The following is a 144,179-nucleotide window of genomic DNA, read 5'->3' as shown; positions in this document are numbered from 1 at the left end:
GCGCCACAGTGGCATGTAAGGTACAATCGGGAACTTATATTTAACCAGCCTGTCAGAATAAAGAATGGACAGTGAAAATGTCCTGTGGCAGGTTCGAACTCGCAACCTTTGGTGTACAAACACTGGATTTTACTCATGAGCCACACAGGCATAAGTGATGCAGTTGAGAATGTCTGACTTAACCCACCTTTCAGAATATAGAGGTTCTTTAGGAGTTCCATTAGGAGGTTAAAAAACAATGCACACTTTAGGAGGTTCAAACACTGCAACTTTCAGAAGGACAGTGAAAATATTATTCAAGAGGCTTGAACCTCTAATTGTTTGATTTGTTGTTTCAGTTTTTATATTGAATATTTTTTGAGTTTTTTGTTGATTGTTAGTTTTGTTTGAGTTCCTTTTAGTTTTGTTTGAGTATCTTTTAGTTTTGTTTGAGTTTTTTGTTGATTATTAGTTTTGTTTGAGTTTCTTTTTGTTTTGTTTGAGTTTTTTGTTGATTATTAGTTTTGTTTGAGTTTCTTTTGGTTTAGTTTGAGTTTTTTGTTGATTATTAGTTTTGTTTGAGTATTGAACCAGGAACCTTTGGGTTGTAAACCTCAGACTTATCTTTTGAGCCACGCTGGGCTGTAAGGTACAATCTGGGACTTATATTTAACCCACCTTTTAGAATTTAGATGGACAGTGAAAATGTTCTGTTGCAGAAATGAACTCTGGATTTTACTCTTCAGCCACATATGCATGAGAAATGCAGTTGAGAACATTACATACATTTTGAGTCAGTACGTTTTTGTTGAAAATTATTTTACTCATAAATTGGAGTTGTTTGACATCTTCAATGGTATTGTTTCTTTTAGTTTTAATATTGAGTCATGTTTGAGTTTTGAACCTATCACTTTTGGTTTATATACCTTTGTTTTTATACTTATGCCACAAAGGCATGGAAGATGCCTCTGATAACCATACACTTAACCTTTCCCCCAATTACCCAGGTGTAAGTAGTCACTGATTAGCCCCTCCCCTATAAAGCCTACTGGCCATGCTAGCTTTCCTGTTTGGTCTTTCTTTGTTTGCACTGACTGAGCAAAGTAGGAAACTGCTTGAAATTGCTTTAGCACTTTTTGAGTTTAGGCCATTGATTCTTTTTGGACTTGGTGGTCCTAATTTATGTTTCGCAGGCCTCCCTTCTCTGTGTTGATGACCAAATGTGCAGAAATGTTGCCTTATCTGTACCTTCATATTGTGGTTCTAACAGAGTTCTACTTATAGACTTGTCTACTCTAGCCATTGTGGTTCTAACAGAGTTCTACTTATAGGCTTGTCTACTCTTGCCATTGTGGAACACATCAACAGTGTGGTCACCTTAGCACTTTTAATGGATTCCCAAGATGGAATACCATCAAGTTGAATTTACTGAGCTGTTCTTACTCTGCCATGGTCACATGTATACAATTTCCATAGTCCTGTTCTTACCCCAAATTGTTGTTTGTTTTTGTATTTAATTGTTTGGTGTTTGTTGCAATAAATACATTAAATGGAATTTGTTGGATTCAATTTAAAAAAGGTATCCTTGAGTCACTAGCTCAAAACAGAATGCAGTTCACAAGTATGGAGCTCAGCCTATAATTGATTTGATTGACATGCTGCATGCCATGAGTGTATAAAGTGGTATTTCTTTTTAAATTAAATAAGCTATTCTAAGATGAGCTGTGGTCATAACAGCACTGTTTGAGTTGAAAACTTTAAAGACGTTTAACAGTCTAAAGTGAGAACAGCAAATGTTCTTTAACAAAAATGTGTAAGTGTAAAAAATATATATACTAATCACAAAAAAATTTAGGTTTTGATAAACAGGCTATAGTGCATTTGTTCTCACTTTAAAGTAGTTTATTTTTTATTTTTTATTCAGCTTATCAAAGAAGTGCTGTGGTCACAGCACTGTTTGAGAAACTAGTTGAAAACTTTATATCCAACTTAATTGTTTAAATAAAGTCTGGAGTGAGAACAGCAAAAGTAATGTATTAAACAAAACAATTATATTTCTGGTTGATTAAAAGTGCAAAAGTTTTGGTCATCTAAAACTAAGACTAAGAGTAAGAGATGACAATAACTGGTATGCAATGTAATTACATTATGGCAAACTAAACATCTTGTTTGCTCAATGAAAGAGTAAATGTGGGAAACAGAGTAAAAATGTTCCCACAGATGGTTTTAAACAATAACCTAAATCTCAGTTGAGTCGTCATGAACCCTGATCATCACCTTTAGATTCAATAATTCTGGCAAGGGGTAGAGGTGTCTGAAAAGGATTTTCATCCCTTGACCTGTCACCTCTGCCTTCAACCTTAAATACAACCTCCAAATTCTTATTAGTGTGAAATGCCTAGTGGCGCAAGAGGAAAGCATAGGTCTCCCAAGCTGAAGGTGGTGGGTTTGAATCTTGCTCAGAGCAAACCTTCATTTTCTGGCTTTTTAAGGCCAAAGTGCCGAGGCAGGCCGCCTCCCTCCTCACGCCCTCTTTTGGCTCCGGTGGGAGGGGGAGGATCTTTTTTGGGAACCCGCCTCTGGGGCGGGATTTTCTTTATGAGCCTGCCTCCTGGGGGCGGAGCTTAAGAAATGTACATATTAAGCAAAGTGATTTTTGTACTTTTCACATTAATTTGATTGAACCAGTTTATTTTTAGTTTTTATTGGGATATTTGATTTTTTTTATGACACTTTATTTCAGCTGTTTTGTTTGATTTTTTTTTTCTTTTGGTTTTTGTTTTTGTTTGACCTTTTGGTTGAGTATTGGTTTTCTTTGAGGTTTGAACCTATGACGTTTGGTTTATGAAGACTAGTTTTTATCTATTGAGCCACACCGGCATGTAAGGTATAATCGGGAACTTATATTTAACCAGCCTTTTAGAATTTAGATGGACAGTGAAAATGTTCTTCAGGGGATTTGAACCCAGAATGTTCTGTTTATAAACCCCAGGCTTATCACCTGCGCCACAGTGGCATGTAAGGTACAATCGGGAACTTATATTTAACCAGCCTGTCAGAATAAAGAATGGACAGTGAAAATGTCCTGTGGCAGGTTCGAAATCGCAACCTTTGGTGTACAAACACTGGATTTTACTCATGAGCCACACAGGCATAAGTGATGCAGTTGAGAATGTCTGACTTAACCCACCTTTCAGAATATAGAGGTTCTTTAGGAGTTCCATTAGGAGGTTAAAAAACAATGCACACTTTAGGAGGTTCAAACACTGCAACTTTCAGAAGGACAGTGAAAATATTATTCAAGAGGCTTGAACCTCTAATTGTTTGATTTGTTGTTTCAGTTTTTATATTGAATATTTTTTGAGTTTTTTGTTGATTGTTAGTTTTGTTTGAGTTTCTTTTAGTTTTGTTTGAGTATCTTTTAGTTTTGTTTGAGTTTTTTGTTGATTATTAGTTTTGTTTGAGTTTCTTTTTGTTTTGTTTGAGTTTTTTGTTGATTATTAGTTTTGTTTGAGTTTCTTTTGGTTTAGTTTGAGTTTTTTGTTGATTATTAGTTTTGTTTGAGTATTGAACCAGGAACCTTTGGGTTGTAAACCTCAGACTTATCTTTTGAGCCACGCTGGGCTGTAAGGTACAATCTGGGACTTATATTTAACCCACCTTTTAGAATTTAGATGGACAGTGAAAATGTTCTGTCGCAGAAATGAACTCTGGATTTTACTCTTCAGCCACATATGCATGAGAAATGCAGTTGAGAACATTACATACATTTTGAGTCAGTACGTTTTTGTTGAAAATTATTTTACTCATAAATTGGAGTTGTTTGACATCTTCAATGGTATTGTTTCTTTTAGTTTTAATATTGAGTCATGTTTGAGTTTTGAACCTATCACTTTTGGTTTATATACCTTTGTTTTTATACTTATGCCACAAAGGCATGGAAGATGCCTCTGATAACCATACACTTAACCTTTCCCCCAATTACCCAGGTGTAAGTAGTCACTGATTAGCCCCTCCCCTATAAAGCCTACTGGCCATGCTAGCTTTCCTGTTTGGTCTTTCTTTGTTTGCACTGACTGAGCAAAGTAGGAAACTGCTTGAAATTGCTTTAGCACTTTTTGAGTTTAGGCCATTGATTCTTTTTGGACTTGGTGGTCCTAATTTATGTTTCGCAGGCCTCCCTTCTCTACACATCAGTGTTGATGACCAAATGTGCAGAAATGTTGCCTTATCTGTACCTTCATATTGTGGTTCTAACAGAGTTCTACTTATAGACTTGTCTACTCTAGCCATTGTGGTTCTAACAGAGTTCTACTTATAGGCTTGTCTACTCTTGCCATTGTGGAACACATCAACAGTGTGGTCACCTTAGCACTTTTAATGGATTCCCAAGATGGAATACCATCAAGTTGAATTTACTGAGCTGTTCTTACTCTGCCATGGTCACATGTATACAATTTCCATCGTCCTGTTCTTACCCCAAATTGTTGTTTGTTTTTGTATTTAATTGTTTGGTGTTTGTTGCAATAAATACATTAAATGGAATTTGTTGGATTCAATTTAAAAAAGGTATCCTTGAGTCACTAGCTCAAAACAGAATGCAGTTCACAAGTATGGAGCTCAGCCTATAATTGATTTGATTGACATGCTGCATGCCATGAGTGTATAAAGTGGTATTTCTTTTTAAATTAAATAAGCTATTCTAAGATGAGCTGTGGTCATAACAGCACTGTTTGAGTTGAAAACTTTAAAGACGTTTAACAGTCTAAAGTGAGAACAGCAAATGTTCTTTAACAAAAATGTGTAAGTGTAAAAAATATATATACTAATCACAAAAAAAATTAGGTTTTGATAAACAGGCTATAGTGCATTTGTTCTCACTTTAAAGTAGTTTATTTTTTATTTTTTATTCAGCTTATCAAAGAAGTGCTGTGGTCACAGCACTGTTTGAGAAACTAGTTGAAAACTTTATATCCAACTTAATTGTTTAAATAAAGTCTGGAGTGAGAACAGCAAAAGTAATGTATTAAACAAAACAATTATATTTCTGGTTGATTAAAAGTGCAAAAGTTTTGGTCATCTAAAACTAAGACTAAGAGTAAGAGATGACAATAACTGGTATGCAATGTAATTACATTATGGCAAACTAAACATCTTGTTTGCTCAATGAAAGAGTAAATGTGGGAAACAGAGTAAAAATGTTCCCACAGATGGTTTTAAACAATAACCTAAATCTCAGTTGAGTCGTCATGAACCCTGATCATCACCTTTAGATTCAATAATTCTGGCAAGGGGTAGAGGTGTCTGAAAAGGATTTTCATCCCTTGACCTGTCACCTCTGCCTTCAACCTTAAATACAACCTCCAAATTCTTATTAGTGTGAAATGCCTAGTGGCGCAAGAGGAAAGCATAGGTCTCCCAAGCTGAAGGTGGTGGGTTTGAATCTTGCTCAGAGCAAACCTTCATTTTCTGGCTTTTTAAGGCCAAAGTGCCGAGGCAGGCCGCCTCCCTCCTCACGCCCTCTTTTGGCTCCGGTGGGAGGGGGAGGATCTTTTTTGGGAACCCGCCTCTGGGGCGGGATTTTCTTTATGAGCCTGCCTCCTGGGGGCGGAGCTTAAGAAATGTACATATTAAGCAAAGTGATTTTTGTACTTTTCACATTAATTTGATTGAACCAGTTTATTTTTAGTTTTTATTGGGATATTTGATTTTTTTTATGACACTTTATTTCAGCTGTTTTGTTTGATTTTTTTTTTCTTTTGGTTTTTGTTTTTGTTTGACCTTTTGGTTGAGTATTGGTTTTCTTTGAGGTTTGAACCTATGACGTTTGGTTTATGAAGACTAGTTTTTATCTATTGAGCCACACCGGCATGTAAGGTATAATCGGGAACTTATATTTAACCAGCCTTTTAGAATTTAGATGGACAGTGAAAATGTTCTTCAGGGGATTTGAACCCAGAATGTTCTGTTTATAAACCCCAGGCTTATCACCTGCGCCACAGTGGCATGTAAGGTACAATCGGGAACTTATATTTAACCAGCCTGTCAGAATAAAGAATGGACAGTGAAAATGTCCTGTGGCAGGTTCGAACTCGCAACCTTTGGTGTACAAACACTGGATTTTACTCATGAGCCACACAGGCATAAGTGATGCAGTTGAGAATGTCTGACTTAACCCACCTTTCAGAATATAGAGGTTCTTTAGGAGTTCCATTAGGAGGTTAAAAAACAATGCACACTTTAGGAGGTTCAAACACTGCAACTTTCAGAAGGACAGTGAAAATATTATTCAAGAGGCTTGAACCTCTAATTGTTTGATTTGTTGTTTCAGTTTTTATATTGAATATTTTTTGAGTTTTTTGTTGATTGTTAGTTTTGTTTGAGTTCCTTTTAGTTTTGTTTGAGTATCTTTTAGTTTTGTTTGAGTTTTTTGTTGATTATTAGTTTTGTTTGAGTTTCTTTTTGTTTTGTTTGAGTTTTTTGTTGATTATTAGTTTTGTTTGAGTTTCTTTTGGTTTAGTTTGAGTTTTTTGTTGATTATTAGTTTTGTTTGAGTATTGAACCAGGAACCTTTGGGTTGTAAACCTCAGACTTATCTTTTGAGCCACGCTGGGCTGTAAGGTACAATCTGGGACTTATATTTAACCCACCTTTTAGAATTTAGATGGACAGTGAAAATGTTCTGTCGCAGAAATGAACTCTGGATTTTACTCTTCAGCCACATATGCATGAGAAATGCAGTTGAGAACATTACATACATTTTGAGTCAGTACGTTTTTGTTGAAAATTATTTTACTCATAAATTGGAGTTGTTTGACATCTTCAATGGTATTGTTTCTTTTAGTTTTAATATTGAGTCATGTTTGAGTTTTGAACCTATCACTTTTGGTTTATATACCTTTGTTTTTATACTTATGCCACAAAGGCATGGAAGATGCCTCTGATAACCATACACTTAACCTTTCCCCCAATTACCCAGGTGTAAGTAGTCACTGATTAGCCCCTCCCCTATAAAGCCTACTGGCCATGCTAGCTTTCCTGTTTGGTCTTTCTTTGTTTGCACTGACTGAGCAAAGTAGGAAACTGCTTGAAATTGCTTTAGCACTTTTTGAGTTTAGGCCATTGATTCTTTTTGGACTTGGTGGTCCTAATTTATGTTTCGCAGGCCTCCCTTCTCTGTGTTGATGACCAAATGTGCAGAAATGTTGCCTTATCTGTACCTTCATATTGTGGTTCTAACAGAGTTCTACTTATAGACTTGTCTACTCTAGCCATTGTGGTTCTAACAGAGTTCTACTTATAGGCTTGTCTACTCTTGCCATTGTGGAACACATCAACAGTGTGGTCACCTTAGCACTTTTAATGGATTCCCAAGATGGAATACCATCAAGTTGAATTTACTGAGCTGTTCTTACTCTGCCATGGTCACATGTATACAATTTCCATAGTCCTGTTCTTACCCCAAATTGTTGTTTGTTTTTGTATTTAATTGTTTGGTGTTTGTTGCAATAAATACATTAAATGGAATTTGTTGGATTCAATTTAAAAAAGGTATCCTTGAGTCACTAGCTCAAAACAGAATGCAGTTCACAAGTATGGAGCTCAGCCTATAATTGATTTGATTGACATGCTGCATGCCATGAGTGTATAAAGTGGTATTTCTTTTTAAATTAAATAAGCTATTCTAAGATGAGCTGTGGTCATAACAGCACTGTTTGAGTTGAAAACTTTAAAGACGTTTAACAGTCTAAAGTGAGAACAGCAAATGTTCTTTAACAAAAATGTGTAAGTGTAAAAAATATATATACTAATCACAAAAAAATTTAGGTTTTGATAAACAGGCTATAGTGCATTTGTTCTCACTTTAAAGTAGTTTATTTTTTATTTTTTATTCAGCTTATCAAAGAAGTGCTGTGGTCACAGCACTGTTTGAGAAACTAGTTGAAAACTTTATATCCAACTTAATTGTTTAAATAAAGTCTGGAGTGAGAACAGCAAAAGTAATGTATTAAACAAAACAATTATATTTCTGGTTGATTAAAAGTGCAAAAGTTTTGGTCATCTAAAACTAAGACTAAGAGTAAGAGATGACAATAACTGGTATGCAATGTAATTACATTATGGCAAACTAAACATCTTGTTTGCTCAATGAAAGAGTAAATGTGGGAAACAGAGTAAAAATGTTCCCACAGATGGTTTTAAACAATAACCTAAATCTCAGTTGAGTCGTCATGAACCCTGATCATCACCTTTAGATTCAATAATTCTGGCAAGGGGTAGAGGTGTCTGAAAAGGATTTTCATCCCTTGACCTGTCACCTCTGCCTTCAACCTTAAATACAACCTCCAAATTCTTATTAGTGTGAAATGCCTAGTGGCGCAAGAGGAAAGCATAGGTCTCCCAAGCTGAAGGTGGTGGGTTTGAATCTTGCTCAGAGCAAACCTTCATTTTCTGGCTTTTTAAGGCCAAAGTGCCGAGGCAGGCCGCCTCCCTCCTCACGCCCTCTTTTGGCTCCGGTGGGAGGGGGAGGATCTTTTTTGGGAACCCGCCTCTGGGGCGGGATTTTCTTTATGAGCCTGCCTCCTGGGGGCGGAGCTTAAGAAATGTACATATTAAGCAAAGTGATTTTTGTACTTTTCACATTAATTTGATTGAACTAGTTTATTTTTAGTTTTTATTGGGATATTTGATTTTTTTTATGACACTTTATTTCAGCTGTTTTGTTTGATTTTTTTTTTCTTTTGGTTTTTGTTTTTGTTTGACCTTTTGGTTGAGTATTGGTTTTCTTTGAGGTTTGAACCTATGACGTTTGGTTTATGAAGACTAGTTTTTATCTATTGAGCCACACCGGCATGTAAGGTATAATCGGGAACTTATATTTAACCAGCCTTTTAGAATTTAGATGGACAGTGAAAATGTTCTTCAGGGGATTTGAACCCAGAATGTTCTGTTTATAAACCCCAGGCTTATCACCTGCGCCACAGTGGCATGTAAGGTACAATCGGGAACTTATATTTAACCAGCCTGTCAGAATAAAGAATGGACAGTGAAAATGTCCTGTGGCAGGTTCGAAATCGCAACCTTTGGTGTACAAACACTGGATTTTACTCATGAGCCACACAGGCATAAGTGATGCAGTTGAGAATGTCTGACTTAACCCACCTTTCAGAATATAGAGGTTCTTTAGGAGTTCCATTAGGAGGTTAAAAAACAATGCACACTTTAGGAGGTTCAAACACTGCAACTTTCAGAAGGACAGTGAAAATATTATTCAAGAGGCTTGAACCTCTAATTGTTTGATTTGTTGTTTCAGTTTTTATATTGAATATTTTTTGAGTTTTTTGTTGATTGTTAGTTTTGTTTGAGTTTCTTTTAGTTTTGTTTGAGTATCTTTTAGTTTTGTTTGAGTTTTTTGTTGATTATTAGTTTTGTTTGAGTTTCTTTTTGTTTTGTTTGAGTTTTTTGTTGATTATTAGTTTTGTTTGAGTTTCTTTTGGTTTAGTTTGAGTTTTTTGTTGATTATTAGTTTTGTTTGAGTATTGAACCAGGAACCTTTGGGTTGTAAACCTCAGACTTATCTTTTGAGCCACGCTGGGCTGTAAGGTACAATCTGGGACTTATATTTAACCCACCTTTTAGAATTTAGATGGACAGTGAAAATGTTCTGTCGCAGAAATGAACTCTGGATTTTACTCTTCAGCCACATATGCATGAGAAATGCAGTTGAGAACATTACATACATTTTGAGTCAGTACGTTTTTGTTGAAAATTATTTTACTCATAAATTGGAGTTGTTTGACATCTTCAATGGTATTGTTTCTTTTAGTTTTAATATTGAGTCATGTTTGAGTTTTGAACCTATCACTTTTGGTTTATATACCTTTGTTTTTATACTTATGCCACAAAGGCATGGAAGATGCCTCTGATAACCATACACTTAACCTTTCCCCCAATTACCCAGGTGTAAGTAGTCACTGATTAGCCCCTCCCCTATAAAGCCTACTGGCCATGCTAGCTTTCCTGTTTGGTCTTTCTTTGTTTGCACTGACTGAGCAAAGTAGGAAACTGCTTGAAATTGCTTTAGCACTTTTTGAGTTTAGGCCATTGATTCTTTTTGGACTTGGTGGTCCTAATTTATGTTTCGCAGGCCTCCCTTCTCTACACATCAGTGTTGATGACCAAATGTGCAGAAATGTTGCCTTATCTGTACCTTCATATTGTGGTTCTAACAGAGTTCTACTTATAGACTTGTCTACTCTAGCCATTGTGGTTCTAACAGAGTTCTACTTATAGGCTTGTCTACTCTTGCCATTGTGGAACACATCAACAGTGTGGTCACCTTAGCACTTTTAATGGATTCCCAAGATGGAATACCATCAAGTTGAATTTACTGAGCTGTTCTTACTCTGCCATGGTCACATGTATACAATTTCCATAGTCCTGTTCTTACCCCAAATTGTTGTTTGTTTTTGTATTTAATTGTTTGGTGTTTGTTGCAATAAATACATTAAATGGAATTTGTTGGATTCAATTTAAAAAAGGTATCCTTGAGTCACTAGCTCAAAACAGAATGCAGTTCACAAGTATGGAGCTCAGCCTATAATTGATTTGATTGACATGCTGCATGCCATGAGTGTATAAAGTGGTATTTCTTTTTAAATTAAATAAGCTATTCTAAGATGAGCTGTGGTCATAACAGCACTGTTTGAGTTGAAAACTTTAAAGACGTTTAACAGTCTAAAGTGAGAACAGCAAATGTTCTTTAACAAAAATGTGTAAGTGTAAAAAATATATATACTAATCACAAAAAAAATTAGGTTTTGATAAACAGGCTATAGTGCATTTGTTCTCACTTTAAAGTAGTTTATTTTTTATTTTTTATTCAGCTTATCAAAGAAGTGCTGTGGTCACAGCACTGTTTGAGAAACTAGTTGAAAACTTTATATCCAACTTAATTGTTTAAATAAAGTCTGGAGTGAGAACAGCAAAAGTAATGTATTAAACAAAACAATTATATTTCTGGTTGATTAAAAGTGCAAAAGTTTTGGTCATCTAAAACTAAGACTAAGAGTAAGAGATGACAATAACTGGTATGCAATGTAATTACATTATGGCAAACTAAACATCTTGTTTGCTCAATGAAAGAGTAAATGTGGGAAACAGAGTAAAAATGTTCCCACAGATGGTTTTAAACAATAACCTAAATCTCAGTTGAGTCGTCATGAACCCTGATCATCACCTTTAGATTCAATAATTCTGGCAAGGGGTAGAGGTGTCTGAAAAGGATTTTCATCCCTTGACCTGTCACCTCTGCCTTCAACCTTAAATACAACCTCCAAATTCTTATTAGTGTGAAATGCCTAGTGGCGCAAGAGGAAAGCATAGGTCTCCCAAGCTGAAGGTGGTGGGTTTGAATCTTGCTCAGAGCAAACCTTCATTTTCTGGCTTTTTAAGGCCAAAGTGCCGAGGCAGGCCGCCTCCCTCCTCACGCCCTCTTTTGGCTCCGGTGGGAGGGGGAGGATCTTTTTTGGGAACCCGCCTCTGGGGCGGGATTTTCTTTATGAGCCTGCCTCCTGGGGGCGGAGCTTAAGAAATGTACATATTAAGCAAAGTGATTTTTGTACTTTTCACATTAATTTGATTGAACCAGTTTATTTTTAGTTTTTATTGGGATATTTGATTTTTTTTATGACACTTTATTTCAGCTGTTTTGTTTGATTTTTTTTTTCTTTTGGTTTTTGTTTTTGTTTGACCTTTTGGTTGAGTATTGGTTTTCTTTGAGGTTTGAACCTATGACGTTTGGTTTATGAAGCCTAGTTTTTATCTATTGAGCCACACCGGCATGTAAGGTATAATCGGGAACTTATATTTAACCAGCCTTTTAGAATTTAGATGGACAGTGAAAATGTTCTTCAGGGGATTTGAACCCAGAATGTTCTGTTTATAAACCCCAGGCTTATCACCTGCGCCACAGTGGCATGTAAGGTACAATCGGGAACTTATATTTAACCAGCCTGTCAGAATAAAGAATGGACAGTGAAAATGTCCTGTGGCAGGTTCGAACTCGCAACCTTTGGTGTACAAACACTGGATTTTACTCATGAGCCACACAGGCATAAGTGATGCAGTTGAGAATGTCTGACTTAACCCACCTTTCAGAATATAGAGGTTCTTTAGGAGTTCCATTAGGAGGTTAAAAAACAATGCACACTTTAGGAGGTTCAAACACTGCAACTTTCAGAAGGACAGTGAAAATATTATTCAAGAGGCTTGAACCTCTAATTGTTTGATTTGTTGTTTCAGTTTTTATATTGAATATTTTTTGAGTTTTTTGTTGATTGTTAGTTTTGTTTGAGTTCCTTTTAGTTTTGTTTGAGTATCTTTTAGTTTTGTTTGAGTTTTTTGTTGATTATTAGTTTTGTTTGAGTTTCTTTTTGTTTTGTTTGAGTTTTTTGTTGATTATTAGTTTTGTTTGAGTTTCTTTTGGTTTAGTTTGAGTTTTTTGTTGATTATTAGTTTTGTTTGAGTATTGAACCAGGAACCTTTGGGTTGTAAACCTCAGACTTATCTTTTGAGCCACGCTGGGCTGTAAGGTACAATCTGGGACTTATATTTAACCCACCTTTTAGAATTTAGATGGACAGTGAAAATGTTCTGTTGCAGAAATGAACTCTGGATTTTACTCTTCAGCCACATATGCATGAGAAATGCAGTTGAGAACATTACATACATTTTGAGTCAGTACGTTTTTGTTGAAAATTATTTTACTCATAAATTGGAGTTGTTTGACATCTTCAATGGTATTGTTTCTTTTAGTTTTAATATTGAGTCATGTTTGAGTTTTGAACCTATCACTTTTGGTTTATATACCTTTGTTTTTATACTTATGCCACAAAGGCATGGAAGATGCCTCTGATAACCATACACTTAACCTTTCCCCCAATTACCCAGGTGTAAGTAGTCACTGATTAGCCCCTCCCCTATAAAGCCTACTGGCCATGCTAGCTTTCCTGTTTGGTCTTTCTTTGTTTGCACTGACTGAGCAAAGTAGGAAACTGCTTGAAATTGCTTTAGCACTTTTTGAGTTTAGGCCATTGATTCTTTTTGGACTTGGTGGTCCTAATTTATGTTTCGCAGGCCTCCCTTCTCTGTGTTGATGACCAAATGTGCAGAAATGTTGCCTTATCTGTACCTTCATATTGTGGTTCTAACAGAGTTCTACTTATAGACTTGTCTACTCTAGCCATTGTGGTTCTAACAGAGTTCTACTTATAGGCTTGTCTACTCTTGCCATTGTGGAACACATCAACAGTGTGGTCACCTTAGCACTTTTAATGGATTCCCAAGATGGAATACCATCAAGTTGAATTTACTGAGCTGTTCTTACTCTGCCATGGTCACATGTATACAATTTCCATAGTCCTGTTCTTACCCCAAATTGTTGTTTGTTTTTGTATTTAATTGTTTGGTGTTTGTTGCAATAAATACATTAAATGGAATTTGTTGGATTCAATTTAAAAAAGGTATCCTTGAGTCACTAGCTCAAAACAGAATGCAGTTCACAAGTATGGAGCTCAGCCTATAATTGATTTGATTGACATGCTGCATGCCATGAGTGTATAAAGTGGTATTTCTTTTTAAATTAAATAAGCTATTCTAAGATGAGCTGTGGTCATAACAGCACTGTTTGAGTTGAAAACTTTAAAGACGTTTAACAGTCTAAAGTGAGAACAGCAAATGTTCTTTAACAAAAATGTGTAAGTGTAAAAAATATATATACTAATCACAAAAAAATTTAGGTTTTGATAAACAGGCTATAGTGCATTTGTTCTCACTTTAAAGTAGTTTATTTTTTATTTTTTATTCAGCTTATCAAAGAAGTGCTGTGGTCACAGCACTGTTTGAGAAACTAGTTGAAAACTTTATATCCAACTTAATTGTTTAAATAAAGTCTGGAGTGAGAACAGCAAAAGTAATGTATTAAACAAAACAATTATATTTCTGGTTGATTAAAAGTGCAAAAGTTTTGGTCATCTAAAACTAAGACTAAGAGTAAGAGATGACAATAACTGGTATGCAATGTAATTACATTATGGCAAACTAAACATCTTGTTTGCTCAATGAAAGAGTAAATGTGGGAAACAGAGTAAAAATGTTCCCACAGATGGTTTTAAACAATAACCTAAATCTCAGTTGAGTCGTCATGAACCCTGATCATCACCTTTAGATTCAATAATTCTGGCAAGGGGTAGAGGTGTCTGAAAAGGATTTTCATCCCTTGACCTGTCACCTCTGCCTTCAACCTTAAATACAACCTCCAAATTCTTATTAGTGTGAAATGCCTAGTGGCGCAAGAGGAAAGCATAGGTCTCCCAAGCTGAAGGTGGTGGGTTTGAATCTTGCTCAGAGCAAACCTTCATTTTCTGGCTTTTTAAGGCCAAAGTGCCGAGGCAGGCCGCCTCCCTCCTCACGCCCTCTTTTGGCTCCGGTGGGAGGGGGAGGATCTTTTTTGGGAACCCGCCTCTGGGGCGGGATTTTCTTTATGAGCCTGCCTCCTGGGGGCGGAGCTTAAGAAATGTACATATTAAGCAAAGTGATTTTTGTACTTTTCACATTAATTTGATTGAACCAGTTTATTTTTAGTTTTTATTGGGATATTTGATTTTTTTTATGACACTTTATTTCAGCTGTTTTGTTTGATTTTTTTTTTCTTTTGGTTTTTGTTTTTGTTTGACCTTTTGGTTGAGTATTGGTTTTCTTTGAGGTTTGAACCTATGACGTTTGGTTTATGAAGACTAGTTTTTATCTATTGAGCCACACCGGCATGTAAGGTATAATCGGGAACTTATATTTAACCAGCCTTTTAGAATTTAGATGGACAGTGAAAATGTTCTTCAGGGGATTTGAACCCAGAATGTTCTGTTTATAAACCCCAGGCTTATCACCTGCGCCACAGTGGCATGTAAGGTACAATCGGGAACTTATATTTAACCAGCCTGTCAGAATAAAGAATGGACAGTGAAAATGTCCTGTGGCAGGTTCGAAATCGCAACCTTTGGTGTACAAACACTGGATTTTACTCATGAGCCACACAGGCATAAGTGATGCAGTTGAGAATGTCTGACTTAACCCACCTTTCAGAATATAGAGGTTCTTTAGGAGTTCCATTAGGAGGTTAAAAAACAATGCACACTTTAGGAGGTTCAAACACTGCAACTTTCAGAAGGACAGTGAAAATATTATTCAAGAGGCTTGAACCTCTAATTGTTTGATTTGTTGTTTCAGTTTTTATATTGAATATTTTTTGAGTTTTTTGTTGATTGTTAGTTTTGTTTGAGTTTCTTTTAGTTTTGTTTGAGTATCTTTTAGTTTTGTTTGAGTTTTTTGTTGATTATTAGTTTTGTTTGAGTTTCTTTTTGTTTTGTTTGAGTTTTTTGTTGATTATTAGTTTTGTTTGAGTTTCTTTTGGTTTAGTTTGAGTTTTTTGTTGATTATTAGTTTTGTTTGAGTATTGAACCAGGAACCTTTGGGTTGTAAACCTCAGACTTATCTTTTGAGCCACGCTGGGCTGTAAGGTACAATCTGGGACTTATATTTAACCCACCTTTTAGAATTTAGATGGACAGTGAAAATGTTCTGTCGCAGAAATGAACTCTGGATTTTACTCTTCAGCCACATATGCATGAGAAATGCAGTTGAGAACATTACATACATTTTGAGTCAGTACGTTTTTGTTGAAAATTATTTTACTCATAAATTGGAGTTGTTTGACATCTTCAATGGTATTGTTTCTTTTAGTTTTAATATTGAGTCATGTTTGAGTTTTGAACCTATCACTTTTGGTTTATATACCTTTGTTTTTATACTTATGCCACAAAGGCATGGAAGATGCCTCTGATAACCATACACTTAACCTTTCCCCCAATTACCCAGGTGTAAGTAGTCACTGATTAGCCCCTCCCCTATAAAGCCTACTGGCCATGCTAGCTTTCCTGTTTGGTCTTTCTTTGTTTGCACTGACTGAGCAAAGTAGGAAACTGCTTGAAATTGCTTTAGCACTTTTTGAGTTTAGGCCATTGATTCTTTTTGGACTTGGTGGTCCTAATTTATGTTTCGCAGGCCTCCCTTCTCTACACATCAGTGTTGATGACCAAATGTGCAGAAATGTTGCCTTATCTGTACCTTCATATTGTGGTTCTAACAGAGTTCTACTTATAGACTTGTCTACTCTAGCCATTGTGGTTCTAACAGAGTTCTACTTATAGGCTTGTCTACTCTTGCCATTGTGGAACACATCAACAGTGTGGTCACCTTAGCACTTTTAATGGATTCCCAAGATGGAATACCATCAAGTTGAATTTACTGAGCTGTTCTTACTCTGCCATGGTCACATGTATACAATTTCCATCGTCCTGTTCTTACCCCAAATTGTTGTTTGTTTTTGTATTTAATTGTTTGGTGTTTGTTGCAATAAATACATTAAATGGAATTTGTTGGATTCAATTTAAAAAAGGTATCCTTGAGTCACTAGCTCAAAACAGAATGCAGTTCACAAGTATGGAGCTCAGCCTATAATTGATTTGATTGACATGCTGCATGCCATGAGTGTATAAAGTGGTATTTCTTTTTAAATTAAATAAGCTATTCTAAGATGAGCTGTGGTCATAACAGCACTGTTTGAGTTGAAAACTTTAAAGACGTTTAACAGTCTAAAGTGAGAACAGCAAATGTTCTTTAACAAAAATGTGTAAGTGTAAAAAATATATATACTAATCACAAAAAAAATTAGGTTTTGATAAACAGGCTATAGTGCATTTGTTCTCACTTTAAAGTAGTTTATTTTTTATTTTTTATTCAGCTTATCAAAGAAGTGCTGTGGTCACAGCACTGTTTGAGAAACTAGTTGAAAACTTTATATCCAACTTAATTGTTTAAATAAAGTCTGGAGTGAGAACAGCAAAAGTAATGTATTAAACAAAACAATTATATTTCTGGTTGATTAAAAGTGCAAAAGTTTTGGTCATCTAAAACTAAGACTAAGAGTAAGAGATGACAATAACTGGTATGCAATGTAATTACATTATGGCAAACTAAACATCTTGTTTGCTCAATGAAAGAGTAAATGTGGGAAACAGAGTAAAAATGTTCCCACAGATGGTTTTAAACAATAACCTAAATCTCAGTTGAGTCGTCATGAACCCTGATCATCACCTTTAGATTCAATAATTCTGGCAAGGGGTAGAGGTGTCTGAAAAGGATTTTCATCCCTTGACCTGTCACCTCTGCCTTCAACCTTAAATACAACCTCCAAATTCTTATTAGTGTGAAATGCCTAGTGGCGCAAGAGGAAAGCATAGGTCTCCCAAGCTGAAGGTGGTGGGTTTGAATCTTGCTCAGAGCAAACCTTCATTTTCTGGCTTTTTAAGGCCAAAGTGCCGAGGCAGGCCGCCTCCCTCCTCACGCCCTCTTTTGGCTCCGGTGGGAGGGGGAGGATCTTTTTTGGGAACCCGCCTCTGGGGCGGGATTTTCTTTATGAGCCTGCCTCCTGGGGGCGGAGCTTAAGAAATGTACATATTAAGCAAAGTGATTTTTGTACTTTTCACATTAATTTGATTGAACCAGTTTATTTTTAGTTTTTATTGGGATATTTGATTTTTTTTATGACACTTTATTTCAGCTGTTTTGTTTGATTTTTTTTTTCTTTTGGTTTTTGTTTTTGTTTGACCTTTTGGTTGAGTATTGGTTTTCTTTGAGGTTTGAACCTATGACGTTTGGTTTATGAAGACTAGTTTTTATCTATTGAGCCACACCGGCATGTAAGGTATAATCGGGAACTTATATTTAACCAGCCTTTTAGAATTTAGATGGACAGTGAAAATGTTCTTCAGGGGATTTGAACCCAGAATGTTCTGTTTATAAACCCCAGGCTTATCACCTGCGCCACAGTGGCATGTAAGGTACAATCGGGAACTTATATTTAACCAGCCTGTCAGAATAAAGAATGGACAGTGAAAATGTCCTGTGGCAGGTTCGAACTCGCAACCTTTGGTGTACAAACACTGGATTTTACTCATGAGCCACACAGGCATAAGTGATGCAGTTGAGAATGTCTGACTTAACCCACCTTTCAGAATATAGAGGTTCTTTAGGAGTTCCATTAGGAGGTTAAAAAACAATGCACACTTTAGGAGGTTCAAACACTGCAACTTTCAGAAGGACAGTGAAAATATTATTCAAGAGGCTTGAACCTCTAATTGTTTGATTTGTTGTTTCAGTTTTTATATTGAATATTTTTTGAGTTTTTTGTTGATTGTTAGTTTTGTTTGAGTTCCTTTTAGTTTTGTTTGAGTATCTTTTAGTTTTGTTTGAGTTTTTTGTTGATTATTAGTTTTGTTTGAGTTTCTTTTTGTTTTGTTTGAGTTTTTTGTTGATTATTAGTTTTGTTTGAGTTTCTTTTGGTTTAGTTTGAGTTTTTTGTTGATTATTAGTTTTGTTTGAGTATTGAACCAGGAACCTTTGGGTTGTAAACCTCAGACTTATCTTTTGAGCCACGCTGGGCTGTAAGGTACAATCTGGGACTTATATTTAACCCACCTTTTAGAATTTAGATGGACAGTGAAAATGTTCTGTCGCAGAAATGAACTCTGGATTTTACTCTTCAGCCACATATGCATGAGAAATGCAGTTGAGAACATTACATACATTTTGAGTCAGTACGTTTTTGTTGAAAATTATTTTACTCATAAATTGGAGTTGTTTGACATCTTCAATGGTATTGTTTCTTTTAGTTTTAATATTGAGTCATGTTTGAGTTTTGAACCTATCACTTTTGGTTTATATACCTTTGTTTTTATACTTATGCCACAAAGGCATGGAAGATGCCTCTGATAACCATACACTTAACCTTTCCCCCAATTACCCAGGTGTAAGTAGTCACTGATTAGCCCCTCCCCTATAAAGCCTACTGGCCATGCTAGCTTTCCTGTTTGGTCTTTCTTTGTTTGCACTGACTGAGCAAAGTAGGAAACTGCTTGAAATTGCTTTAGCACTTTTTGAGTTTAGGCCATTGATTCTTTTTGGACTTGGTGGTCCTAATTTATGTTTCGCAGGCCTCCCTTCTCTGTGTTGATGACCAAATGTGCAGAAATGTTGCCTTATCTGTACCTTCATATTGTGGTTCTAACAGAGTTCTACTTATAGACTTGTCTACTCTAGCCATTGTGGTTCTAACAGAGTTCTACTTATAGGCTTGTCTACTCTTGCCATTGTGGAACACATCAACAGTGTGGTCACCTTAGCACTTTTAATGGATTCCCAAGATGGAATACCATCAAGTTGAATTTACTGAGCTGTTCTTACTCTGCCATGGTCACATGTATACAATTTCCATAGTCCTGTTCTTACCCCAAATTGTTGTTTGTTTTTGTATTTAATTGTTTGGTGTTTGTTGCAATAAATACATTAAATGGAATTTGTTGGATTCAATTTAAAAAAGGTATCCTTGAGTCACTAGCTCAAAACAGAATGCAGTTCACAAGTATGGAGCTCAGCCTATAATTGATTTGATTGACATGCTGCATGCCATGAGTGTATAAAGTGGTATTTCTTTTTAAATTAAATAAGCTATTCTAAGATGAGCTGTGGTCATAACAGCACTGTTTGAGTTGAAAACTTTAAAGACGTTTAACAGTCTAAAGTGAGAACAGCAAATGTTCTTTAACAAAAATGTGTAAGTGTAAAAAATATATATACTAATCACAAAAAAATTTAGGTTTTGATAAACAGGCTATAGTGCATTTGTTCTCACTTTAAAGTAGTTTATTTTTTATTTTTTATTCAGCTTATCAAAGAAGTGCTGTGGTCACAGCACTGTTTGAGAAACTAGTTGAAAACTTTATATCCAACTTAATTGTTTAAATAAAGTCTGGAGTGAGAACAGCAAAAGTAATGTATTAAACAAAACAATTATATTTCTGGTTGATTAAAAGTGCAAAAGTTTTGGTCATCTAAAACTAAGACTAAGAGTAAGAGATGACAATAACTGGTATGCAATGTAATTACATTATGGCAAACTAAACATCTTGTTTGCTCAATGAAAGAGTAAATGTGGGAAACAGAGTAAAAATGTTCCCACAGATGGTTTTAAACAATAACCTAAATCTCAGTTGAGTCGTCATGAACCCTGATCATCACCTTTAGATTCAATAATTCTGGCAAGGGGTAGAGGTGTCTGAAAAGGATTTTCATCCCTTGACCTGTCACCTCTGCCTTCAACCTTAAATACAACCTCCAAATTCTTATTAGTGTGAAATGCCTAGTGGCGCAAGAGGAAAGCATAGGTCTCCCAAGCTGAAGGTGGTGGGTTTGAATCTTGCTCAGAGCAAACCTTCATTTTCTGGCTTTTTAAGGCCAAAGTGCCGAGGCAGGCCGCCTCCCTCCTCACGCCCTCTTTTGGCTCCGGTGGGAGGGGGAGGATCTTTTTTGGGAACCCGCCTCTGGGGCGGGATTTTCTTTATGAGCCTGCCTCCTGGGGGCGGAGCTTAAGAAATGTACATATTAAGCAAAGTGATTTTTGTACTTTTCACATTAATTTGATTGAACCAGTTTATTTTTAGTTTTTATTGGGATATTTGATTTTTTTTATGACACTTTATTTCAGCTGTTTTGTTTGATTTTTTTTTTCTTTTGGTTTTTGTTTTTGTTTGACCTTTTGGTTGAGTATTGGTTTTCTTTGAGGTTTGAACCTATGACGTTTGGTTTATGAAGACTAGTTTTTATCTATTGAGCCACACCGGCATGTAAGGTATAATCGGGAACTTATATTTAACCAGCCTTTTAGAATTTAGATGGACAGTGAAAATGTTCTTCAGGGGATTTGAACCCAGAATGTTCTGTTTATAAACCCCAGGCTTATCACCTGCGCCACAGTGGCATGTAAGGTACAATCGGGAACTTATATTTAACCAGCCTGTCAGAATAAAGAATGGACAGTGAAAATGTCCTGTGGCAGGTTCGAAATCGCAACCTTTGGTGTACAAACACTGGATTTTACTCATGAGCCACACAGGCATAAGTGATGCAGTTGAGAATGTCTGACTTAACCCACCTTTCAGAATATAGAGGTTCTTTAGGAGTTCCATTAGGAGGTTAAAAAACAATGCACACTTTAGGAGGTTCAAACACTGCAACTTTCAGAAGGACAGTGAAAATATTATTCAAGAGGCTTGAACCTCTAATTGTTTGATTTGTTGTTTCAGTTTTTATATTGAATATTTTTTGAGTTTTTTGTTGATTGTTAGTTTTGTTTGAGTTTCTTTTAGTTTTGTTTGAGTATCTTTTAGTTTTGTTTGAGTTTTTTGTTGATTATTAGTTTTGTTTGAGTTTCTTTTTGTTTTGTTTGAGTTTTTTGTTGATTATTAGTTTTGTTTGAGTTTCTTTTGGTTTAGTTTGAGTTTTTTGTTGATTATTAGTTTTGTTTGAGTATTGAACCAGGAACCTTTGGGTTGTAAACCTCAGACTTATCTTTTGAGCCACGCTGGGCTGTAAGGTACAATCTGGGACTTATATTTAACCCACCTTTTAGAATTTAGATGGACAGTGAAAATGTTCTGTCGCAGAAATGAACTCTGGATTTTACTCTTCAGCCACATATGCATGAGAAATGCAGTTGAGAACATTACATACATTTTGAGTCAGTACGTTTTTGTTGAAAATTATTTTACTCATAAATTGGAGTTGTTTGACATCTTCAATGGTATTGTTTCTTTTAGTTTTAATATTGAGTCATGTTTGAGTTTTGAACCTATCACTTTTGGTTTATATACCTTTGTTTTTATACTTATGCCACAAAGGCATGGAAGATGCCTCTGATAACCATACACTTAACCTTTCCCCCAATTACCCAGGTGTAAGTAGTCACTGATTAGCCCCTCCCCTATAAAGCCTACTGGCCATGCTAGCTTTCCTGTTTGGTCTTTCTTTGTTTGCACTGACTGAGCAAAGTAGGAAACTGCTTGAAATTGCTTTAGCACTTTTTGAGTTTAGGCCATTGATTCTTTTTGGACTTGGTGGTCCTAATTTATGTTTCGCAGGCCTCCCTTCTCTACACATCAGTGTTGATGACCAAATGTGCAGAAATGTTGCCTTATCTGTACCTTCATATTGTGGTTCTAACAGAGTTCTACTTATAGACTTGTCTACTCTAGCCATTGTGGTTCTAACAGAGTTCTACTTATAGGCTTGTCTACTCTTGCCATTGTGGAACACATCAACAGTGTGGTCACCTTAGCACTTTTAATGGATTCCCAAGATGGAATACCATCAAGTTGAATTTACTGAGCTGTTCTTACTCTGCCATGGTCACATGTATACAATTTCCATAGTCCTGTTCTTACCCCAAATTGTTGTTTGTTTTTGTATTTAATTGTTTGGTGTTTGTTGCAATAAATACATTAAATGGAATTTGTTGGATTCAATTTAAAAAAGGTATCCTTGAGTCACTAGCTCAAAACAGAATGCAGTTCACAAGTATGGAGCTCAGCCTATAATTGATTTGATTGACATGCTGCATGCCATGAGTGTATAAAGTGGTATTTCTTTTTAAATTAAATAAGCTATTCTAAGATGAGCTGTGGTCATAACAGCACTGTTTGAGTTGAAAACTTTAAAGACGTTTAACAGTCTAAAGTGAGAACAGCAAATGTTCTTTAACAAAAATGTGTAAGTGTAAAAAATATATATACTAATCACAAAAAAAATTAGGTTTTGATAAACAGGCTATAGTGCATTTGTTCTCACTTTAAAGTAGTTTATTTTTTATTTTTTATTCAGCTTATCAAAGAAGTGCTGTGGTCACAGCACTGTTTGAGAAACTAGTTGAAAACTTTATATCCAACTTAATTGTTTAAATAAAGTCTGGAGTGAGAACAGCAAAAGTAATGTATTAAACAAAACAATTATATTTCTGGTTGATTAAAAGTGCAAAAGTTTTGGTCATCTAAAACTAAGACTAAGAGTAAGAGATGACAATAACTGGTATGCAATGTAATTACATTATGGCAAACTAAACATCTTGTTTGCTCAATGAAAGAGTAAATGTGGGAAACAGAGTAAAAATGTTCCCACAGATGGTTTTAAACAATAACCTAAATCTCAGTTGAGTCGTCATGAACCCTGATCATCACCTTTAGATTCAATAATTCTGGCAAGGGGTAGAGGTGTCTGAAAAGGATTTTCATCCCTTGACCTGTCACCTCTGCCTTCAACCTTAAATACAACCTCCAAATTCTTATTAGTGTGAAATGCCTAGTGGCGCAAGAGGAAAGCATAGGTCTCCCAAGCTGAAGGTGGTGGGTTTGAATCTTGCTCAGAGCAAACCTTCATTTTCTGGCTTTTTAAGGCCAAAGTGCCGAGGCAGGCCGCCTCCCTCCTCACGCCCTCTTTTGGCTCCGGTGGGAGGGGGAGGATCTTTTTTGGGAACCCGCCTTTGGGGCGGGATTTTCTTTATGAGCCTGCCTCCTGGGGGCGGAGCTTAAGAAATGTACATATTAAGCAAAGTGATTTTTGTACTTTTCACATTAATTTGATTGAACCAGTTTATTTTTAGTTTTTATTGGGATATTTGATTTTTTTTATGACACTTTATTTCAGCTGTTTTGTTTGATTTTTTTTTTCTTTTGGTTTTTGTTTTTGTTTGACCTTTTGGTTGAGTATTGGTTTTCTTTGAGGTTTGAACCTATGACGTTTGGTTTATGAAGCCTAGTTTTTATCTATTGAGCCACACCGGCATGTAAGGTATAATCGGGAACTTATATTTAACCAGCCTTTTAGAATTTAGATGGACAGTGAAAATGTTCTTCAGGGGATTTGAACCCAGAATGTTCTGTTTATAAACCCCAGGCTTATCACCTGCGCCACAGTGGCATGTAAGGTACAATCGGGAACTTATATTTAACCAGCCTGTCAGAATAAAGAATGGACAGTGAAAATGTCCTGTGGCAGGTTCGAACTCGCAACCTTTGGTGTACAAACACTGGATTTTACTCATGAGCCACACAGGCATAAGTGATGCAGTTGAGAATGTCTGACTTAACCCACCTTTCAGAATATAGAGGTTCTTTAGGAGTTCCATTAGGAGGTTAAAAAACAATGCACACTTTAGGAGGTTCAAACACTGCAACTTTCAGAAGGACAGTGAAAATATTATTCAAGAGGCTTGAACCTCTAATTGTTTGATTTGTTGTTTCAGTTTTTATATTGAATATTTTTTGAGTTTTTTGTTGATTGTTAGTTTTGTTTGAGTTTCTTTTAGTTTTGTTTGAGTATCTTTTAGTTTTGTTTGAGTTTTTTGTTGATTATTAGTTTTGTTTGAGTTTCTTTTTGTTTTGTTTGAGTTTTTTGTTGATTATTAGTTTTGTTTGAGTTTCTTTTGGTTTAGTTTGAGTTTTTTGTTGATTATTAGTTTTGTTTGAGTATTGAACCAGGAACCTTTGGGTTGTAAACCTCAGACTTATCTTTTGAGCCACGCTGGGCTGTAAGGTACAATCTGGGACTTATATTTAACCCACCTTTTAGAATTTAGATGGACAGTGAAAATGTTCTGTCGCAGAAATGAACTCTGGATTTTACTCTTCAGCCACATATGCATGAGAAATGCAGTTGAGAACATTACATACATTTTGAGTCAGTACGTTTTTGTTGAAAATTATTTTACTCATAAATTGGAGTTGTTTGACATCTTCAATGGTATTGTTTCTTTTAGTTTTAATATTGAGTCATGTTTGAGTTTTGAACCTATCACTTTTGGTTTATATACCTTTGTTTTTATACTTATGCCACAAAGGCATGGAAGATGCCTCTGATAACCATACACTTAACCTTTCCCCCAATTACCCAGGTGTAAGTAGTCACTGATTAGCCCCTCCCCTATAAAGCCTACTGGCCATGCTAGCTTTCCTGTTTGGTCTTTCTTTGTTTGCACTGACTGAGCAAAGTAGGAAACTGCTTGAAATTGCTTTAGCACTTTTTGAGTTTAGGCCATTGATTCTTTTTGGACTTGGTGGTCCTAATTTATGTTTCGCAGGCCTCCCTTCTCTACACATCAGTGTTGATGACCAAATGTGCAGAAATGTTGCCTTATCTGTACCTTCATATTGTGGTTCTAACAGAGTTCTACTTATAGACTTGTCTACTCTAGCCATTGTGGTTCTAACAGAGTTCTACTTATAGGCTTGTCTACTCTTGCCATTGTGGAACACATCAACAGTGTGGTCACCTTAGCACTTTTAATGGATTCCCAAGATGGAATACCATCAAGTTGAATTTACTGAGCTGTTCTTACTCTGCCATGGTCACATGTATACAATTTCCATAGTCCTGTTCTTACCCCAAATTGTTGTTTGTTTTTGTATTTAATTGTTTGGTGTTTGTTGCAATAAATACATTAAATGGAATTTGTTGGATTCAATTTAAAAAAGGTATCCTTGAGTCACTAGCTCAAAACAGAATGCAGTTCACAAGTATGGAGCTCAGCCTATAATTGATTTGATTGACATGCTGCATGCCATGAGTGTATAAAGTGGTATTTCTTTTTAAATTAAATAAGCTATTCTAAGATGAGCTGTGGTCATAACAGCACTGTTTGAGTTGAAAACTTTAAAGACGTTTAACAGTCTAAAGTGAGAACAGCAAATGTTCTTTAACAAAAATGTGTAAGTGTAAAAAATATATATACTAATCACAAAAAAAATTAGGTTTTGATAAACAGGCTATAGTGCATTTGTTCTCACTTTAAAGTAGTTTATTTTTTATTTTTTATTCAGCTTATCAAAGAAGTGCTGTGGTCACAGCACTGTTTGAGAAACTAGTTGAAAACTTTATATCCAACTTAATTGTTTAAATAAAGTCTGGAGTGAGAACAGCAAAAGTAATGTATTAAACAAAACAATTATATTTCTGGTTGATTAAAAGTGCAAAAGTTTTGGTCATCTAAAACTAAGACTAAGAGTAAGAGATGACAATAACTGGTATGCAATGTAATTACATTATGGCAAACTAAACATCTTGTTTGCTCAATGAAAGAGTAAATGTGGGAAACAGAGTAAAAATGTTCCCACAGATGGTTTTAAACAATAACCTAAATCTCAGTTGAGTCGTCATGAACCCTGATCATCACCTTTAGATTCAATAATTCTGGCAAGGGGTAGAGGTGTCTGAAAAGGATTTTCATCCCTTGACCTGTCACCTCTGCCTTCAACCTTAAATACAACCTCCAAATTCTTATTAGTGTGAAATGCCTAGTGGCGCAAGAGGAAAGCATAGGTCTCCCAAGCTGAAGGTGGTGGGTTTGAATCTTGCTCAGAGCAAACCTTCATTTTCTGGCTTTTTAAGGCCAAAGTGCCGAGGCAGGCCGCCTCCCTCCTCACGCCCTCTTTTGGCTCCGGTGGGAGGGGGAGGATCTTTTTTGGGAACCCGCCTCTGGGGCGGGATTTTCTTTATGAGCCTGCCTCCTGGGGGCGGAGCTTAAGAAATGTACATATTAAGCAAAGTGATTTTTGTACTTTTCACATTAATTTGATTGAACCAGTTTATTTTTAGTTTTTATTGGGATATTTGATTTTTTTTATGACACTTTATTTCAGCTGTTTTGTTTGATTTTTTTTTTCTTTTGGTTTTTGTTTTTGTTTGACCTTTTGGTTGAGTATTGGTTTTCTTTGAGGTTTGAACCTATGACGTTTGGTTTATGAAGCCTAGTTTTTATCTATTGAGCCACACCGGCATGTAAGGTATAATCGGGAACTTATATTTAACCAGCCTTTTAGAATTTAGATGGACAGTGAAAATGTTCTTCAGGGGATTTGAACCCAGAATGTTCTGTTTATAAACCCCAGGCTTATCACCTGCGCCACAGTGGCATGTAAGGTACAATCGGGAACTTATATTTAACCAGCCTGTCAGAATAAAGAATGGACAGTGAAAATGTCCTGTGGCAGGTTCGAACTCGCAACCTTTGGTGTACAAACACTGGATTTTACTCATGAGCCACACAGGCATAAGTGATGCAGTTGAGAATGTCTGACTTAACCCACCTTTCAGAATATAGAGGTTCTTTAGGAGTTCCATTAGGAGGTTAAAAAACAATGCACACTTTAGGAGGTTCAAACACTGCAACTTTCAGAAGGACAGTGAAAATATTATTCAAGAGGCTTGAACCTCTAATTGTTTGATTTGTTGTTTCAGTTTTTATATTGAATATTTTTTGAGTTTTTTGTTGATTGTTAGTTTTGTTTGAGTTTCTTTTAGTTTTGTTTGAGTATCTTTTAGTTTTGTTTGAGTTTTTTGTTGATTATTAGTTTTGTTTGAGTTTCTTTTTGTTTTGTTTGAGTTTTTTGTTGATTATTAGTTTTGTTTGAGTTTCTTTTGGTTTAGTTTGAGTTTTTTGTTGATTATTAGTTTTGTTTGAGTATTGAACCAGGAACCTTTGGGTTGTAAACCTCAGACTTATCTTTTGAGCCACGCTGGGCTGTAAGGTACAATCTGGGACTTATATTTAACCCACCTTTTAGAATTTAGATGGACAGTGAAAATGTTCTGTCGCAGAAATGAACTCTGGATTTTACTCTTCAGCCACATATGCATGAGAAATGCAGTTGAGAACATTACATACATTTTGAGTCAGTACGTTTTTGTTGAAAATTATTTTACTCATAAATTGGAGTTGTTTGACATCTTCAATGGTATTGTTTCTTTTAGTTTTAATATTGAGTCATGTTTGAGTTTTGAACCTATCACTTTTGGTTTATATACCTTTGTTTTTATACTTATGCCACAAAGGCATGGAAGATGCCTCTGATAACCATACACTTAACCTTTCCCCCAATTACCCAGGTGTAAGTAGTCACTGATTAGCCCCTCCCCTATAAAGCCTACTGGCCATGCTAGCTTTCCTGTTTGGTCTTTCTTTGTTTGCACTGACTGAGCAAAGTAGGAAACTGCTTGAAATTGCTTTAGCACTTTTTGAGTTTAGGCCATTGATTCTTTTTGGACTTGGTGGTCCTAATTTATGTTTCGCAGGCCTCCCTTCTCTGTGTTGATGACCAAATGTGCAGAAATGTTGCCTTATCTGTACCTTCATATTGTGGTTCTAACAGAGTTCTACTTATAGACTTGTCTACTCTAGCCATTGTGGTTCTAACAGAGTTCTACTTATAGGCTTGTCTACTCTTGCCATTGTGGAACACATCAACAGTGTGGTCACCTTAGCACTTTTAATGGATTCCCAAGATGGAATACCATCAAGTTGAATTTACTGAGCTGTTCTTACTCTGCCATGGTCACATGTATACAATTTCCATAGTCCTGTTCTTACCCCAAATTGTTGTTTGTTTTTGTATTTAATTGTTTGGTGTTTGTTGCAATAAATACATTAAATGGAATTTGTTGGATTCAATTTAAAAAAGGTATCCTTGAGTCACTAGCTCAAAACAGAATGCAGTTCACAAGTATGGAGCTCAGCCTATAATTGATTTGATTGACATGCTGCATGCCATGAGTGTATAAAGTGGTATTTCTTTTTAAATTAAATAAGCTATTCTAAGATGAGCTGTGGTCATAACAGCACTGTTTGAGTTGAAAACTTTAAAGACGTTTAACAGTCTAAAGTGAGAACAGCAAATGTTCTTTAACAAAAATGTGTAAGTGTAAAAAATATATATACTAATCACAAAAAAATTTAGGTTTTGATAAACAGGCTATAGTGCATTTGTTCTCACTTTAAAGTAGTTTATTTTTTATTTTTTATTCAGCTTATCAAAGAAGTGCTGTGGTCACAGCACTGTTTGAGAAACTAGTTGAAAACTTTATATCCAACTTAATTGTTTAAATAAAGTCTGGAGTGAGAACAGCAAAAGTAATGTATTAAACAAAACAATTATATTTCTGGTTGATTAAAAGTGCAAAAGTTTTGGTCATCTAAAACTAAGACTAAGAGTAAGAGATGACAATAACTGGTATGCAATGTAATTACATTATGGCAAACTAAACATCTTGTTTGCTCAATGAAAGAGTAAATGTGGGAAACAGAGTAAAAATGTTCCCACAGATGGTTTTAAACAATAACCTAAATCTCAGTTGAGTCGTCATGAACCCTGATCATCACCTTTAGATTCAATAATTCTGGCAAGGGGTAGAGGTGTCTGAAAAGGATTTTCATCCCTTGACCTGTCACCTCTGCCTTCAACCTTAAATACAACCTCCAAATTCTTATTAGTGTGAAATGCCTAGTGGCGCAAGAGGAAAGCATAGGTCTCCCAAGCTGAAGGTGGTGGGTTTGAATCTTGCTCAGAGCAAACCTTCATTTTCTGGCTTTTTAAGGCCAAAGTGCCGAGGCAGGCCGCCTCCCTCCTCACGCCCTCTTTTGGCTCCGGTGGGAGGGGGAGGATCTTTTTTGGGAACCCGCCTCTGGGGCGGGATTTTCTTTATGAGCCTGCCTCCTGGGGGCGGAGCTTAAGAAATGTACATATTAAGCAAAGTGATTTTTGTACTTTTCACATTAATTTGATTGAACCAGTTTATTTTTAGTTTTTATTGGGATATTTGATTTTTTTTATGACACTTTATTTCAGCTGTTTTGTTTGATTTTTTTTTTCTTTTGGTTTTTGTTTGACCTTTTGGTTGAGTATTGGTTTTCTTTGAGGTTTGAACCTATGACGTTTGGTTTATGAAGACTAGTTTTTATCTATTGAGCCACACCGGCATGTAAGGTATAATCGGGAACTTATATTTAACCAGCCTTTTAGAATTTAGATGGACAGTGAAAATGTTCTTCAGGGGATTTGAACCCAGAATGTTCTGTTTATAAACCCCAGGCTTATCACCTGCGCCACAGTGGCATGTAAGGTACAATCGGGAACTTATATTTAACCAGCCTGTCAGAATAAAGAATGGACAGTGAAAATGTCCTGTGGCAGGTTCGAACTCGCAACCTTTGGTGTACAAACACTGGATTTTACTCATGAGCCACACAGGCATAAGTGATGCAGTTGAGAATGTCTGACTTAACCCACCTTTCAGAATATAGAGGTTCTTTAGGAGTTCCATTAGGAGGTTAAAAAACAATGCACACTTTAGGAGGTTCAAACACTGCAACTTTCAGAAGGACAGTGAAAATATTATTCAAGAGGCTTGAACCTCTAATTGTTTGATTTGTTGTTTCAGTTTTTATATTGAATATTTTTTGAGTTTTTTGTTGATTGTTAGTTTTGTTTGAGTTTCTTTTAGTTTTGTTTGAGTATCTTTTAGTTTTGTTTGAGTTTTTTGTTGATTATTAGTTTTGTTTGAGTTTCTTTTTGTTTTGTTTGAGTTTTTTGTTGATTATTAGTTTTGTTTGAGTTTCTTTTGGTTTAGTTTGAGTTTTTTGTTGATTATTAGTTTTGTTTGAGTATTGAACCAGGAACCTTTGGGTTGTAAACCTCAGACTTATCTTTTGAGCCACGCTGGGCTGTAAGGTACAATCTGGGACTTATATTTAACCCACCTTTTAGAATTTAGATGGACAGTGAAAATGTTCTGTCGCAGAAATGAACTCTGGATTTTACTCTTCAGCCACATATGCATGAGAAATGCAGTTGAGAACATTACATACATTTTGAGTCAGTACGTTTTTGTTGAAAATTATTTTACTCATAAATTGGAGTTGTTTGACATCTTCAATGGTATTGTTTCTTTTAGTTTTAATATTGAGTCATGTTTGAGTTTTGAACCTATCACTTTTGGTTTATATACCTTTGTTTTTATACTTATGCCACAAAGGCATGGAAGATGCCTCTGATAACCATACACTTAACCTTTCCCCCAATTACCCAGGTGTAAGTAGTCACTGATTAGCCCCTCCCCTATAAAGCCTACTGGCCATGCTAGCTTTCCTGTTTGGTCTTTCTTTGTTTGCACTGACTGAGCAAAGTAGGAAACTGCTTGAAATTGCTTTAGCACTTTTTGAGTTTAGGCCATTGATTCTTTTTGGACTTGGTGGTCCTAATTTATGTTTCGCAGGCCTCCCTTCTCTACACATCAGTGTTGATGACCAAATGTGCAGAAATGTTGCCTTATCTGTACCTTCATATTGTGGTTCTAACAGAGTTCTACTTATAGACTTGTCTACTCTAGCCATTGTGGTTCTAACAGAGTTCTACTTATAGGCTTGTCTACTCTTGCCATTGTGGAACACATCAACAGTGTGGTCACCTTAGCACTTTTAATGGATTCCCAAGATGGAATACCATCAAGTTGAATTTACTGAGCTGTTCTTACTCTGCCATGGTCACATGTATACAATTTCCATAGTCCTGTTCTTACCCCAAATTGTTGTTTGTTTTTGTATTTAATTGTTTGGTGTTTGTTGCAATAAATACATTAAATGGAATTTGTTGGATTCAATTTAAAAAAGGTATCCTTGAGTCACTAGCTCAAAACAGAATGCAGTTCACAAGTATGGAGCTCAGCCTATAATTGATTTGATTGACATGCTGCATGCCATGAGTGTATAAAGTGGTATTTCTTTTTAAATTAAATAAGCTATTCTAAGATGAGCTGTGGTCATAACAGCACTGTTTGAGTTGAAAACTTTAAAGACGTTTAACAGTCTAAAGTGAGAACAGCAAATGTTCTTTAACAAAAATGTGTAAGTGTAAAAAATATATATACTAATCACAAAAAAAATTAGGTTTTGATAAACAGGCTATAGTGCATTTGTTCTCACTTTAAAGTAGTTTATTTTTTATTTTTTATTCAGCTTATCAAAGAAGTGCTGTGGTCACAGCACTGTTTGAGAAACTAGTTGAAAACTTTATATCCAACTTAATTGTTTAAATAAAGTCTGGAGTGAGAACAGCAAAAGTAATGTATTAAACAAAACAATTATATTTCTGGTTGATTAAAAGTGCAAAAGTTTTGGTCATCTAAAACTAAGACTAAGAGTAAGAGATGACAATAACTGGTATGCAATGTAATTACATTATGGCAAACTAAACATCTTGTTTGCTCAATGAAAGAGTAAATGTGGGAAACAGAGTAAAAATGTTCCCACAGATGGTTTTAAACAATAACCTAAATCTCAGTTGAGTCGTCATGAACCCTGATCATCACCTTTAGATTCAATAATTCTGGCAAGGGGTAGAGGTGTCTGAAAAGGATTTTCATCCCTTGACCTGTCACCTCTGCCTTCAACCTTAAATACAACCTCCAAATTCTTATTAGTGTGAAATGCCTAGTGGCGCAAGAGGAAAGCATAGGTCTCCCAAGCTGAAGGTGGTGGGTTTGAATCTTGCTCAGAGCAAACCTTCATTTTCTGGCTTTTTAAGGCCAAAGTGCCGAGGCAGGCCGCCTCCCTCCTCACGCCCTCTTTTGGCTCCGGTGGGAGGGGGAGGATCTTTTTTGGGAACCCGCCTCTGGGGCGGGATTTTCTTTATGAGCCTGCCTCCTGGGGGCGGAGCTTAAGAAATGTACATATTAAGCAAAGTGATTTTTGTACTTTTCACATTAATTTGATTGAACCAGTTTATTTTTAGTTTTTATTGGGATATTTGATTTTTTTTATGACACTTTATTTCAGCTGTTTTGTTTGATTTTTTTTTTCTTTTGGTTTTTGTTTTTGTTTGACCTTTTGGTTGAGTATTGGTTTTCTTTGAGGTTTGAACCTATGACGTTTGGTTTATGAAGCCTAGTTTTTATCTATTGAGCCACACCGGCATGTAAGGTATAATCGGGAACTTATATTTAACCAGCCTTTTAGAATTTAGATGGACAGTGAAAATGTTCTTCAGGGGATTTGAACCCAGAATGTTCTGTTTATAAACCCCAGGCTTATCACCTGCGCCACAGTGGCATGTAAGGTACAATCGGGAACTTATATTTAACCAGCCTGTCAGAATAAAGAATGGACAGTGAAAATGTCCTGTGGCAGGTTCGAACTCGCAACCTTTGGTGTACAAACACTGGATTTTACTCATGAGCCACACAGGCATAAGTGATGCAGTTGAGAATGTCTGACTTAACCCACCTTTCAGAATATAGAGGTTCTTTAGGAGTTCCATTAGGAGGTTAAAAAACAATGCACACTTTAGGAGGTTCAAACACTGCAACTTTCAGAAGGACAGTGAAAATATTATTCAAGAGGCTTGAACCTCTAATTGTTTGATTTGTTGTTTCAGTTTTTATATTGAATATTTTTTGAGTTTTTTGTTGATTGTTAGTTTTGTTTGAGTTTCTTTTAGTTTTGTTTGAGTATCTTTTAGTTTTGTTTGAGTTTTTTGTTGATTATTAGTTTTGTTTGAGTTTCTTTTTGTTTTGTTTGAGTTTTTTGTTGATTATTAGTTTTGTTTGAGTTTCTTTTGGTTTAGTTTGAGTTTTTTGTTGATTATTAGTTTTGTTTGAGTATTGAACCAGGAACCTTTGGGTTGTAAACCTCAGACTTATCTTTTGAGCCACGCTGGGCTGTAAGGTACAATCTGGGACTTATATTTAACCCACCTTTTAGAATTTAGATGGACAGTGAAAATGTTCTGTCGCAGAAATTAACTCTGGATTTTACTCTTCAGCCACATATGCATGAGAAATGCAGTTGAGAACATTACATACATTTTGAGTCAGTACGTTTTTGTTGAAAATTATTTTACTCATAAATTGGAGTTGTTTGACATCTTCAATGGTATTGTTTCTTTTAGTTTTAATATTGAGTCATGTTTGAGTTTTGAACCTATCACTTTTGGTTTATATACCTTTGTTTTTATACTTATGCCACAAAGGCATGGAAGATGCCTCTGATAACCATACACTTAACCTTTCCCCCAATTACCCAGGTGTAAGTAGTCACTGATTAGCCCCTCCCCTATAAAGCCTACTGGCCATGCTAGCTTTCCTGTTTGGTCTTTCTTTGTTTGCACTGACTGAGCAAAGTAGGAAACTGCTTGAAATTGCTTTAGCACTTTTTGAGTTTAGGCCATTGATTCTTTTTGGACTTGGTGGTCCTAATTTATGTTTCGCAGGCCTCCCTTCTCTACACATCAGTGTTGATGACCAAATGTGCAGAAATGTTGCCTTATCTGTACCTTCATATTGTGGTTCTAACAGAGTTCTACTTATAGACTTGTCTACTCTAGCCATTGTGGTTCTAACAGAGTTCTACTTATAGGCTTGTCTACTCTTGCCATTGTGGAACACATCAACAGTGTGGTCACCTTAGCACTTTTAATGGATTCCCAAGATGGAATACCATCAAGTTGAATTTACTGAGCTGTTCTTACTCTGCCATGGTCACATGTATACAATTTCCATAGTCCTGTTCTTACCCCAAATTGTTGTTTGTTTTTGTATTTAATTGTTTGGTGTTTGTTGCAATAAATACATTAAATGGAATTTGTTGGATTCAATTTAAAAAAGGTATCCTTGAGTCACTAGCTCAAAACAGAATGCAGTTCACAAGTATGGAGCTCAGCCTATAATTGATTTGATTGACATGCTGCATGCCATGAGTGTATAAAGTGGTATTTCTTTTTAAATTAAATAAGCTATTCTAAGATGAGCTGTGGTCATAACAGCACTGTTTGAGTTGAAAACTTTAAAGACGTTTAACAGTCTAAAGTGAGAACAGCAAATGTTCTTTAACAAAAATGTGTAAGTGTAAAAAATATATATACTAATCACAAAAAAAATTAGGTTTTGATAAACAGGCTATAGTGCATTTGTTCTCACTTTAAAGTAGTTTATTTTTTATTTTTTATTCAGCTTATCAAAGAAGTGCTGTGGTCACAGCACTGTTTGAGAAACTAGTTGAAAACTTTATATCCAACTTAATTGTTTAAATAAAGTCTGGAGTGAGAACAGCAAAAGTAATGTATTAAACAAAACAATTATATTTCTGGTTGATTAAAAGTGCAAAAGTTTTGGTCATCTAAAACTAAGACTAAGAGTAAGAGATGACAATAACTGGTATGCAATGTAATTACATTATGGCAAACTAAACATCTTGTTTGCTCAATGAAAGAGTAAATGTGGGAAACAGAGTAAAAATGTTCCCACAGATGGTTTTAAACAATAACCTAAATCTCAGTTGAGTCGTCATGAACCCTGATCATCACCTTTAGATTCAATAATTCTGGCAAGGGGTAGAGGTGTCTGAAAAGGATTTTCATCCCTTGACCTGTCACCTCTGCCTTCAACCTTAAATACAACCTCCAAATTCTTATTAGTGTGAAATGCCTAGTGGCGCAAGAGGAAAGCATAGGTCTCCCAAGCTGAAGGTGGTGGGTTTGAATCTTGCTCAGAGCAAACCTTCATTTTCTGGCTTTTTAAGGCCAAAGTGCCGAGGCAGGCCGCCTCCCTCCTCACGCCCTCTTTTGGCTCCGGTGGGAGGGGGAGGATCTTTTTTGGGAACCCGCCTCTGGGGCGGGATTTTCTTTATGAGCCTGCCTCCTGGGGGCGGAGCTTAAGAAATGTACATATTAAGCAAAGTGATTTTTGTACTTTTCACATTAATTTGATTGAACCAGTTTATTTTTAGTTTTTATTGGGATATTTGATTTTTTTTATGACACTTTATTTCAGCTGTTTTGTTTGATTTTTTTTTTCTTTTGGTTTTTGTTTTTGTTTGACCTTTTGGTTGAGTATTGGTTTTCTTTGAGGTTTGAACCTATGACGTTTGGTTTATGAAGCCTAGTTTTTATCTATTGAGCCACACCGGCATGTAAGGTATAATCGGGAACTTATATTTAACCAGCCTTTTAGAATTTAGATGGACAGTGAAAATGTTCTTCAGGGGATTTGAACCCAGAATGTTCTGTTTATAAACCCCAGGCTTATCACCTGCGCCACAGTGGCATGTAAGGTACAATCGGGAACTTATATTTAACCAGCCTGTCAGAATAAAGAATGGACAGTGAAAATGTCCTGTGGCAGGTTCGAACTCGCAACCTTTGGTGTACAAACACTGGATTTTACTCATGAGCCACACAGGCATAAGTGATGCAGTTGAGAATGTCTGACTTAACCCACCTTTCAGAATATAGAGGTTCTTTAGGAGTTCCATTAGGAGGTTAAAAAACAATGCACACTTTAGGAGGTTCAAACACTGCAACTTTCAGAAGGACAGTGAAAATATTATTCAAGAGGCTTGAACCTCTAATTGTTTGATTTGTTGTTTCAGTTTTTATATTGAATATTTTTTGAGTTTTTTGTTGATTGTTAGTTTTGTTTGAGTTTCTTTTAGTTTTGTTTGAGTATCTTTTAGTTTTGTTTGAGTTTTTTGTTGATTATTAGTTTTGTTTGAGTTTCTTTTCGTTTTGTTTGAGTTTTTTGTTGATTATTAGTTTTGTTTGAGTTTCTTTTGGTTTAGTTTGAGTTTTTTGTTGATTATTAGTTTTGTTTGAGTATTGAACCAGGAACCTTTGGGTTGTAAACCTCAGACTTATCTTTTGAGCCACGCTGGGCTGTAAGGTACAATCTGGGACTTATATTTAACCCACCTTTTAGAATTTAGATGGACAGTGAAAATGTTCTGTCGCAGAAATGAACTCTGGATTTTACTCTTCAGCCACATATGCATGAGAAATGCAGTTGAGAACATTACATACATTTTGAGTCAGTACGTTTTTGTTGAAAATTATTTTACTCATAAATTGGAGTTGTTTGACATCTTCAATGGTATTGTTTCTTTTAGTTTTAATATTGAGTCATGTTTGAGTTTTGAACCTATCACTTTTGGTTTATATACCTTTGTTTTTATACTTATGCCACAAAGGCATGGAAGATGCCTCTGATAACCATACACTTAACCTTTCCCCCAATTACCCAGGTGTAAGTAGTCACTGATTAGCCCCTCCCCTATAAAGCCTACTGGCCATGCTAGCTTTCCTGTTTGGTCTTTCTTTGTTTGCACTGACTGAGCAAAGTAGGAAACTGCTTGAAATTGCTTTAGCACTTTTTGAGTTTAGGCCATTGATTCTTTTTGGACTTGGTGGTCCTAATTTATGTTTCGCAGGCCTCCCTTCTCTACACATCAGTGTTGATGACCAAATGTGCAGAAATGTTGCCTTATCTGTACCTTCATATTGTGGTTCTAACAGAGTTCTACTTATAGACTTGTCTACTCTAGCCATTGTGGTTCTAACAGAGTTCTACTTATAGGCTTGTCTACTCTTGCCATTGTGGAACACATCAACAGTGTGGTCACCTTAGCACTTTTAATGGATTCCCAAGATGGAATACCATCAAGTTGAATTTACTGAGCTGTTCTTACTCTGCCATGGTCACATGTATACAATTTCCATAGTCCTGTTCTTACCCCAAATTGTTGTTTGTTTTTGTATTTAATTGTTTGGTGTTTGTTGCAATAAATACATTAAATGGAATTTGTTGGATTCAATTTAAAAAAGGTATCCTTGAGTCACTAGCTCAAAACAGAATGCAGTTCACAAGTATGGAGCTCAGCCTATAATTGATTTGATTGACATGCTGCATGCCATGAGTGTATAAAGTGGTATTTCTTTTTAAATTAAATAAGCTATTCTAAGATGAGCTGTGGTCATAACAGCACTGTTTGAGTTGAAAACTTTAAAGACGTTTAACAGTCTAAAGTGAGAACAGCAAATGTTCTTTAACAAAAATGTGTAAGTGTAAAAAATATATATACTAATCACAAAAAAAATTAGGTTTTGATAAACAGGCTATAGTGCATTTGTTCTCACTTTAAAGTAGTTTATTTTATTTTTTTTATTCAGCTTATCAAAGAAGTGCTGTGGTCACAGCACTGTTTGAGAAACTAGTTGAAAACTTTATATCCAACTTAATTGTTTAAATAAAGTCTGGAGTGAGAACAGCAAAAGTAATGTATTAAACAAAACAATTATATTTCTGGTTGATTAAAAGTGCAAAAGTTTTGGTCATCTAAAACTAAGACTAAGAGTAAGAGATGACAATAACTGGTATGCAATGTAATTACATTATGGCAAACTAAACATCTTGTTTGCTCAATGAAAGAGTAAATGTGGGAAACAGAGTAAAAATGTTCCCACAGATGGTTTTAAACAATAACCTAAATCTCAGTTGAGTCGTCATGAACCCTGATCATCACCTTTAGATTCAATAATTCTGGCAAGGGGTAGAGGTGTCTGAAAAGGATTTTCATCCCTTGACCTGTCACCTCTGCCTTCAACCTTAAATACAACCTCCAAATTCTTATTAGTGTGAAATGCCTAGTGGCGCAAGAGGAAAGCATAGGTCTCCCAAGCTGAAGGTGGTGGGTTTGAATCTTGCTCAGAGCAAACCTTCATTTTCTGGCTTTTTAAGGCCAAAGTGCCGAGGCAGGCCGCCTCCCTCCTCACGCCCTCTTTTGGCTCCGGTGGGAGGGGGAGGATCTTTTTTGGGAACCCGCCTCTGGGGCGGGATTTTCTTTATGAGCCTGCCTCCTGGGGGCGGAGCTTAAGAAATGTACATATTAAGCAAAGTGATTTTTGTACTTTTCACATTAATTTGATTGAACCAGTTTATTTTTAGTTTTTATTGGGATATTTGATTTTTTTTATGACACTTTATTTCAGCTGTTTTGTTTGATTTTTTTTTTCTTTTGGTTTTTGTTTTTGTTTGACCTTTTGGTTGAGTATTGGTTTTCTTTGAGGTTTGAACCTATGACGTTTGGTTTATGAAGCCTAGTTTTTATCTATTGAGCCACACCGGCATGTAAGGTATAATCGGGAACTTATATTTAACCAGCCTTTTAGAATTTAGATGGACAGTGAAAATGTTCTTCAGGGGATTTGAACCCAGAATGTTCTGTTTATAAACCCCAGGCTTATCACCTGCGCCACAGTGGCATGTAAGGTACAATCGGGAACTTATATTTAACCAGCCTGTCAGAATAAAGAATGGACAGTGAAAATGTCCTGTGGCAGGTTCGAACTCGCAACCTTTGGTGTACAAACACTGGATTTTACTCATGAGCCACACAGGCATAAGTGATGCAGTTGAGAATGTCTGACTTAACCCACCTTTCAGAATATAGAGGTTCTTTAGGAGTTCCATTAGGAGGTTAAAAAACAATGCACACTTTAGGAGGTTCAAACACTGCAACTTTCAGAAGGACAGTGAAAATATTATTCAAGAGGCTTGAACCTCTAATTGTTTGATTTGTTGTTTCAGTTTTTATATTGAATATTTTTTGAGTTTTTTGTTGATTGTTAGTTTTGTTTGAGTTTCTTTTAGTTTTGTTTGAGTATCTTTTAGTTTTGTTTGAGTTTTTTGTTGATTATTAGTTTAGTTTGAGTTTCTTTTTGTTTTGTTTGAGTTTTTTGTTGATTATTAGTTTTGTTTGAGTTTCTTTTAGTTTAGTTTGAGTTTTTTGTTGATTATTAGTTTTGTTTGAGTATTGAACCAGGAACCTTTGGGTTGTAAACCTCAGACTTATCTTTTGAGCCACGCTGGGCTGTAAGGTACAATCTGGGACTTATATTTAACCCACCTTTTAGAATTTAGATGGACAGTGAAAATGTTCTGTCGCAGAAATGAACTCTGGATTTTACTCTTCAGCCACATATGCATGAGAAATGCAGTTGAGAACATTACATACATTTTGAGTCAGTACGTTTTTGTTGAAAATTATTTTACTCATAAATTGGAGTTGTTTGACATCTTCAATGGTATTGTTTCTTTTAGTTTTAATATTGAGTCATGTTTGAGTTTTGAACCTATCACTTTTGGTTTATATACCTTTGTTTTTATACTTATGCCACAAAGGCATGGAAGATGCCTCTGATAACCATACACTTAGGCCTGGGCTACACGACTCTGGGTGTTTTTTGTGATCTGTACCTTCATATTGTGGTTCTAACAGAGTTCTACTTATTCGCTTGTCTACTCTCGCCATTGTGGTTCTAACAGAGTTCTACTTATGGGCTTGTCTACTCTTGCCATTGGGAACACATCAACAGTATGGTTACCTTAGCACTTTTAATGGATTCCCAAGATGGAATACCATCAAGTTGAATTTATTGAGCTGTTCTTACTCTGCCATGGTCACATGTATACAATTTCCTAGCCCCTCTCGGAACCCTACATAAAGCTTTTCTGAAATTTTGATGAGTTTTATGTTGGGTCCCTGGTCATGACTATATTTTCGTATGGGAATTCCGGAACGCGGACATTCATATTCTCTCTAAGCTCGTATCTGCGGCGTCTGACGGCCTTTTTTTCTTTGGTCGCTTTATTTCTTCTTGTTTGTTTACCGTTTATTGTACCGCCTCCCGGTGTGCGGTTGGCTTGTGCGGCTACGTCCCTGCCTCTGATCTGCTCTGCCATAGCTATAGCGCCACTAGCTAGCCAGATAGGCGGTACAATGAGGTGTCAATAAACAAGGAAGGAAGAGAAGAATCAAAGCGACCAAATCGGTCAAACAAAGATTAAAAATACTTAACGGCTTCCGCGCCACAGGAGATATTCGCAGCGGCATGTATGGGTACTTATACTTCACATATTCAGAAACGCTCACACGAAAAAATGTTGTCAAAGAGCGCAGATAGGCGCTAAACATGTTGTTTATGTTTTATGAATGGCTGCATACCAGGTGGCATGGTAGTGATGCAACAGGACCCAATGCACTGGGTCGAACAAATGTCAGAAACTTCAGTAGCATTGGGTTCTGCTTGGAGGGCTAACAATTTCCATAGTCCTGTTCTTACCCCAAATTGTTGTTTGTTTTTTTATTTAATTGTTTGGTGTTTGTTGCAATAAATACATGAAATGGAATTTGTTGGATTCAATTTAAAAAAGGTATCCTTGAGTCACTAGCTCAAAACAGAATGCAGTTCACAAGTATGGAGCTCAGCCTATAATTGATTTGATTGACATGCTGCATGCCATGAGTGTATAAAGTGGTATTTCTTTTTAAATTAAATAAGCTATTCTAAGATGAGCTGTGGTCATAACAGCACTGTTTGAGTTAAAAACTTTAAAGACGTTTTACAGTCTAAAGTGAGAAAAGCAAATGTTCTTTAACAAAAATGTGTAAGTGTAAAAAAAAATATATACTAATCACAAACACTTTAGGTTTTGATAAACAGGCTATAGTGCATTTGTTCTCACTTTAAAGTAGTTTATTTTTAATTCAGCTTATCAAAGAAGTCCAGATCATATAGCCAGTGTCCTAACTCAGTCAGGTACTTCCTACATGTAACATGACCATGACACCAGTCAATGAAATTAACACAGCACACAGAGACAAGTTTGATATAAAACCCTTTTTTAATGTTATCATTGATCATCGTCATTCAAATAAACCTCTCAGCAATGCACTCGCACTTCATGTCGAAAAACAGACACTCCATTGGACACAACAGTAGCATGATATACCAAATATAAAGACGAGAAACGATTAAGGCAGATCCTTTCACATAAAAAAGACAGTTCCACAGATAAACTCTGATAAACTCCAAATGAAAAAGGCACAAGGTATATAAAAAAGATTTCCCATGCAGGCACATTAGGGCGGGTCGGGGGGTGGTGGTTGGTCTCACATAAGGGCGAGGGGGGGGGGTTGGTCTCAAATCGGTCGGAGACGCCTCCCTTATCTACAGCAGTGGTTGTCAACCTGTGGGTCGGGATCACAATTTAAGGACTTTTTAATACCTCAAAGAAAGAGAGAAAAAAAAGACAAGAAAGAAGACCATTACTGCATCAAAAGTAATCAACAAACTGTACTATAAAAACGGGTCAAAGAAAGAGGCGACATTTTTTTAAATAGGCAATCTACGAGCTCACTGGCTGTAGATGTATTCACAATGTATCTGTGGAACCGAGTCAAACTGAATGTCACGCCTCGACTTCTACAATTCCAAGTGCTTGTCAGGGTGCGGGCCCTCAGTTCAAATAGGATTTATTTATTCATGTCATTTTGGGGGATTGGGATTGGGGGGGTCACGGCCTGCAAAGGTTGAGAACCACTGATCTATAGAAAACATTGCAATAGTCTCAGTGTTGAGATATGTACTGCATTGCGTGTGTGAAATGAACACGGCTTGGGGGAATGCTAATGCTATGAAACAACAATGACAGACAAACAAACAAACAAACACACAAACAGAAAAATGAAAACGGCATATTGTATTAGTCAATATAGCGTTTTACATATATTTGCAGGGTTGTTGATTTGTAAAACAGACAAACAAACAAAAAACAAAACAAACAGGGTTCTTTGCTATTATTCTTCTTTGTACGCGGAATTGTGAAAGTAGACTATCTACAAAGTCACAACGCAACTCACAATGCCACGCGTCCACTTTGCAGATTGTCTCTATTTTCTTTTCTTTTTTAATTAACTTTGTCAAATTGACACATTTTGAAAATATACCCCAAACACCAGGGTTAAACATGATTAACATATGTTTTGTTTTGTTTCAAAGAAAATAAACATGGAATAAAAACACATTTCAAACTGGACATAAAAAATAAATAAAATAAAAAGTATGACCAGAGGGTAGGGATATCAAAAGCACAGGCAAAATAACACCCAGAAAATCCAATCCTGCATATTTACAATACATTGTGCAGCCCTACAAAATACTGTCAGATTGCTTATCGTTTATGTTGGGCAGAAACCTTGTATCTCTGTATTTCAAATGTTTATGTTTTTTAGTAATGCCCTTCTTCCATGCTACTGTGTCACCCAAAAGTTGTTAAGTGCGTCTGTGGGTTTTTAGAAATATCAATATGAAAATGACATTTCACGATTATTGTGACAAAAATGATTGCGATTAACTATATTATCGCCATTTTTGTTGCAATCACTTTAACCCCCAGCATCCCTAATCTGGGGAGGAACATTTGACAAAAAATAGCAGATCTACAAGCTCACAATGCGTTGCGTTGCATTGCAACACGTTGTGAAGTTGTAGATCTGCTATGTTTTGGCCGAATCGATTTGTGTAGAGAGAAATACCAAGTATGGAGGGTTTTAAGTGGCGTTGAAGTTGCAGCTCAACAAAAGTTAATTCCTAAGGGTATGACGGAGGACAATTTCACCATAAATGACAATCTCCACAATGCTTTTTTTTGTTTAAAAAAAAAAAGTTAAATGATTATCGTCCCATCCCTAGTGACTACATAACTACATTGGATCCATTGCAACTAGAGTTGTCCCGATCTGATCACGTGATCGTAAATCGGGGGCCGATCACGTCATTGTCAAAGTATCGGAATCAGAAAGGGAGCAAAGAAAACGTGATCGGGCCATCCCTAGTATCAATGGGTACATGGGTATAATTACCCATATCATGACATTAGACTGGATATTGTCTGTGATCTTGTATGTTGTACTGCTGTGATATGGATAGTGTTCTATACAAATATGAATATCGGATCGGGGAAAAAAAAAATCAGTATCGGCGGATACTCCAAATCCAATGTTCGGAATCGGATCGGGAGCAAAAGGGAGGGACATCTCTAATTGCAACACAGGTTATTTCATTTACATTTCCTGAACGGTATACAAGGTTTCCACCAAACGGCGACGTCACATCGAGGTAAATAAATGGCACGTGTGTATACTGACTGGCAGAAGTGGGAACGAACGGCTGCATAATTAAGATGTTGTTCCCTATGGCTTTTTAAGTTAACGGCGGGAAAACGCGTTCCCTAGAGTCTGGCATATAGTGTGTGTAATACTGTAGGTAAAGAGTTTTTCCTCGATAAAAAGACAGTCTTTGGTAAAGGAACGCGTAGGTAGTTCATAATTTTGGCCTGCAGAGAGAGTAAATAAAAAGGGACACATGGAAGACCTACCTACTCTAGTGCCGCGGGCCAGACTCTCGCCTCCCGCAATCTTCAAACGCCTCCTTCATAGTCTCTAGTCTCCATGTATGTAGCATTCAGAGATTGTGGAATGGCGTCTGGTTAGAGGAGACGAGTGGGCACCTAAACATTGTGGGCATCTCAATGTGAAATTGGCATAATTTACTTTTAACAAAATTAAGAATTTGGAAAATGGCTATGTAAATTATGCATTATTTGAACATTGAGCTTGAACATTTGACTTTGAAGGCCTAATGTTACTACACTTCTACACAAAACCTGTAGCTAACCAGTCATTTTGGGCACATTTAAGTCTGCTATGTGTTCAAATCATGTACTTCAGACCATTTTCCCAAATTCTTATTAGTATATTTTGGGAAACATTGGCAATTTAACGATGAGGCGCTCATACTTGTCAGGCGACCACTCTTCCGTGAGAAAATATAAATAAAATAAAAATCCAGTCATCAGTTCATCGAGGGGGAACACAAAACAGTTTCATCGTTTGAACACTAGGGGGAGGCCCTGTGCCATGTTAAGTGTAGTAAACCTCATAGGCCCACTTCAATGGCAACAGAATAGCAACACATCAACACAACCGGATACTTTTTTTAAAGCCTTGACGACCTGTTTGTCCCTTGTCGCTACCCATCCACAAGAGTGTTTCTCAAAAGTTGGGGTCCGGGGACCCTCAGCGTTCCTTGAGCGCTTTGCAAATGGACCCTTATTGGTCTGTAACTCTGAGAGTGTACAAATGGAACCAAATGGACCCTTATTGGTCTGTAACTCTGAGAGTACAAATACAACCGAATGCATCCTTACTGGTCTGCAACTCTGAGAGCGTACAAATAGAACCAAATGGACCCTTACGGGTCTGTAACTCTGAGAGCGTACAAATAGAACCAAATGGACCCTTACGGGTCTGTAACTCTGTGAGTGTACAAATGAAATCAAATGGACACTTACGGATCTGTAACTCTGAGAGCGTACAAATGGAATCAAATGGAACCTTACGGGTCTTCAACTCTGAGAGCGTACAAATAGAACCAAATGGACCCTTACGGGTCTGTAACTCTGAGAGCGTACAAATAGAACCAAATGGACCCTTACGGGTCTGTAACTCTGAGAGCGTACAAATAGAACCAAATGGACCCTTACGGGTCTGTAACTCTGTGAGCGTACAAATGAAATCAAATGGACACTTACGGATCTGTAACTCTGAGAACGTACAAATGGAACCAAATGGATCCTTACGGGTCCATATGCACTCTCTCGAGTTACAGGGGTCCTTGAAAAAAAAAAGTGTGGGTGTTAGATTGACAACAGTATGGTGTCTGCACTGGGGGAGGGGGCGAAGAAGTTCCTTCTTTTGAGTCCAAAAATAGAAAAATGAAGGAGAATAAAAATAAATCCAGTGTTGGCACATTAAAGCAAAACTGAACCAAAAGAAGACCTGCTTCTCACAGCATGAACGATTGGGTATGTTTGAAGTCCTGGGGCTGAGGGGGGGGGGGGGGGGGAGAGAGAGAGAGAGAGAGAGAGATTACATTGTGTTTATCTGTATTTGCACTGCAACAATGGTTTGAGTCACTTCTAAAGAACAACAGCAAATTTCGTGAGCAATTCATTGCGGAGTAAAGCACACTTGGGTAAAGGTTAGTGCCAGTGCCACTGTCGGGTGGAGAAACCTTGTATATCCAAAACGGTTACGTCTCAGGAAATGGATACAAAAACGAATGAAAAAGAAAAAGAATGTGTGTTCCAATGGATCCAGTGTAGTTCCATGTTCTCTCTGTACCTTTCATTGGCAACCCGCTGGGTCCATTTTCTGTACCCGGTGCCATAATATGCAGTGGTGGAAAGAAGTACTCGCATGAGCAAAAGTATACATACTGCAATATAGAAATACTCTGTTACAAGTAGCCTGGACGGGAGCGGGTGATGAGTGACGATTTTATTTGGAAGGTATTATTCTTCCGGTTTGAGGGAAAGGAAGTTCCAGATTGAGGGTTCCGGCCTGATGACTACAAAACAATGACTACAACATTATGTAACGACATCATCCGCTCGCGTTGTGATCACAATGTGTCGCATCGCGTGAGCTTGTATATCGGCTATTTTCAAAAGATGTTGTACACATTTTGAACTAGTGAAATGGGACATTCTGCAATATTTTACTTTTAGTACTTTAAGTACATTTTGATGCAGATACATTTGGACTTTGTACATTTTGCATATGGGACTACATTGCAGTATTGATACTTTTACTCAAGTAAAACAGTACTTTTTACACCACTGCGTATGTGCAAACACTGTCCATATATCTGCATCTTTAGAGAGAGAGAGAGACAGACAGAGAGAGAGAGAAAGGCAGAGAGACACTGATATAGATAGAGAGAGAGTACTCACGCTCACTTCTTGCGGTGGAGGGATGTAGTTGACATTGGATCTGTTAAAACACACACACACACACACACACACACACACACGAGCACTTAGCAGGGACAGCTTGACACCCCCCCCCCCTACGTAGAGGACACTGTGACACACCGCACAAGGACAGATCTGTGGTGTCCTGCATCATACTGTATCTGTACCCTGCATAATGAACGTATATCACACACACACACACACACACACACACACACACACACACACACACACACACACACACACACACACACACACACACACACACACACACACACACACACACACACACACACACACACACACACACACACCCCTCGGTTAAGAAAGACAAATGACCCCCCCCCCCCCCCCCCCCCCCAAGCCACAATGGACAGAAAAGCATTTAACCACATGACCCTGTTTCTACAGCCAAGCTTGTAGATTGTCTATTTTCAAGATCTGGCGTAGAGGAGAGGTGGTGGGAAAAGGAGGGGGGCCATGAACAGACCCCTGGGGAACTACGGTCAATGGAGTGTAATAGGGTTTAAGTGGTGACACATACAGTACTGAGACCGAGCGAAGTGACACACACACACACACACACACACACGCGTTTCTCAAGGCAGCCGTAATGTTTATCTGCTGGTTGGTTTGCTTTGGTTTCGTCTGCTCTCCCTGTCCCGTCCCGTCCCGTCCCGTCTCGTCTCGTCCCCCCCCACCCCCACCTGTCACTCGTTCACTCACATGTCGTCTGTTCTGGCGGTGCAGGTGTGCAGGTTTTGATTGCTGATGTGGGACACCCCGTGACACTGGGAGATCCAGAATGACCTGCAATGGTGGGGTGGGGAGGGGGGGGGGGTTCAGTGGCCAAATCGGAGGGCTTCAAAGAGTTGGATATTGTTGCTGTTGGGCAGAAACCTTGCATCTCCATATTTAAACTTACTTTGTCACACTACAGTGTCACACAAAAGTAACAAAAATAGCAGATCTCTCCAGTTTCACAATATGTTGACTGGCAATTTGGTGAAAGTTGTTAAAAGGCTAGACCACTTTGGGTTTGGTAGGTACCTTGCCATGGTGCACTGGGCAAGAAATCAAAAATAATAGAGCACCCAAGACCTGACACTCGCTCATCCCCTGGTTCCAAGGGGTTCACAGAATTGTGGTCCAAAAATAAACAAACTGCCCTATTGTTGGGGACGTGTCTGATTCTTCATATCCATATGAGTGAAGCGGCCCGGGACATTTATAACACAGTTCTTATATGAGGCGATCTAAGATGGGGATTACAATACAAATAAATAAATACCGGGTCTCTTCACCTGCATACAATCTAAAGTCAACGACGAGCATATTTCGAATGATCAATTTCCAATTAATGGAGCAATTATTTTAGATTTTCTTTTCCTGATCTTCTGATGTGATTTTTGTTATTGTATTACTCAACGAAACTGAAAATGAGTTTGATTACTCAGTGTAATTTCGAAAATAAATAATAAATAATGATTTCTCGCCCAACCTTTGAAGTTACATCATGGCAAGGTAAGTGGCCTGTGGATTTCATCAATATTGAACCAATGAAGAGCATTAACAAGAGCTTGTGACTAAATACAGTAGTCTACAGTACAGTACATTGGATCCAATGGAACCTCTTCCATTTCCTGAAAAGTAGCTGTGTTGGACATGGACCAGGTTTCTACCCGACAGCGATGATATGTACATGGGTGACGTTAGGACTTACACTGCACACCATGCTCTGATATTAGGGGGGTAGGGTCTTGTCAGTAGAGAGCCAGTCACATGTTGGGGGGTGGGGTCTTGTCAGTAGAGAGCCAGTCACATGTAGGGGGGTGTGGTCTTGTCAGTAGAGAGCCAGTCACATGTAGGGGGGTGCGGTCTTGTCAGTAGCAGTAGCCAGTCACATGCAGCGGTTCGTCAACAAAGCAGTTTTAAACAGGGCATGTAACCCTAGGCTGGTTTGGAAGTTTTGTTTTCCAGTTCAGGTAAAAATACAAAAAAAACAAAAAAAACACAGCAGATTAAAAACATGGCAGGCTGTATAAGGCTGAGACTACACACTGCGATGTAAACACAGCTGCGGCTAATCAAATTAATTGATTGTCGGCCATTTTTGCATAGTCGAAGTATAAAATGGGGCGTAATTGGTTAAAGGTACGGTAAGTGATATTATACAATATACAGTATATATATATATATATATATATATATATAAAACAATGTAATTGGAAAAACACGGCCCTCCTCACACATTACAATGTACGTACTACTACCTGGCAAACGCAAATCACGGAGCATCTGTGCGGAATGATTTCTGGAGTTGGGTCACTAACACCAAAAAATCTACACGCTCACAATGCGTCACGAACGCATTCAATTAAGGGATGCTTGGTCAGACGTGTGTGTGTGTGTGGTCGCGGTGTGCTGTGGGGCTCTCCTGCTGCGCGGCTTCACCGTTGGCGCATCAAAATTCATGTCACATCCTCTCACACTCCGTTTCTATAAATAGGAGCGTCTACACTGACAGGTCCGGTTAGCTCAGCGGGGATGAGCATCAGATCTTTACAAGAAACAAAAAGACGGGAGTCACATCTGAAGGCACTAATAAGTACAGCCCTGATGTATCCGCTGCTTTTGGACGATATACGGGCTACTGTTTGGCTTTTTTGAAGGCATCGGGCATTGGCAATTATGCAGCGTCTGTGTCCTGATTTTGAACTTTTTTCTGTTTGTTTTGTTTTAAAAAACAGACAATCTACAAGCGCACAACGCACAACATTGTGACGTGCTGTACGCTTGTAGATCAGCTATTTTTTATCATGTTGAATAAGGATTAAATATATATTTAATTGTATAATTAATGTTAAATGTTCTTTTCATATAGCCTATTGCATGCCTATTGCATTTTTAGGTATAGACATAATTTCAAACAGTGATTTGACTTAATATTTATTCATACGTGGGCCTATATAAGCAAACAAATAGATACTTTAATCGTTTCAATCTTTAACATCGATTTCAAAAGTGGGTGGAAGGTACAACAAAGGACAACAAAGTGAGCAGGTCAACTGTATGTAAGTGTCTTTATATAGACCGGTCTGACACTAAGACAACAGCTGTAGAGCAACAGTATAGTCAGGAACTGGACATGCCTCCAATCGACCACCAACACCTGACATCAGCCCTACTTCAGTTCACAGACTGACAGAGACTTTATTACACAGTCCCAATCTGTGATTACCCACCGGGTGTGATGTGAGGTGATTAGCGGTGATTTTGTGCACCTGCACCATGTCACCAGTCCTTTAAAAGGAACCTACATTCAGTCACACTCCACACTGATGAAGGCTGGATAGCCGAAACGTTTGTCCCTGTTCAAATATGAAAGAAACAATTTGAACTGAAGTCTTGCTGTGTGCGACCCACTACTGTTATTTTGTATATGTTTTGAACGGGTAGCGCACCTACAGTCAGAGCGCGGTGGTCACATGAAGAGTATCTCACTGGTTCCCAGGTGAGATACACCCACACACAGTGTCATTTTGTTCCCTTATCAACGGCGACTGACAATAACAAAGCATTCCGTCCTCACACTTTCACCTCTACCTTCTATACTTGAAAAGTAAAACGGAGCTTTTTGACTTTGTTTTTACGCCTTCTGTCTTGTACCGTCTGTGTGAGTGTGACTGAAGTGACGTGGGTTTAGCAGCACGACAAAAACGATGCCCACTCTTTGTGCACATGCTGTTGTCTGTCATGATGGATGAGTAGGAATCCCACGCGCGCACACGCACACACACACACACATACGTTTGTATTACTATAGTTGTGAGGACATCCTTAGCCTCCAGCTTAGGATCTGCTGTTTTGCAAGAAACCGGCACACAATTACGTGTGCCGGTTTCTTGCAAAATAGCAGATCTACAACTCACAACACGCCACGAAGCGAGATGTTGTGAGCTTGTGGATCTGCTAGTTTGGAGGAGGGCACATCACGCACACACACCCAAACACACACACACACACAGCTGTCACTGGGCACAATCCTGACTCACTATGCACGCATGAGCGCACAAGCAAGCAGGCATGCACACTCGCACATCACGCGGGCACACACACACACACACACACACACACACACACACGCACACACTGTGCAAACGTTAGTCCCACCAGTGGTTCTTAAAGTGTGGTCCGAGGACCCCCAGGGGTCATTGGGGGGAGTTCAATATCATCAATATCAGCTCATCAAATGCAACGTTGGCAGTGGAGCGCCCTTCATTGATTAAAATAGAAACATTGCCTGCGTTCACGATGACGCAACACCGAAGGATTCTTTTTAGTACATTTATTTAATGCCGTCAAGCCTATAACACACAAACATGATTGGAATTCATGCCGTATCCAACATGACAGCCATGTAAACACACCCACGATGTCATTTACAACTAACGTTGCTCTCAAGAACGTTTTTGAGAACGCCTGAAGCGAGAAATAGACGCAGTAATCGAAAATGTATTCTATTTGATCAACACCTCCTTGCTTTTCGAGGTGACTATGCTGCAGCTGGGCAGACGGCCCGGACGCAACACTGATGGAATACTTTCATTACTGTGAGCAAGGAAATACCTTGTTTTGTTGTTACTTTTGGGTCAATGTATAATTTCTTTTATTAAGTAGGCGTGTAATAAGCGGGCTAATAAACGGGTCGGCGGTCATTATCGAGAAATAGAATCCCTTCAGGATGATTAATCCATTTTGGGCGGGAGCCCCTTTTGGTGGTTTAAACATTATGTTATAATTTAGCTATTGAAAAATAGCAGATCTACAAGCTCGTAGCGCGCCACCGAGTGGCGCGCTACGAGCTTGTAGGTCTGCTATTTTTGAAAAATCGTTAAAATGTGGCGCAAATCATTGAATATATATTTCAGAGCGAACATTTTTAACTAAAATATTGGCTTCTGGGGGGTCCCTGGAACTACATATTTTGAGATGGGGGTCCATGGCCCAATAGAGATAATTCTGGGGGTCCTTGACATGAAAAAGGTTGAGCACCACTGACATAGAAACATGGGCTTTTCAGATAATTGTTAGGATTTAGAAGCCTTTTTTTAATCGACCTCAGTCCAAAATGGGTTAAAGACCTGGACTTCGTCTCAGTGTTTAATCATCCTGTCAGGGTGTGATTTCTCCATAATGACCACCGACCCGTTTCGTGTACTGTACGTGCTTTTCGGGGGGGGGGGGGGGGGGGGGGACGTGACGCCCCACAAACCGGACCACAGTTTGAGAACCACTGACATTAAAGACGTCCGTTTTCAACACAAAACGATATCTTACCTTCCTCTGTGTCCTGGATGGATGGACGGACGGACGGACGGACGGACGGACGGACAGATAGACAGACAGACGGTTAAAGAAGAACAGAAGCCAGAAAGAAAAGTCACAGTTATGTTATTGCAGGACAAAGACATCTGATCCAACAGAATCAATTCACAGAGGTCGTCTGCGGCCGGGGAACGCGACCGGCCTCCCTGATGAATGAGCACACAACTAGCAAACAACCATATGAAAACTAAAACTACCACACTGCAGGGGAGAGAGACAGAGAGAGAGAGACAGAGAGAGAGAGACAGAGAGAGAGAGACAGAGAGAGAGAGACAGAGAAACAGACCCAGACAGACAGACAGACAGACAGACAGACAGACAGACAGACAGACAGACAGACAGACAGACAGACAGACAGACAGACAGACAGTTCTGCAAAACCTTGAGAAATTGCTATCCGTTTACACAGATAGACAGTCTTGACTGTATTTCACATTTGTTTTGGCAATGTCCTTATAATATTATAATTGAGGTTAGGATGGATGGCTGGATGGATGGATAGTTGCCTACAGTACACCAACCACACAGTATAGTGACTTAAAATCACACTTAATTAAATGGCTCGGTTGAATGATTGATTCTGATCGGTCTGTTATTTTTTCAATAATGACCGCTGCTATCAATAACTGACAGCCGAAGGCAGCGCACCTGAATCATCTAATTAATAGGCCAATGTGCAGTGCTGGGTCACACAATGAGTGAATCATCATGACTGGTGAATAATAATAATAATAATAATGTCTTTTTTGACACAATACAATGTTTCATGGTCATGATTCACCAAACATGAATTTGAATCTGTGTGGTACCATCAAATGGTGCCACTGCTGTGCCCCGTAATGCATCATAATGACAATTAGAACGCTTCATAGGCGGCGTTACTGACCAGATCAAAGCGCTATAGACTGGTATAGAGCAGGCAGGCCTATGTACTGACCAGATCAAAGCGGTATAGACTGGTATAGAGCAGGCAGGCCTATGTACTGACCAGATCAAAGCGGTATAGACTGGTATAGAGCAGGCAGGCCTATGTACTGACCAGATCAAAGCGGTATAGACTGGTATAGAGCAGGCAGGCCTATATACTGTCCAGATCAAAGCGGTATAGACTGGTATAGAGCAGGCAGGCCTATGTACTGACCAGATCAAAGCGGTATAGACTGGTATAGAGCAGGCAGGCCTATGTACTCACGGCTGAAGAAGCCGTTGCGGTGCAGGACGTAGCCGCCACAGCCACAGATGACCACCAGCAGACAGATGACCACCACCACCGCCACCACCGCCGCTACATTCACGTCCTCTGGAGGCAACAAGAGGAGACCATTACAATTCACACTGTATAGGCATTCAGTTATTTACTTATTCAGAGAGACGCAACATAAAAATAAAATACAAAATCGCTCTGAAAGAATATATATTCAATGATTTGTGCCGCATTTTCGTGATTTTTCAAAAATAGCAGACCTACAAGCTCGTAGAGTGCCACTCCGTGGTGCGCTATGAGCTTGTAGATCTGCTATTTTTCAATAGCTAAAGTATAACATAATGCTTAGTTAAAACAACAAAAGGGGTTCCCGCCCAGAATGTTTTTTAAAGGGATATATATATATATATATATATATATAATATATATAAAAGAATCACACCCGTGTCTATTTGCTCAGAGACTATGACGTACAATTGTCCATTCATTGTCAATGGGAATTTAATGGGAGTTTGTGTAGGACCAAGTTTGTGCACATACACCAAAAGCTGGATATAGGAGAGGCTAGCGACCCTCAAAAAAGAAAAAGGTAATTTAATCATCTATTCCGGCGAGAATATGTGAGCTAGCCTGGCATAGCCAGACTTCATCTGCCTGCACTCCATATTGCCCCCAGGCAGCGCAGTGGTATATTAGTATCTCAACGCTAGGCTATATGTGAGCACCCCAGACAGTGTTTTTACATTGCTTGATTCAGTATTTAGATATTTATTTTAGCTGCCGTCCTATATGCCTTCCTATACAAACCCATTGTAACTTCAACCCCCATTTTAATGTATTGTTTATATATATTTTTTTGACTTTTTTATGGAGCTTTGTTCTTATTCCTGATTATTAAAAAAATAAATGAAAATAGTGATTAAGAAAAAACACATGCACCGCACGTATTGAGAGAGCAGCATCAGTCACCGTAAAAAAGGACGGGGTGTTTTCGATGAATGTTTCATGGTTAAAACGAAGTTTGAAGTTACCAAAGGTTGCAACACTGCTATCCATCATTATCATTTGGCGGGTGACCCTCTGGGACCCCCTTTTCAAGAGCCCACTCCCCACTTTGAGAAGCACTGCTTTGCTCTGAGTTAGCGTCCGTGCCACCGAGCAGGCAAGACAAGACAAATGGCAGAGGAGCGAGCCTTCTCCACGCCTCATTAGGCTGCATGGCTGCATCGTTTCACGTGTAAATATGACAGAGTACGCAGTGAGCAAGAATGAAAAAGCAAATAGCATTAGCGTTTTCGGGAACAGACTCGAAGCACATCGATTGTCATGCGAGGATGGTTGCAGAGGCCGACGGTGGATTTTATTTGGGTGGTTTTCAAAATGTTTTTGTCTGTCCAAGGCACAGTAAAGGTCAAAATATAAATCATATCTGTGAAATCAGCAAAAAAAAGCCTCTAACCATATAGCATCCACACATCGGCATCGGCCTATGTTTGTTCTGCCCATAATTATTTCAAATTATTTTCAAAAAACATACGCCCAAAAAAAGCAAACATTTCCATCAATTCAAAACAAAAGCAATGGTTATTTTCAGAAATTTCATGAAGATAAAAGAAGAATCACACCCGTGTGAAGTGAGGGAGGATCTTTATATCACCGTACATCATCATACATCATCTCATTCCGGCCAATCAGAATTTGAGTCCGCACCTTTGTCTTCAATGTTTGTGTTACACTCTACATTGTCCATTCATTGTCAATGGAATTTCAGATTTGTGTACAGGTAGGTCAACGTTTGTGCACGGCACATACACTAAAAGCTGGACATACTGTACGTAGGAGGGGCTATCGACCCTCAAAAATTTAAGAAATTCCATAAATTAGAAAACAAAATGTTTAAGAAGTAGTGAAAATAGCCAAGCTACAAGCTCACAACGCAGGGCTTCGTGACACATTAGTGAGCTTGGAGATCTGCTATATATTTTTTTTTTTTATATATTTTTTATCCCACGATTGTGTAACCCATTTTTCACCCCTGTGTCAATCATCTAATGTGATCCTGGGCTCTACACACCCACCACCAACCTAGTCCCCATATATGGGGGACAAGGGGAGAGCAACAGACTTGAACTCATGCTTCCTTCATGCCTGAGTGCCCAAGTTGCTCCTTTACACCTGACAGGGTGGAGTTTCCCTGGTTGGACGTAGCGCGTGGAAGGAACACGTTATTCCAACCAGTTCCTTTCCCCTCCATCAGGTCAGCTGGCCAGGGGGAGGCAGTTTGAGATCTGCTATTTTCACTAGCTTGGGTCCCGGGCAAACGTCTAATTTCTCTTTTGGGTCTCGAGCTACAACGTTTTTGATCCATAACGGCCATGTTTGATGCGCCGGCATCCTCTCCAACAGTGAGGTCGCTCACAAGTGACAGCTCAGCACGTGGTGGCATTTACCACTGCCATACCCTAGGGCTGGTGCTGTTTATCGCCCAGGAGGCAAAACAAATAATAATGCTGGGCAATGTGACAAATGGAACACTGTGAATTCACGTCATGACAAGCCAGGTTTGTTTCAGAGGATCACTCAACTGTGCAAGACTGCAAGTGCATAGAAGATGAGGCTAAACATGTTCCTTTTTGATCAAGCTTAAGGCAGTTATGGCTGCATTTAGGTATGCTGCTATATGGTTGGACTGATGGGAGGACTGACTGAGCTGCTCGCTCCTCCTAGCTGGGAGGGAAGTCAAACCTTATGCCCACACCTAACACCAAAAATCAAAAACTTGTCACCGAGGGCACAATCTTACCCGTCTCCCCCTCTCCTTCTCTGTCTGTAAGCATTCCTACGGTACTGCATGTCCCTGTATCAATACATGTCACTGGCTCAACCTTTTGGACCTCTTCCGCAGAGCTTTGGTGCTTTCTAGTTCCACATTAAGCTCTCATGGATAATGATGGTGGATCACTCTGCTGTAGATCCATGGTTTGTTGCTGTTGTCCACCTTGTGTCCCCGTCTCTCTTTTTGTCTCCACCAGGCCAAAGGCATAGTCAGTCAGTCAGTCAGTCAGTCAGTCAGTCAGTCAGTCAGTCTGTCCTCTCTCTCTCTCTCTCTCTCTCTCTCTCAGGGCAGATGGCAGCACACCCAGAGTCTGGTTGTGCTCGAGGTCTCTTCCTGTAAAAGGGGAGTTTTCCCTTCCCACCGTCGCCAAAAGCACCACAACATGTTGTGATTTGGCACCGTAAGATAATTCAATTGAACTGACTTGAACATAAGTATAGTAATACACACACAAACGCACACACGCACAAACACACACACCCAGAGAGAGAGAGAGAGAGAGAGTCACTCACCTATGGCCAAGTGGTTTCCCTCACACATCTTGGGGGGACCCACGTCGTTAGAGGACTGACATCGATATTGACCGCTGTCTTCCTTTGACACCGCCTTGAACTCCTGAGAGAGAGAGAGAGAGAGAGAGAGAGAGAGAGAGAGAGAGAGAGAGAGAGAGAGAGAGACTTAAAATGTGTTCAAGGTGAAAAAACTAAAGCCAGAGTAGTAGTAGATAAAAATTACTCCAAACATGTTTGGAAGTGAGATATCCCATTAAAGGGACAGGTCAGCACTGGAAGAAACTGCAGTAACCCAATGCTAATAGTATTTGTAGTAGATAACAGTAGCACAATTTCAAATTTTATCCCTATGGCCAGAATAACAATGAAGTCTGTTGTGTTTGACTGGATTGCTGAATTCCTACAATGACCATACTGCTTTGGTGCACTGCTCCTCCTTGTGGAGTGTGTGTGTGTGTGTGTGTGTGTGTGTGTGTGTGTGGGGGGGGGGGGGGGGGGGGGGGGGGGGAGGGGGGGATTGCGTGGAGGTGTGACAACATGTAGCCCAGGAAGGAATTGGTGAGACCAATGAAATACTAAAATATCTAAAAAACACACATTACACGCATAAAAAAACACCAGGAAAGTGTTTCTTGTGTCCTAAACATTAACATCTGAGGCAGAAAATAGGGCGAGCCAGAAAACAGCAGCCTGAAGAATGAGACTAGCAGGGCACTGCCAAAGACACCAGGACCTGCAAGCCAGCAAAGTAGTGCTGTGGGAACCAACACACGGGCACCGGTCACGAGGACGCCCCACATTAACATGATATGTGTGGTTGTACTCAAGAACGGACACAGGAGCGCAAAGCACCAACGAGCTGGCCAGACCTATGGAGAACCGGCATGACTGGAAGCGACGACGGAGGGCTCGTCTGAGGACGACCTAGAGAGATAACATCTGGTTGCAAAAGGGGTGAAGTGGCACTTGAGCACATGGTACTTAGCACCATTGTATTATGGATGACATTGACTCACCAGCACTCCGGTGTGTGCGTTGATAGCGTACGTGGCGTTGGGCTGGCCCTGGCGCGGCGTCTTCAGCTGCTTGTTGTCCTTGAACCACACGTACGTGGCCGGGGGGACGCTCTGGTGGTCCCTGCAGCGCAGCTGCACCACGGAGCCCGTCACCGCAGTGGTGGGGATCTCACACTGCGGGGTGTGAGGGGGCACTGCAGGGCGGGGGCGGAGAGACGGTGTTGATTTCGTCGACTGTCTAAAACTATGATGAAAAATGTTCGCCGGACTACTGACCAAAACTAAATAAAAACTAGATGAAAACGGTGACTAAACCTATTGACAACAAATGGGGCCTAGTGGAGAAGAGATCCAGGGCACTATCCCTAAACCCATAATTTGGGGATTTAGCAGAGGCGTTCGCCGGTAAAAATTGCTATGTGCCTTTATCCCTAAAACACCTCCACTGAGAGACTATGATGACTTTCTTGGATCTGGAACTCTGAGAGCGTTCACCGGTCCATCTGGTTCCACTTGTAGTACAATTAACACGAATAAGGATTTGACAGTGTAGTTAGGGGTCCCAGAGGTAACTTATCGAAAATAAATGGGGGTCCATATAGCCTAATACGTAGGAATTAGGAAAGTATAAAATAATGGTTAATGTCTGTGGTTAAAATCTAAAGTGACACAGATGCGTTCCAGGTCTCAATGAGCTAGCCATTGTCAGACCGTTAGACAGACCCAGGGCCCAGTGACGATGGGATATGCTATACAACAGTGGTTCCCAAAATGGGGTCCTTGAGGGGGTTCCAGGGGATCCCCAGCTAAATGATAGTTAGGAACCAAATTGACCCTTGTTGTGGGTCTGTAACTCTGAGTGTACAAATGGGCCCTGGCATTATCTCTTCAAATGGGGGTCAACGGGCAGATTAGTGTCAATTTGGGGGTCCTTCACACAAAAACGTTTGGGAACCACTGCTATATCCCATTTTGGGCGGGAACCCCTGTTGGTGTTTTAACCATTATGTTATACTTTAGCTATTGAAAAATAGCAGATCTACAAGCACCGAGTGCCACGCTACGAGCTTGTAGGTCTGCTATTTTTGAAAAATCGTGAAAATGGGGTGCAAACCTTTATATATTCTTTCAGAGCGAACATTTTTAACTCAAATCTTTGCTTCTGGGAGGGTCCCTGAAACAACATATTTTCAGACGGGGGTCGGCGGCCAATTTCATATATCTTTGGGGGTCCTTGACATGGAATAGTTTGAGAACCACTGACATGGAAACATAGGGTTTTTCAGAAAACTGTCAGTATTTAGAAAACATTTGTAGAATTGTTCCCATCGTCAAAATGGGATATAAGACGTACCCAGGACTCTGAGCGTGACGTTGGTCTCCCCCAGGCTGACCGAGTCCAGCGGGGCGCTGATCTCACAGCGGTACTCGCCCGCGTCCGTCTGGGTCACCCTGTGCAGGGTCACCGTGGCCCCGTCGATGGACGCCCGGTCCTCAAAGGAGCCTGGAGGGGACAGAGGACGGACACAGGGTCAAAACAAGTCAGAATTATTGCTGTCGGGTAGGGCTTTAAGCAACTAGTCGACTAGTAAAACCACTAATTGACCTCGTTGGTACTAGTTGACAGTTGAAAAATGTACGTTTTTGTAGGCCTCAAGATCAGCTAGATTATAGTTTATAATATATATAGTATATACATTACATTATAGACACCAATGTACACAGTTTTTAAATGTACAAATATTATTAAAAAAATAAAAATAAACTTTTAAAGTTTTTTTTTTTTTTAGTAAAAATCACTAGAAGTGGAAGCCCTAGGGTCGGGTGGAAACCTTGTATGTCCAAAACTGTTACTTTTCAGGAAATGCGGGGGAAAAACGTGTTGCTGTGGATCCAATAATGGTTATTATTTAGTCACAAGCTTCTTGTTAATACTTTTGGTAACAACAAAACAGGGTGAAAATCTTAGGATATTTAGGACATGTTATGTCATGTTCTATATGTCTACATGTTCAAAATGTCCTCATTTGAAGCACACATCACATTATGACACTTTCTGAGCACTTTCTTTACTATAGCCTAAAACTAACACATTTCAGATCAAATCAAATCAAACTGTATTTGTATAGCACATTTACAATGGCCGAGGTCGAACCAAAGTGCTTCACATTAAAGAGCATAATAACATAATAACCGAGGCAAACAGAAAATGGGGATAGGAAGGAAAGGAAAAGCATTATTTCAAGGTGTCAGAGAGCAAAATGTATTAAAAGCGATAGAGTAAAAATGTGTCTTTAATAGGGATTTGAAAGCCGTCAACGACCGAGCAGAGCGAACATGGAGTGGCAGGGCGTTCCAGAGGTTGGGTCCGGCCACGGCGAACGCACAATCTCCTCTGGTCCCGAAATGTGTGTCAGGCACAATCAGGAGAGAAACAAGGAGACTAAAACATGACTAAAAACTAAATGGCATTTCATTCGAAAAGGTCTATGACTAAAACCAAATAAATATTTGCTGTACAATATCAACACTGCGCCCCGACAGGGAGGATATCATATGATTCATATCACATGGGACGGAAGCAGCTGTGATGTGTTTTGTCGGGAGTGTCATTCTAAACCGTGAAGCGTTCATGCGTGACCCCGGCCTGCTGCTCTCCACTGATGATGACACCGCTTAAAGTTACTGCTGCTACAAAGTGGCTTTATGAGGGGTCGGAGGTCAGGTGTCAAAGGGCAAGCGGTGCTGTGACCAGTTAAGAGGGCGGTGTATGTGTGACGTTGGACAACACGAGAACACGTTGTGTGTGTGTGTGTGTGTGTGTGTGTGTGTGTGTGTGTGTGTGTGTGTGTGTGTGTGTGTGCGCGCGCGTGCGTGCGCTAATGTTGGTTTTTGACAGCAACATTTTATTAGGTTTTAGCCATGATAGTCTTTTAAATAAAGTTTTACTCAGCTGACATGTTTTAGTTTTGGTCTACTTTTAGTCGACCAACTATAAATACCACAAGACTTTAGTCGACTAAATCTGCAGTTGATTTAGTCGACTAACAGTTATTTTACATGGAGTTGAAATGCCTGTTCTGATACTCAGCTGATAGCCGAAAATAGCAGATCTACAAGCTCAACAACGTATTGCAGCGCAACACATTGTGATCTAATAAAGAGCATGGACACTCCTGTTACAGAATAAACACTCCATAGCAATAATTACTATCAGAATATACAGGAGAGCTATTTAAGGACGTAGGGCCTATCTTGCACACCACCCATAGACTGTGGTGCCTTAAACCTTATCCCTGAATATATTAGCCATATTTTGTAATATTTAGAAACATTTTAAAATAGTTCAACTAGCCGATCTACATCGACACATTGTGAGCTTGCAGATTGGCTATTTGAACTATTTTAAAATGTTTTCCAAAATGGTAAAACGTGTCAAGGAAGTTAAGGGATAATGGGTAAGGCGGCGTGCAAGATAGGGCACCTAAGGTCCCTGCACACTGCTCCCTTTGTCGGATTTTTAGTGGCGATTTTCCAAAAAACGCGTCCAGTCTGCAACCACCTTTATTGTAACAAAAGTCTGCACTTTATAAAGCGTCTTTAAATTGACAGAATGAGCCAAACAGAGAGAAGGAGAGTGTTCCTCACCTCTGAACTGTCCATCAAACAGAGAACAGAGAGAAGGAGAGTGTTCCTCACCTCTGAACTGTCCATCAAACAGAGAACAGAGAGAAGGAGAGTGTTCCTCACCTCTGAACTGTCCATCAAACAGAGAACACAGAGAAGGAGAGTGTTCCTCACCTCTGAACTGTCCATCAAAGTAGACAAAGGACACGTCCTTGCCCTTCTTCTTCCATTCGATGCGAGGGTTCTGATCCCTCTCTGTGTGGAAGACACACGACAGCACCGCGTCTGGACACCACAGGTATTACAGGTTAGCGTCAGTGGTGGAAAAAGAAAGAACTTACTTGAGTAAAAAGTATCAATAGTGGAATGTAGAAATACTCAACATTGTACTGTCAACAGGAAAACCACATTTCAACCTACAGTATCTTCATATAATTGGTCCTCACTAATGATCATGATAGAATACCACTATTTTTTGCTACTCGGTCTGTGTCTCATAGGAGGGCTGTGGGCAGTTCAGAAACCCGTCCACCAGTGACATCATCGATGGGGAATCCAAGCTAATAGAAACTGCAGGCTTTCTGTTCCTGAAAAGTTGCAATGCAAAAATGGAAGCCATCGTTCTCACGATAATAACAATCTAAAAATATATATTGTTTAAAGAAAATCTGCCTAACGATGTTGTCACTGGTGGACGGGTTTCTGAACTGACCACAGTCCTCCTATAGACTGGTGGAATTTTATCATGAACATTAGTGAGGACCAATTATATGAAGATATGATATGAAGTCCTTTAACCCATTTTGAGCGGGAACCCTTTTTGGTGGTTACATACATTATGTTATAATTTAGCTATTGAAAAATAGCAGATCTACAAATGAGCTTGTTTTTTTTTTTTTAATGTCGACGTCAGGCCTGAATGGATTAAAAGTACCAAAAGTAGAAAGTACTCATTATGCAGAATTTTCAAAAAGCTTTTGGAAATAGCAGATACGCATTGTGAGCTTGTATATCAGCTATTTCCAAATGGCCGAAATGTATACAAATATGGCTGAAGTGATTAGTGCATGTTTTCATTGTTTTGTAATAATCAAAATCTACAAAGTAACTACTAGTAACTAAAGTTTTCAAATAATTGTAGTGGAGTAAAAGTCTCTGTGATGTAGTAGAGTAGAAGTAAAAGTATTGAAAACTTGAAGTACTCCATTAAAGTGAAAATACCATGAAATTGTACTTAAGTACAGTACTTAACTAAATGTACTTTCCACCATCTATGATGGAACATAGAGTTATCTCATACATACTAATGTTTGTTTTCATTTATTTCCAAAAACCATTATCAAGCCCAGTCCACACCAAGGCAACGAGTCACAACTTTCAACCAGTTGGAAGAGCTTGCAGCGGTCCGGACTTCCGTTTGGGGATAATGGTTGTGAGTACCAGATCAGTGGCGTTGTGGTTAGAGTGTCCGCCCTGAAACTGGGAGGTCGGGGGTTCGATCCCCGGCCGGGTCATACCAGAGACTGTAAAAATGGGACCCAATGCCTCCCTGCACTCTCAGCATCAACGGTTGGATTGGGGGGAGGGGTCAGGTCAACTACAAATGATTACAGAGCGCGGGACGGGTGTGGCTCACCGCTCCAAGAGATACAGCAAAGTGTGTGACAAATAGTAGGACTTTTAAGTAGTTGTAGTTGCATGTGCGTGGACTGGCCTTTAGGCCTGATGTCGACATTTTTTAAATGTCTTTTTAAAATGTATTCTTTTTCTGAAAAACCTCATGTTTCTAGCATCAGTATATTTCATGTCAAGGACCCCAAAAATGATTTGTAATATGCCCCCCCTCCATCTGAAAATATGTTGTTCCAGGGACCTCCCCAGAAGCAAAGATTTGAGTTAAAAGGTTCACTCTGTAATAATATATATTCAAAGATTTGAGGCACATTTTCACGATTTTTCTAAAATAGCAGACCTACAAGTTCATGAGCTTGTATAGATCTGCTATTTTTCAATAGCTAAAGTATAACATAATGCTTTAAAACACCAAAAGGGGTTCCCACCCAAAATGGGTTAAAGCACAAATCCAGATTCCAGACTAAATAAAATATAGGCAAATCTTCCTAATATTTGGCCCTGTCGTCTATGTTTCCCCAGAGGCCCTCCCTCTGCATAGCAAGAGAGCGGAGAACATAAGCAGGTTACGCTGTTACGATTATTTATTTATTTCCATCAATCTGTCATTAGTTATCATTAAACATGAGCCTCCACAGTCTGCTGAACAGATGTTATTCTGTTATGCGTTTCGGGCGCTGTGACTGGCCAGTACGGTGCCAGTAAGCGCTCAGCCCCAAAACATGATTTATGAGACTGTGGCACCCAAGACATGGATATGTGTTTGTAATGACAACTAATAACACATTGGAGAAAAAAAAAGACAAATAGCGTAAAAGCGATATGCTTATGGGCTCCGCTCTCTGCCATGAGGTCCACAGTTACACTTTGTGGTGCAAATCAGAGTAGTTCTTCCATCAGCGGGTCAAGCGTACCTGTGTTCTCCCTCGCCTCCACCTTGTGTGTTTTGGACGTCACGGTGACAGAGACACAGAGACCACCTGGAGGGGGCAGGGGGGGGGGGGGGGAGGAGGAGGAGGAGGTAGGAGAGGGGGAGGGGAGAGAGAGACATTTGAATGAATTGAGGCGATTACATTTTGTTATGCGAAGGTTTCATAGGACCAATCAGAGTACACCATGGTTTTATGTTAGAAATGTCAAGTATGGGTCCCCAGCATGTAGAAACTGCCGGATGCTAACTTGCATATGTTGAGCAATTTTCATAATAGAGGCTATGCGCATGCTTAAAGTGAATGGCACATCGAGTGGCAAATCGAGTGGCAAAGCAACATGCAAAGTGATGCAAACATTAAACATTGTTTAATGTTGTTTAATGCAATCAGATAGGACTTTTCTGTCTGGATGTATGGGCTGTTAAGGCCAGAAAGTAGTTTTTTGTCACTCAGTAGGCGTTCCTGCATAACTTCCTGGTTTGATGATGATGTCACGCGCATACCCTCTATTGGCATAATATGTGACCATACCATTTAACAAACTATAGAAGGCAAAAAAGTAATTAAAGCATGATGAAATTTTGACTTTGACTTCTATAGGTTGTTAATGGTATGGTCACATATTATGCAAATTATGAAAATTGTTCAACATATGCAAGTTAGCATCCGTCAGTTTCTACATGCTGGGGACCCATACTAAACATTTATAACATCAGTTTCTAAATGCTGGGGACCCATACTAAACATTTATAACATCAGTTTCTAAATGCTGGGGACCCATACTAAACATTTATAACATCAGTTTCTAAATGCTGGGGACCCATACTAAACATTTATAACATCAGTTTCTAAATGCTGGGGACCCATACTAAACATTTATAACATCAGTTTCTAAATGCTGGGGACCCATACTAAACATTTATAACATAAAACCTTGGTGTACTCAACATGCCTGGGTTCACATTCGGGCAAGTAGACTAAACGCATACACAACATTGAAAAACATTTGAATCGTCAGAGAGAGAGAGAGCAATACACAGAGAGAGAGAGAGAGAGAGAGAGAGAGATTTGATTTTCAAGACCTCTATTCAATCTGTTTTCAGTACATGATAAACATGACAGTCAGAAGATTATAGCCACAGAGTGCCTATAAATGATTGGAGATTTAAAAACACAGAAGTGAAATAAAAACAAAAACATAGAGACAGAGAGAGACAGAGAGAGAGAGAGAGAGAGAGAGAGAGAGAGAGAGATACGGAGAGAGAGAGAAGGGGGGTTGGTGAGCACAGCAATATGTCTTATCAAGCGTTACAGGAGGACAAGGTGAACTGGTAAACGGGTAAATAGTAAATACAGTACGTGTGGGCCGCGTCAGCTGCAAGAGGAGAATGCTTAATGTTCCACCTTCTGTCACGCCATAGCAGGCCTGCGACCTGCCATTATTCTCATAGCAGGCCTGCAACCTGCCATTATTCTCATAGCAGGCCTGCAACCTGCCATTATTCTCATAATCCAATCAGCTATTGATTATTGGCATTTCAGCCTTATTAGATTGACCACTTAAACCCTCGGCTACACCACGTCATATGAGGAATAGCAGATAGACAATTTACCAGCTGGTGGTAGATCTCTAGAGTCAGCTTGCATTTCTGCTATTTTCGCAATTTTTGAGTGGTGCCTAAACGTTCCACTGACTGACTGACTGACTGTCTGTCGTACGGACAGCTCCAATACCACTGGATGACCTAATGTGGCACTGTTGAGCAGCCAGAAAGGGGCCATTCACACTGAGCACTATAACCACCAAGAACTGCAGCCAGTCGAGCAGCCTGCTCTCGCTCAGTTCACACAGGTGTGATTTTTGATTATAATTTTTTTGCCGATATTTGAAAATGTTAGAAATGTTCGTCTACGACAGGTTGAAAGAGGTTCATCCAAATTATACACTTCTTAAGACCATAAAATAATAAGGCAACAATTTAGTACTAAATCTATACTATAATAGAGCGAATGTCTGAGTGTGTGAGTGAGTGTGTGTCCGACCGCATTATCTCCTCATTATCTCCTCATTGCCTGCACCAATCGCTCCCACTTTTCACACAGGCATTGACCATATGAATATGGAGGGCGTAACGGAGCCCTTTTTTCGATTTGACACATTAATGATTATTAATTAATTTATTAGTGAATTAAAAACGCATGCAGTACCCCCCGCAGCCACAGGGCGGCAAAACTCCTCTCCCCAGAAATCACGTGTCACCAGTGAATTGCATTTTGGGACGGTCACTGATTAATACTGGGACACAGTTTTCCGCGTAACTTGAGTTGTTTCGCCTGCTGTCAATTTTGCTCGCGAGTTTTCCGCCTAACTTCAGTTGTTTCGCCCGCTGTTAATTTTGCTCGCAATAGACAGCGGGCGAGCGATCGGGATATTTCCAACCCCCTTACGCATCGACACAATTACTACATACAACAAACAACATGCCACGAAGAACAGCCTCAAGGACCCTAGCGCATTCTTCCACGCACCTATACCCTTTTTCACACCGCCCCCAGCCAACACGGAGGTTGTGTGTGTGTGTGTGTGCAGACTACTTTCGCTGTGAGCATGTGTGTGTGTAAACTACTTAAGCTGTGAGTGCGCACGTTCGTATGTGTGCGCGTGCGTCATCGCGTGGCCGTTTTCACTTTTCAGTTAGCTATAAACACAACACGAGATACAACTGTCTTAATAAGCATAAGCCACACACACACAGCGTGAAGTGGCTACAGCGCACGCTCTGGTGAAAACAGCTAATCTACAAGCTCACAACATCACAGGTTGCAAAAGCCATGAGTTCTCTCAAGCCAAAGCTCACAATTGAGACCGTTTTGGACGCAAATCCACCTGCAAATTGGATCTGTGCGACTGTCCATATATAGCTGCATGTCAAACTGGGGGTCCTTGATACTTTTCAAATGGGGCTCTGTGGGCTAATAAGTGTAAATGCTGCGGTCCTTGCTCTTGCCATGAAAACGTTTCCCTACCATGCATTTGGAAGAATACTTTAATGTTATACTGCTGTTTTTATTCATAAAAAACCACACACACACACACACAAATATATTATACAAGTTGAAATATATCAGAACGGGTAAGGACTAGTTATATTAATTCTGAACCCAAACAGATTAGCTATTAGCTTAATAGGTTTCACCCACCACTATGGCACAAAATTAAGACCTGAGGCCAATTCCTAAAATGTCTTTCTGGAAAAACGTATGTTACATTATATGTATTTGGGTGTGGACCCCCACCTCAAAATGGGAAAAACAAACCAAAACATAGTTTAGAACATAGACGAGATCGATTTGATAATGTGATATCAGCCACGACACATGACGCAATCACTGAAGCGACACTTTAATTAGTGTGAGTGAGTTAGATTGACGTGGTGTTGATGGATTGATGGGGGGGGGGGGGGGGGTCTCAGCCCGGGATCAAGATGGGATTACTGCTCATTGGTATAATCCTGTGGGTTTAAGGAACAGGTAAACACAAGGGCACAGTCTGTCGCTCATCAAGACCTGAGGCCCAGTCTAAATCAATGGTTCTGAAACGTTCCAAGATTTTTTTTCCCCCAGAAATAGCAGATGTACAAGCTTTGTACATCTGCTGTTTTTGAACAGACAACGCTAAAAATCTGAAAGTGACACGGATGCTTTCCTGGTTTTAATGGGTTAAGGCCTGAGGTCGATTCTACAAAATGTAAATCAGTAGTTCTCAAACCATTTGGCCGCAGATTATTTGATCAAAAAAGCAATCGATACAATAATCGATAAGGAGATAATTGACAGTTGCAGCCCAAATAATGACGATGTCTGTCTGTGTGTCTGTGTGTCTGTGTGTCTGTCTGTCTGTCTGTCTGGTCTGAGGGTCACTGATAACCTCTGCCCAAACAGGAACAGGAAATAGGCAGTGCCTTTCCGGAGAGGTGATTGGTCAGAAGGCACGGCTGTTTGCTCATCCTGTTGTTTTGTGATGAGTGTGTGGCTCATCGATTACAAACGCACAGCGACTGGATAAAGCCCCATTAGGCTACTTGGCCCCACAGCTGTGCCGTGTGCCAGAAATAGGGGGTCTTCAACATTTCTCAGCTGAGAGCTGAGAGCGAGATGAAGCAGGGACCCCACTACACTTCACATTGTATACAATTGAGTTTGCAGAATAAACTTTTTTGTGAGTGAGGCACTCATCAGCGTACATCATCATGTCGATTTGCTCGTCCACATAAGATGTAAATTCTCTATTCATTGTCAATGGGAATTTAATGTTTGTGTAAGACGAAAATCTACACTAATAGCCTAATAAATGTGCCCTCAAAAAGTGAAGACACCAATTGTGATTGGCCGGAATTACAGAAAAGTGAGGACGACAATTGTGATTGGCCGGAATTACAGAAAAGTGAGGACGACAATTGTGATTGGCTGGAATGTGATGTTTTTTTGTAACCCATTTTTCACACTATGCCAATTGCCTAAACTGTAATCCTGGGTACTACTCTCCTTCTGCCAACCTGGGGATAACCCTGAACTGAGCTCATGTTCCTCCTATGCATTGAAGCTCACGTGTTGTGAGCTTGAAGCGAGTCGTGATTGTGACGCTTGGAATCCGATGCGGCATGCTATTTTCAGCACTCGACTTTGTTCATGTCATTATGTGATAAATGGGTGTGAGGATCTTGTGCACTCGCACACACACACACACACACACACATCACACGTGCGCACACACACACATCACACGTGCGCACACACACACACACACACACACACACACACACACACACACACACACACATCTGAGTCACATTGCTTTTCCTGCCATTGTTCCTGTAAATACCTTTGCGCACAAACCCAGATCAAAATCTCGCCAAATGTAAACGTATAAATTGCTTCCAGCGTTATCTAAATGTGCATTTTGGTGGCTTTTTTTTTTACCCCGCTGTTAGTCCCACAATATTTACTGAGAGACTTCCAAGCTTTCAGCCACGGACCATTAGCCTCCGCGGCCAAACAAACAAATGGCGGCCTTTACGCGGGTTGTGCCGTCAGCTAGCTAACTTCCTAGCTTCCTGTGTGAGTGTGCGCTTCCTGTGTGGCTGTGCTTCTTGTTTGAGGAATATAAGTTCTAGAACCAGGGGTCATCGCCATGCTGGGTTGCGGTGGACATTTCTGTCAAAGTTCTATTTTCGCCACCGACTTACAAAATGAGTGGACAACCCTGAATGACCATAACCGGTCTGTAAACCCAGGATACACTCTCAGAGTTATGGGGGCATACATCACCGACCTCCTATCATATCCCCCCCCCCCCCCCCCCACCCCTCCATTAGGAGCCTCAGGTCAGTAGACAGGCGACTCCTAGAAGTTCCACCAACAAAGAAAAGAGGCTCAGGGGCTCCTACACTATGGAACAGCCTTCCCCTTGCTGCATGTTAGGTCTGCCTGCTCCGTTGAGAGTTGTAAGTCCAGACAGTATTCACAAGCCTTTGCCCCCCCTGATGCTCCTGCACTTTATATTGATAGGACATGTTTGCCTGGACTGCATGCCATTCATGTTTTGTTTAATGTTTAATGTTTGACTACCATAATTGTGCGTTGTTTTTATATTCAATTGTCTTATACCGGTGTATTGTATTGCACTGTATTGTATCGTTTTATCTGACCTGTGACGCACTTTGGTACAATGAGAGTTGTTTTTAAATGTGCTATACAAATAGATTTGATATGATTTGATTTGAAATTAAAACATTTGAGAACCACTAGTACCAGTGGACTCCTATTAAATAATATGCCAGTGTGTCATGGTATACAAGTGTCATACATATTCTGAATTCTGCATTGGTGATTTACATGTTAGAAGATATATTAAAAAATAAATGGATAATAAAAAATAAAATAAATAAATACATATTCTGAAGATAAAACACAAAGACAAAAAAAAGCTCCTCTAGCCTAATACCACATGAGGAACGTTCACTAAAAATAATTGTTATTTAGTAGGTGACGGACTGATCCTATATAACTTTTATAGAATACTTTAAGAACCATTCCTTTTTTCTCTGTGTGTGTGTATAGGATGGCACGGCAGTAGGAATTCAAGCATCTCTGACACTTGTGATTCAAGGGCAGGGCTACACAGAGCTCTGGACAATGACCTTGGCAGGAAGCGTGGATGGATTTGTAACAGGAAGGGAAGACAGCCATGCTGGACGACCGAGGTGGAAACACATTCATATAGCCCCTATTCACTGAAACCTTGGGAGCCAAGTAACAATGATGGAAAGTATTCAATGTGACCAAGTAACGCTCTGCTTGGGACAAAAAACAGGAGAAATACTGCAATGGGCTATTCATAAGGCGGGGGTGCTCAAACTCTTTCCAACCAAGGTTCATATGCATTAGGCTACATACCCCCCAATCGATACCATTTTCTCTCTCTTGTACAGCAATCGTTGATACTATAAAACAGTTTTCAAGACTTTTCATCTCAAGACCCCATTATTTTTTCTGCATTTGAGCCACAGACCACCATTTTCATGAGATTTAGCCCCGCAGACCCACAATTAAAGAATGTGCATGCTGTTGGTACCATAGGAGAGATAATAGGCAAATGTTGATCAAAATAACAATTCTTCTACATTCTCTAATTGTGCAAAAAGAAAATCACACTTTTGGTTACCATGTCTCCCTCATTTAGCTGGAACCCCCCCAAGGACCAGTGGTCGAGAAGCACAGCTATAAAACGAATACGGGCCTTGTAGATATATATATATATATATATATATATATATATATATATATATAATTGTCTTTGAACATTTTTCTTTAACGACATGCCCAAAGAATTGGCCCGCCTCGCTGAGGCTAAAATAGCGATCATGCAGTACATCTAAACAATAGGCTATACTCGTGTTCTTTGCCAAAACCAGGCATTGTGCATTCAAGTTAATTTCTTGAAGCAAAACAATGGAGCTTTTTTTTAACCAAAGGACTGCGACGATGACAAACGCTTGCTTGCTCAGACAATTTGGCTTAGTGGAAATGAGAGTGCAGACTGGCTTGCCCTCCCCTCTATCCCTGTGCGCGCATGCGTGTGTGTGCGTGAGTGCGAGCGTATGTGCGTGCGCGTGACGTGTTAATTTGTACCAATGTAACAGGATTTACAGTATCAGCCGGTGGCCTTGAAGCCTAGTACCTACCGTAAACTCTCAGAAGGAGCATTGTATTCATTGTATTGTCTGTCTGTCTGTCTGTCTGCCTGCCTGCCTGTCTGTCTGTCTGTCCGCCTGCCTGCCTGATGACATAAAATCCTGTATTGATTGTATTGTTTAGTCACATTCTTAAGTGTTGTTTTCCTAATAGAGTAGATTTTCTTGTGTTGTTTTCTCTTCCCCTCCATGTCTTTGTCTTAGAAAAGGGGTTATACTGTATAACTTGCAATATTAGCATTATTACACTAACACACACACACACACACACACACACACACACACACACACACACACACACACACACACACACACACACACACACACACACACACACACACACACACACACACACACACACACACACACACACACACACACACACACACACACACACACACGCCAATCTATAAGATGATTGGCTGTTTCCCACCACACCGTCCTATGGTGAACTATAACTCAGGCTTGGGGGAATGATTAGGTAAAGTGGGCGAGAGAGAGAGAGAGAGAGAGAGAGAGAGAGAGAGAGAGAGAGAGAGACACAGACAGACAGACAGACAGATGTGACAGGCATAAAAAAGGGGCGAGCAGCGAGAATGAACAACAAAGGAGTTTAAGAGGCCTAAGAATAGAATACAAATGAAATGACGGGCCGGACCGGGAGAATGAGACAGAGGAAGAAAGAATGACATGAGTGAAGAAAGAATTACAGAGAGAGAGAGAGAGAGAGAGAGAGAGAGAGAGAGTTGGGGGGGATGGGTACACGGTACAACATAAATAAAAGACAGAGAGAGAGGGGGAGTACGTAAGATTGACAGCTAGGGAGACATTCACAGTACTAACAATCCTCGGTCAGTGTATGTAAGGTGTGTCCACGTAGGAGTATTTGTGTAACAAATGGAACCAAGTGGACCCACAGGGGGTCCATTTGGTTCCATTTGTTATACACTCTGAGTTGTATGTTGTTTGTTCAGTTAAGGATCTTTTGCTGCGGGGCTCGCACCACGTTGATGGGTGTCTGTCTGTCTGTCTCACCAGAGGGAGTGCAACAAACCATGTACAACCCAGATTCGGCACAAACAAGGGACTAAATTATTTTCGCTCCTATGCCACCAAAATGTGTAACGCCCTACCAACAGTCCTTAAGACATGTGAATCCCTTGACTCCTTCAAAACCGCTCTCAAAGGGCACCTACGGATGGCTGCAATTCGAAACTGGCCTCTGTAAAATCTGAATCCCCATCTCCCCTCACTGTATATGTATCTTTTCCCTTTTTGCTTCCTATATGATGAATTCCTGTTCTGTTCTTTAGCTACATAGAAATGTCTATTTGTATGTCTCTAAATGTTTTGATGAATTGAACAATGTGGACCCTGTTGTAAACAAGTGTAATGCTTAATTGGGTCGTCCACTCACAGTTAACAGTCTTTGTATTGAGTTTGTGCTTGAAATGTACTGTAAATTCTGCAAACTGTTAATACATATTTCAATCAATCAATCAATCAATCAATCAATCAATGTCTGTCTGTATGTCTGTTCTGATTATAGGACCACAATGGAAACAAGTGCTTTTTGCGTCATCCTCGTTGTACTCGCTGTACTGCAATTTGCTAATTAAAGTATTCAATCAATCAATCAATCAATCAATCAATCAATCAATCAACCAATCAACCAATACATCAATGTTTGTCTGTCTGTACCGTCTGCCTGCCTGACAAGTAGTAGTATCAGACGCTATAGGAATTGGTTTCAGTCTCTCTCAGAGTCGAAAAGACGCACTTAACCCATTCAGGCCTGACGCCGAAATTAAAAAAAGAAAGTTTTCTAAATCATGACAATTTTCGGAAAGATTTGAGGCACATTTTAACGATTTTTGCAATAGCTAAAGCATAACATGATGCTAACACCAAAATGGGTTTTAAAGCCCAAACCACACCACTGGGTCGCCATGCAACGCCGGCGACGTGCGCAGACGTGGACGCGACAGGACATGTCACACTGCCGTGGCGGACGCCAAAAGCGCTTTGTTGCGTCTCGACCCATTGGTGTGGTTTGGGCTTTAGTGTGGACTGGCTCAAATGGTGTACTCTTTGGCCTGCAGCGCGATGTCACTGATCACATGATCATACGTTCTAGGTCTCCAGTTCTATAGGCTAAACCCATTGTCTCTCTGTCTCTCATTTTATTATTTCCACACTCTAAAAGGTATATCATGAGTCGTGACATAGTTCAATGTTGAAAATGAGTGGTATTCCTCAATACCAATATATATATATATATATATATATATAACAATATCTACAATACAATATCACTATCATTTTGAAATAGTATCCAGTGCCAAATAAGAGGCTCCGTTGTCATTGTATCCTGGCACAGGTCGTCAATACGACGCGACGCAAGGCGGGGAATGAGATCCTCCCAGCTGTGTTATTTAGGAACGTTACTGAATTCCGAGCCGGACCTGTACGCGTGCAAACGCACCGCCCTAAATATGCTGTTCAGAGTTCTTTATGTTTTTAACACACACACACACACACACACACACACACACACACACACACACACACTCTCTCTTGCTTCGCATCAACGTCCGCCCCCTCCCTGAAGCACCGTTAATTAAACTGGCAAGAGGAGTAAAAAGCAGAAATAGAAAGACGGTGGAGTCATAACTTGGCGCGCCGGGTTTGGCACGCCGAGTATGGGAGTACCTCCCGTGAGGAGGCGAGTACACCGTGGTACTGACGGGAGCGGAACCCCGTGAGGAGGCGAGTACACCGTGGTACTGACGGGACCGGAACCCCGTGAGGAGGCCAGAGTACACGCTGCGGTACCGACCAGTGGTGGAAAAGGTACTGACATTGTTTACTTAAGTAAAAGTATCAATGCTGCAATGTAGAAATACTCTTGGCTTCAGAATGCACCTACAAGTAGCTTAGTTTCAAGTTTTCTAATGTTTACACGTCTTTTGAAAATAGCAGATCTACAAGCTTGCAATGTTTTGCGATGCGACACACTGTGAGCTTGGCTTGGCTTGGCTAATTACCTCGAAATTGTACTTAAGTACGGTACTTAAGTAAATGTACTTAGTTACTTTCCACCACTGGTACTGACGGGACTGGATTGGCATGATGAGGTGAGTACACGCTGGGTGTTCCCCAGAGCTGTGTGCGTACAGGTCACCGTCTACTCATTAACCACATGAACCCTTCTAAGGCGCTCGTGGTGGTTAAAAGTGCCCGCCCGGTGCCCACCACCTGACTGGGGGGTAGGGGGGTCGAAGTGCCCGCCCGGTGCCCACCACCTGACTGGGGGTGGTTGGGTCGAAGTGCCCACCCGGTGCCCACCACCTGACTGGGGGTAGGGGGGTCGAAGTGCCCGCCCGGTGCCCACCACCTGACTGGGGGCTAGGGAGGGTCGAAGTGCCCGCCCGGTGCCCACCACCTGACTGGGGGCTATGGGGGGTCGAAGTGCCCGCCCGGTGCCCACCACCTGACTGGGGGCTAGGGAGGGTCGAAGTGCCCGCCCGGTGCCCACCACCTGACTGGGGGCTAGGGGGGGTCGAAGTGCCCGCCCGGTGCCCACCACCTGACTGGGGGCTAGGGGGGGTCGAAGTGCCCGCCCGGTGCCCACCACCTGACTGGGGGCCAGGGGGGGTCGAAGTGCCCGCCCGGTGCCCACCACCTGACTGGGGGGTAGGGGGGTCGAAGTGCCCGCCCGGTGCCCACCACCTGACTGGGGGGTAGGGGGGTCGAAGTGCCCGCCCGGTGCCCACCACCTGACTGGGGGCTAGGGGGGGTCGAAGTGCCGGCCCGGTGCCCACCACGGTACCACCTGACCGGAGGCTAGGGGGGTCTAGTATCTATGCCAGTGGTTAACTTTTCAGAGACCCAAGACCCAAAAGGGAGATTTAGAGATGTTTGCCCTCACCCAAACTAGGGAAATAGCAATCTACAAGCGCACAATTTTGTTTTTATTCATGGCAATTCTTAGAGTTGTTTGTTTTAAAATTCTAACTATTATTTTGAATTGTTTTATGTTTTTATGTATTTATGTTCATATAGTATAGGCCTATGTATATTAAAGGTAGGAAAAGGAAATGTGGATTTTTACTCGAGTCGTGACCAATAGAAATTGGTCCGTGACCCACAAATGGGTCCCGCCCCACTAACCAGTGGTCTATATCTATTTTTTTGGCTTTCGCCTTTATTTTATATTGTTTTATGGAGGGACAGACAGTAGGCTGACAGGAAATGGGGAGACAGATGGGGGGGGGGGGGGAGAGACATGCAGTAAAGGCCGTCGGGATCGGGACTCGAACCCTCGGCATGCTGCCAAGGTAATCCATGCTGACTGGATTACCAGCCAAGGTGCCTGGACCGTTGAGCCACGGCCCAGGCCGGTGGTGATATATCTATACGATTACGAACACAATTGGCCCAGTTCTTGGGGGGAGAGAGAGGCCGGCACGGCGGGGAGGGTGACGAGTGTCATGGCACAACTTCTGCAGGCTGGGGAGGCGGAGGTGTGTGGGGAGGAATTCATTTGAATAAATGACTAAACCGGGTAAAAAAAGAAACACACACACACAGTCACACACACGTGCACACACACACCCACCCTAGCGTTCCTGTTCTGGACAGGTGAACATCTGCCAAGAGGGGATGAACATTGGGCAAAAATGGATGAACAATTGGCAAAAATGGAGGACGCTTCTGCCAAAAAGAACATGGAAGCTCACTAGAGCTTGACCCCCGGGCCAAGCTATTTAATCTGCCCAGTTGGCTTGTGCCTTCTTCAGCCCCGACTGTGGGGTGTGGCTGTGGGTGGCGTTCACTCAAAGAACACAACAACAGGTGTACAAGCTCATGAGGTTGTTGTATGTACATCGGCTATTTTCGCTTGAGCGCGGAACAAAGTATGATATGTTGTAGGGATTAAGAAATAACTAGTTACAAAGCCACTGTGGAAACATGAAGGGAGATTCTATGCCGTGGCCCAAGACTGACACGCACACACACACACGTGCGCTTACGCACGCACACACACTTCAAGATTGTCCAGGACGAGGACAATTAGAGGATGTGTGAGTGAGTGAGTGAGTGAGTGAGTGCGTGTGTTTGTGTGCGTTTGTGTGCGCGTGAGCGCTTTCCTCACGAACAAAGCTCCTCTGTGCAGCTGTAATCCTGCACTTCTCTCCGCAAGCAACAGCTGCCTCCGTCAGCCGTGGTGTGTGTGTCAGGGTGGAGAGGGAGAGAGAGAGAGAGCGAGAGAGAGAGAGAGGGGTGATGGATACCCACAGCTCCACCCCAACCACACAGATATGTGACTCACATTTCCACGGTACAACGCAGCGCCTGTAGTGGGGTAGCTCCCATAGTCCTCCTTCACCTTGAAACTTCACAACGCGCTGTTAATCACACATGTTTTATACCGTAATAAATAGCAAATGGGGTGCATTTACACTAGTACTGTATGTAGCGCCTTTATCCAGAGTGCTTCCACAATGTGCATTTACTGCATTACATTCACCCCAGGCTCGCACACACACAATCACACACCGATGGTAGAGGAAACCATGCAAGGGCAAGGCGTCGACATGCCTATCAGGAGCGGTTAGGGGTTCAGTGTCTTGCTCAAGGACACTTTTTAGGATGGACACTTTATTTGTTTTTACCTCAGTTTACCGTTGCTCTGTATTGTTGATACTTTTCTTCTACATCTTTTTTGCATGTTTTTCTTGTTTTGCTGTACACACCAGTACACCTTGTGAGCTTGTAGATGGCTAATGTTTGCCCCACATAATAGGGATGCAACGATTCATTCATGTGCAAAGGTGTTGATGTGAAGACTCCATGCTTGGTTAAGGGCCTGATAGATTATTATTATTATTAGTCAGAAATAAAAAAGAAAAGACAGACAGAGAGACAATAAGGATAACACAAAAAAAGTCCCAGGGACTTGTTTCCATTGTGGTCTTTCATCATAATTTCACCAACATAGGGTAACGAACAGTGCCATTTGGTGGGTGATGGTGTGTTCAATTGGCTAATAAAGGGCGAGGTTGTATGTACATCATTGCGGTTTTGTGGAACTCATGTGTCAAATGAAGGCCCCACCCAGTTATTATGTCCGAGTCCTGTTTATGCCCATATATGGAGTTCTGTCATGCCCCAAATATGGAGTCTATGCAGACGTGGAGTACAGACGTACAGAGACTTGGTGCATTTATAGTTAAGATAAGATGGATAATACATGTCGTCGACAAGTACAAACACCATTACAATGGACATGCGAAATTACATTTCCTCCCCTTGCAGTCTCCTTGTTATCATAGATTCATCTTCCTAAAGGGGACACGCTACCCTCTAGCAATGAAGACGTCGCGTAATGAGGAGTCTCGTTGGATAGACTAATTGCTCGGAGATAACGACAGTACAGTGCAGTATGGACACTATCCGACATGCTTTATCTGACATGCTTACTGTGCACGTTCTCCTATCATTTATTGTCTGCAGTACTATGAAAGCACTGCTGCGGGTGTATAAGTATGAGCCTTGCCGAGCGGTGTGGCCCACAGTGCAGGAGGAACATGACAATGCTCTGCCCGGGTCTAAGCCGGCCGACCTCGGAATGGTCGCACCCAGGTATTCCTAAACGTATAACCTCTGTAAAACCAGATGCCTAAAACTAACCTTGCGACCATAGTAAAACTGTGACTAAACCTAGCCTTATTCCTAAACTTAACCTCAGAATACAAGAATACAAGAACGGCTGGGGGGCGCGAGGCTAGGGCCGAGGCGAGTGTGTTTTGGGTCTTCTGGTTACCGGCAGGAGCCTATAGATCTATTGTTTCTAGACAAATCGGCGCAGTATGCCAGCTGTAACTAATCTGTGCTGCGGTGTCAGATTAAGCGCAGCTCGACACCGCAGCATTGATTGCCTACAGATGGCCTACAGGGCACCGCGCCGTGGATTTGTCTGTAGCGTGAGGCAGCTTGATGTACAAGTACACCCCCGGGACATGACACTAGTATGTTGGAGGGACTTGCCCTCAATCCAACACTAGCTTTGTGCACCAAGTACAGCGGCGTTAAGTTGGATTTACATTTATTTTATGTCTTTGGTATGACACAACCTCGCAATATCAGGGCGGACACTCCTCCACTCTAACCACAAAGCCAGTTGAGAGGGTGTATATACATTTTGTTCATTATCAATGTTGTTTCATTGAGTGTTATGCCTTTTACACCACTAGAGTGTAGCCTACATGTATTGCTCTTTAACCGAATATATTTGGGGGTCCTTGAAAAAGTTTGAGAACCACTGCAATCTTAGGGCATAGCTGTGGTGGCCATTTTCCGGTTGCAACGATTCAGACCCCATTCATTAAAAAAATGAAATAAAAACCTGAAAATGGTATGTATTAAATATTAAAAAAAAATCTCCTTCACATAAATTATGGTCATGATTCACCAGGATCCTGGATGGCTTGATTCTGGGCTTAAAGTTAAAAAATATATATATATATAATATAAAACTATATATATATATATAAAACTGCACTGCCCCATTGTGTGACCTCACAGCTTAACAGGTGACCACCAGTGTTGTTGACAAACAAAAATAACACCCCCCCCCTCCCCCCCCCGTCCATGTATGTCTGCCTGAGTGTGTTTGGTGGCCTGTCTCTGCCGGTCTATCTGTCTGTCTGGATGCTGTGTGTGTGTGTGTGTGTGTGTGTGTGTGACAGTGACAGTGACACAGTTCTAGAGGAGGTGTCATAATGAATCCATCCAAGCCACCGGGGCGCCGCGTCACAAGGAACACACAGCTATAGCTGGCACCTCTCTGCGTGCCAATGAAGGAACACACAGCTATAGCTGCCACCTCTCGGCTTGCCAATGTCCGTGCCCAGTGGTTTAGCCCAGTGGTTTAGCCCAGTTAGGACTATGGATCCTTTCTAAAAGAACGCCTTCGAAAACCTGACCCAAGTTTTCTGAAAACCTTCAAATATTTATTCAATACATTATACTTCATTACCCTACATCTCAGAGGCAAATATTATAGGCCTATATATATATATATAGGCCTATAATATTTACTATACTACAATTATTTGAACACTTTTGTTACTTTGTAGATTTTGATTATTATTACAAAACATACATTAAACACTGACCCCATGTACTTAGGCAATTTGAATATATACATTAAGCAACGCGTTGTGAGCTTGTAGATCTGCCATTTTCAAAGCATTGTTATGTTATTGGGCATGCTGCATAGTACCTTTACTTTCATTGCTCAAGCATATTTAAATTGCGTACATTTTGAAATTTTGAATACAGGACTAGTCTAGCCCATTTAGGCCTGATGTCAACATTTATAAAATATCTTCTAAATCCTTGCGCTATGAGCTTGTAGATCTGCTATTTTTCAATAGCTAAAGCGTAACATAATACTCAAAACACCAAAAAGGGTTCCCGCCCAAAATGGGCTAGAGTACTTCTTCCACCAATGCCAGTGCCCACGTCTGCTCTAGTGCCAATGCAGTGCCCACCCACGCACTGCCCAGGCCTGGTGCCTGCCCACACCCCATGGGTGCCCAGACCCGTGACACCCCAGCCTAGACAAACAACTTCAGGAACCCAGCCTGGATTCACCGCCGTCACTTCCCACTCATATCATTTGTTGGATTCTAACGGAAAGTCAGGGATCTGTTTCAGTTCCAAAGAGATGATGAATGGTTACTTTAGGGCAGGACTATGTGAAAAGAAACCCAAAGAGGCCTACTAAATATCCATGACTTATGACTATACTAATATTAAAACACACATTTTTAAATATCCTCAGATGTATGGACAAATGCATTGAAACATCAACAAATTGTATGCCCATATACACATTAAAATAAAAAATGCCATGAACTATTTAAACTATTTCAATAAAAGTTTTTTTTTATTTTTATGCTGAAATGTCCACAAAACATCCATGATCCACGAATATAATATACTTGTTTATGCTTTGAAACATGGCTAGTAGCTGTAGTAGCCTGCCTATGCTTTATCAAACAACCACGTTCGGGCTACTGTATACAAGATAAACTATACTAGCCTACTGTCATTCATTTTAAACAACTGCGGTATTGAAGTGTTGACAATCACTGGCCACGGAACAGATCTAGGCTAATAAGGGCACTGGACATTAGTGACCACACTGTCCTGTGGATTGCACATTTCAATAATCTGTAGGACTCACACAAACACACACAGTAGTAATAGTATGAATGACCCGCTAGCCCCTAGGTTACCTTTTCTGTATTTGGGACGTTGGTACCAGTGTCCCGCATACAGAAAAGGTAAGCAAGGGTCCCGAAGGGGGCTAGAATGACCCCCCCCCCCCTATCCATCCCTCTATAAACGCCATGCTGTGAGTGAGGTACACTTACATTGCATCAGTAGAATAAGCACGGGGTACAGAGAGAGTGACGCGGTCCTCCTCTCCATTCTCCTCCACGGAACAATAAAGTCAAAGTCCTCCTGTCCTCGGACAGAGAGAAAGAGAGAGCCTTGCCTTGCTGGTGGGGGGGGGGGGGGTGTACGCTCTGGGTTCAGAGCCACTTGTTCCACAACTCCTCCTCCTCTCAAATTAGTATTAAGGATTCCCCAACACACAATGGCAAAATACGATAATTTAAAAAAAGAACGCACTGCTACACCGGTCCCGGATCACTCAGCCCTGGGGCGGTGATCAAGAAGCCGGCAGGGATCGGAGGGCTTTATCGGATCAAAAACGTTTTCTTCCTCCAGAGAGAGACGGTCGATCGATAACACGCACACACACACACATACACACACACAACGAACGGGACTCCCAGCAGCACAACGTTTACTATCACCCACCACACCACCACCACCCGGCCGATTGATGCGTTTCGTTCATCCGTCCTGAGCTCCTCCTGCGCCGGGGAGGAGGGCTGGGCAAAGAGGCGGAGAGAGAGGAGGGACTTCCATAATCACTACTAGCTATACAAAAAAAGAGCAGATGTAAAAGCCAACAACGCAATAAACGCATCGCTGTTCAGGCGTCTGTGGCTTGTAGATTTGTTCTTTTTTTTTAGAGGGTGGGGTGGGGTGGGAGTCGGAGTGCGACACCCATGCGCCACGGAGCGACGCGCCGTGCAGCAACAGACCTTGTGGCCGGAGGAAGGCGCACGCCAACTGGGCAAATTAAATGGCTTTGGCCCGGGGGTTGGTTGCTCTGGCACGGATCTCCTCTACTAGTGCAGCAAGCCAGCGGCCAACCCCAGTTATTTATTTGTTTAAAACAAAGAAATAACTGGGGCTCCTGGAGGAGGAATGAGGATCACATAAACAAATATCTTTTCATGTCATAGACAAATTAAGACTGATTGATTGATTGATTGAAAGATGTATCAACAGATCCATGGAGAATTACAGTACAATTCAAGCACAACTCAATACAAAACTGTTAACTCTGGACGACACCATAAAGCATTACACTTAGTTACAATTGGGTCCACCATGTTCAATTCATCATAACATTTTAGAGGTGTACAAATATGGAAATCATCATAGAGGTAAAAAGGGGAAAAGCACATACGGTAGTTAGGGGGAAAAGGGGTGGGTGGGGGAGACCACCCAAATGAACAAGGTTCAAGGTCGTAGGCTACTTTATTGTTACATCAGGTAGACCTATACGAGTAACACTTATTTTGGTTTGGCTTCCTTCAGACATGCATCTTTTTAGACAGGGACCCCCATACAATATTTGGCTTGTTTAAAAAATATATTCCATTTTATTTTGCAAATTTTTATCAAGATTATTATATTATTTTAAATAGCAGATCTACAAGTCCACACCATATCACAATACGACACAGCGTAAGCTTGTAGATCAGCTATTGTTCAAACCGCCGATACTTAAAGTTGTTTACTGACTGACTGTGATAGATAGATAGATAGATAGATAGATAGATAGATAGATAGATAGATAGATAGATAGATTCTTTATTTTTGTGTCATGCACCAAAGGCGCCCAGCCCACATGGACTTACAGGACACACCATATCATTGCTTCAATATTGCATTGTGTACAAGAAACATTTTTACACAAACAAAACATTCTGCCTTTTTTCCCACACTTTGCATAAAAAGTCTGCTAAAGCAAAAATACCTTTCCTAAAACAAAATTCCAGTTTTTCATAGTCCTCTAACCAGAAAAAGTTAGCACAGATGGTTGTCATATATATTAACATTTCTTACAGGGGACCCCCCTCTGGAACCCCTTCAAGGACTACCCCTGGCTTGTCCCCAGAACCCACTTTGGGAATCACTGACGTATAGTTACAGTGATTTGGAACAAACAAGAGGACAAATGAGGTTATATAGGCCTCATTAGTTTAGGACGCTCTTCTTAACCCGTGAAACAATTAAACAATAGGGGCCATTGTTTTACCGTTTCCTGTACTAGTGAATAGGTGACATGCAATGTAGGACACCCACATTGCATTTATAGGGCTACACAACAATAGCAATGTAAAATAGCAAAAGTAGAGATTCTCGATCGACAAGCACCACGTTTCGAGCTTGTCGATCCTCTACTTTGTATGCCTTCGTGTGACGCTGTAGTATGATCAAGTAGGGAGTTAATTTACCCAAAAAAGAAACGCAAAAAGTTTGAATATGGCGATAAGAGGTTTCTCTCTGACTGCAACGCTTTATTGGTCAATAAGTTTGACGCCTTGGTGGTCTACACTTGGGACTTTGAAGGAGTCCCCCCTTTTTTGTTTTGCAAAAAAAACACAAGGGAATCTCTGTATTGCTTTGCTGAGGTCTTGTTACAGTCAATGGTCGTCATTGTTAAGACAAGGACATCCTCCCCTCAAATTGATGGTAGGTCACAGACCCCCGTTTGAAAAGATTTTGTGACCCCAATAATGCAGGATGTGTTTGATGTTGGTTCCGAAGTCCAAACCGAAGTTTGACTTTGGTTTTACTCTCATTGACACTTAAGAAGTTGACTTAATGCCACTAAGACAGTCAAGAAGGCGTCGGGGAGTTGTCCTTTTTTTGCCCTTTTTTAAGGGCCATGTAGATTTGTGAATCATCAGCATGATGATAAGAAATGCCATGCTTCTTAGATTTTAAACCAAGGGGGATAAGGACAGTACAGTCTGCTAAACAAATATTCCCTAAATTAATGCACAGAACGTGCAAGTAGTACCACGATGCCAAACAAAACAACACATTACAAACAGCCCTCCTCACATCTGCCAGGATGTCTTTGACGGCGTCCTCCTTTCCGGAGACACTCCAGAGCAGGGTGCATGTGGACGCCCCAAGCCCCACGCAGAACTCTGCCTGCTGCTGCAGCACATCTCTGCTCTCCCACAGCTGCTCTCGGAGAACTAGCTTGCCCTCTCGTTCCCTTTTTTTATTTGTACAGAATTATACATCTGGAGATAACAGCCATGACGGGAAGAATCGTTCTTTCACCGAGGGCTGACTTCTAATGGTGAAAGTAAACTCTTAAAAATGTTGCTGCGAACCCCAAAATATGATATAAATATAAATGTGTACACTCTCAGAGTTACAAACGCATACAGGGCCATTTGGAACCCACTCAACAATGACACCTTGAGCCACTGGTGTAGCAGAGCGTTTCCAGGGAGGCAACATGCCCAATAACGGCACCCCGACTGCTTGACCAGAATGGAACAGAGCCTTCATCAGTATCATCGGTAACACCTGTGAAGGAAGTAGGGAAGGGGCCGAAGTTCTTTCCAAAATGGCGTGTGTGCTGTGCATATAGCCCATTGGCCCATGTTCTGGGGAGAGAAGCCGTGTAGGGATGGAATACATTGGCTGGGGCTGCACCTGTCAGTAGGGAGTGTTGTGTGGGAGGACGAGTAGGCTCTATAAATCCTCCCGGTGGGGACACCTCACTGGCAGGTGAGTCGGTATAGGTTTGGAAAATAGCAACTTGCATGCTATTTTCAAATAGCCCAAGTAGCCTATACAAGGTCTAAAGGTCTTTGACGCTATATCAAATAATGTCCCTGGGGAACCTCTACCGTCTACCCTACAAGGACCCCTGGGGGGTCCCCCGCGCCTCACTTTGAGAACCACTGGCATACATGTGGTGTTATAGAAAAGTAGAATTCATATGGCAAGCCGCTTTAACATTTAATCAAACCACCCTCCTATCTGTAATATATGTTTTAGATATCCAAAACCATGTTTCTCCTAGTCAGAACTGCATTCTTGCAGTAGAAATTGTAAGTCAGGATATCTTGAATTCAGTTCTTCCTAGTCAAAATTAACATTACTCCTATCAACAACTGTCATTCTTCCTAGGAGAAACTAAGTTCTTCCTAGGAGAAATTAAGTTCTTCCTAGGAGGAAATACATCACTTTTTCCATTCATGTGTATTGGGCTTTTAGTTTCAGATAGTCATAACTTCATTCTTCCTACAGATAACCAAAACTACATTTGTACTAGTCATAATATGAATTGCAGATATCCATAATTAAATTTGTACTAGTCACAATGTATTCTTGGATATACACAATATAATTATGGATGTCTGGAATGTTTTTGGAATTTTAGATATCTGTAATGATAGTTTCTCCTAGTAATAATTGCATTGTAGATATCTGAAATGGTAGTTTGTCCTAGTAAGAATTGCATTGTAGATATCTGAAATGGTAGTTTGTCCTAGATTTAATTATAGATATCCAGAATGTTGATTTTAGATATCCAGAATGCAGTTACGGATATCCAAAACTAAAAGCCCAATACATATGAATGGAAAAAGTGACATCATTTCTCCTAGGAGGAATGACAATATGGATATCTCAAATGGTCATTTTGGATAGGAAAAATGTCCTTGTGGATATCTTAAATTAGTTTTGGATAGGAGGAACGTCATTGTGGATATCTGAAACGTTAGTTTTGACTAGGAAGAACTGAATTACAGATATCTGGAATACATATCCAGTCTAGCGATTAAATGTTAAAACGGCTTGCCATAGTATTCATGGCTCTGTGTCAGACATCTCAATGTGCAGACCCACAGTGGTAAGACTGTCACACCGGGCCACATGTGTCCCTGCAGGGTGTGTCTCACACATTGTCACTGTTACAGTATGTGGTGTGTGTGAGTGTGTGTGTGTGTGTGTGTTGGGGGCGTGGGAATGGGGGGGCAACAGCTGCGGAATGGCTAACTTTTCTGTTCCAAGGCATGATATCTTTGCGGTGGGGAAATCTCCGTACAGTTTTTCAACCTAACTTCTACAATTGGGGTGGTTGTATTTTGTCACCCAAGCTCTTCTATTGAGACAGTTAGATTGTGTCAATTTATCCCACGGGCAAGCAAGCAGGCTCAATGGTAAAATAAATGTCAACGCTTATGCAGGAAAACCGGGTTCAAATCCAGAAGAGGAAAGTCACATAGTGCAGCTTTAACATGAGCTTGTGACTAAATAATGACAACATTGGATCCATTGTAACCAGAGTATCTACCATGGAGGCAGCTGTCTCCCGAACTCCCTTTGAAAAAAACACACTGAAAAAAAAAGAAAAACACACAAAAAACCCCACCAAACCTATTACTGGGCAGGAGATTGGCTCCTCGCACTATGCTTGAACACGATTGTGCTGGGGGTCCGTAGTAATTCCTGGAGACGCCACTGATCGTAACACAGGTTCTTCTCAATGTCCTGAAAAGTAACGGTTTTGGACATAAAAGGTTTAAACCTGGCAGCGGCTTTTTTTCTCTCTCGGTCCGGTCGGCCTTGAAACATCATGGAATCATCATCATGGAATCATTAAAGAAAGTTTATGTGTACTATGTAAACTCTAAATTTGCATTTTCCAGCCATTCAGTTGCAAAAAATAAAAAGAACAAACCAAAATGTTTTTTTTTTGGAAATAATTTGGGGACCCCCAAAATAATTTCAGGACCCAAGGGTTGAGAACCCCTGAGATTAGAAATGTAATTCTTTTTGAAAAAAGTTAAGGCATTTAAACTATTTTTGCATTATACAGTCGCTCTATTGTTTTTACATTGGAATTGTGCCTCGGACTGCCTCCTTGTGAACTGTAGGACACTCTTTTTTGTGGTACGAGAAAGCATAAAACATGGCTTAATAGGTTGAGCCAAAAGCCGTTAGAATCGCTCCGGTTAATCCTTCAAACGATCCTGTTATTAAAGGATGTTATCGTAGACAATAAGCCGAATGGGAAACTACGACTGAGAAAGCAGGGAGTGTTGTGTCTGTCTATTAAAAGTCAAACCAAAACAAAAGTGGGGCCGTGGCCGAAGAAAGTGACATCAGCGCTTGTTGTAGAATTCTTAGGCTCGGACACTTTCTCAAAGTCACTCACACAAACACACTGTGCCCCGGAGCGTGCACACACTGCCCAGGGGTACGCCACACCTGTCTGGAAGTGATCGGCACGACAGCTGGCCTGTGTACGCACGCACACGCACTCCGCCTTTGTCTCCCCTTCCAAACCTGCTGACTGCACAATATACACACACAAGAACACATGCATGCGTGTTTCCATTTTCAGTCTCTCCCTCTCTCCCACCCCCTCGTTCATTATCTCTCCCCCTGTCTCTCTCTCTCTCTCTCTCACACACACACATACACACACACCGACGTTTGTATTACTATACTTGTGAGGATATCAACAAATGTTTGGCCTTTTCCCCCCCCTAATTCTGAAGCTGAAAATGGCAGATCCACAATCTCACAAGCTTGTACTGTAGATCTGCTATTTTCTGTGTACACAACAGTGTAAATCAGATATAAATCTGCAATACTCTACTATACTTGTGGGTACATTTGGTGCACACACACACACACACACACACACACACACACACACACACACACACACACACACACACACACACACACACACACACACACACACACACACACACACACACACACACACACACACACATCGTTTGTCACATAATTTACATGTTTATTGGACAATCTTACAAAGACAGACAGGTGATAGCAGGGTTTTGTGTGTTTGTTTGTATAAGGTTTATACGTAGGTCATTACGGGCTGGGTGGGGCAGGAGTTTCCTCGGTTGGTGTGGGTGGTGCTTCTTCAGTGGGCGTGGGCACCTCAATCTGTGGAAAGAATTCAAAATCAGTGGTGGAATCAAAGTAACTAGGGATGTTTAGTTCCCGATCCGATCCCAATGCCACAATTTCTGTATTAGCCGATTACGATACCGAATACCAATACCAGAGAATAATATTTATAATAATGAAATAATAATCATTTTAAAATAATCTTATTTTGACGTCCACCGCCCGGGGAAAAAAACATTTATTTTGAAGTCCACCGACTGGAAGTCAAGGGTTTACATTCGTCTAACTTGACACATATGCTATGCTAAGCTTTGACCGTTTAGCTGCGTTGCAGTCTTCACACGTTGAAATAGTGTGTGTGTATATAATATATATATATAAATATAAATGTAGCTTGTAGATCGACTATTTTCAAAAGATTTGTATACATTTCAGTGAGTACTTTCTACTTTTGGTACTTTAAGTACAATACTTTTGTACTTTTACTCAAGTACATTTTGAATTACGGACTTTTACTTGTGACGAAGTAGTTCTACGTTGCAGTATTGATACTTTTACTTAAGTAAAACATTTGAGTGCTTTTTCCACCACAGTGAAAGATAGGCATAGTTCCAGTGAGGTTAAGGGTTGGGTTTAGGGATAGTTTTACTGAGGTTAGGGTCAGGTCCTCTACCTTGTATGTATTGAACTGTACTTTCCTGTGCTTGTTTTCTGCAAAAGTATTGAGCATTCAGGTTTAGGGCAATCTGAGAACCCATCGGCAAAAAACAAACGGCAACAAAAAACAGCACCCTATGCTTTTTGTCGCGCAGGTCAAATCTGTACTTGAGAGATTAGGCATAGTTTTACTGAGGTTAAGGGTTAGGTAAACAAACCCTAACCTCAGTAAAACCACGCCTAACCCTAAATGTTAAAATGTTTACCTAGTATCCTAGTTACAGTACTTAAAAAAAAATATATATATATATAGATATATATATATCTTTGCACTGAATTCTCTGTGGCCATTTAATGTTGTTTGTCGACTAGGAGAGGATTCTTGACATTTACTTCGACCTTGCCCCTTTTATGTCGCTCTGGACGAGAGTGTCAGCCAAAACACTAAATTGTAACATATGGTCCGTTTGTCCTTTAACCTCGACTTTGACCTCCAATTCCAGCTGCACTGATTCTCTACAGGCAGCTGCTGCACTGGCAGTGCTGACATGTCTGCTTATTAGAAGCGATTTTGGGCTCATTTTGTGCTTTAAACCTATTGGTAGTTTACAGATTGTGTTTTTTGGGCGCTTGTTTGTAAAGTATAGTTGCTTATTTGGGCTTGTTTCATGATGTTGTTTAAACCAGTGGTTCTCAAAAAAAAAGATCACACACACAAAAAATAAATCACACAAAATCACATTCCGTGCTCAGCGAATCAAATCATCACAAATGTCATTCCGGCCAATACACTTTTGGCGTCTTCACTTTCCTACCCTCACTGTTATCCTCAATATGTACTTTGCTCAGCCAATCAAATCATCACTATGGGGTGATCAGCCAATCAAATCATTGTGTTTGTGTTCACAAACAGACATAGCTGGGTATAGGAGGTGCTAGCGCTCCTCAAAAAGTATATATATAATATATATACTTTTGACATATTATGTCAAGGTCTGTCTGGTCAGGACCCCACACAAATTGTGTAGGCTAATTCTCCACGGACGCCGCAAAACCTGCCAATACTGTCCACTACCAATGCAGCCTTTTCAACATTCATACACTCTGAATGCAAACCACAGGAGACAACATTTCTTTTAGGTTACTAGAGTGGAGCCCGTGGAAGTTGGAGATCCATGCCCCACCCGGCTAATACCCGTTGTACCCGTGTGTCGAATTTGAAGTCGGTGGGGCGAACGGTTCTCGAGTTACGTGGATCACACACACAGACAGAGACATGTTGCATTTAAAGATCGATAAGATAGATCAACGTCACTAACATTAACCCTGACGTCGAAATAAAAAAACGTTCGCTCTGAAAGAATATATACCTATTCAAAGATTTGTGCCACATTTTTACGATTTTTCTAAAATAGTAGACCTACAAGTTCATAGCGCACCACTCGGTGGCGCGCTATGAACTTGTAGATCTGCTTGTAGATGAGCTTGTAGATCTGCTATTTTTCAATAGTATAACAGAATGCTTGAAACACCAAAAGGGGTTCCCGCTGACATTACCTAATTAGTTAATGTTAATGTAGCTCTGTTACTCTAAGAGTGCACCAAGACTGTATATACAATAGCCAGCTAGGGACTGTATATCTGCTATTTTTAAATATCTAAAGTTTAAAATACTATGGTGAAAGCGGTTCGATCCTGGTCTCCCCGTTGGTTACAAGCTACTGAACCCCTAATTGCGCTCGATTAGCAGGTTGGTGCCTTGTATGGTTTCCCCCTGAGAATGGGTGACTGTAACACACGTTGTAAAGCACTTGCGACAAAGACGCTATAGAAATGCATCCATTTACCATTTAACGATTAACGTTGATCATTAGCATACAGCTAAGGACTGTTATTAATGAGGTTGCTGGAGGCATCAAACCATTGTTCTACAGTAGGTCCGATAACTTTTATGCCAGCTGAAGTGAACCAGTTCTTTGTTAAGGTTTTGTCAATGAACAAAAAAGTTCATTTAGTTCAACTTCAATGGACATAATTTGTAACCTTTTCTGTAATGCCAAGTCAATTTTCTGTCCCTTTTCTGATTGGACAAATGTCCAACCAGAATGGATTATTATGTAATGGCAAGACAGAATTCATCAAGAACAGACCTGTCTAGGATAAACCCATGAATTACAAGTGTGCAAATGGCTTCCCACATGAAGAATGAATGCAAGAACAAGCGGATTTTCCCCAGCATATTCCTCGCATCAGTGCAACCACACTTGAAATTTCCCTGAATTGCACCTTTCTATTTACACAGTAGTTATTGTTGCGGTCCATCTCTCTCTCCCCCTTTCTCTCTCTGATATGGTCTAGGCAGATGGCCCTACAGTCTGCTGGAGGTTTCTTCCTGTTAAAGGGGAGTTTTTCCTTGCCATGGTTGCCAAATGCTTGCTCAGAAGGGAAACACATTGGCTCTCTGCAGTCTGCACTACTATATGTAAAAAGAAAAGTGTGTAGATTCGCCACTATTAAGCCATTAAGACCGATTCCAAGACTTCTAGACCAGTGGTTCTCAAACTTTTTCATCCGTGACTATTTGGCCGCAGGTTTGTGGATTTGCCGGTTTGACCTTATAAAACATGAAAACAAGCTAAAAGCTAAAGCTAATGCTGCCGCCCAGCAGATGCTGCCCCTCCGACAGCAGCAACAACAGCAGCTGTATGGGGGCCACACCACGTGGTTAGTCAGGCAGCCCTTCTTCTTCTGTGGGTTTTCACGCACTGCTGGCACTGGCGCCACTTTTCCCCATAGAGGGCTAGCATGGATTGAAATGAAACAAAAACGTGTAATCACATAAATAAATAAAAATCTGCACATCCAAAAAGACCCGTGGGAGGTGCAAGTGTAGTTAGCAGGCATAGACATCAAAAAGAGAAAAACCTTCCAAGGAAGGAACTGCACACTCCAGGGAACAGAGACGGACAACGTACTGCATCAACTTATTTATTAGCACGACGCGTTTCGCCGTGAGCTCCTGGCGAAGCTCACGGCGAAACACGTCGTGCTAATAAATAAGTTGATGCAGTAGTACGCTCTCTGCCCAAACCCGGACCTACCCGACGCTTTGGGGTATAACATAACTGTGACATAACCGGGGAATGGACTGGCAGAACCGCACCAGAGATGTAGGCCACATCCAGACCATGATGTAAGCAGCTGTGCCTATTAATGGATGTACATCTTATTACCCCACCCTGCGTGACGAGAGGACCACTGAAACTTTGCTTCGACGGCTCATCCAAAATTAACTGCTAGCCTAGTTTAAAGAACGAGATGGATGTACCTCTCCCTCTTTGAGCTCGCCGCGCGGAGCCGGCAAAGGCGTTTGGTTTGGGACGGACTTAGAGACGGCCTTTCATCAGTTTTGGGGAGTGAATCATGTCCAGACAAGCGTGATTCCGATAAAAATACCACTTTCTTTGATTCATGGTTAATGGCTGGCTCGTACTTTGATAGGACAAGTTCAGAAAACTGTGGGTTACCCTCAGAGCTCTGTTGACAGCATTGTTTCTTTTCTCTCGACTATAAGCTTCATCATCGCACGCGCATCGCACACCTTCCCCCTTCTTGAGATTCTAACTCCCTTTTTCTGTTGAATTTCTTGAACTCCAACTTGTCAGTAAATGACTACATGGATGGACTCATCATAGGTCACCAGGTCATTCAGTTCACCGTTTCTCAACTAGTGGAAAGAACATTTATAACAAATCAACAAATCCTATACATTACTAAATGAATGGTCAGGGACGACATGCAATACCTCCACGGACCACCAGTGGTCCACGGACCACCTGTTGAAAACCCATGGACTAGACTACCGGTAAGACTAAAATATTTAGATATTTAGTCAACTAATACTAGACTAAAATAGGACGATAAACGAAATGGTGTCAATCAAAAGACTCGTTCACACATGCAGACGCAAAGATACAGTCTACCATTCATTGTCAATGAAAGCCAGCGACATGAAGATGCAAAGATGCCTCCGACGTTTGTAGCTGCTGCAAAAAGCTACAAAGCAACAAAAACGTTGAGCTGGTTTCAACTTCAGATTTTCAAAGATACAAAGCTATAAATACGCCATACATTTGCATCTTTGTATCTTTTGCATCTGCCCGTGTGACCGCAGCATGAGACTAAATGAAATGAATCAAAATTAACACCTACACTCTGTGCTGCCGTTGGCGACATAGTATAAAAAGACAGATCTTATCTCTAGCGCTCGGTGACTCGCCATCAGAGCAGGTTAAGCGCTCCAATATTTCAGATGCCCCGTAACACTTCGCCCAGATGGCCTCACTGTGGGAGCTATGGTGTGTGTGTGCGCGTACGTGTGCGTCTGTGCGTGTCAGCATGCACGAGTGTGCTCAAGTGCACTTGCCCGGGCCAAATGTGCCCACACCACACATGACAAAATAGACACTGAGGGCCATTTTCCTGGTTCTCACAGGAGAAATTATTGTTTTAGGAGTTACGTCTATACTCTGGTGACTAGAGTCTAGTCTATATCATTAGGAACAAGATTCAGGTTATTGGGGTGAGGATTAGATTTAGAGGTTAAGGTTTAAGGGTTGGGTTTGGAGTTATTATGCCTTATTTAGACCATCAGCTGTTCAGCTAGTTTTAGATTAGGCTTCAAGATTAGGGTTTAAAAATCTAAAATTAAACGTCAAAATGGCAGCTATTTTCGTCTTGAAGATGTAAGTAAATAAATACCTAATTTTTTTAGGGGCGATATGTCCAGCTTTTGGTGTATGTGCCAACACAAACTTTGCCCTACACAAACATTAAACCTCATTGACAATGAATGGACAATTTTGAGCGTTTGTGTAAACACAAACATTGCGTAACACCATCATTGAAGAGCAGGGGTTTTCAACTGATTGTGAACGAGGGACCACCACCCTGACTTAGAATCAACCTGGGGACCACTGCTGTGTTGGGTGGGGATGTGGCCTAAGATTAGTGCTTTGGTAAGTTAACACTTGCACTGTTTCTCTACTACTACTGGTAAAATGTCCTAATAATAATGACTCAACCAGACACTTCCCCCTTCTTGAGATTCTAACTCCCTTTTCTGTTGAATTTCTTGAACTCCAACTTGACAGTAAATGACTACATGGATGGACTCATCATAGGTCACCAGGTCATTCAGTTCACCGTTTCTCAACTAGTGGAAAGAACATTTATAACAAATCAACAAATCCTATACATTACTAAATGAATGGTCATGGACCACATGCAATACCTCCACGGACCACCAGTGGTCCACGGACCACCTGTTGAAAACCCATGTTGAAGAGGAAGGTGAGGATGCAAATTCTGATTTGCCGGAATGGATGTGCTTTTTAAAATAAATAAATAAATAGCATTTATAAAAGTACCGGCTGAGCAGTTGAGACGAATAACAGTCCAAGTCCACACTAATTATCCATAATGTATAAATGATGGATAAGGGGTCAGGGCAGCTAGGCCCTTTCGGGGAGGGGTCAGAATAAATTATGGATTTAGACTGTTATTGGTCTCCTCACACAAACACACGCTTGTGTGTGTGTGTGTGTGTGTGGGGGCGCGCTTGCGTGCTCGTGTGTAGGTGCGTGTGCGTGCGTCTTACCAGCTTGGCTGATCTGGGTCGTAGTTTTCGCCACACTGTGTGGTGAGCCTGTGAGGACACAGAATGGGACAATGTGACTGTCAGTCAGTCATTGCCTTCAATAAATTATGGACACATAACTCAAGCCCACTCAATGACTTATTTAGAAGACAGCGGCCATTACTACCCCCGCGCTGGACACTATGCAGGAGAAAGGTTTGAGACCAGTTAAGACATATTCATACTGTGTCGCAAGAATGTGTCGATCTGCCATATGTCGACTCTTGAGAGTGTAAAATGAAACGGGTCCATTTGGTTTAATTTTACGCTCTCAAGAGTTATGTCATTGTTCACATCTGCATTACTTAATTTACAAGAAGTCTACAGTTAGAGAATGTAAAATAATTGTTATTTTGATCAACGTTTGCCTGCAGTCTCTCCTAATGGTACCAACAGACGCATGTAATTGTGGACAAACTCTCATCCAATGACAACACAATATATTCTGTAGTTTTGAATCTGCAAGGCTAAATCTTCAAATGGTGGTTGTCGGCTCAAATGCAGAATAAATGGGCCTTGGATATGAAAAAGGTTGAAAACAACTGCTGTAACCACACACACACACACACACACACACACAGAGTCCATTCACCGGCAGCTGTATAGGCAGAGAGAGGCCTTGGGCTCGGCGCTGAAGGCCCCACGGGCCTGGCCCCAAGGTGTGCACGGCTGTCACCTCGTACTGGGAGCACAGGCCTGTCCTGGCCACTAGGGGGCCCCCACTCAGCAGCACGTGGTCGCCACATCTGTTGACAGGACAGAGCATTCACACATCAATTAGGTCCCATTTAATTGTGCATATGCCGTTTTCTGTTGATTGTTCTGTTCCATTTTTGCTTTGATAATGTTTTCTCATGCCAATAAAGCCTCTTTGATGTGTTACAGTAAATATGGTCACGTTTAATTAATGACCTTTGAGAGTTCGATTAAAGGACCACTTCACCACCTTTCAACCTATCTTCATATAATAGGTCCTCACTAATATTCATGATCAAATGGCGCAATTTATTTCTACTCAGTCTGTGTCTCATAGGAGGGCTGTGGGCAGTTCAGAAACCGTTCTTTATTTTTATTAAAAATAAATAAAATAAAAACGCTTCAGAAGGATGGTATCAGTCACCAGAAGTCCAGAACCAAGGTCGGGTGTTTTCGATGAATCTATCATGGTTAAAATGGAGTTTGAAGTTACAATGGGTTGGTATAGGAAAGGGGCGTGTCTCATACAATTAATGTGTCAAATATCTAAATACAAGATTGATAACAGTACGTAGTACAGTCAAAAGGTTAACACGCAGTGTGCGGGTAATTACCATTACCATGTCCAAAACAGGGCATTGATTCATATTTTTTTAGATTATATTTTTTTCACCCAGTGTCAATTATCGAATGTAATCATGGGCGCTAGACTATCTCTGCCAACCGGGGGAGAGCAACGGACTGACCTCATGCTTCCTTCCATGCATGAGCATTCTGCTTCTTTTCACCTGACAGGGTGGGAGTTTCCCCGGTTGGACGTAGCACGTGGAAGGAACACGTTATTCCAACCAGTTCCTTTGCCCTCCAGCTGACCAGGGGGAGGCAGTTCAATAATGATTTTTTTTTAATCAATTACATGAATTAGTTTGATTATGTTCTCCTGAGTCCTGAACGACCCTATCAGCGCACAGACAAATGTCTCTGACATCTCACGTAGTGGATGTCTTCTCACCACCTCAAGCTCGACACCGACTCAGAAGAAACAAGCTTCTCTTTTCTTGGCTGTAAAGTCCTTCACGGTGAAGGATTTTGTACTATTTCCAGAGACAACTCCCGGGTGACTCCTGCTCAAACAAGAGAGCCTGTGGGTTGTTGTCCTGGTCTGGAAAGTCGGCTGTCCTTAAGATGTCCTTCAGGACAACACACGGCAGCCATCACTCAATCCCAGTGGTCAACAAACTTTCCCCCCCTTGGAGCCCCAACTTCTTTAATCTTATATCGATCCATCGGCCAAATACATATAATTCTGGAGGTCCTTGACATGAAATTGCTTGAGAACCACTGACATAGAAACATACGTTTAAAAAAAAACTGATTTCAGAAGACATTTGTAGAATCTGATTTTCTCAGGTCTAACAACATGCATTTTCAGGTCACGATACAAATGTTATCCAAATTAATCAGGGGGGGGGGGGGGACTCATGTAGGACAAACAAATGAAATTAGATGTGCTCACTGCTGACACAAATAAATGAGTAGGCAACATTGGGAATTGGATCGCTATAAATGTGAAGCTGATGCATGCGTACCCAACCATCTACTGACATGGACAAAATTGTCAACCCACCTGGAAATTCTATTTATTAAAGAGCTAGAGAGACAGGGAGACCCCCGTTACTGAACTAACTGAAGCAATGATTACTGAATATAGGATCTGTAACTTTTTCTGCACAAATAAAACTAAACAAAAAGGAAGGGGTGTAGGGGTGGAACCTTGTGGGACCACACAGTATTCAATCCAGATACCAAATGACCTACTTGAACAAATTGGGGACATACTGTACACATAGGAAATCATACAGTTACACAGCATTGGGTAGCATTGGGTCAATGTCATTACTAAAGTGCAACAATTTCTTTCTTTTTTTTTAACCCATTTTGGGCAGGAACTTTCTTTGTGTTTTAAACATTGTTATAATTTAGCTATTGAAAAATAGCAGATCTACAAGCTCATAGCGCGCCACCGAGTGGCGCGCTATGAGCTTGTAGGTCTGCTATTTTAGAAAAATCGTGAAAATATTTATTTCAGAAAACTGATCCACACCAAAACACGTACCCTGAATCAGCCTTTAATCCTGTCCCAACACACATGTTGGTCAAGAGGTGCACGCACAGCCAAATATTTCAGCAGGGTGCAGGATCCCCAAAAAATTACTGAGAAAGGAAAGAGGAGATCCGCACACGGTTTTAAAAGCTCCCAAAATAATTTATGAATGACAAAGCAATACAACGTTTCTGCCTAACCAGCATTCTGCAGGTATGCTCTATATATACTGTACTATAAATTATTTTGGGAGCTTTTAAAACGGTGTGCGGAACTACTCTTTCCATTCTCCGTCTAACTCTACTGGAGATTTCATGAGCCCAGAAATGGTGGTTAGTATAAACTTTTATGATAGAAATGTTAGACTATTATATAGGCCTAATGGATGAGATTCAGCTTGGTTGCTAAAAGCTGCACGTTGAGCAATTAGCATAATAAGTGACAATGACATTAACATCCTGTATAAGGCAAAAAAACTATCTACATTTCTTTAAAGGACCACTTTCAACCTATCTTCATATAATAGGTCCTCACTAATAATCATGATGATTTCTTTCTACTCAGTCTGTGTCTCATAGGAGGGCTGTGGGTAGTTTAGAAACCGTCTTCCAGTGAGATCATCATTAGGCAGATTATTTTTTAAACAAGATTTAAAAAAATGTTTAGATTTTCATTATCGTGAGAACGATGGCTTCCATTTTCGCATTGCAAATTTTCAGGACTAGAAAGCCTGCAGTTTCTACTAGCTTGTATTCCCCATCGATGATGTCACTGGAAGACGGTTTCTGAACTGCCCACAGCCCTCCTATGAGACACAGACTGAGTAGAAAGAAATCGTGCCATTTTTTCATGATTATTAGTGAGGACCTATTATATGAAGATAGGTTGAAAAGTGGTGAAGTGGTCCTTTAGGTATCATGTGACGTGTCAAACTAGGGGGTTTTCATGATGCTGAATCTATTCCTAGCATTAGTTTTGCACAAAAACACTCAAAACAGCCATAGCCACGGCTATGGCTGTTTTTAGCCCAAGGAGTGTTTATTTCTGGGTCTAACATGGGACCTATGGGGGCTTCCAGTAGTACTTGTTGGCCTTGAATTATTTGTTCTCCATTTTGTTGTGAGCTTGTAGATCGGCTATTTTTTTTCAAAATAGTAAAACATGTCAAATAAGTTTAGGGATAAGGGGTATTAGTGAGGGTATAGCCCGAATATATAAGGGGTAAGATCTGCAGGATAATTGTGTGTCAATTTGGCATGAAAATGTTTGAGAACAACACACACATACAGAGGATCGAATGGAACCAAATTAAAGTGAATTGTACACTGCAGTGCAGTGGAGTCCTGACTGCAGCAGTGCTCAGAATGCTTGCTTCAACATATCCATGGTGTACTTTGAAGGGGAGGAAATGCCTCAACAGCACCCCCTACTGCTAGAAGGTCTCCTTTTAAATTGCAGCTGAGGCTCTAGTTTGCTTTAGTGCAGTGGTTCTCAACCTTTTCAAGCCGTGACCTCCCCCCAAATAATCATATTTGAACCAGGGGGGCAGTCAGACAGATATTTTGTGAAGCCACAAGGAAATCGGGATTTCCTGAAAGTTCATATAATGGCCTGTTGTGGCGCTGTCATTGGGCCCAAAAAAACCCTAGCCCCATAGAAGTCCATGTATTTGGGCCCAACTTCACCTAGACTGTATTACCTTAATAAACATGGTCATGAATACTTTCTGCCTCCAGTCACTAGTTTAAAGTCTCATTTCTAATGTCATAATATCCTTTTTGGAAAATGATGGTCCCATTTATTAAAAAAAGTACCATAAAGTCACGTATGTTCTGAGGGGCGTGGCTACCGTTACAGTCTATGGCCCAATCCCAATTGACTCCCTCAAGCACTGAGCCCTGGACCCTCATTGACTTTAATGACGTCAGCTGTAAGTGCTTGAGAGGGTGAGAGGCTGCAAGGGCTCCAAATTGTTGTGAAAGAAATGGGACAGCACTTTGAAGATGAGTCCGCCATTCATGACACTTTCCATCACTTTATAAAAACTGTCCTTATTCACAGCCAGTGCCTACCTACATGCTTGGCCTATTTACACATGTCTATCATGTCTATTTTAGTATTTAAGCTGATCGTTTTATTATTAGTTTAATAAATACACTTTCCTGTGTGATATGAGTTGTAATATTCATATATATAATAATATGCATTATACATTTCATTTCCATATTCTTTTACTTTGCTCATTAGTAATTTCTCATCATGTTTCCCTTATTATTGTTATTAAATATATAGCCTATATCCTTCCATTCCGTCTGCTTTTGAGAACAGTGAGAAAGCACTATTGTGTTTGTTGACATTCTAATCGTGATACATAACTAATTTGCATAGCTAAATTATTGACGTTCGGAGGATCCCCCTCATTCCACTGGTAACGCTATGAACTGTGGGTAATTTCTTTGCCAAAGTCAGCATCGACGCTGACTTTGGCAAAGGGCACATAAAGGGGCGGGGCTGAGCCCTCACTGACTTACCGATTTCAAATGGGACATTCCTCAAGCCCTCGCAGACTTCACATGAACGCGCAGCTAAGTCAGTGAGGGCTCATTGAGTCAGCAAGGGAGTGGATTGGGATTGGGCCTATGATCGGGATTCCCCACCCACTCGAGTCAAAATAAAAACCAACTAAGAAGAAGGGGGGAAGTCCCGCCTCGTTGTCTGGGCCAGCCAATGGGCCAGCTGGGCCCAAACGGATCTAGAAAGATGGCGATGTACAATTCAAGGACTGACAGGCTTCATTTTACGTTCATGTTAGACCCGGGGAACGCTTTGTCCATATTTTTTACAGTCTATGATTTGAACTTTGTCGATTACTTTTGATGGACCAATAGTCTTATTCTTCTTCTTTTTGTTAAGGCATTTCAAAGGTCTTAACCCATTTTGGGCGGGAACCCCTTTTGGTGTTTTAACTAAGCATTATTTAGCTATTGAAAAATAGCAGATCTACAAGCTCATAGCACGCCACCGAGTGGCGCTATAAGAGCTTGTAGGTCTGCTATTTTTGAAAAATCGTGAAAATGCGGCACAAATCTTTGAATATATATTCTTTCAGAGCGAACGTTTTTTTTATTTCGACGTCAGGCCTATAGGTCCTTAAATTGTCAGTGTGTGTGTCGCACGCGTGTCTGTGTGTGTGTGTGCGAGCGCCTCACCTGTACAGTGACACAGTGCCTTTGGGGTTCTGTGCTGCCATCTTCTCCACCTCTAGCTGTTGACTCCTGAGGAAGAGGAGAACACACTGACGATGAAGGTTCACAGCACAGTCCAAGCAGCTGCTGTACAGTCCAGTGCTTCCCAAACCTCTTAGACGTTCCCCCGGGACCCAAACTATAGTGAAAATTGTGAGCTTGCGTTGTGAGCTTCTTCTAAATGTTTTGTTTTCTAATTTATGGAATTTCTTAGATATTTGCTTTGATTTCTTCTTGAAATTACTGGGGATTTTTTCTTTTTCTTTTTTTAGTTTTTAATTCATGAAAGATCTTTGCTTTTGTACAAATGGAAACAAATGGTTCCATTTGTACACTCTCAGGTTTACACACCCGTCGGGACCATTTGGAACCCACTCAAGGACACTCTGAGACCCACTGGTGTAGCAGAGTGTTTCCAGTGAGCCAACATGCACAACAGCAGCACCCTGACTCCGTATGACCAGAATGTAACAGAGCCTTCATTAGTGCCATCGGTAACACCTGTGAGTTCTTTCCAAAATGGCATGTGTGCATATAGAGCCCCTTATTTCCCGTAGCAAGGTGTATACCTGCTGTGAGAGAAGACCTCCATGGCCACAGGGGGCGTCACCTCCAGAGGCTCCCAGGCCACGTCCTGATGGATCAGCTGGTGGGCGCCTCGGGTCAGAGCGCGCAGCGTGTCCTGTTGCACAAGCACAACAAATCAAATAACGGTTTGTGATGCGAGGCATTGGGTACTGCCACACTATCAAAAGAGCTGCGCACGTTTTCGGTTGCGGACAGCCGAAAAACCGGGTTTTTAGACAGCTGGTGGATGGAAAAAAATCTCCACTTCCGCAGACGACTTGCGCGACGGCCAGCTTCCCGGAAGCGTTCTCCTCCGTGCAAGTCGTCCGCGGAAGTGGAGCCTTTTTTCCATCCACCAGCTGTCTAACGTCTGTCCGTCTGTCCACGTCGCAAAACCACTTAGGTCTGGAAACGGGGATTGTGAGCTTGTGGATCTGCTATTTTAATTTTGTATAAATTTTATACATTTGAAAAAGTTGTGGAATGGGACATTCTGCATAATAATGAGTACTTTCTACTGTTGGTATTAAGTACATTTTGATACCAATTATTTTGTACTTTTACAAAGTAAAGTAAAAGTGAATGGCAGATCAAGTGGCAAAGTGAGTGACAAAGTGAATTTAATGTTGCTTAAAGTCATTTAATGGAATCAAATAGGACTTTTCTGTGTGGATGTATGGGCTGTCAAGGCCAGAAAGTTTTTTGACACTCAGTAGGCATTCCTGGCAACTCCTGGGTATGATGATGATGTCACGCGCATACCCTCTATTGATACTTTAATTAAGTAAAACAACATGGATACTTTTTCCACCACTGTCTCGCACACGCACACGCACCTCGGACGGACTCCATGAGTCCAGCTGTGGGTCCATCACCACATCGCAGCAGAATGCTCCTGAGGTCACTGCAGAGACAAAACAGAAAGGACAGGACATTTCACACCAACAGCGACTCATTGAGGCCACCTTTACACGGCAGCGGTCTGTAGAGGAAAACGGCAACGTCCCGTTGCGTACTCACTTTTTCCCCCCGAAGTTTACACATTCACCAACAGTCAGTGATTTAACCCATTCTGACCGGGCACCCATTTTGGTGTCAGCATCATGTTATGCTTTATCTATTTAAAAATAGCAGATCTACAAGCTCATATCGCGCCACCGAGTGGCGCGATACGAGCTTGTAGGTCTGCTATTTTTGAAAAATCGAAGAGCGACTGACATTTTTTTAATCTGATCTCAGGTCAGAATGGGTTCATCAGACCAGTGTGTGTCGGGCGGAAACCTCGTATGAATCTGATCTCAGGTCAGAATGGGTTAACATGCTGTAGTGTGCATGCCAGGTGGCGGTGGCGCACTGCCAGATAGACCGGGCAGGCATGCATGCGTAGTAGCGTTGATAGAAAAACCTAGATACCTCTAGGTATATATTTAATTTCTCTCTGTGCATGCCTGAATGCACAGACTGCTATGAATGACGGTGACAAAAATGTATTTATTTAGATGTGGACTGAACTGAATATGTACGTAAGTCAGAGAGACTGCCTAATTCCTGTTATAGTGTCCGTTATTTGCAAAGACCGTCGGAGGAGGGACTGTCGGAGGAGGGGAGGTGATTTATACGAGCAAAAAGGAACGTGGGCTGCGGGAGGTCAGGAATTCTCTTCACAATCATATAATATAAGTGTGCGCATCCTGGCGCTTATTCACTATTTCAGGAATAAATAGCCTTGCACATGTTACCAATACATACACATTGGCCTCGGTTACATGCACAAAATTATGAATTTTCTATTCTGTAGACTGTACGGCTCTGTGTTCGGAGTTCCAGTGATCCAACTGTGTGACACTGTATTGTTCCACCACTTTTGCTTTGGCAATGTAAACGTATGTTTTCCCATGCCAATAAAGCCCTTTGAATTGAATTGAATTGATACACGTCATTAGTGATCGCGGAATGTGCCGTCGCTTTGAAATGACAGCGTAGTACATTCCGATTCTAGAGGCAAATCCACTCCACCACTCTGTCCTCGCATCGAATCCTCTCCTCCTCGCTGGGGGCGGAGCTAAGGAGTGAGCGAGTGTGAAAGTTGCGGTATTGGAATTTGGCTTATGTCTATGCGTAGTAGAACCACTTCCGTTCTACTTCCCATCACATGGCTGTTTGTTTAGTACATTCACCAATGTAGCGGCACGCAAATGTGTGTTCGTAGGATGAGCGGGGCGAGGGAGCAGCACTTGCTCATCCTAGGAACTCAAATATCACCTAGGGCTCTGCACCAATGTAATAAACATATGCAACGTCAGCAGACGTGCGCCATTATGATGTCACACGTTTTTTCCGTTTACATGGAAATGGGCGGCGGAGCGTTATCAAAGATTTCCACTATGGAAGGGGTTTTCACACACAAACGAAAGGCACATCCGATATTTTATTTTGTCATTTTCTATAGAGACCGTGTAAAGGTGACAGACACAGTCGGTACGGAACCTGCACCACAATCGGCTCCTTACCGGGAACCTCTGGCATGGACAGCAGCTCCACCACAAAGTCCTCTTTGAAGGCCGTCTCAAGAACCTGACCCAACAGGGCTGCACACGACCGCCAATACGCCTGAGAGACAGAGAGAGAGAGACAGACAGAGACATAAAGACAGAGAGATCAAGAGACAGAGAGATAAAGAGACAGAACACGACAGAGACAGTTAGGGTTGTCACAATTATTACATAATCGTCAAATCCCAATTATTTGAGGTAATGAATCGCAATTATTTTGTCATAATCATGTTCATATTGAAAAATGTTCATTCATAAAAATGTAAAAAGCAGAAATAGCAGATCTATAATGTGCGTTGTATGCTTGTAGATCATCTATGTCTGCTATTTCTTTAATTGTGTGACAATTAATTGTCAACTTAAATTTGTAATCGTGACAGCCCCCAAATAGTGAAATGAAGCCACTTAAAATGTATTGCTGATCAATTGCAAACTGGTTTTATGCGTTAGTTGGTCAAATAGTACTTGCAAACCAGACTACAACATGACGGAAGTTATCATCCGCCCCAGACCCAATCTATTTCTTTAATTGTGTGACAATTAATTGTCAACTTAAAATTGTAATCGTGACAGCCCTAGAGAGTTACTGGATTGGATGCAAAGTCAACCCTTGACACACAGACAAGACAATCTACTAGGAGTGTGGGTTGAGAATTGATTTAGCATACTAATAAGGAAGCTGTGCTCTGCATCGATTCTTTGATGCCAAGAGTCACAACTGTTTTCACATCGACATCCAGGATCTACCTGAACTTCATTGCAGAGCTCGAATGTTGTTCAAATAGTGAAATGAAGCCACTTAAAATGTATTGCTGATCAATTGCAAACTGGTTTTATGCGTTAGTTGGTCAAATAGTACTTGCAAACCAGACTACAACATGACAGAAGTTATCATCCGCCCCAGACCCAATCATAATAGCAACTAGACCGTGTTGGCTACCTGGTTGACGAGCGATAGGTCTGTATCCTTGAAGGTGAAATACTAATAGATTAGATACTAGACCGTGTTGGGTACCTGGTTGACGAGCGTTGGGTCCGTATCCTTGAAGGTGAGCAGGGACAGCGTGCAGGAGTGGGTGAGGGGCTGGTGAAGAGGCCAGGGCTGTCCATCCACCAGCGCCAGTGCCGAGTTGGTTACGTGGTACTCCGTCAGGTCTGAGGGGGATTTGAAGAGAAGAGAGGAAGCAAGCACTCAGTTGAGAAATTCAACGTAATAATGTATGGGGTGCACGGTTCAGGTAGATGTATTTATCGAGTACCCGGTATCAATAAGCATTGGGCTCATCAAGCCTGTTATCGAGCATAGCGGCCCATGACTTCATGTTTAAACAATCAACAATCCTCCAAAGAGGAGTGAGATAAAATGTAATAATGTATTTTTGAATGATTATTCATCTTTAATGTCTTTTTTGTTAGAACATAGAACTAAAATAACCTAAAATGTGAAAGGTGTATAATGTGTAATGTGTAAGGTGTGCTAAATAAGTGCCATAAACTGATTATGAACATAACAGTTAGTTGCAGCCCTAGTTATTACTCACGCCGGGCACAGCTGAGCGGGGTGGACATCCCTTTGTTCATAAGCATCAGGGTGCCCTGGAGCCCGGGGCCCTGCAGGGACACCTCGATCTTCTCCACGCGGGGATACAGGGCCCTCTGCCTGGCCTGCTCCCTGGAGAAGACAGCGTTGCGATGGCCGCGTGTCTCCGGCACCGAGGGCCGCAGGGCGGCTGCACTGGACGCCAGGCCTGCAGAGAGAGGATGGATGGATGGATGCATAATGACATATGATACAATACACGAAGCAGCTATTGAGCCAAACTACTTTAACCTATTAACCCATTTTAGACCTGAAAACAGATTCTACAAATGTCTTCTAAATCATGGCAGTTTTCTGAGAATCCCATGTTTCTACAGTATGTCAGTGGTTCTCAAACTATTGCACGTCAAGGAAGCCAAAAACTGTATGTAATTGGCCGCCGACTCCCATCTGAAAATATGTTGTTCCAGGGACCCCCAAGGAAGGAGCAAAGAATTGAGTTAAAAACCTTCACTCTGAAAGAATATATATTCAAAGATTTGCTATGAGCTTGTAGATCTGCTATTTAAAGTATAACATAATGCTTAAAACACCAAAATGGGTTCCCGTTCAGAATGGGTTAAGACAGTGGTTTTCAACCCTTTTCATATCAATATTATTTATTGGGCAACGGACCATCATTTGATTAAATTTAGCCTCTCAGACGCAAAACTACGTATTTTGTTTTGTTGTTAAGATTGCCCATATTGCCATGTTGTATTGATGTTGTACCATTAGGAGAGACAACAGGCAAACGTTGATCAAAATAACAATTATTCTACATTCTCTAATTGTGTAGACTTCTTGTAAAATAACTGATGCAGATGTTTAACAATTATTTAACTCTTGGGAGAGTAACATGAAACCAAATGGACTTATACGTGATGTTGTACGTGTTGGTTTCATTTTACACTCTCATGAGTTAAAGATCTATAGGGGTCCGTTTGGTTACCAAGTCTCCATCATTTAGCTGGGGAACACCTGGAACACGGACCACTTTAGCCGCAATTTGCAACTCTAGATTTCTTTATAATGGGATGAATCTAGAGTTGCAATACCCTCCATTGACTCCCCACTCATCCAATTTGGTTTGCGATCTGCTTGTCTTAAACGACATTAAACTCACCAACATCGCAGCTGTAGTCCAAGCTTGAATTATCCTCTTTCAATCTGCCGAGCTTGTTTTTCATAAAAATCCACTGTAGACATGTTATGAGCTACTTTCTGTCAAGACATTCTGTGCAGGTGATTCTTGCTGGAGTTTGGAAGCACTCGTCGTATGTCACAGAACCGCCCTGCGTACCAACCGTTTCGAATTTGCACATAAAGCAGGAGGCAGCAGCACGACCACCCATTAACAAAAACGAGTGCTTCCAAACTGCAACACTTAGAAAAAGAATCACCTGCAGAGGATGTCTTGACAGAAAGTAGCTCATAACATCTCTAGAGTGGATTTTTATGAAAAACAAGCTCGGCAGATTGAAAGAGGACCACTGGTTGAAAACCACTGCATTAAAGATATTCAATTATTCGGACAGGTATGTTTGGAAAACTACAATTCTCTTTTCCTATTAATTGAATATGAATGAAGGACCCCAATGGAAAAAAAAAGCAACAGGCTCTCTTGTCTTGGGTTTAAAATCCTCTTAGCTGACCTTGTATTGAACTGTACTTCCCTGTGCTTTTTTTATTATGCAAACTCAAAGTATTCAATCAATCTTTGTTTAGTTATGCAAAACTAAACAAAGAGGCATCCACCAGAACACACACCTTCAGCAGAAGGTCGCAGGACAAACCCCACAACAACTGTCAGAGCACAGGAGCTAGCTGTTAGCTGCTAGCTCCCTTTCCATGTTATAATGTTATAAAGTAAATGGTTTCTAATTAAAGTGAATGACACTTACGCCTCTGGAGAACTTGACGCACGGTCCGGCACGTCATTGTTGAGTATTATTTGATACTAGACCTGTACGTGCCCGGTATTGATATAAACATATACAACACATCTACTGTGCACTGAAGGACGCCATGCCTGTAAACCAGTGACGCTGTGATGTACGTCCGGGTAGGAACTGATACACGCGTTGAAACGTTCCGCGTGTAGCAGCAGCACTGCAGCAGTATTAGTACGAAATGAAAGCCTGGGTATCGAGGCTAGTAGTAGCCTAGCCTCGGTACCAGGCTTTCATTTTTGTTGGTGCAAAAATTGAAAGTAGTAGCCTAGTAGTAGTAGTTATAATTCATATTAGTAATAATAGTTTATATAGGGCCTGGCTGGATGCTTGTCACCAATCACCATGATGATGATATCATGATTACCATGTAATTATCTACATGACATGTCAGCACCAAAAATGTCTCTGTCATCTCCATATATGGAGCTCTCGATCAGCCTGGTCCAAATATGGCGTTTGTGATATGTGACATATGTTTTATACATCTCCATATATGGTGTAGGCCTACCTACTAATATTCGAATACCCATATGAAGTGAAGTGAAGGTGAGTGAAAGCCACTGTTGAATTAGTCTCGTTTACTGTGATTTATTTGTTTTGTTTTGTGTGTGTTTTGTGTGTGTGTGTGTGTGTGTGTGTGTGTGTGTGTGTGTGTGTGTGTGTGTGTGTGTGTGTGTGCGTGCGCACGTGCGTGCATACGTACGTGCGTGCGTGCGTGTGTGTGTATTATTATTGTGACCAAAGGTCGCAGTTAACTATGGAATTGTACATTTCCCATCAGTGTGTTGGTCGGGGGGCAACGGTGACATCATCAGGGATGGCCCATATATGGAGATCCCTGATGTCATCAATATTGGCCAGCGACTCTAACCTCAAACCCTTAGATCTCCATATATGGAGGCGCTGACCTGTTCTGACATTCCATAATATGTTGATCCTTCCCCATTCATCCTTCCTCTTCGATGTCTCCCTTTTGACTGATACCCAAAAGTTATTAGCGCAGCCGTGCCCGGCAGCCGGCGAAAACTAGAGTTCTCAACAGGCCCGAAAATTAAGATCTTACCCCCCATGCCAAAACACCAGCGCTTGTCCAGCAGTCTTCTGGCACTCAACCACCCAGGCGGATGAGTGCATGACCCCCCCAAGGACCTTTGTGGGGCCCGAACCCCAAACCAGTAGCTATTAAAATAAACCTTATTCCAATACATGACAGCTGTTGTCGCTGTTGTGCTGTTGACAGCAGTGCCCTTGCTGTCAACGTACAGTAAGTAACATTAGACATGTCACAATTAACGATGGCTTTATTTCGAGACTAGACTATAATAGTTCTAGACTAGAATAGGCTACTAGTTATTCTTCTTATTGTCAATATTGCCATCAAGGCTGGGAATTGCCATACTTCTGACTGCGATTTACATCAGAATTAGTCTAATTTCCATTAAAAGTAGAAACTATTTCCCCCTGAAATTTTGGTTTTTTGAAAGATTTACATGCTCCACAAACAGCATCCTCTAATGGCCTCTAATGGAGCCCAGAATGTGACAAATGTTGGTTTGATATTTTTGGGAGCATGGAATCAGCAGTAAGTGTTGGCTCTAAAAGAAGTGGCAGAACAGTGGGCCAAAGAACAAACATCATAAATCCTCTCCTGCAGATGATAGATCTGGAATGTTGTTGACTAACGAGCATCACATGCACACACATGGGACTAAGGCATCTGTTTTATTACTTGCGCAAGCAGAGCGCGCAAGTAATAGTTTTCGTCCAGGGCGATGTTTCATGTGTATGCGCCGTGCCAGCGTATGACGTAATGACTACTTGTGCTTGATATGGCAGTGGTGTCAGATGTATACATGTAGTATACATGGGGGCATTACCTTTAATCCTCCCGACACTAAAACATATCGTCATTACATCACCATCGAAAACCAATTACACCCTGGCATTGGGTCATCATTGAGAGCTAGTTGTACCAGTTATACCCTGACGTCATATGCTGCTACGATACATATGCACCAAACGGGGCATACGCAAAGTAACCACAGTATACCGCTAATCAATCAATTTACAAATTACATTTACATATACATAGAGGCATTTCCTTTAATCCACCCGACACTGATCGACATATAGTACTTGCACACTCTGCTTGCGCACTAGTAGGCCATTTACGGCCTACTTGTGTGCAACAAGCAAGTAGGCACTCGACAGAGTGCAGTTCTAGTTATTATTATGCAGTATCTAACTATAAATGCACCAAGTCTCTGTGTGTACGTACGTATACATGTACGTACGTGTACGTACGTGTACGTACGTACATACGTGTGTACGTCTAAAATCCACGTAACTCGAGAACCCACCGACTTCAAATTCGACACACACGTTCCACACCACCACAGGGAGTGCAGTGCCCGGTGTCGAGTCCGTCGGATAGCCCGTTGTCCAGAACCAGCACAAAAGCCTTTGCCCTTTGCCCAGGCTCTGGACCTGATCACCCCTCTATCTCCATATATGGCACTGGCCTGTTCTGACATCATTATATGTATGTATTTATTGGTATGTTTATTTTCAACAGTGAACACTCACCGTCATAATGTTATTGCGCATTTTATTTATGATCATCAATTTCAATTTCATTCACACATCTAATATATTTAGTTTGTATTTACTTTATCAATTGGTGGGCTACATTAGGTTGGTGAACCAACAGGAAGTCGGCGTCGGTTTCCAGCGCTAGTTTGATCAGCCCCTGTATGCCAAGAAAAGCACAGGGCGACAATCATAGGCGACAATGCATTGGACCTGGAATCGCAACACACCTATCATTTGTTTACCGCACCCAAGTCATGCTACTTAGTCAGGATCGAAGTTCGAACCCATGACCTTGTGGTCCAAAGGCAAGGGCTCTACTGACTGAGCTATACCCAGACACAACCACTATCCATCGTTCACAGAAAACAAAGAAGAAAGACAAACACATTTTGTGCAATAAAGATTTACTGTTGAAAATAATAAGTGTTCCTGACTAATCGACCACTAGCATATAGCTCAAGTGGCCATAGATACTGTAAGCTGTACATAGAAAAGTATTCAGCCTGTTTGATAACATACATCAGAGCAAGGCATTCTCGCATTGTAATCATGATGCAATTAGTGTCCGGTGCATCGTTCCCTTAATTCAGTGGTTCTTAGACATTCTTATGTCGAGGACCCCAAAATTGATATGTATTTGGACGTGAACTCCCATCTGAAAAGATTTTCTCCCAGGGATATTCGTTTTTGGAAAATAGCCCATCTACAAGCTCGTATTGTATTGTGGCAAATAGCCAAAAAGAAAAACAATTGTTTAAACAGTTCCACTTCCTCAATTAGCTGGGGACCCCATGGAACCCCCTCAGGGACCCCCGGAGGTCCCCGGACCCCACATTGAGAACCACTGCATTAATTGACTTGGCTGACTGCACTGATTGATCAGCTGAGACTGACTGACTCACTGGGTTTCGTTGGTTGGTTGGTAGGTTGACTTGATTTGTGTGAGCTGTGTTGTCCTCATTGTGCCGGAACAACACAGACCAAACATGCACACATCTTCCGCCATGAGCATTTCGAACGTTTCATCCAACGTCTAAAAGAGTTTATCTAAAGAGCACAACAATGCATTCTCATGTTCCACATTCTAGTCAGTGACTTTGGCCTGCAGTTCCACCAAACGTCCTCCACTCTCCAACACGACATCCCCTTCTCCACAGCAGGAGGGCGCCAGAGTGCCAGACCATGCACCACGGTCTGATAATGACATCTATTTGATTAATAATGTCTTGTCTGGCACAAGGTAATCTATTAAAAAAAATAAAAAAAAATAAATGTCTGAAAAGTGCAACTCCCTGCTTGAAAATCCAGACAGGCAAGAGTGAATGCTCAAGGAAAAGAAAGTCACTTTAGTAAACACTGTGGCTTTCTTGGTCAGGTGTATTTCAAAATGGCTTTGGCCAAACTCAGCAGAGTTGGAGCTACTGTCAGTTTCAGGCCGACGTTGTTTGTTTTTAAAGCTGCGATCCGTCACTTTTATTGCCCTTGTATTATACCAGGGATTTTACTGTTGCGCAGTGGTGTAAAGTAATCAAGTACATTTACTCAAATACTGTCCTTAAGTAAAAATTTGAGGTATTTGCACTTTACTTGAGTATTTCAATTTTCCAATACCTTTACTTCTACTCCACTACATTTCAGAGGCAAACATACTTTTACTCCACTATAATTATTTGAAAACTTAGTTACTATATAGATTTAGATTATTATTACAAAACATTACCCACATTAGCCCTATATACTGTATGGGCCATTTGAAAACCTTTGTACTTTTTTTGGAATTCGGGACTTTTGCTTTACTAACGGAAAGCTCATTTAGGCAATGGATATACTGCGTATTTACCTTCATGCAAAACCAACTAGTAGTCAACCCAGTAGTGGTCCTATACCAGAATGTCTCAGTATAGAGCAGGGACTCACACTCGCATGTTTTGTGTTAGTTATATTGAATTAACATAATCTACCATACAGGTTGCTCAAAATGACTAATAAAAGTCTCGGATCGCAGCTTTTAATCTCCCACCACAGAACATACAGTAAACACAAAGCGCTACACTGGAACAATTCCAGAAATTACGTACTATACGGTGATACACGATTAATGCCTTGACATTTTTGAAAAAAACTAAACAAATTATGGCACTTTTTATGTTGTTGTTGACAAAAACAGTATGTGAAGTATGTAACTTCAGTCCCAAACAACACATTCACCCAAACACACCCTCATATTTGAGTGAAAAGGAAATGAGCAGGGACTTCAGGTGTAATTGTCTTTGCCTCCCCAAAAACGCAGGGAGTGTGTGTTTCGGTGAGAACTCCTTACGATGTGTTGTACACTGTGAAACCTTCAATATTAATTCAAAGCATACTTACACTGTGGTTAAAGTTTGGCTCGTGTAAGTTGCCTTTGCCACGATCAAAACATTGCCGAGATATATTCAATAGTAGAAACAGTTCACACTTTTAGCACGTAAATGAACGCAAACAAATAGGTAACATTACAAAACCAGACAAAGTGCACCTACGGACGGCTGCAATTCGAAACGGGCCCCCGTATAATCTGAATCCCCCCCCACCCCTTTATCCCCTCACTGTATATGTTTTTTCCCCTGTTATTTACCCCCTCTATGATGATTTCCTGTTTTGGGCTATATACTGTAGAAGTGTATATTTGTACGTCTCTAAATGTTATGATGAATTGAAAAAGGTGGACCCTCTTGTAAACAAGTGTAATGCTTTATTGGGTCGTCCACTCACAGTTGACAGTTTTTGTATTGAGTTGTGCTTGAAATGTACTGTAATTCTGTAAACTGTAAATACAAAAATAAATACTTCAATCAATCAAAAAAAAACACAAAGCAACTTAATAATATTTTTTTTACTACTCATCCATTAACTATCTATTGTACTTTAATTCTGTATCTGCAGTCTAAATCTTCTTCATAATTTTAATAATAAAATGTGTTATTTAAAAGAGAAAAATGCAGTGTTGGGTTTTGTAATGCTACATATTGTCAGAATCAACTTTGTTTGTTTAATGTGCATGTGCCAAAAGAGTGGCTTTGAGAGCCCATTCACTGTGCAGTGTAAGTCAATGGTGAGAATAATGGGACAGTTAGATCATGGCAGTTAAGGTAACTTCGGGTTACTTTAGTAACCTCAGTTATATAAGTGACTCGAGAGAGAGAGTCATATGGGGTCCAAGCCACTAGATGGCGCAGGCACACAGCCTAACATACACTCACGGAACAATTTGATTGGATCGTGAACTGTCACTCATGGCGTGGTTATATGGACCACCCACCAGGTATATAACCTGAGGTCCGCCCTGAGTAACGTCATTCCTATCAACCTGCTTTCTGACGTCTTTGAAAAGACAGAAGGGCGACTTAATGACTCTCTCTCTCGAGTCACTTATATAACTGAGGTTACTAAAGTAACCCGAAGTTATCTTAAGTATCTCTCGGAGAGAGTCATATGGGGAACATAACGCTCCCGTATGATCGCCTTCGGCTGATAGAAAATTCGATCCTAGGATCATCTCTATTTGAGAGAGACCAAACGCAAAGGAGGCCCAAGAAGCCAACCCTGCGCGTTCACCCAAAAGAGACATCCTTTATAAAAGATGTCCTTGACCCAGGGCCGACAGCTCTGCTGTTCCAGCCCTGCTGGTCAAAAACAACGATGGTCATCCATCCCTAACGGTCAGGGGCCAGAAGGGACCACATGACCTTATGAGGATGTCCCTGACCCAGGGCCGACAGCTCTGCTGTTCCAGCCCCGCCAGTCAGAAGACACGATGGTCACCCATCCCTAATGGTCAGGAGCCAGAAGGGACCTCTTGACCTTATGAAGATGTCCCTGACCCAGGGCCGACAGCTCTGCTGTTCCAGCCCCGCCGGTCAGAGGACACGATGGTCACCCATCCCTAATGGTCAGGGGCCAGAAGGGACCCTCGACCTTATGAAAATGTCCATGACCCAGGGCCGACAGCTCTGCTGTTCCAGCCCTGTCGGTCAGAGGACAGAAGGGACCCTCGACCCTAAGCCAGACTTCCTGACTCAATGGGCAGCAACCCCCAGGACTGCATGTCCCAGGGTTGCAGGGGCCACATCCAGGTTATAATACGTGGCGAAAGTCGACGGAGACGACCAACTCGCCGCAGCGCAGACATCCTGAATAGGGACACCCTTGGCCAGGGCCCAGGATGTAGACAAACCTCTTGTAGAGTGTGCACGTAGGCCCTCTGGGGGTTCAGTACCACACGAGGTATAGGCTAACCTTATAGCCTCCACAATCCACTGCGAGAGTCTAACTTTCGAAATGGGTTTACCCTTCCATTGGGAACCCCAGGCCACAAAGAGCTGCTCACCCAGCCTGAAGGGGGCAGTCCTTGACTTGTAGACTTTCAAGGCTCTCACCGGACAGAGACAATGTAGTCTCCTATCCTCCACCGAAGAGAAGGGAGGAGGATGGAAGGCCGTGAGATCCACGGGCGAGCAGCCTGCGGGAAAAGTCTTAGGCAGAAACGAAAGGTTCGGCCCGAGCGTGACCCTGGTGTCATCACCACTGAATCTCAAGCAGCTGCTGCTCACTGAGAGCGCGTGCATGTCACCAGCCCGCTTCGCCGTCGTCAGGGCAACGAGCAAAGCGGTCTTCAGAGAGAGGAACTTCAGGTCCACCGTTTCCAGTGGCTCGAAGGGGTCTCTCACTAAGGAGTCCAAGACTATCGTCAGGTCCCACGAGGGGACCAGAGATCTGGCGACCGGTCTGAGGCGCGTAACTCCTTTCATGAACCGACGGATCAGCAGGTGTTCACTGATTGGTCTGTTGTTCATACCAACATGATAGGCCGCTATGGCCGCCAGGTTGATCTTGACTGAGGAGAGACCAAGACCCCTGACTAAGAACTCCTGTAGGAAAACCAGAATGTGTCTCACAGACGCCTGAAAAGGGAAGACCTCTTCCTGTCTGTCCGAGCACCAACGCTCAAACACATGCCAGGCAGTGTTATAACGTCGTCTGGTGGAGGCAGCCCTGGCACCAAGGATCGTCTCTATGACATTTGGAGGCAGACCAGTCGCTTCTAGCGACGCCCCTTCACGGGCCAAAACCCAGAGATCTAGGTCCTGAGGACGTGGGTGAAAGATCTCTCCTCCGGCCTGGGTCAGCAGGTCCCTCCACAGAGGGAGCTGCCATGGGTCTTTGAACAGGAGAGGGACTATGTCCTGTCTCCAAGATCCCCAGGCTGGGGCTACCAGCAGTAGCTCCGATCCCTGATCCCGCACCCTGGCTAGGACATGCGGAATCATTTCCAACGGTGGGAACGCGTAAAGCAGACCCCGAGGCCATCGATGCGCCAGCGCATCCAGGCCGAGTGGAGGGGAACCTGACAGAGAGAAGAACATAGGGAGCCTGTTGTTTGTCTCTGAGGCGAAGAGGTCCGCCCCCGGCCTGCCGAACTTGGTCCAGACCAAGTCCGCTACCCGGGGGTTCAGGGACCACTCGCTGTAGCGTAATGGTCCCCTGGATAGTAGGTCGGCCCCTTCGTTGAGGCGGCCCGGGACGTGGCACGCTGAGAGCGACAGCAGGCGGCTGTCGCACCAAACCAGGAGCCTGTGTGCCAGGGAGCACAGGCGAGGAGACCGGAGTCCCCCCTGTCTGTTGATGTAACAAACCGTCGTGGTGTTGTCTGAACGAACCAGGACGTGGTGACCTCTGAGGAATTGTTCGAATTCTCGGAGTGCCAGGAACACCGCCAGTAGTTCCAGGTAGTTGATGTGGGAGGAGCGCGAAGCTGCATCCCACACCCCCCTGGCCGTCCTCCCGTCGTGGGTGGTGCCCCAACCGGAGAGGCTGGGGTCGGTGGTGACCAACCTCCTGACTGTGGGGAGACCCATCGGGACCCCCTCCGTCAGGACACCTCTTTTCGACCACCATTTCAGAGCTAGAGTACAGTTCGAGGACACTGTCACTCTGCGTTTCGTGAACCTGGTGAATAGACCGAGGGATTTCAGCCAACGCTGGAAAGGCCTCATATGGAGTCTGCCCAGACCTACCAGAGAGATGGCCGAGGCCATGAGTCCGGCCATCCGTAGACACGTACCCAGTGGAAGTGTGCGGCCTGTCTTGAACATGGACACGCACTTCAGGAGGTCGTTGACCCTGTCTCGACTCAGCTGAGCCCTGTAGGAGACAGAGTCCAGAGTGATGCCTATGAAATCCGTGGATTGGGTAGGAGTCATCATGCTCTTGGCTAGGTTTATCCTGAAAACCCAGTGAGGTCACATGGGCCACGACCCGAGTCGTGTTCCTCGCGGCCTCCTCCGCTGAATCCGAACATAGGAGCCAGTCGTCTATGTAACTGGACACCCGTAGACCGAGAAGTCTCAGGGGTGCCAGCGCGGCCTCCGTACAGCGGACGAACACTCTGGGACTGAGGGACATCCCGAATGGAAGGACCGTGTACTCGTAAGCCTTTTCCTGGAACCCAAACCGCAGGAACTTCCTGTGAGGCGGGTAAATGGGGATGTGGAAATAGGCGTCTTTTAGATCTATGGATGTGAACCAGTCGCCTGGGCGTATGGAGCGCACCAGAGACTTGGCCGTCAGCATCTTGAACTGAAAAGACTTGAGGTGCCTGTTGAGTATCCGCAGGTCCAGGATGGGACGTAGGCCCCCCCCCCTTTTTCTTGACCAGAAAGTAGCGGGAGTAGAACCCGCTGCGACGCTGGGCCAAGGGTACCTCTCTGACGGCACCCTTCTCCAGCAAGGAGGCTATCTCCTGTTGGAGAACCAGACCCTCCTGACACCTGGCGTTGGTGAAGATGACCTCTGAAAACGCCGGGGGTGTCCTGGCGAACTGGAGTCTGTAGCCCTTCGCTATGGTGTTGAGGATCCACGGGGATGCTCCACACCGCTCCCACCGTGCCAGGTGCCTGGCTAGTGGGTTCTCTCCGGCCATGGGAGGCGTGCCCCGTCTGGGGGCAGTGTTCCCTGGCATGTCGGAGAAAAATTGGGCATGACCCGTCTCCCCAGTGGCGTTTTGGTACGCCACTGACCTTATGCCCTACCCCACTGCGTCGGGGGGGCCCATGGGGCCCCCGTGGCAGTGGGTTCATGTCCCCCCCTCCGTGGATATTGTTTTGTTGTCTTTTTGTATTGTGGCATAGCCTGTACTACAGAAAAAACCAGAGTGCTGTACTTGTGCAAACAATATCGAGGGACCTGGCTACAGGGACGTCCAGGACGCCCACCTGTGCCATGGTCCAGAAGCGCATTGCGGGCGGACCGGACGTGCAGTCCGAGACTGCTACGTCCGGTGCTGGGCCCGGCGCATGGGGGGAAGGTAGGGTGTGTGTCACTTCGGCTGCTGGTCAGGGCCTCGCAGCCTGGACGCTGCACCTCCACGTTGAGGGTCATCCTCTCGAGTGCGCCTCTGAAGAGGCCTCCGGGGATGATAGCACCCTCGGAAAGCTCTCTCTGGGCAACGGGATCCAGACCAGGTGAGGCTTCCAGCCACCTAGCATGCTCTGAGGTGGCCATAAGGCCGGTCAGGTCGGTGAGTCAGTACGTGAAGGTCACAATTTTCTCATGTAGGTGACGAACTCTAGCCAACTGTTCAGGAGTAGGGGCGTCGCCCATCTCCTGAAGAAGGGAGCTCTGGGAGCCCTGGAGTAACGCTGAAGCATTGAGATGCCTCCCAGACGTTACTACGGGGGGAGGGACACGAGAGCGTCGCGGAGTAGCCGGGAGAGTCATGGGCTCCTTCCAGCTAGCCGTGTAATGTGCTCTGAAAAACCTGGGACAGGGGAAGCAGTGGTCCCCCGACAGTGATTTTTTTGTCGTGTACATACTGTGCAGCCTGGCCACAGACCCACCCATGGTGGAGATCTGTGTCAAGAGCTTTTGCCTTTTTTTGGGGAGCGGTCCCGGTGTGCAGCCCGGGGCTGCTACACCCTGGACGGGGCCCAAGGCATGGGAGAGCGTCTGAGCACGCTCCTCCTGGAGACGGAGTTGCAGGGTCCGATTGGCCCCTCCGGAGACGCTGTGCCGGTCGTAATCCTGGCAGCCGTCATGTTGGCTGTTGGACAGCAACGTGAGGCATTCAGTGACCGTATGAGAGCAGCGTGAAACAATAGCCGAAGTAGCTCCGATGCTATGGCTATGTCATAGACGAGTTGGTGTGGCACCTTGAAAGCAGCCTATCTGGAATGCTAAACATGCTAGGGTGGCATCGGCCATCCAACGAGGTTGCTACTCCCGACCTCGAAAAGGTTAGCTAAACAGCTAAACAAACCTAGCTTTACATTGTACATACCTGTAATGTTGAGGGAAGCAGTCGGTAGTCGAGGGTCGTTGGGGAACCACGTCGAGTGAGACTCGAGCCTTCGGCCGCTGCGTGAAGTAGTAGTAGTGTCGGTGGAGGCCTAGGACTGCATCCGACATCCCGTTGTCGCAACCACCCGGCTCAGGGGAGCCTCGTTGGTGGGCTGACGAGATCCCGCTGGAGGGAGAGCAGCACCCAGAGCAAGCCGGTGAGGCCTGGCTGATGTCTTGGGTCTGGCTCCACAGGCCTGTTCACCAGTGCGGTGAAGAGCATGTGGAGCTTGTTGTCGGCGGTCCAAGCCGCCTTCCCGGCAGGGGAGGAGCCCAGGAAGGACTCGTCACGGTGTCTCTGAGACGCGTCAAGGTTGAGGGGTCTGAAGAGAGAGGACGAGGCGGTGGGCTGACGAGATCCCGCTGGATGGAGAGCAGCACCCAGAGCAAGCCGGCGAGGCCTGGCTGATGTCTTGGGTCTGGCTCCACAGGCCTGTTCACCAGTGCGGTGAAGAGCATGTGGAGCTTGTTGTCGGCGGTCCGAGCCGCCTTCCCGGCAGGGGAGGAGCCCAGGAAGGGCTCGTCACGGTGTCTCTCAGACGTGTCAAGGTTGAGGGGTCTGAAGAGAGAGGACGAGGCGGTGGGCTGACGAGATCCCGCTGGATGGAGAGCAGCACCCAGGGCAAGCCGGCGAGGCCTGGCTGATGTCTTGGGTCTGGCTCCACAGGCCTGTTCACCAGTGCGGTGAAGAGCGTGTGGGGCTTGTTGTTGGTGGCCCTTGTCACCCCCGCAGGCCATCTTGGGTGTTGGTGTAGCTTGAAGAAGGAACCAGCAGTCCAAGACATTGTAGAAGCACTTCACTTTTAAGTTATAATATAATATCATTATAAAATAATAATATATAATATAACAAAAATGTTGTGAGGAAAACTGTGTAACTCACAACCGGATAAAGGAAGAAAAGTGGTGGTGGAGTAGAAGAGTAGGACTCGTGGTGCTCCACTGGGAACTGGGGAGGGCTGTCGCCACCCCCACAGGCCATCTTGGGTATTGGTTGTAGTCTGAGAAGAAACGGTAGCCCAAGAGGAAACTTCTATTTTTTTTATTCTTATTTTCCAAGTTATAATATAATATTATTGTTTTCCAACTAATAATATATATTACAACAGTAATGTAGTGTGAGGAGAAGTAGTCTGGTACTCACAAAACAGTGTAGAAAGAAGGTGAAGTTAAAGTTATAATATATAATATTATTGTTTTACAACTAATAATATATATATATTACAACAGTAAGAAGACAAAGTTACAATATCTATATTATTGTTGTACAACTAATAATATAAATATCACAACAGCAAGTAGTGTGAGGAGAAGAGTCTGGTACTCACAGAACAGTGTTGGAGAACAGGAGACTAAACAGAGAGAAGCCACGTTTTACAACTGTGGCGACGAGTGAGCTGTTTAACTGATGTTGCTTGAAAAGGAGCCGGACTACGGGGAAGGCCGCAAAGCCTGGGGCTCGCGTAGCGAGGCCGGCACGCTGTGCTGCTTTAGGTCAGACGACACAGAGCAGGGCGGACTTCCGTCGGTAGCGCGGATTGCGTCGTGTAAGGCGGACCCGTGGTCTTCTAAGCCGCACGTGCACGGGAAGCTAGAGAGGGCTAAGTGAGCGCCTGACGGCCGGACACTTAGCTAACGTCTCGCGGAGCTAAGAGGCTAGCGGCTGCGCTAGCGGGAGCTAGCTAACCCAAGGGGCTAGCGAAACTGCGGAGGCTAGATAGAGCAGCGCCTGGTTAGCTGTTAGCTGGGCAGGTGAGCTAGTGAAAACTTCGGGTCTTGTTCTAAGGCTTACGGTAGTGCTACGTTGTGCAACAGTAGACTAAGGCTAGCAGAACAAGGGACGCACGTGGCTAGCAAGGGGGAAACAAGTTTCGGGGAAGCTAGCAGAGGACAAACCACAAGTCGCCGTACGGCCCACTTGAGTTTTGATGTCCTTAAAATTAACTTACGGGCTTTTAATGCTGGAACGTCCGTGAGTGAAGAGAAGGACACCAACGTAGGGCTGCGAATTTCCGCGGCACAAGTCTGAGACCCGTCCTGATGGAAAACAATATTCAACAGCCGAAAGGTGATTCTCTTTGATAAGACGTGTATGCGATAGCACAGAAAGCGAGGAATGACGTTACTCAGGGCGGACCTCAGGTTATATACCTGGTGGGTGGTCCATATAACCACGCCATGAGTGACAGTTCACGATCCAATCAAATTGTTCCGTGAGTGTATGTTAGGCTGTGTGCCTGCGCCATCTAGTGGCTTGGACCCCATATGACTCTCTCCGAGAGATACTTAAGATAACTGCACAACCCAAAACCTCTACCAAAAGTGTTATTGTGCTTCAACTCAGAGCGTTACGGGTCCATTTGGTTGCATTTGTATACACTCTCTGAGTTAAAGGACCACTTCACCTATTTTCAAGATTACCTTCATAATAATTGGTCCTCACAAATTATAAGGTGCCTACCAATGGCATAATCAGATAGTCTTTCTTTTCCTAGAAAGTCAATATGCTGAAAGAGAAGTCATTGTTCTTGTTTGAAATCTTCTTGAAATGAGCAAACCCGCCAACCGATGATGTCACTGGACTGGTAGACAGGTTTCCGAGCCCTGAGACACAGAGTGAGTACAGAGACACACAGAGAGACACACGCACGCATGTACGCGCACACATGCACGTCGTACGCACGTACGCGAACGGGCACGCACACGCGCCATGCGGACGCACGCACGCACGCACGCACGCACGCACGCACACACACACACACACACACACACACACCCCACAGAACACAAAAACAAGTGAACCTAGGAGCTGTCTACATGCATGTTTTTAGTTCCTATAGTATAGAGGGTCTATGAAGATAAGGTTGAAAATAGGCGTATCGGTCCTATGAATTAACAAAGAGGATTTCACCCATAGACATAGAAAGGTAGACGCCTCCTTTGGCGTCTGTACTCAAGTGAGGGCAAGCTTCCGCGTTGGTGCTTCACAGAAGCCTCCGTGTGCGTCACAGAGCGGACGTTCGGTAGGCCAATCAGAGGCAATGTAAACGTTTGTGTTCTCACGCCAATAAAGCTCCTTTGGATTGAATTGTCCCGGAAAAGACGCGCTCTGATTGGCCAGTAGTAGAGTCACTTGAGTGGCAGCGTGGCGTAGCGTGCCTTCCGCACTTCCAGCGCACTTCCGCCCTCACGTCAATACAGGTCGCTCCAAGCGGCGAATGAAGCGTCTAGCTTTTTATATCTGTGATTTCATCCACGTAACCCCCCCCCCCCCCCCCCCAAAAGGAAAGGAAGCAACGCCTCCACCCCTCCCCTCCCCCACCCCCGTCATTGTCGTCTGGCTATTGCTAGCCTGGGCAGCATTCCTTTTCGGGTATATGATCTAGTCGGGAGCGGATGATACCGTTATTTCATGTTGTAGTCATTGTTTTGTAGTCATCATGCCGGAAACCCTCAAACCAGATAACCTAGAATACCTTTCCAATAAAAGCATGACTCGCTCTCTCGTAGCCTGCGATGAGAATAGAATTTCCAAGTGGGATGACAAATATAGGGGTATACAGACCCTAAATAGTCTCTGGAAAGTACACTCACATTCCTATTTTAGAAATCAGCGAAGCTACGCCGCATCAAGGCGTTTTATTGGGAAGCCATTATTCTTTCCGGTTTGAGCGAAAGGAAGTTCTGGTTTGAGGGTTCCGGAGCTGATGACTTCAAAACAATGACTACAACATGACGTAACGATATCGTCCGCTCCCGACCGGATCACACGGCAACTCAGTAACACCGACCGGGCTTTCCTCCGAGGTGGAAGGAAAGCCCGGTGACGCGAGGTTGGGCTATTGCAGGCTGCACGCGGGGCAGCAGGCGTCTTGGCGGTCGGGCAGCGGCATGAAGTCCATCTGCCGGACGATCTCGGTGAACAGCTCGTCCACCATGCTCTTGCTCTTGGCCGACGTCTCCATGAAGGGGCAGCCCCACGCCTCGGCCAGCGCCGCGCCCTCCCCGGGCGACACTTCCCGCTCGCCCTCCAGGTCCACCTTGTTGCCCACCAGCACCACCGGCACCTGCTGGTACCTGAGGAGAGGGGGGGTGGGGGACAGATGGAGAGAGAGAGAGAGAGAGAGAGAGAGAGAAAGAGTCAAGCATCAGTAGGGATGTATTTCACTTGCCCACGTAGGTACGAGCAGTGATAGCCTCGCGTAGCTAGCAATAATCTTCCCTTGCAATGCATATTGCCCCAGGCAGATAAAGTCTGGCCCGTCTCAATTGTGGGAGGACTTCACGGACCCGAAGTAGCGTAGGACCAACCAGTTTCGTCTGGATACAGGTTGCAAATATGGGGGGGGGGGGGGGCAATAATCCTATTTAAACTGGGAACCCCCCAGGCCCCACCCTGACAAGCACTTGGAATGTAGGAGTCGAGGCATTACATTTTCCGTTCTACAGATACTGTAAATGTTGTGAAAATAGCCGAAGTTGTAGATCGGCAATTTTCTCATTGTTATAGTATTAAATCTTTTTTTTATATTTCCTTTGGCTTAAATAGGCTATATCTTTCTTTTGACAAGTTGGCCAAACATTGGCTTTTTTATAGTATTGTTTGTCTTTGTGAGGCTTTAAAAGGGTCTTAAAACCTTGTTTGGGTCAGGGGCCCACCATTCTTCGGGTGTTTTCAGCTACTTGTGTGTGCGTGTGTTGTGTATTGTCTGTTCTTTACCCACCACAGCGGCCTCGAGCCTATGGGCAGCTATAAAAGCAGGGCTGGTAGCAGCATGCTGTGCTGCTGTGTGAGGCGCCGAGCAGTTTTATTTAAGTACTTAAACCCTCTAGTCTTGAGTCTTTGAGTAACAACTGCACCAAATCTCTTGTGACATATTTTGTGCTTGTGGACCATCTATGGCCGGGCCCCGTGGATCATGTTCCCTTCCTTTCCCCCTTGTTTTCTTGCATCGTGTGACACCATTTCCCATATAGATGGGATTTTTATATAGTCTGTATCCCTTTTATGACCATATATGGACATTCATGTACCCGTCTGTTTGTGTGCCTTTTATTCCCATAGATGGAGTTCTATGTGATGCATAGCCAAATAAGGAGTCCAGGTAAGTCGATGACATCAGTAGTACTATGACATATTGATGACACCAGGGTACTCCATATATGGGAAATGTACACACACACTTGAAGTCAGTCTGTCCCATATACAGTATGCATGACCATACATGAGCATAGCTGTCAGATATGTGGGTCTGGACCACCATGGCCTATATATGGGCGTATCGGGTCATGTCTGAGGCATAGCGACGTGTTTTTATAGTGAAAGCATACAATATAATATCATATATCATGACAATTACTCTGTTCTCTGTTTTGGCCATAGTGCGTTGCTTATTTTGGTGATTGGTACCAGTCATTTCTGCTCACATTTAACCCATTCTGACCTGAGATCAGATTCATACGAGGTTTCCACTGGACACACGCCGGTCTGACGAACCCATTCTGACCTGAGATCAGATTCTAAAAATGTCAGTCGTTCTTCGATTTAAAAAAAAAATAGCAGACCTACAAGCTCGTATCGCGCCACTCGGTGGCGCGATATGAGCTTGTAGATCTGCTATTTTTAAATAGCTAAAGCATAACATGATGCTGACACCAAAATGGGTGCCCGGTCAGAATGGGTTAAAGTAATTTCGGTTCACAAAGCCAATGCATTTTTTTTCTTTCATTATGCTTCAAGGTTCCAATGCCAAAATCAATGAAATCGTTTATCTCAATAATTTGCATGATGATAAATGGTGTGAGTGAAATGTCAGGATGGTGCCGCCTGCTCCTTGGCACAGAGATGCTGAGACGATGCCAGATGTTTCCTCCCATGAGTCAGCACTGTGTGCCTCTCTCTAGCAACACAGCAGCCGATCAATAGAGCAGCCACACCATGCACTTAGCAATGACTGATAGCACGGCCTATTAGCCTCATACATGCTGCGATCTTTGGAATCATTCCATTACCCTTTGTTCTTGTTGTTGTTGTAACTTGATAGTATCTCATGGCGTACACACGAGGACTTCAAATCCCAAATTATACAACACAGGTCGTTTCGAGGAAGCAATCTGATTGGTTGAAGTATAGCCGTCTAGCCGGGCTTCAAACGAGCATGACGGAACGCCTACATCAAAACATAAAAATCAGCTGTGCTGAGTCTCGCTGCTCTCCCAGAGGCGTATTTTGTAAAGCAATTTTCTAGGGACATTTTCGGCCATAGTGGCTACATCTGTCATAAAAAATCACACCCGTGTGAAGTGAGGGGGCGCGGAAACTCCCCCCTGTCAGGTGAGGTCAGTCCGTTGCTCTCCCCAGATTGGCGGAGGGAAATGTAGGCTAGAGCACACACAAACTTGACGATCTACAAGCTCACAATGCGTCACACAAAGTGTTTAATCTGCTCCTCATTTTGCTTGGGAACCAGAGTCCATAGGGGTCATCACCATGCTGGCCTGTGGCGGACATTTTTGTAAAAGAAATTGCCACAGACATACACCATTTGTGGACAATATTATTACCATACACACATAATTATAGCTAACCCTGAATGACCATAAGATCTCTGTAACTCTGGGTGTTCAAATGGAACCAAATGCACCCTTGCGGGTCTGTAGCTCTGGTCCATAGCCTTCTACTGCTTCAGTATAAGGCTATGGGACTTTCGGTTTTAAATCTCAAATCGAAATCAGACCAGCCTCTCCTCTTTAGCGTAAATAAAAATAATGTTTTTGCTAAAACCAAAACAAAGGCGGATTGTGTCATTAGAAAGCCTACTTTCCTTAGTGGACGCACTCTGAGCCCCCCACCACATGTGTAGATTAAAATACGGTCAAAATGAACATAAGAGGACGTCGGCTGGTACTAGAATGCTTGAATTTTATATAGGCAAAAAGATTGTACAGAAAAATGCAATTAATTAGTTTGGTTAGTCAATGGCACATACGGCAAAACTAGGCTGAGCCTTTCTTCTTCTCAATGTAAACAACAATAACAAAGCCCGCCTTGGTTCCCCGGATATCCGGTGATAAACACAAATGCATCATGGGATATGCAGTTCAACTTATAATTCGTTTCTTAGTAAGCAATATCAATCGCAATGAACACATTTAACTGTTATGCAATATAAACATTACACAAATGAACTGTAACCTAAATTAAGTTACAACAACATGTACTATAAACGGTACTTTTTGGCCAGAAAGGGATTTTTTTTCACCGGAGGAAATATATTCTCTATGAGGCAGTTCTCTGGGCAATATCGGTAGAGGGCACATTGGAGTAACTAAAAGTATTATTTTTTTCCGGTAGAAACAAAATCCCCTTTTGGCCAAAAAGTACCGTTTATACGTGGTGGTGGGGGGCTCAGAGTGCGTCCACTAAGGAAAGTAGGCTTTCTAATGACACAACCCGCCTTTGTTTTGGTGAGTAGCAAAAACGTTCTTTTTATTTACGCTAAAGAGGAGAGGCTGGTCTGATTTCGATTTGTGTGCAGCCACCTTAAGAGGTCCTTGCAAATAAAACATTTGAGAACCACTAGTACTAGTTGGATGAAAATTCATTCAGTCAATTCGTGCTCTAGTTCAGCGGTCTGTTTGTGGGTCTGTGACTCTGTGTCCCCAATGGTCCTTGAGAGGGTTCCCCAGCTAAATGCTTGAGAGTTACGAACCAAATGGACACTTACAGGCCTGTAACTCTGCAGAGAGTGTATACAAAATGTAACCGAATGGACCCTTACTGGTCTGTAAGGGTATCTCACGGAGTGTCCGTGTGGGCCTATATAAACGCACACATAAGTGGAAGTAAATAAAAAGGTCTGTGAACGTCCGTTCTACTACTGTAGCTGAACCGCAAGCACAAAACATCACGCGTCCCCCCTCTTGTCTCTGGCAGAAGAACATTAGCTTTATTCAATTATTCAACAGTCTGTGTTCCATTACTGTCCCGTCAGCCTCCGTCGTTCCCTTGTATCGACGGCCGCCTCAGAGAACGGTTAGGATGGGAATCGTCAGCGACCACTTATCAGTTTATCAGTCAAAAGACATGCTTATAGTGCATGATAGGGGCGACGTACCGGTATATAGCTTTAGCCCATTTTGGGAGGGAACCCCTTTTGGTGTTTTTAAGCGTTACGTTATACTTTAGCTATTGAAAAATAGCAGATCTACAAGCTCATGAGCTACGAGCTACGAGCTACTTTCAGAATCAGAAGACATCAGGTCTAAATTAATAAAATAAAATAAAATAAAATAAAATAAAATGAAATGAAAGAAAAGAAAAAGACTACGCCTCCCATCGGCGGTCGCTGCACTAAGTGCTTCATTGATCATACTCCAGAGAAGTAGACCAAAGTGCACTAGCTGTTCAAGAGGCTGTGGTTATTTTTAAACTCGTTTGTTTCTTATTAAGCTAATTGGCATTTTCATCGCAGACCAATCCTACGGCGCATCACAACTACATGCTGAGATACGCAGGAACTCCTGGGAGAGATAGTTCCTGATGTGTCCTAACGACGAGGGTCTACACACACACACACACACACACACACACACACACACACACACACACACACACACACACACACACACATCCCTCTCCTGGGGTTTTTTAAGGTCAAGATATATACACACAGAGATGACAGTTATCTGCAGCAGCAGCCACCCCCACCCACTCCCTCCTCCTCCTCTTTCCCACACACATACACATACGGTAATCATGCACTCTCACATGTACTGTACAAGCACTATCCGTCCTCTGGCCTACTATGTACTGTATGTCCACTCTGTCACTTCCACACTGGTAGAACGCAGCGGGACACACAGCTGGGTGTCCATAGCATCTCTTATACCCCCCACTCTCTCTCTCTCTCTCTTGCTGCATTCACACGGGCAGATGCAAAGATACAGGGCTCCATTTTCGTCACCGCTAAACCCCATATCCCTAAACTTCTTTGCCTTTTTTTACTATTTTGAAAAACATTTTTGAATAGTTCAACTAGCCAATCTACATTGACACGTTGTGAGCTTGTAGACTGGCCATTTTAACTATTCAAAAATGTTTAGCAAAATAGTCAAAAAGGCAAAGAAGTTTAGGTATAAGGGGTTTAGCGGTGACGAAAATGGAGCCCATAGTCTCTACCATTCATTGTCAATGAAAGCCAGTGACGTGAAGATGCAAAGATGCATCCGACGTTTGTATAGCTGCTGAAAAAGCTGCAAAGCTACAAAAAACGTTGAGCTGGTTTCATTTTCAGATATACACACAGATTTACAATTTAGGCATTTAGCGGATGCTCTTAATCCAGAGCGACTTACATTAAGCAAGAACAAAACATATGGCGATACATCATATACATAAAGACTAGTTATCATGAAATGCTATTTACAAAGCTACAAATATGCTGTGTCGCTTTGCATCTTTTGCATCTGCCCGTGTGAACGCAGCATTTGAGTCCCTCTATCCCTCTCTCTCTCTCCCAAGTATACGGGCATAAAAGGGGCACAGCCTGACAGGTACAGAAACCTCCATATATGGGCATGACAGGGACAGACGGACACAGACAACAAGTGTCGCATAACCGGATGGGCACTCAACATTTATATTCTTTAAATTTCTTTTGATTGTACGAACTGCTCACAGACTTACACACGCAGACGGACAGGGGTGAAAACATACCGGGAATTGCCGAAGTATGACAGCAGCCCTCCTTCACACATCACCGGGTATGGACTCATTTCTTGTATATGGTCAAGAAGATGGGTTTGATTATCTTAACTCTTTTGCAAGTGGTCGGGGTGTACTGGGAGGAGCTCAGTACTGGGACCTTACAGTCCGGTGGGTCACACTTCTCTTTTGGGAGGGGGAGTAGGTGTAACGGTGACTTCAGTCTCAGCTCCGTGAGGCTGTTGGGGGCAGTGTTGTTTTCGGCGACTAAAACTAAGACGAAAAATGTTTGTCGACTACCGAAGAAAACTAAATGTAAACTAAATGAAAACTAAGCTATGATGACTAAAACTAAGACTAAATATACTGACAATTTCGTCAACAAATAAAAACTAGACTAAAATGTTAGGAAGGGACTAGTGTTCAAGAGATTTAGTATAAGTCATTTTACACTTTACACTGAAAATAGCAGATCTACAAGCTCGACGCGTTGTGTGCTTGTAGATCGGCTATTTTCAGCATGTGTAAAAACAGTCCTTACGACGTCATCAGTGCCCACCAAAGTCGACTAAATCAACTGAAGATTTAGTCGACTAAAACTAGACTAACACCAACACATTCCAGGTGACTAAAATGTGACTAAAACTAAATTAAAACTATTCCAAAGACTATGGCTAAAACTAAAATCAAAATTTGCTGCCAAAAACAACACTGGTTGGGGGGGATGCTGGGTGAGCCTGCCCGAGACATACACGGCTTTAACCAGCACTGGGCATAACATAAACAACTTCCTGAATCCTATCCAAGTTCCCCCATAGAAATACACTGTGAATCACACGCACTCGCACAACACTGACAGCGAGTCAGCGGCGGCCGCATGGTCCAAGTGCCTGCTCTATTTGAGGCTTTTTTATTCCCCGTGGCCGGCGGCCCAAAACGGTTCGCGGCCCCCCGTGGGCCGCGACGCGGCCCACCGGGGACGTGCACTATCGCAGCCCGCGGCTAGCAGACTACCTGCTGTGATAAATCTCGCTACAACTCTGTTCACCCACGCGAGCCAAGACATGCTCACATGCGCACACACACACACACACACACACACACACACACACACACACACACACACACAGGCCTTCTTTCACAAGACCCAAGACACGCTCACATGCACACACAAACACACTTACAGTATACACACCCCCAGAAACATTGTATCTCCGTATTACGTACTCAAGTACAGTCAAATTGATCTTAAGTGCAGTACTTGATTAAATGTACTTACTTACTAGTTTCCACCACTGTCTATTTCATATTTAACTCCTTGAACCCTAGGATCCCTATTGTGGGAGGGACATTCGCCGAAAATAGACAATCTACAAGGTTGCAACGTGTTGCGGCATGGCACATTGTGAGCTTGTAGATCGGCTAAGAGACGGGGTGCATACTTAGTTTAGACTAGTCATTGGTTAGACATGGGTTAAGGTTAGGTTTAGGTGTGCTGCCCCGTGGGAGGTTAGGTTTAGGGTGAGGGTTTGAGATAGGTTGTAGTTGTAGGACTAATGACTGGTCTAACCCAATGACTAGTCTAAACTAAGTACTGTCTAAACTAAGTACTGCACCCGAAGAGACTGAGGTAAACAGAAGCCAATTCCGTTCCGTTTGACTAATAATAGAGGTTTTAAGTGGCTAATCGTTTGAAAGTGTAAAAAAAAAGGATATGCAAGCTCACCACCCATCGTGATATAACGCATTGTGAGCTTGTAGATCTGGTGTTTCCACCACTTTTGCCTATAATAACATGCCCAAAATAGGGAGGCAAGTTTGAAATAGTTGTTGGTTTTTACAAATATTGAACCAATAGTATTAACAAGAGCATGTGACTAAATAAGAACTACATTGGGAATCCATTGGAACACAGGCAGGTTCTTTTTTTATATAATGAATGAAGCGCTTTACAATGGTCCATTCATTCATACATTGGGAGGGGAAGCGGCGAACAGTCGGCGACAGCGTCCTCACTTCCCACATTCACACACCAATGGTGGCGAGCTAGCACCGACCGACTCATTGGAGGCAATGTAGGGTTCAGTGTCTTGCCCAAAGACACTTCGACATGTGGACAGGAGGAGCCGGGGATTCGGACCGCCGACCCAGGGATCATTGGGCGGCCTGCTCTACCCCCTGAGCCACACATTTATTTCCTATAACGGACATGCAAGGTTTTCACCCAACAGCGTCGATATACTGTACATTCATGCACACACACACACACACACACACACACACACACACACACACACACACACACACACACACACACACACATACACACACACACACACACACACACACATACACACACACACACACACACACACACACACATACACACACACACACACACACACACACACACACAGACACACACACACACACACACACACAGACAAACCAATTATGAGAGAACATCAAGCCCCCCCCCCCCACAGCCCTGCAGCATATGTTGTTAATTAGCAGTGAGAGTGCTGCACACTGTCTGACAGCTATATGCTTAATGTATGTGCGCGGAGCCACACGTTTGCAGAGCAGCGCACAAATCAAATCACACGCACCAGCAGCTGCCACGCCAAACCCTGCATGCGCTTCGTCCCAGGAGACTGTACATGATACACATAATGTGTACTTGCATACTTATTTTTGTATTTCCGTTTTATCCGTGTCGTGTTTTGTGGTATTTTAGGTTTTAGTGTTGCATGACCAGGGTCTGAGGATGTGATTGATAGATAGATAGATAGATAGATAGATAGATAGATAGATAGATAGATAGATAGATAGATAGATAGATAGATAGATAGATAGATAGATAGGGACACAGCCATAATTACTGGATGGAGGCATTCATTTCCAACTTGTATCGTTCCAAGTAGGCCCAACGGGCACCACTCTAGAACCCTAAACCCATTCTGGGCGGGAACCTCTTTTGGTGTTTTAAGCATTATGTTGTACTTTAGCTATTGAAAAATAGCAGATCTAGGTCTGCTATTTTTGGAAAATCGTGAAAATATGGCGCAAATCTTTGAATATATATTCTTTCAGAGCGAATGTTTTTCACTCAAATCTTTGCTTCTGGGGGGGGGGGGGGGGGTCCCTGGAACAACATATTTTCAGATGGGGGTCGGCGGCCAATTACAGATAATATTGGGGGTCCTTGACATGAAAATGTTTGAGAATGACTGACATAGAAACAGGTTTTTTTCAGAAAACGGTCAGGATTTAAAAGACATTTGTAGAATCGTTCCCAGGTCAAAATGGGTTACTACTAGTAAACCCTACAGGCCCTATTAGGCCTACTGCATCTACCGGTGTCTCTCAGGGGTGAAAGGAGAGATGTACGTTCCTCTGCCTCCCCCATGCAGCTCTGTTTACATCCTAGACACATTGCGCCTTATACGTAGGCTCTTTAAAAAAACGCTGAAAACACTGGCACTGGCGTTTGAATTAAATCATTAATACCTGACACTCAAAGAGTTAACACTTACAGCACGTAGGACGCCTGAGAACGTCATAGGATACCGAACGTAGAGTTCTAAGGACGTCTGAGGACGTCCTAGCGACATCCCAGCGATGCGGGGCGAGATATTAATATTCAGAATTTTTCCTATTTATTTTTTTGGCATTTCGCTTTTCGCTTGCCGTATGCTAACGCTCAGTGCAACTATTAGCTTATTATTGACTCCCACGTTAGCGAGACGGAAAGAATGACTCGTAGCTCCTAATCCAGGGCGCTCTCCGTGGTGATGAATAGAGCGATATGCTGGCGCTTATTTTCTGCTCCTCATCCGTCTCTCCCGCAAAATATGAACGCTTTTTGGAGCGTAAAACAATATATTAAGATGATCGGGGATGTTGAGGTCACTTTGTAAAGTCAACTTTTTTAGGAAAGTGTTTCCGGTTCATGGCTTTCAAAGTAAAAGCGATCAGACACCTCCGGTATTCTATAGCCTATATTTTGAAGGCAGTCGGCGTACTCAATGTGTTAAGGATCTAGAGCGAGTGATACACGCTTTTATTACAACTCGCCTTGATTATTGCAATGCCCTCTACGCCGGCATCACTCAAGCCTCCCTCTCCCGCCTTCAACTTGTTCAGAATGCTGCCGCACGACTTTTAACAGGAACCCGGAAATATGAATATAATATCACTCCCGTTTTAGCTGCACTCCACTGGCTCCCAGTACGTTTTAGAATCCATTTTAAGATTTTATTGTTTGTTTTTAAATCTATAAATGGATCAGCGCCAGTTTATGTTTCCGATCTCCAAAAACCCTATGTTCCATCTAGATCACTGAGGTCAGCCAACCAAATGCTCCTTGTACCCCAAGGCAAGGTGTGAGAGAAGAGGGCACCGAGCCTTTTCAGTCATTGCTCCTAAACTGTGGAAGCAGCTTCCTAGCCGCGTCAGGCTGGCTCCAACACTACCTGTTTTTAAAACACATCTTAAAACTCATTTCTATTCCCTGGCTTTCGATGGTCCAACATGCGCTGCTCCCGGTTATGGTTAGGTTAGGGATTGAGGTTTCGGATCAATAGTATGTCGAAACTAAAGCCTGTCCCCGTATATATGCAGTATAGGAGGACCTTTTCAGCCTGACAAAATTTTTCCACAATTTGTTGTGTAAAATGTACTTTTTGCTACTCCTACAGTGATTGTCCAAAACTCACACACTATTTAGGTAAAAGAATCAAAAGATAGACAAAAGTAAAATCGCAATATAACTTAAACCCAGGATAACACATGACATTAACCCATTCAGGGGGGAACCCCTTTTGGTGTTTTAACTACAGTAAGCATTATGTTATACTTAAGCTACAAGCAGATCTAGCGCGCCACTCTTTTTTTTTTAATCGTGAAAATGCGCCACAGATCTTAGAATATATATTCTTTCAGAAGACTTTGTTTTTATTTCGACGTCAGGCCTAATTTAAAGCGTTACATGAGCATGTGAACATGTGTCTTGTCAGATTGGTCTGATTCCATTCTTAAGACTTACAAAGACTTAAGACTCAGGTTGTCTCACAGTTTGGCCCGTTTTGCACGAAATACAACTTGAACCCAATCCCACAAAACCAACGAAGAACGCCACCCCAAAATTTGTTTTGTGAATATGTCCATTTGTTCGTCATCCTGTCTCTCAGACACCGCTGGACAGATGGTTGTGAAACTTTGCATGCACACATTTAGGGCTGGGCGATATGACAAAATCTCATATCACGATATAGAATTTATTTTATCACGATAACGATATACTCACGATATAGAATATTTTTTACGATACCTATTTTTTTATCTAAAAGAATTGATTTTTGTTCAGGTCGAGTACTTTACTGTACTTGGGCTGTACTGTACTGTACTGTACTGTACTGTACTGTACTGTACTGTACTGTACTGTACTGTACTGTACTGTACTGTACAAGCTCTCCTCCCTGGCCTCTGTCTGTGTTAGGCTGCACAACAGTGACACTTGTTGGTGACAATAGTTATGCTATTTCCGTGCTCGGATACAGGGACAGGGACACACATAGCTGTCTATAATGGTTGCACCACTCAAAAAACAATTAAATTCACATTAATTATTAACACTAATTATATGAATATAATACTGATGCCCTTCCCATGCACAGACAGGCCCAAAGCAAGTACAAAATATTACAAAATAAAATGTATAATAATAATTAGAGGCTGAACTCAATTGTTCAGCCTCTGTAGACATTTTTAAAGCACAGCTCAAGACCCACTTCTACAACATTGCTTTTAATTGATCTTTTATTTTTTGTTATTCATGTCCTCACTGTATTGCATTACTGCTTGTTTTTTAATGTCGTTGCCTTGCTTTTCTTTTTTTCTCCATTGCTCTGTAAAGCACTTTGAGAGCTGCATTTCATGTCATGAAAGGTGCTATACAAATAACGTTTTATTAGTATTATTAATAATAATTATTATTATTATGACAATTAAAAAGAAAAAAGAAAGAAATAAGACGTTGCCATTCAGACACAAAAGTACAGGCCTGTGTCTGCATTAAATTGGCTTAAGGAAAAAATAAATATCTCATGTCAGTTTGTCACTACAGTTGTTTCAGTTCATTTAAGCTCTGTATAGGGAATCAACATGTTCTGTTGTAGTTATAGTTTAGTTTGTTAAAGACGTTGGGCAGCTTAACGATGTTTAATTGACTACAGGCGATAGAGTGAGAGAGAACGCGATCTTGTCGTCAACTCTCCATGCCCAGCTGTGCGTAGGATATGGGAGTCTGGGACGAGTGGGGCTTTTTCTTTTCCTTTTTTTTGATGATCACAACAAAGTCAGCGTCTTGTGTTGTTGTTGTAAGCTGTTGCTGAATTAAGGACTTTTCAAATGGAATAATTTATTTGGAACAATAAAACAAGAGACACGCAGCAGGAGGACTGCACAGGTAAGAGGAACCTTGGAAGAAGTTTGCAGTGCACCCGACGACGGACAAGCTTATTGTTCAACTGTGTAAAACATGCGTGGCTCACGCAATTTATCAATTTGACCCAACATGAAACCTGCATTTATAACAGTGAATGACCGGTTACTTTAGGGCGCGTTCGGAAATAGCGCACTAGGCGGACTGTGCATTGTGCAATGCAAACTGATAGATGAGTTCGCTCTGGTGTGGTATTTCCGAACGTGCCCCTTACACCGCTCTGAATCTCGTCAGCCATCATCTCCCTTCATGTAATCAAAACCACTTCCATATCCATACAATGGAAGACGTTGCCCCTCTTTTAGGTGCAAGCACCACCTCGGCTTGTGTTGTGGTCGTGTTGGCCTGCTTAGAGTATATAATAGAGAAGACATCCGAAAGGTGTTCGCTCACTGTTTTCAGTGCGCGCGGTGGGCTGCTGGGCATGCCGTATATAAGCGCTGTGACGTAAAATACTGCCGTAAAGCGAAACGGCGATATAAGCGATATAGCTTTTTTTTCGTGATAGACATTTTCTATCGAAAATACGATATATATCGTCATATCGCCCAGCCCTACACACATTACATGCAAAGTTCACATGGCTCAATTGTTCAACTCTATCTAATTGTGGCAATGCTATATAACAGGCTGTTTCACGTTTAGGTCATCCCCCCCCTCCCCCCCAGCTACTCTTATAGGTGAGACAGGGTGAGACACTCAAATGGTGCACGCCATGCATAGCTGAAGGTCCCCGTTGGGTACCAGCCTATTTGGGAACGATGCAAACCAGTCTGACGCAAATAGGGAACGCATGCCCCACACCCTGCTATGCAATACCCATTATACCCATTGTAACGCATGCCCCACACCCTGCTATGCAATACCCATTATACCCATTGTAACCGTCTGTCTCCCTTTTGTGCCCATATATGGAGATTTCTGTATCTGTCATCTGCCTGTGTCCTTTTTATGCACATTTATGGAGGTCTATCTGTCTGCCCTTCTACCTCTCATGCCCATATAAGGATATACTGTATGTCCCTGATGTCATTGGGCCCCGGGACCCGGTCTAACTAAGGAAGTGGTGAGCATGCGCACAAATCAGCATCGTTGGGCGACGCTTCGTGACGTGATGTCACTGTTCTGACATCACGCACACACAACGTATATAAGCATTAACTAACTTTGGTGACTTCAAAAACATTCTACTTACCTAATCGATGAGTCGACAGAGCCAGACAGCAGAGCAAAATAGCAGAGAACGTGGAAAGAGAATAAGGAGAAACGATAACGAAACGGAAAGGCACGACAGAGCAAGAAAGGTGAGGCGAGAGATCACACAGAGCAGCACAAGATCACCTGTAGGTGCGAAGAGCCAAACAAGCAGTCCACAAGCCCTCATCTGAACGTGACCGTGAGCCATGATGATGGAAGCAACACCCACTGAGACAGGCCCGGCGGGCCTGTCGACGTCCGCGGGCAGCGGGGAGGTGACGCTGAGGATGGAGGAGTCCGGCATGGCCGCTGAAGAGCCGCTGACGGTGTACAAGATGTTCACCTCGGCCGTGGAGCGCTTTGGCAACTTCAAAGCCCTGGGCTGGAAGCTAGACGAGCAGTGGAGCTTCCTCAACTACACGGAATACTACTATGAGTGTTGCACGGCCGCCAAGAGCTTCCTCAAGCTGGGGCTGGAGCGCTACCATGGCGTGGGCATCCTGGGCTTCAACTCCCCAGAGTGGGTCATCTCGGACGTCGGTGCCATTCTGGCGGGAGGGTTCGCGGCGGGCATCTACGCCACCAACTCCCCCGAGGCGTGCCAGTACGTGGCGGACAACTGCCAGGCCAACGTGCTCATGGTGGAGAACCACGAGCAGCTCCAGAAGATCCTGGAGGTCCGTGACCGGCTGCCGCACCTGAAGGCCGTCGTCCAGTACAAAGGCGACCTGGAGGAGGCGCTGAAAGAGAAGAGGCCGAATCTAGACCTTTACACGTGGGAGGAGTTCATGGCGCTGGGGCGTGGCGAGCCGGACGGCCCGCTGGATGCCGTCATCGCCAGTCAGAAGCCCAACCAGTGCTGCACGCTCATCTACACCTCAGGCACCACGGGGCAGCCCAAAGGAGTCATGCTCAGCCACGACAACCTGACGTGGTCGGCTTATGCCCAGAAGTGCCATGTGCCTCTGGAGGACGCCACTGAAGTCTCCCAGGAGTCCATGGTCAGCTACCTGCCACTCAGCCACATCGCCGCGCAGATGATCGACATCTGGAACCCGATCAAGATCGGTGCGTGCGTGTACTTCGCGCAGCCGGACGCCCTCAAGGGGGGCACCCTGGTGGAGACGCTGAAGGAGGTGCGCCCCACGTTCTTCATGGGCGTGCCCCGCGTCTGGGAGAAGATGGAGGAGAAGATGAAGTCGGCCGGCGCCCAGGCGTCCACCGTGCGCCGGAGGGTGGCCGCCTGGGCCAAGGGCGTGGGGCTGCGCAGCAACCTCAGTAAGATGCAGCCGGAGGAGGCGGCGGCCACCAACCGCTTCAATCGCTTCACCGAGAGCATCGCCAAGAAGCTGGTCTTCAAGAAGGTGCGCAAGGCGCTGGGCCTGGACCGCTGCACCAAGTGCTACACGGGCGCCGCACCCATCTCCAAGGCCACGCAGGAGTTCTTCCTCAGCCTGGACATCCCCGTGCTCGACGTGTTCGGCATGAGCGAACTGACGGGGCCGCACGCCATCAGCCTCCCCGGCGCCTTCCGGCTCGGCAGCTGCGGCCGGGAGATGAACGGCTGCAGGACAAAGATCCTTGGGGGCGAGGGCGAGCTGTGCTTCTGGGGCCGCCATGTGTTCATGGGCTACCTCAACATGCCCGACAAGACACAGGAGGACCTGGACGCCGATGGCTGGCTGCACTCCGGCGACCTGGGCAAGTACGACAAGGACGGCTTCCTCTACATCACCGGGCGCATCAAGGAGCTGATCATCACGGCGGGCGGCGAGAACATCCCGCCTGTGCCCATCGAGGACACCGTGAAGGCGGCCATGCCGCTCGTCAGCAACGCCATGCTGGTCGGTGACCACCGCAGGTTCCTGTCCATGCTGCTCACCATCCGGTCCCAGGTGAACGTGGAGACGGGCGCCCCGGAGGACGAGCTGACGCCCGAGGCCGCCGAGCTGTGCAGGAAGCTCGGCAGCAAGTCCACGTGTGTCTCCCTGATCGCTGGCGGCCAGGACCGTGCCGTCCACGCCGCCATCGCGGAGGCGGTCGCCCAGGTCAACAGGAACGCCACGTCCAACGCCCACCGCATCCAGAAGTGGCTCGTCCTGGACCATGACTTCTCCATCGTCGGCGGGGAGCTGGGTCCGACCATGAAGCTGAAGAGGTCGGTGGTCATGAACATGTACAAGGACCAGATCGAGAGCTTCTATAAGCTGGAGGTGGCGGACTCCACCTCCGATACTCTCGACAACCCCACGTCTCCCAGTTAAGAGCTGCACGCCGTAGGCGATTTGGGGCTGCACAGGGGAGCTGCCAATGCCAAATAACAGAGTGCCCCATGTTAGCCGGGTCCTGTCTAAAACAATACAATAAAAACAACTAGAAAGATGCCATCCTGCGGAATTGCGAGTGTGGTTGCCTATCTCAGGAGTAGTAATACATTTTTTGAAAAAAAATATATATATTCAGTTACGGTTGGTAACGAGGACTAAGGGCATTCTATCCATTATTAAAGTTTGTTTTAGTTTTGTAAACATACAATACAGTTATAGTTAGTTATTGTTTTTTTATTATAGTTTTTGTTCATATTTCGGCCCGGTGACTATTATGCCCGATCGGCGGTTCTGGGCAACCACCTATCCGTGCGACTCGACACCGGGCAGCGTACCCTCTCGGTTCCTCTGTGATGAGTGCGCCGATGTTTGATAAGGTCAGACAGCTTGAGATATGTGCATTACAGATATCCTGAGATATATGGTGGGGACTGGGATTATTATGAAGGGTTGGCGACAGGTTTGTTTACCGAGAATCATTTGAGAACCACCAGAGTAATTAATGCACCTGAGAAGTTGGCACTGGGGTAGTCAGTGTCGAGCTGTAGCACATGTAGCATTCTAACGTGAAACCACCTGAAATTCAACTAAGGGACACCTGACCTAGCCCGGTTTCCAGCCTGATTCGCTGTGTTCTGTGAATTTGTTTTGTCACTTTGAGTAGCAATGTGACAAAACAAATTCACGGAACGGCAGCGAATCAGGCTGGATACACGCTAAAACCAGACCAGGCGTCACTCATTTCTGAGAAAAAATAAGGGATGCCCAAGTTTGTCCCTTAAGGGACATTTCTATTAGATTCCAAACAATGGACAATACCTTATTTCACTTGTGAACGGTTTGCAACCCTAATACATATAGCTTCATTATGAGCCCATTCTATGCAACTACCTCAATGGATTCACTCGAGTGAAGCACTTTCCTTGCACTATAACCCAAGTCTGTTCAACGTCCCTCTCCCTCCACATTATGTTTTCCCAAAACGCCCCGGGTCAAGCAGTTGTTTTCGCAGCTATAGCCCATCTCCACCGAAAGGCCCCCTGGGATACGTAGTTTTCAAAAGTCCCCCACCCTGTTCCCATAGTCAGCGGGCCGTACAGAGCAGACCTCCCTGTTATTAGACACAGCATCAGTGCACCGTGAAAGGCGGTCCGGACCAGAGTGCTTTGAACATATACTCGATAAAAATAATCAAACGTTTTTGACATCCGAGCAAGATCATTAGATTACGAGGAGACTACGCCCCAGATGTTGTGTTCAAGAACCAGCTCATCGACACCGGGTTTATTTGGTTTACTCTATGTGGGCTGACCGCTAACGCTGTTGGCAGATTCTTCAAGGGAAACAAGCGGCCAGGTCTATAAAAACAAGCCCAAAAGAAGAATAATTTTCATCTAAAATGTTCAGGGGGAAAAAATCCTATGCAATCCTATGCCAAATCCTATGCATTTAAAATTTGAAAATGTCCAAAGATCCTACAGATCTACAAGCTCACAACGTGACATGCTGTAAGCTTGCAGAACGGCTATTTTCACTAAGGCCACGGGGAGACATCAAATGTATCTTTTGAGCCTCGAGTTAAGACGTCTGGGAACCATGCTGTGTAGAAGTTCACTTCAGGCAAGCAGGTATATAGCTTCCCTCGAACAAAACAAACTGTGACCGGCCGCGTGAAACATCCGAAAGTTTCACAGATGGCGTTCGTATACTGTACTTGTGTCTGCTTTTTTCGGCTGTACGCGCATAGCCAGCGGCAGTCTCCCTTAAGAGGAGCACAGCTTGTAAAGCTCAGTTTGGCAGAGAGACCGGCTGAACAACTGACAACAACGTGCTTTCACTGACGACACATGGCATAAATAAAATAATACCTCCAGGATTTATTTTTTTGTACAACCACTTTCTTTTCTCACTTTTCTGTACCATAGCCTAATCAGTGGTTCTTGACCGGTGGGACGCGCAGGTACAATAGGAACGCCACCTGTGAAACTTTCGGATGATGACGGTCACATTTTTGTGTTCGCCTTAACCCATTCTGGGCGGGAACCCCTTTTGGTGTTAGCATCATGCTATGCTTTAGCTATTGAAAAATATAGCAGACCTACAAGCTCGTAGCGCGCCACTCGTTGGCGTGCTATGAGCTTGTAGATCTGCTATTTTTGAAAAATCGAAGGACGACTGACATAGGAACAGGTCAAAATGGGTGAAGTGAACTTCTACAGCATGGTTCCCAAGCGTTTTAACTCGAGACTCAAAAGGACCCCCCTGGGTGTCCCAGTGTGATGCACAAGATGACAGTGAAGTGACAATTTAAGAACTTTTAAAGATGGTGCCGTGACTTTCTTCCGCCCTAAAACATGATTATAAGGTATTATTTCTACTAGAATTCGACCGTACCATACTGATACCATACGATGATTTTAAACTATAAGCAGAGGAATGAAAATACACAAGGAAACAAATCAACCAATGTACATACAACAGGCAGGTAAAAGTTAAACAAATGACAAACTCATAGCTAACTTAATGGCAAACAGGTAAAGGAACAGACGATCTAAAGCAGAATGGGGGAACTTACTCAATGCATCGTAATGGAACATCATGGAACAAATAACCAGTTATGGTGGTGCTGCCTCTTCCCACACAAATGTTTGCTCCCTGAGTGCGTCGCAGTCCCGCCCCCTCGAGAGACCCGGAAAATAAATCGCTGTTCATTTTCCTCATAGGCATTTCTTGAAGTATTTATTTAAAGACGGTTACGCCGCGGACAAAGCCAACTTGGATCGTGACAAATCATGACAATGAACACAATATTTTGGGCCGATCAAATCATTAGAAAGAAGAAAATAAAGGCAGGAGACAACACTATTTGTTTTGTTTGATCGGCCCAAAACATTGTGTTCATTGTCATGATTTCTCACGATCCGAGTTGGCTTTGTCCGCGGCGTAACCGTCTTTAAATAAATACTTTAAGAAATGCCTATGGGAAAAATGCATTGGGATTTATTTCCTGGGCCACTCGTTCTGAAAGGGGGAGGGACTGCGACGCTCTATATAGGCCAGGGGGGCAGTCAGCCAGATATTTCGTGAAGCCTCATTTGAAATCGGTAGTTCATATAATGGCCTGTTGTGGCGCTGGACCGGACCCAAAAAGCCCCATAGCTCCATAGAGGCCCATGTATTTTGGCCCAACTTCACCTAGACTGTATTACCTTAATAAACATGGTCATGAATACTTTCTTCTTCCAGTCACTAGTTTAAAGTCTCATTTCTAATGTCATAATATTCTTTTTGGAAAATTATGGTCCCATTAATTAAAAAAATGACCATAAAGAAAAAAAACCATCGCGTATGTTCTGAGGGGCGTGGCTACCATTACAGTCTATGATCGGGATTCCCCTCCCACTCGAGTCAAAATAAAAACCAACGGAGAAGAAGGGGGGAAGTCCCGCCTCGTTGTCTGGGCAGCCAATGACCAGCTGGTATACAAAACGGAGCCAGCCAATGGCCAGCTGGTACCAAAGATGGCGACTTACATCAGGAATTAGCATATTATTACAGGCTTCATTTTACGTTCATGTTAGACCCGGGGAACGCTTTGTCCATATTTTTTACAGTCTATGATATAGGCCCACCACAGGTGCGCCAATTAGGGAAAATGACTAAACCCCGCCCACTCCTGAGTACACTGGTCTTCTCTACACTTTTCCCTACTCACCGTGTGAGGGGCCTTTCTACAACTATACTGCTGCGCCCTGTGTGTGTGGAATGGGGTGTGGCCTAAAATGTGATGTAATTTGCATCACTGTGAAATGTTGCGCAATAACATGGTTTTTCATGCAAATGCAAACTGTACAGTATAGTTGTACAGTAAAGTAGTGCGTTATGTCTGGACAGGCATGCCGCTGGTGTTGTGCATGGTGAGATGTGGGCAAACCGTGTGGTTTGGTAGGAGAATGCGGACAAAGGCAGCCGGATAAACGGGGTGCGTGGGTTTTAATTAGGGTAGCAGGATAGGGGAGGAAGACGTTTTTTCAAAAAGATGTACAGTATTTGTTAAAATGTCGTTTTTACATGCCCACCAGTTCACCCATTTTGGGCGGGAACCCATTTTGTCGTGCATCATGTCGTGCTTTAGCTATTGAAAAATAGCAGATCTACAAGCTCATAGCTTGTAGGTCTGCTATTTTTGAAAAATCGAAGAACGACTGACATTTTTTAAATCTGATCTCAGGTCAGAATGGGTTAATCAGACCAGTGTGTGTCCAGTGGAAACCTTGTATGAATCTGATCTCAGGTCAGAATGGGTCGTATTCAATTGGCGGCCCACGGGCCACATGCGGCCCGCGGAACGCCCCCTTGTGGCCCCTGGAAGATTTTTTTTTTTGGGGGGGGAATAATAAGAGGGCTAATAAAAGTTACAGGTATGGTGTGTGCGATATTAATTGTGAGATTACCCTAATGACGGTAATCATTAAAGGACCACTTTAACCTCACACTCAACCTATCTTCATATAATAGGTCCTCACTAATAATCATGATAAAATGGCACGTTTTTTCTACTCAAAAGAAACCCACCCAACAGTGACATCAATGGAGAATCCAAGCTAATAGAAACTGCAGGCTTTCTAGTCCTGAAAAGTTGCAATGCAATAATGGAAGCCATCGTCATGAAAGGGGGTGGGACATTCAGACCCTTCTGACCCCCCCCTCCCCTCCGGCGACTATGATTTGTGATTTTGTGACAATTATTGCAATATATGTTGCATATATCAGCACTTATTTTCCAATAAAGAGGCACATTCTATATATTCTAACCACTTTCAAAATGGTGCCCATATAATATATCACCCTTTATCCAAGGTGCTTGGATAAGTACACACACACACACACACACACACACACACACACACACACACACACACACACACACACACACACACACACACACACACACACACACACACACACACACACACACACACACACACACACACACACACACACACAACCTCCTGAGCCACTGCCACCCCGCTACGCTACAGTATATGAATACGGGCTATGCCTCGAGACTGTGACAGTGTAACACGGCTGTGCCTCGGGTGTGGGGAAACATTCTAAAAGCGCCGCTTTTTCAATGCAGTAAAGGTGATAAGTGGGGGCTCGTCCGTGCGCCTCTGCGCCACCATAACTAACCTATACGATCTCACATTCCCGGGCACTTGCCAGGGGGGGGGGGGTCCGGCATGGCATTACTTTTTATATGACTATAGCTAATGGAGGCCTGATGTGTTCTTGGCCGACAAGCCCAGCACAATCCCATTAAGTTGTGGTGAGTGGGCACAAAGTTACCGTTAGCTCAGCGTGGGGCTTTCTTTTTTTCCTTTTTTTGTTGTTGACGCTTTGCTGGCTCAGCAGCACCGCTGGGAGGAGGCTGGCTGACCCCGCTAATGGAGACCAGAAGCTGTTTTTTTTTTTCTTTTTTTTTTTTTTCATCAAGAATGGACATGCTGACGATGTGTGTTGTGTAGCCGGTTAAGACCGATATGAGGTTAGGGTCGGGGACTTACGTGGCCGGTTAAGACCGATAATGAGGTTAGGGCCGGGGACTTACGTGGCGGGTTAAGACTGGTGTTAGGGTTAGGAGATTAGGAGTTAGTAATGGTCGGTCAACTCTGCGTTTCCTAATTGCAGCCAGTCGGCTCCAGACGAGCCTGCTGGCGCGATTGCATTCGAGTGATAAGACATACAGACAGACAGACAGACAGACAGACAGACAGACAGACAGACAGACAGACAGACATATTTTATGGGACTCAGTGTGGATGTGTTGATTAATGGAATGATATGATCATGTGATGAAAGCGTGGAACATCAAACCCAGGGAGGGGGGGGGGGGGGGGGGGTCACCGGCTTGATGACTGACAGGTGAGAGACACACAGCTGGACTCTGATTCACACCAGATGAGCACACATAAACACACAGAGAGAGATAGAGAGACAAAGGAAGTGAGAGAGCTCTCTCTCTCTCTTAAATTTTGCTAAATTGATATCCCTGTTAGTATGTGGATTAACATATTCAGCATAATCCAACCAATCGCACTGTATGGCAGTGAGGTTTGGGGTCCACTCGGTCACCATGACTGCACTAGATAGATGGAACAAATTAACATCCCACACCCTGCATGCAGAATTGTGTAGGTCCATATACTAAACATTCAAAGAAAAACACCAAACAACGCAAAGTAGGAATTCATTAACATTAGAAAAAGAACACTAATATTTTGGTTGCACCTTAAATCAAGCCCTCAAGACACACTGAGATCCCAGGCATTGTAATACGAGGAGATGAAACCTCAAAAGAGTCCCTTCTGCCAACTGGTCCTGGGACTTATTGATCACTTAGCCTACCACCCAACAGTGTCCAACCGCAACCACCAAGTTGGAGTCAACCAAATTAGTAAAATAATAATGAATTGCATTTTTGTATTAATTGCATTTTTATAGCGCTATAGCACTAGCACTATAGCTAGTGCTCAAAGCGCTTTACAATGGTTCATTCATACATTGGGAGGTGAAGCGGCGAACAGTCGACGCCAGCTTCCTCACTTCCCACTTTCACACACCAATGGTGGCGAGCTCACACCGACCAATTCATTGGAGGCAATGTAGGGTTCAGTATCTTGCCCAAGGACACTTTGACATAATAAAAGACACCTACAGTATCTGGAACATTGCACCAATTAAACCAATACTCAAAACAAACGTAATTGCTATCTGGCCCTAAAACATGAATATAAACTGTTTACGGTCAAAGATAAAAAGCATAGACAGATCCTGACCAAATACAGAATTGTATTACAAGTTAATGTTTTATTTGTATACATGATATTGTTTTCGTTGTGTTATTGTTTTTCAGTTTCTGCTGCATTTGATGCAATATCCTGTAATTGTTACATTCATGCCAATAAAGCTATTTGAATTTCATAGAGAGAGAGAGAGAGAGAGAGAGAGAGAGAGAGAGAGAGAGAGAGAGAGAGACGCTGAGCAAATGTCATTCAGCTCAGTCTGTGAGATTATTTCAGGTGTAAATCAATGAACACTTTACTGCCAAATCTGGAGTGTCAATTAACCAAGTCAGGAGGCCGGAGCGGCCGAAGGTGAGGGATTATGTTATCGCTCCTGTAATTCCGTCTGTCCGTCTGTCTGTCTGTCTGTCTGTCTGTCTGTCTGTCTGTCTGTCTGTCTGTCTGTCTGTCTGTCCAAGGGAGAACCTCTGCCCCAAATTGTTCTCATGGAGGCACTATAACAGACAAATTCAGATTTTGGTCTATAACTCTTGAACCGTAGGTCTTATACATTTTTTTCCCCCTCTGGGCCGCCCCGAGTGTAGTGGTTTGAGCACATGCCCTTCATACGGAAGGTTGCGGGTTCGAACCCTGCCTGGGGTCGACGTCAGCAAGAGCATGCGGTCGCAGCAGGTTCCCAATAACGCCAAATCAAATGGGTTCTGATCTGAGCCAAGTCTCCTGAGGAGGCGCGTCTGAAGCCCGTCCTGGACGGGGTATCTGGACGTAAGAACAAATCCACCCTTGGAGTATAAAACTTCCCACTTAGGCCACACCCATTTCAAACTAACAAGATTTTTTC

The 144,179-nt window shown here is 42.2% G+C and overlaps 4 protein-coding genes and 1 long non-coding RNA gene across 5 annotated transcripts in view; 1 reads left to right on the top strand and 4 right to left on the bottom strand.

Moving 5' to 3' along the window:
- Nucleotides 1-41,240: 41,240 nt before the first annotated feature.
- On the bottom strand, nucleotides 41,241-80,531 carry jam2a (junctional adhesion molecule 2a). Its single transcript, XM_083758738.1, has 9 exons — nucleotides 80,083-80,531; nucleotides 63,363-63,428; nucleotides 60,991-61,101; nucleotides 58,544-58,693; nucleotides 57,190-57,383; nucleotides 56,174-56,276; nucleotides 52,814-52,921; nucleotides 46,213-46,252; nucleotides 41,241-45,302 (listed from the first exon to the last, which is right to left on the bottom strand). Exons 1-8 carry the CDS (start codon nucleotides 80,138-80,140, stop codon nucleotides 46,215-46,217), a joined length of 828 nt encoding a protein of 275 aa, XP_083614864.1. The 5' UTR covers nucleotides 80,141-80,531; the 3' UTR covers nucleotides 41,241-45,302; nucleotides 46,213-46,214.
- A 6,115-nt stretch (nucleotides 80,532-86,646) lies between these two features.
- On the bottom strand, nucleotides 86,647-105,919 carry mrpl39 (mitochondrial ribosomal protein L39). The gene is made up of 10 exons (XM_083758310.1): nucleotides 105,779-105,919; nucleotides 103,837-104,043; nucleotides 103,311-103,450; nucleotides 102,254-102,353; nucleotides 100,580-100,647; nucleotides 99,746-99,858; nucleotides 99,141-99,206; nucleotides 93,724-93,877; nucleotides 93,093-93,140; nucleotides 86,647-86,812 (listed from the first exon to the last, which is right to left on the bottom strand). The coding sequence occupies exons 1-10, from the start codon at nucleotides 105,813-105,815 to the stop codon at nucleotides 86,738-86,740; spliced, it is 1,008 nt and encodes a 335-aa protein (XP_083614436.1). The 5' UTR covers nucleotides 105,816-105,919; the 3' UTR covers nucleotides 86,647-86,737.
- A 2,889-nt stretch (nucleotides 105,920-108,808) lies between these two features.
- Nucleotides 108,809-110,688, bottom strand: LOC310854440. The gene is made up of 2 exons (XR_014568912.1): nucleotides 110,161-110,688; nucleotides 108,809-110,002 (listed from the first exon to the last, which is right to left on the bottom strand). It is a non-coding gene; the product is annotated as an uncharacterized lncRNA (long non-coding RNA).
- A 9,450-nt stretch (nucleotides 110,689-120,138) lies between these two features.
- LOC310854200 (ras-related protein Rap-2a-like) overlaps nucleotides 120,139-144,179 on the bottom strand; it is a 25,291-nt gene continuing 1,250 nt past the window's right edge. Inside the window, exon 2 of the mRNA XM_083758739.1 lies at nucleotides 120,139-120,874. Coding sequence (XP_083614865.1) covers nucleotides 120,637-120,874 — 238 coding nt within the window. The 3' untranslated portion in view covers nucleotides 120,139-120,636. The remainder of the gene's footprint in view (nucleotides 120,875-144,179) is intronic.
- On the top strand, nucleotides 134,412-136,469 carry LOC310854318 (long-chain-fatty-acid--CoA ligase ACSBG2-like; the record flags this gene model as incomplete). The annotated part of the gene is made up of 1 exon (XM_083758915.1): nucleotides 134,412-136,469. One exon carries the CDS (start codon nucleotides 134,412-134,414, stop codon nucleotides 136,467-136,469), a length of 2,058 nt encoding a protein of 685 aa, XP_083615041.1.

The sequence above is a fragment of the Protomyctophum parallelum genome, assembly GCF_964188405.1.
Source record: "Protomyctophum parallelum genome assembly, chromosome: 23".
NCBI classification, from domain to species: Eukaryota; Metazoa; Chordata; class Actinopteri; order Myctophiformes; family Myctophidae; genus Protomyctophum; species Protomyctophum parallelum.
The sequence above is the reverse complement of the archived record's forward strand: the minus strand, read 5'-3'. Positions and strand labels throughout refer to the sequence as shown.

Excerpts from the sequence above, each read along its gene's own strand:
- jam2a (XM_083758738.1), bottom strand. The coding sequence starts at position 80,140 with ATGGAGAGGAGGACCGCGTCACTCTCTCTGTACCCCGTGCTTATTCTA. Across the intron at positions 61,102-63,362 it reads GGAGGCGAGGGAGAACACAG|ACGCGGTGCTGTCGTGTGTC; the intron begins GTACGCTTGACC and ends TGTGGTGTCCAG. Across the intron at positions 46,253-52,813 it reads CCGCAACGGCTTCTTCAGCC|ATCCAATGTCAACTACATCC; the intron begins GTGAGTACATAG and ends GTGTTTTAACAG.
- mrpl39 (XM_083758310.1), bottom strand. The coding sequence starts at position 105,815 with ATGACGTGCCGGACCGTGCGTCAAGTTCTCCAGAGGC. Across the intron at positions 93,141-93,723 it reads CTCTGCCTATACAGCTGCCG|GCTCACCACACAGTGTGGCG; the intron begins GTGAATGGACTC and ends GTGTCCTCACAG. Across the intron at positions 86,813-93,092 it reads GACCCAGATCAGCCAAGCTG|ATTGAGGTGCCCACGCCCAC; the intron begins GTAAGACGCACG and ends TTCTTTCCACAG.